Raw genomic sequence first — 144,179 nt, 5'->3', positions numbered from 1 at the left:
TGTAAGACTTCACAAGGTTTTCACACACTGTTGCTGGTATTTTGGCCCATTCCTCTATGCAGATCTCCTCTAGAGCAGTGATGTTTTGGGGCTGTTGCTGGGCAACACAGACTTTCAACTCCCTCCAAAGATGTTCTATGGGGTTGAGATCTGGAGGCTGGCTAGGCCACTCCAGGACCTTGAAATGCTTCTTACGAAGCCACTCCTTCATTGCCCGGGCGGTGTGTTTGGGATCATTGTCATGCTGAAAGACCCAGCCACGTTTCATCTTCAATGCCCTTGCTGATGGAAGGAGGTTTTCACTCAATCTCACGATACATGGCCCCTTTCATTCTTTCCTTTACAGGGATCAGTCGTCCTGGTCCCTTTGCAGAAAAACAGCCCCAAAGCATGATGATTCCGCCCCCATGCTTCACAGTAGGTATGGTGTTCTTTGGATGCAACTCAGCATTCTTTGTCCTCCAAACACGACGAGTTGAGTTTTTACCAAAAAGTTATATTTTGGTTTCATCTGACCATATGACATTCTCCCAATCTTCTTCTGGATCATCCAAATGCTCTCTAGCAAACTTCAGATGGGCCTGAACATGTACTGGCTTAAGCAGGGGGACATGTCTGGCACTGCAGGATTTGAGTCCCTGGCGGCGTAGTGTGTTACTGATGGTAGGCTTTGTTACTTTGGTCCCAGCTCTCTGCAGGTCATTCACTAGGTCCCTACGTGTGGTTCTGGGATTTTTGCTCACCATTCTTGTGATCATTTTGACCCCACGTGGTGAGATCTTGCGTGGAGCCCCAGATCGAAGGAGATTATCAGTGGTCTTGTATGTCTTCCATTTCCTAATAATTGCTCCCACAGTTGATTTCTTCAAACCAAGCTGCTTACCTATTGCAGATTCAGTCTTCCCAGCCTGGTGCAGGTCTACAATTTTGTTTCTGGTGTCCTTTGACAGCTCTTTGGTCTTGGCCATAGTGGAGTTTGGAGTGTGACTGTTTGAGGTTGTGGACAGGTGTCTTTTATACTGATAACAAGTTCAAACAGGTGCCATTAATACAGGTAACGAGTGGAGGACAGAGGAGCCTCTTAAAGAAGAAGTTACAGGTCTGTGAGAGCCAGAAATCTTGCTTGTTTGTTATTGAACAAATACTTATTTTCCACCATAATTTGCAAATAAATTCATTAAAAATCCTACAATGTGATTTTCTGGAATTTTTTTTCTAATTTTGTCTGTTATAGTTGAAGTGTACCTATGATGAAAATACAGGCCTCTCTCATCTTTTTAAGTGGGAGAACTTGCACAATTGGATGCTGACTAAATACTTTTTTGCCCCACTGCATATATGTATATGTGTGTGTATATATATATATATATCATTTTATTTATTTATTTATTTTTAGTTATTATTATTTATTCATTTTTTAAAGTCTGTCACGTCTGTGAATGTGGAATGTGTTTTGTTGGTTGATTGAAAAACAAGAAAAAAAAAAGATTTAATTTGAAATGTAGTCGCCATGGCGAAAAAGTAAAAAAGTCATTCAGGTGGTGAGATGTGGTCGACAAGTTATTCGGAGATGACAGATGACATTTCTGTGAGGTTACCACTGTAGTGTTTCAGCACCGAGGCAGAGCTGGCCTTTGGCAGATCCTGCTTACCCAGCGCCGATCAGCACACCTCGCGCACACACACACGCATACTGTATAGAATCTGCTTCTGTGATTGGCTAGCCCCTCATATCAGCCCCAGTTCCCAGTTAACAGGAAGACATAAAGACAAATGGGTTTGATGGTGATGAGATTCATTTACTAGCAATGCTGCCTCTTTGATGTATACTTGACAACCTGAGTGGTATGCTGCCTCAAACTGTCTGTCGATGTGGTTGGTTTAAAATCCCCTGAGTATGGTGTGGTTTAGTGTTGTGGTCTGTTTGGCAATCAACCAGCTATTCAAATCCCCCCATTGTTCATGCAAAGTAAAAATCTCAGGTGAACACACCCAGCAGGGATTTGAAGGCATTTTACAACAACTGTGAAAGAGAGCGCCTCAGTTGGTTTTGAGAGCTGAATAGAGTCGTGATCAAAATACATTATAGGGATGGACACAATCATTCTGTCTAAGTAGTACTGTAGAAGAAAGAAAGCGAGGGAACATGTCCTGACAAACATTTCAATGTTACAAACAATGAAGGATGAGACTAAAAACAAACAAAATATATCTATTGTAAAATATACTGTGTCAGTAAAATGTATATACTGTAGTATGTATAAGCTGGAAGTAGAAGCCTAAGTGTTGTTGTCCATTAGTTTACCCCAATTAGGGGAGAGGTGGTAGGGTTAAGGGAAAATAATAAAGGAAAATATATACATAATTAAAATAATATATTTACAAAATAATTATTGCGGATTGGAAATTATGTAGACAATTACATTGATAGAAGCCACAATCTCTCTGCAATATTAAAATAAAAAGAAACAATACTCCACACTAGATGCTGTCTAGAACCTAAAATGATTATTCGGCTGTCCCCATAGGAGAACACTTTGAAGAACCCTTTTGGGTTCCAGGCAGAACCCTATTAGGTTCCATGTAGAAACCTTTCCCAATAGGGTTCTACATGGAACCCCATGTTCTACTTAGAACCAAAAAGGGTTACCCTATGGGGGCAGCCGAATAATTATTTTAGGTTCTAGATAGCACCTTTTTTTTCAAATGTGCAGTTTAGACAAACACACAACTATTGTAGATGCTGGCGCTAGAAGGACAGAGGTTGGGCAGGGAGCCCCATCTGTTGGCTGGTATGTAAATTCCGTGTGGCGGTGCCTGGGTCTGTGTGTGCCCTGCTTTCTTGGTGGTGGAGGAGTGTCTGTCTCCTTACTGACTGACTGACAGACTGACTGAATGCATCTCCTGCTGGGCTCTGCTGCTTCACTTTGCACCTCTTACTTCTGGGACAGTGCTCAAGGATACACCCAGGGAGGGACGGGAACATTTCTAATTATTACGGCAATTATAATCATCCCTGTATTTCAGCAGCAGCAGAGGCTCTCTCTTTCGCTCTCTCTTTCGCTCTCTCTAGACTCCCTTCGTCAGACTGGTAGATAGACTGCTTCTGCACAGAACAGTAATCAACGTTTCTCTCTTCATCATCTCACTGGTGGATGAGGTAAAGCAAAAAGCCTCTTCACCTTGCCTCACTAGTGGATCTAATCAGACACAGCTAGCTAGAGTAGCTTCCTCTAGCCCAACCCCAAGGGAAAGGTAATACATTATGGATCTCAGTAAACAACGTTATCTCTCTCCGAGGAGCTATACTCTATAGAGGACAGTCGACTGTAGTAAAGATGGTCTGTGTTCATGTGTAGGTATTCTGTGTTTGGTAGATATACTATGGATAATCTCGCCTCTCTCACACGCACGTATGTACCTAAAACCCTCACAAACTTTTACAGATGCACAATTGAGAGCATCCTGTCGGGCTGTATCACCGCCTGTTACAGCAACTGTACTGTCCGCAACCGCAGGGCCTTCCAGAGGGTGGTGCGGTCTGCCCAACGCATCACCGTGGGTAAACTACCTGCCCTCCAGGACACCTACAGCACCCGATGTCACAGGAAGGCCAAAAAGATCATCAAGGACAACAACCACCTAAGCCACTGCCTGTTCACCCCGCTATCATCCAGAAGGCGAGGTCAGTACAGGTGCATCAAAGCTGGGACCGAGAGACTGAAAAACAGCTTCTATCTCAAGGCTATCAGACTGTTAAATAGTCATCACTAGCATACTAGAGGCTGCTGCCCATAGACTTGAAATCACTGGTCACTTAAATAAATGGAACCCTAGTCACTTTAATAATGTTTACATATTTTGCATTACTCATCTCATATGTATATACTGTATTCTATTATATTATATTCTACAGTATTTTAGCCTATACCGCTCTGACATTGCTCGTCAATATACTTATATATTCTTAATTCCATTCCTTTACTTAGATTTGTGTGTATTGGGTATATCTTGTGAAATTGTTAGATATCACTGCACTGTCGGAGCTAGAAACACAAGCATTTCGCTACACCCGCAATAACATCTGCTAAACATGTGTATGTGACCAATAACATTTGATTTGATGTAAGAACACACCCTCCTACAGTACCCTACCTCCTCCCACTGGTGGATGTATCTGATGAGCCTGGACAGCCTGAGCAGTCTGAGCAGGCTGAGGATCTTGGTGAAGCGGACGATCCTCAGCGCCCGGGCCGTCTTGTAGAAGTCTGAGTCGATGCGTGTCTCCACGATGAGGAAGATGTAGTCCACAGGTATAGAGGAGATGAAGTCCACCACGAACCAGCTCCTCAGGTACTTGATCTTGATCTGTTGTGGGTCCAGGATGATCTCGGTGTTGTCCTCCTTGACGATGCCAGTGCGGAAGTTGAGCACCAGGTCCATGAGGAAGAAGGTGTCTGAGATCACGTTGAAGATGATCCAGGGGGGCGTGTGTTCGTCTTTGAAGAAGGTGATGCCCACCGGGATGACGATCAGGTTCCCCACCATCAGCAGCAGCATGGTCAGGTCCCAGTAGAACCTAGAACAGGAGGAACCACAGGGAGCTTAGAGCCTGGGAGAGAACATGAGGAACCACAGACAGCTTAAAACCTGGGAGAGAACAGGGGGAACCACAGAGAGCTAAGAACCTGAGAGAGAACATGAGGAACCACAGAGAGCTAAGAACCTGAGAGAGAACATGAGGAACCACAGAGAGCTAAGAACCTGAGAGAGAACATGAGGAACCACAGAGAGCTAAGAACCTGAGAGAGACCATGAGGAACCACAGAGAGCTAAGAACCTGAGAGAGAACATGAGGAACCACAGAGAGCTAAGAACCTGAGAGAGAACATGAGGAACCACAGAGAGCAAAGAACCTGAGAGAGAACAGGAGGAACCACAGACGGCTTAAAACCTGGGAGAGAACATGAGGAACCACATAGGGATGTTGATCGGGTTCCCCACTATCAGTAGCAGTATAGTCAACTCCAGCAGAACCTGGGAGAGACAGAAATTGGGGCTGGAGGATTTAGGAGAAAAGAAGATCAACAGCTACCTTTCCCTGAGAAGTACCGCCACCACTGATCACATTAAATGTACATACTGTAAGCTACAGCAGCTATCTAGGATGAGCGGTTAGTTTTAAACTATCACATAGACTGTACTATACTGAACTGCTTTAATGCCGCCACTGACACTCAACATTTTCAATAATGAACGTGGTTTAGGATCGTGTACACTATGGCCATGTGTCCTGACCCGCCACTAAATCCTGTCTTCGAAGGCCTTTAGAAAAAATGTTATATAAAATATGTAATTAAACTAACTGTTAAATCCCCGATATGGCAAATATGAACCTGTGTGACTCATGGCTGTCACAAGTGTTCACATGTTATCCGACTGCGGCTCTCATGAAGGAGTAATGGCCCACACATGCAGCCTAGCCTACATCTCCCAGTCTGTCTTGATGCGTAACCTATTTGTCTCCTGCTTGTGGTTGCTGGGCACACATTTAAAAAGGTCAACGAGGGTTAAATGTTGATTACAAAGTGTGGTGTGACCTAGTCCATCTTCCCAGTCACACAGTTTGGTTATAAATTACACTCTCCGCCCGCTTCGTGATTGAATCCAGATTGGTTGTGTTGTATAAAGGTTGATATACAGTATCCTTGGTGCTCTATAGATGGTACAGAGGGAGCGGGTCCTGGATTGTGAACTGGTTCTTGTGGGTAGGGAAGGATGATTTAACCACCCAAGTTTAACTGGCCCCATAAAAATCCATCTCAGAGCAAAACCAATTTAAAGCAGAGACCCAGAAGAAATGAAAAATATACTATTCACAATGTTGATGGTTGCTTTGCTGTGATGCCTCTCAGTGGAGATGAACATTCCAATTGCCTCTGAGATCACTGTGCTGCCTGTCTGTGGACACATTACTTTGAAATAAACATTAATTACAGGGATATTACACACACAGCTGTCTAAGACAGTTGAGCCGCATTGTGCCATGGATTATGGTTTACAAAAAACATAAATACACACACACACACACACACACACATACAGTCTCCCACACACGCATGCATGCACACACTGACACACACTAAACCCCCTCTCGCTTACACTCTGCCACACGAAACAGTGACAGTAATTGGAATTCTTCAAAGTAAAAGGGTATCCACGGTTTCAGTTTCTTGTCAAGCAGAGTTATATTTAGAAAGACGTTTCCGCCACTGTGTTTGCTCATGTTAAGATTTAAAGCCCAAGAGGACAAGACACAACTTCAAAGGAAATAACATGTACACGGGTAATGACATTTGCTCTTCGATTTTCTTCCCATTCCCTTGTATTCCCCATGTCAGGAAGAAGTATATGAGTTGACATCATGAACACAAAACAGCTTGCTAACAGGCTGGAGGTGCACCAATAGCCCTTAATGCTGCTGCAATCACTATGTGCTAATATATCCATTTATTTTCGTACCAACACCTGCTCAGTGTCCTCGCCACTTTTCTGCCAGTTTCATGGTGACCTCAGAGGACTTGACTGTCATGAAGAAACAAACAGAGACATCAGGAAGTAGAAAAGGCCCAGCTGGCAGACTGTCTTGTCTATTTGGACAGAGAGATAAGCGAGGAGGCTGAGAAGAGACCGGGGGAGGCTGTGGAGAGGCAGGGAAGGAGGGCTCCTCCACATGCTTAAGGGTCTCAGAGAGAGGGGGGGTTATGCAAGCTACTGTCAGGATCCCCTGAGAGGGCCTGGGGCCAAGAGAGGGGGCACACACCTGTGTGAACTCCACCTGTTCCCTTGGATGAAGAAATGGGGTATTTGTGGTCAACAGTCTTCCCAAGCCTCTGGTCATGTACTGTACATACTATAGCCTACTACAGACACCAACCATGTGTCTGCCTCCCGATACCTCATGTCTCTAGGTCTCCTCAATGTCAGAGATTCACAACCGTGGTGATGAATGTTGTGACCCACAATGAAAATATTGTGGAACAAACAACCAGGTTTCCATCCAACCTTTTTATGCGAGGGTCGGACAAAACAAAACACGCAAGACAAGGTGGGATCTTTTTGTGTCTGTTAAAATCTATTATGCAAGAAATGGCGGTGGAAAAACCTTTATGCTCAAATATTGATATAATAAGTCAACTAGGAGGATTGTTGTGTGGTCCTCCCACTACGACTCTGGAAAGCATGCAGTTTATTAAACTACAGATTAAATAAGTTATGATGAACTTCATCGGATGGTGAAAGTGCACGATGATGAGCTTGATGCTCCTTTCCAATAAATATTGAGGGTCCCATTCTGGTGACATGATGATCAATGCTTGGCTGCCACTTTGACAAATAAAAATAATCTGTCTCTTTGTCCATAATAATCTCATCATAAAGTAGTCTATACCTGCACTGTATCTGTGACCTGTTGGCCAAAGTGCGCGTGCCAAGACCAAAGTGGGCACATTTGCTATATAACGCAATCATTTTTTGTGGAAAAAACATCAGTAGAGTTATAACCATATATTTATATAATAACCATCATATCAAAGTAAACTTGAAGGCACGTGATGAAATGTTGTGTGGTCCTTCCATTATGACTCGGGAAACCATGCAGTTTATTAGACTACAGATGAAATAAATTATGACGAACTTCACAGGTTGGTGAAAGTGCACAATGATCTTGATGCTCCTTTCCAAGAAATATTGATGGTCTGATGATTCTGGTGACATGATGATCGATGCCTGGCTGCCACTTGACAATACAAATGATCTTGCTCTTGTCCATAATAATCTCATCATGTAGGCAAGGAACTGTTGACTGGAGTACAAGTGCCAAGACCGGGCTTTACAACACATATTATTTACAGACAGATTCATTCACTTAATCACAACTCCAGTGGGTCAGAAGTTTACATACACTAAGTTGACTGTGCCTTTAAACAGCTAGGAACATTCCATAAAATGATTTCATGGCTTATAAGCATCTGATAGGCTAATTGACATCATTTGAGTAAATTGGAGGTGTACCTGTGGATGTATTTCAAGGCATACCTTCACACTCGGTGCCTCTTTGCTTGACATCATGGGAAAATTTAAATAAATCATCCAAGACTTCGGAAAAAATGCGTAGACCCCCACAAGTCTGGTTCATCCTTGGGAGAAATGTTCAAATGCCTGAAGGTACCACGTTCATCTGTACAAACAATAGTACGCAAGTATAAACACCATGGGACCACGCAGCTGTCATACCGCTCAGGAAGGAGACGGGTCTCCTAGAGATGAATGTGCTTTGGTGCGAAAAGTGCAAATCAATCCCAGTACAACAGCAAATGACCTTGTGAAGATGCTGGAGGAAACACGTACAAAAGTATCTTTATCCAAAGTAAAATGAGTCCTATATCGACATAACCTGAAAGGCCGCTCAGCAAGGAAGAAGCTACTGCTCCAAAACCGCCATAAAAAAAGCCAGACTACGGATTTCAACTGCGCATGGGGACAAAGATCGTACCTTTTGGAGAAATGTCCTCTGGTCTGATGAAACAAAAATAGAACTGTTTGCCATAATGACCATTGTTATGTTTGGAGGAAAAAGGGGGAGGCTAGCAAGCCAAAGAACACCATCCCAACCGTGAAGCACGGGGGTGACAGCATCATGTTGTGGGTGTGCTTTGCTGCAGGAGAGACTGGGGAACTTCACAAAATAGATGGCATCATGAGAAATGAGAATTATGTGGATATATTGAAGCAACATCTCAAGACATCAGTCAGGAAGTTAAAGCTTGGTCACAAATGGGTCTTCCAAATGGACAATGACCCTAAGCATGCTTCCAAAGTTGTGTCAAAATGGCTTAAGGACAACAAAGTCAAGGTATTGGAGTGGCCTTCACAAAGCCCTGACCTCAATCCTATAGAAAATTTGTGGGCAGAACTGAAAAGGTGTGTGCGAGCAAGGAGCCCGACAAACCTGACTCAGTTACACCAAAATGGGCCGAAATTCACCTAACTTATTGTGGGGAGCTTGTGGAAGGCTACCCGAAATGTTTGACCCAAGTTCAACAATTTAAAGGCAATGTTACCCAATACTAATTGAGTGTATGTAAACTTCTGACCAACTGGGAATGTGATGAAAGAAATAAAAGCTGAAATAAAATCACTCTCTACTATTATTCTGACATTTCACATTCTTAAAATAAAGTGCTGATCCTAACTGACCTAAAACAGGGAATCTTTACTTTGATTAAATGTCAGGAATTGTGAAAAATGTGTATTTGGCTAAGTTGTATGTAAACGTCTGACTTCAACTGTATATACAAAAGTATGTGAACACCCCTTGCAAATATTTCAGCCACACCATTGCTGACAGGTGTATAAAATCGAGCACACCGCCATGCAATCTCCATAGACAAACATTGTCAGTAGAATGGCCTTACTGAAGAACTCTGTGACTTTCAACGTGGCACCGTGTCACGACTTCCACCGAAGGTGAATCCTCTCCCTGTTCGGGCGGCGCTCGGCGGTCGTCATCGCCGGTCTACTAGCTGCCACCGATCCCTTTTCTTTTTCATTTGGTTTTGTCTGGGGTATTTAATCTCGCCCTACCCTCTAGGTTTTGTGCGGGATTGTTGGTGTAGCTGTCATTTTGTTTGGGTTGCGTTTGGTTTGTGCTGTTGAACAGGTGTTTTTTCTGGACTGCGTTCCTGTTGTTTAGTGGCTACTGTTGTGGTCTTGTGCCTGTTCTTGATGGACTTGTAATTAAAAGCCCTTCTTGCAAATTCGCTCTCTCCTGCGCCTGACTCCACACCCACCTCTCCTAGGGAGAACCTGACACACCGTCATAGGATGCCACCTTTCCAACAAGTCAGTTCGTCAAATGACTGCCCTGCCAGAGCAGCCCTGGTCACATGTAAGCACTGTTATTGTGAAATGCAAATGCTAAGGAGCTGCAAAGTGTTAGGCCACACAAACTCACAGAACAAGACGAGTGCTGAAGCGCGTAGCGCATAAAAATCCTCTGTCCACGGTTGCAACACACACTACCGAGTACCAAACTGCCTCTGAAAGCAAAGTCAGCACAATAACTGTTTGTCTGGGGCTTCATGAAATGGGTTTCCATGGCCGAACAGCCCCACACAAGCCTAAGATCACCATGTGCAATGCCAAGCATCAGCTGGAGTGGTGTAAAGCTCTGCGCCATTGGACTCTGGAGCAGTGGAAATGCGTTCTCTGAAGGGATGAATCACGCTTCACCATCTGGCAGTCTGCCCGAATGCAGTGCCAACTGTAAAGTTTGGTGGAGGTGGAATAATGGTCTAGGGCTGTTTTTCATGGTTCTGGCTAGGCCCCTTACATCCAGTGAAGGGAAAATGTAACTTTGTGGAAACAGTTTGGGTAAGGCCCTTTCCTGTTTCAGCATGACAATGCCCCCACGCACAAAGCGAGGTCCATACAGAAATTTTATTTTTTCAAGATCAGTGTTGAAGAAATTGACTGGCCTGCACAGAGCCCTGACCTCAACCCCATCGAACACCTTTGGGATGAATTGGAATACCGACTGTAAGCCAGGCCTAATTGCCCAACATCAGTGCCCGACCTCACTAATGCTCTTGTGGCTGAATGGAAGCAAGTCCCCGCAACAATATTCCAACATCCAGTGGAAAGCCTTCCCAGAAGAATGGAGGCTGTTATAGCAGCAAAGGGGAGACCAACTCCATATTAATGCTCAGGATTTTGGAATGAGATGTTTGACGAGCAGGTATCCACATACTTTTGGTCATATAATGTATGTATTGGTATTTCTATTCAAGAATCAAGAACACACATTTGGTTCTGTGTAAATGTGTGTGAGTTGTGTCTCTCTCTGTGTGTGTGTGTGTGTGTGTGTGTGCGTGTGTGTGTGTGTGCGTGCGTGCTATTTTTCTTTTTCACACTTGCTATTGCCTTCTAATGGAGGTCAGCCCACCTAAACATAGCAGGGATCCATTTACTGTGCTTCATTATGCATTGGGATCCTGACACAGAGGAACATTATTCTATAAATATAGATGGACTGAGCAGCGAGCACAGGGCAGGGCAGGGTGGTGGACGAACATCGCAAAGGCACAAAATCCCTATCTCTATGTCTGTCTGAAAGCACTGACTTGTGGATTGATAGCTTTTCCCTGTATAAAACAAAAGGCAGTGTCCTTCATGGTGATATCAGTGCAGGCAGGGGTACGCTGCTGCGGTGTAGGGAGAGAAAGGGGAAGGAGAAGGATGATAGGGAGAGAGCCATAAAGAGAGGGAGGGAGCGATAGAGAGAGGGAGAGTTTGAGGGAGGAGAGAGAGAGAGAGATCCAGAGAAGGAGGGAGCGATAGATAGGGAGAGAGAGAGGAAATGACCCCGGTTGCATAGCTTACACCTGAGTTGTTATAGTGCTGGGGAGGGACTGCTCACTGTCATGACGACAGACCGTGACATTTCCATGCCTGCTCGTCTACAGAGACAGAGGTACGGTCCACACCACACCGTCTGCTCTCCTGGGAAGAAACCAAGGACTGCAGACCCATGTTTTTACCCTCAGAGTGCCTCCTGCTACAAGATAAACCTCTCTCCCACTCGCCACCCTGTCCTGGAGTTAGCTACCTGGGGCCACACTAGCCCAGCCTGGTGTCACCGTCACACTGGGGCTCTGACATCACCCACGGAGGACTAGAGCACTGCACGTACTCACACACACTCCTATCACCCAATATGAACATGTTGAAAAGGCATAAAGGATCTACAGACAGTTTGTTTGTGTGTGTGTGTGTGTGTGTTGCCCGCAGGGTGCCTTCTCTACCTGTTGGCAGACATGCTAGGAGAGTGATGGTATGGCATCCAGGTAGGTTGTCTGTCATGTCAGGTGCACTAGCCTTGAAGACAGTGACAGCAATGAGGAGCAGAGTGTGTGTGTGTTTGTGTGCTCCTCTTCATTCGGCGTGGCGTCAGACTGAATGAGGACAGTAGAACAACAATGTGTGGTGTTCCTGTTCCTCCCTGCTCTTCCTTCCCAGAGAGCAGCAGCACAATCATTCCCACTGTAAATGTGACTCTGGCTGATTGAATGACTGATGTTGATCTATTTATGAATATGAAAAGCAGTTCCCCTCTTGAATAATTCATGTCCTTGTTTAGTGTTTTTTTGTCTCCCTTACCTAGTTCTTGTGAGTTGCTGTTTTGTGTGAGGATGAGGAATCCTCGTCAGAAGTGCTGATTCGTAATTTGCCTGAGGATGCGGCCCCATGTCACATTAGACACAAGCAGGACACACTGCCTGCATCAATATGACTACTGGCCACTGGCTACTCTAACCCGTCTTAGGGGTGTCACTACTGGACTAAGGGGACAGTGAACAGTTGGCTTGACTGTGTGTGTGTGTGTGTGTGTGTGTGTGTGTGTGTGTGTGTGTGTGTGTGTGTGTGTGTAGTGGCGGGAATCCATTAACTCTTAGGCCTCTTCTGACAGGTGGATGATGAGTGAAAATGAAGCAGGATAGTCTATTACAAGGACAACACAGCCATACATTTTCAAGACACCACGCACGCACACACGCACGCAAACACACACACATTGCATAGCCGTTGTGCAAGACAGTTCTCCATTGGGCCAGTTGGCACACTATGAGACAATAACAGGAGGAAATTGAAGTGTCCAGGAGAGAATCGGGTTAAAAGGGTTAATCCTATTTTTGTTGACACCCCGCTCCGATGAACTGCAATGATGGCCCTGACTTTGCTAAGCACAGCCGGCGGTCACTGACACACGGGCTACGCAGTCGAAGGTGGCTATTTTTAGGTGAGACTGAGCGTTTTATCAGTCCTGAGCACTGACGCTGTCGTAAGAAGAATTCACCGGAGAGAAAGCACCAAATCTCCCCAACCTTGGGGTGAGGAAAAACAGATGATTTACTAAACACCAACATGAGAAAGGGGGGGATCTAATGAAAGGAACACCCCTTTCCTAATACTGCAAAATATATGAATAATACCATTAATAAGATTACAATAGCCAGGTGATGATGGGACCACAGAAGGATGTTCATCCAGCTAAAAAAAACCTGTTCTGTAAGAGTCTCCCAGCTGCACCTAAACTCCAGATCAGTGACAGGTTTGACCTCTGATGCTGAAGCTGGTAGAGATCCATAATGTTTGAGGCCTTGTCTATATTCAAGTCGGAGTTAATAGAGCGCCTATTCTGGGATTCGACAGCTAAGAAGAGTCCAATCCTTTTGCATATAGACTGAGAATGCATACTGGTAACTGTCAAATGCATAATGACCTCCACTGTGACCAGTGACTGGAAAACACATGCAATGTACCGCTTATTCATGAAATATGAACCACTTCCAAAGACAAATACTAAATCAAATCAAATTGTAGTTGTCTCATGCACCGAATACAACAGGTTGACCTTACAGTGAAATGCTTCCTTACAAGCCATTACCAACAATGCAGTTTTAAGAAAATACGTTATTAAAAAAAGTAAGAGATAAGAAAAACAAATAATTAAAGAGCAACAATAGCGGGGCTTTATACAGGGGGTACCGGTACAGAGTCAATGTCAATGTGCTGGGGCACCGGTGTTGAGGTAATTGAGGTAATATGTACATGTAGGGAAGATAATAACAGAGAGTAGCAGCAGCGTTCTGGGGGGAGGGGGAGGGGGAAATGCAAATAGTCTGGGTAGCAATTTGATTAGCTGTTCAGGAGTCTTATGGCTTGGGGGTAGAAGCTATTTAGGAGACTCTTGGAACTAGACTTGACGCTCCCGTACCGCTTGCCGTGCGGTAGCAGAGAGAACAGTCTATGACTAGGGTGGCTGGAGTCTGACAATTTTTAGGGCCTCCCTCTGACACCTCCTGAAGGGGAATGGGTTTGGACCATTCTAGTTTGTTGTTGATGTGGACACCAAGGAACTTGGAGCTCTAAATCTGCGCCACTATAGCCCTGTCAATGAGAATGGGAGCGTGCTCGGTCCTCCTTTTCCCGTAGTCCACAATCATCTCCTTTGTCTTGATAAGGTTGAGGGAGAGGTTGTTGTCCTTGCACACATGGTCAGATCTCTGACCTCCTCCCTATAAGCTGTCTCATCATTGTTGGGGATCAGGCTGTTGTGGCATCAGCAAACTTAATGACTGTGTTGGAGTTGTGCCTGGCTGTGCAGTCATGAGTGAACAGGGAGTACAGGAGGGGGCTGAGCACGCACCCCTGAGGGGCCCCCGTGTTGAGAATCAGCGTGGCGGATGTGTTGTTACCTACCCTTACCACTTGGGGGCGGCCCCTTCGGGAAGTCCAGGATCCAGTTGCAGAGAGAAGTGTTTAGTCCCAGGATCCTCAGTTTAGTGATGAGCTTTGAGGGCATTATGGTGTTGAATGCTGAGCTGTAGTCAATGAATAGCATTCTCACATAGGTGTTCCTTTTGTCCAGGTGTGAAAGGGCAGTGTGGAGTGCAATAGAGATCGCATCATCTGTGGATCTGTTGGTGCGATATGCAAATGGAGTAGGTCTAGGATTTCTGGGATAATGGTGTTGATGTGAGCCATGACCAGCAATTCAAAGCAGTTCATGGATATAGATGTGAGTGCTACGGGTCGGTAGTCATTTAGGCAGGTTACTTTAGTGTTCTTGGGCACAGGGACTATGGTGGTCTGCTTGAAACATGTTGGTATTACAGACTCAGACAGGGAGAGGTCGAAAATCAGTCCTGTAGTTTAGCATCGGCTTCATCTGATCACTTTTTTATAGACCGAGTCACTGGTGCTTCCTGCTTTTATTTATGCTTGTAAGCAGGAATCAGGAGGATAGAATTATGGTCAGATTTGCCAAATGGAGGGCGTGGGAGAGCTTTCTGTGTGTGCAGTAAAGGTGGTCTAGAATTGTCTTTCTTCTGGTTGCACAGTTAACATGCTGATAGAAATTAGATAAAACTGATTTAAGTTTCCCTGCAATAAAGTCCCCGGCCACTAGGAATGCCGCCTCTGGATGAGTGTTTTCCTGTTTGCTAATAGCGGTATCCAGCTCATTGAGTGCCGTTTTAGTGCCAGCATCGGTCTGTGGTGGTGTGTAGACAGCTATGAAAAATACAGATGAAAACTCTCTAGGTAGATAGTGTGGTCTACAGCTTATCATGAGATACTCTGCCTCAGGCGAGCAAAACCTTGAGACTTCCTTAGATATCGTGCACCAGCTGTTCACATATATGCATAGGCCTCCGCCCGTGTCTTACCAGAGGCTGCTGTTCTGTCCTGCCAATGGAGTGTATAACCTGCCAGCTGTATGTTCTTAATGTCATCATTCAGCCAAGACTCTGTGAAATAAGATATTACAGTTTTTAATGTCACGTTGGTAAGAGATACGTGATTTCAGCTCACCCCATTTCTTTTCCAGTGATTGATCATTAGCTAACAGGACGGAAGGCAAGGGCAGATTAGCCACTCGTTGCCTGATCCTCGCAAGGCACCCTGATCTTTTTCCACTAAATCTCTGTTTCCTTCTCCAGCAAATCACGGGGATCTGGGCCTGGTTGAGTGTCTGTAGTAGTCTATCCCTCCCATCCGACTCATTGAAGAAGAACTCTTCGTCCAGTTTGAGGTGAGCAATCGCAGTTCTGATGTCCAGATGCTCTTTTCTGTCATAAGAGACGGTAGCAGCAACATTATGTACAAAACAAGTTACGAACAACGCAAAAAAAGAAAAAGAAATAGCGTGGTTGGTTAAGAGCTGATAAGACGGCAGCCCTCCCCTCTGGCTACATCCTTCTCTAAGACCCTATAATTAAAACAAAGCCACACAACAAAGCTAGAGCGCAAGCAAGAAGTCCATCTAAAATATGTATCAGTTTTGGATGCTCAATCTTTCTCTTATGAATATCAACAACCTAATCAACGTAGCCACTGCAGAATAAACAGCAGTACAAGGGAGACCGAACATTTGAAGGAGTCGAAGAGGACTTTCTATACCGCCCAGCACCCCGGTAGCATATGACTATTTTTTTCTATTAAAAGGTGCTGCTGGCTGGCACCACCAGTAGAGAGAGGCACAGTGTCCCTGTCCTTGTCCCTGGTCGCAGTGCACAGAGTCCTTCACACACAACAGAGTCCCTGCACAGAGCAGAGCAGAGTAGAGGACGGCCCGTTCTTTACCTGCTCGGGGGAATAAAAGACTCCACAAGGATACTCCGCAAGCAGCACAGTCAGCAACTCACTGTGCCCTCTACAAAAACAAAAGGACCACCGTGCACAGTCCATAGGCCTACCAGAAGGGGAACACAGTCCAAAGGCCTACCAGAGGAGAACACAGTCCATAGGCCTAACAGAGGAGAACAGAGTCCATAGGTCTACCAGCGGAGAACACAGTCCATAGGCCTAACAGAGGAAAACACAGTCCATAGGTCTACCAGAAGGGGAACACAGTCCAAAGGCCTACCAGAGGAGAACACAGTCCATAGGCCTAACAGAGGAGAACAAAGTCCATAGGTCTACCAGAGGAGAACAAAGTCCATAGGTCTAACAGAGGAAAACACAGTCCATAGGCCTACCAGAGGAGAACACAGGGCATAGACACAGGCTGTGTCTGAAATGACATCCGATTCTATATAAATAGTGTACTACCTTCAACCAGGGTGTGTCTGAAATGACATCCGATTCTATATAAATAGTGTACTACCTTCAACCAGGGTGTGTCAAAAATGACATCCGATTGTATATAAATAGTGTACTACCTTCAACCAGGGTGTGTCTGAAATGACATCCGATTCTATATAAATAGTGTACTACCTTCAACCAGGCTGTGTCTGAAATTACATCCGATTCTATATAAATAGTGTACTACCTTCAACCAGGCTGTGTCTGAAATGACATCCGATTCTATATAAATAGTGTACTACCTTCAACCAGGCTGTGTCTGAAATTACATCCGATTCTATATAAATAGTGTACTACCTTCAACCAGGCTGTGTCTGAAATGACATCCGATTCTATATAAATAGTGTACTACCTTCAACCAGGGTGTGTCTGAAATGACATCCGATTCTATATAAATAGTGTACTACCTTCAACCAGGGGGGGGCATTTGGGATGCAGCCACATACTGCTCTCCAGCCTGCTCTCATCCCCTTGACTACATACAGCTGGATCTCCATTCTCTACTTCCTGCCTGCTTGCCATTTCACCCCCTAATTGCATCCATCTTTATTATCAAGATCCCTTGTTATCTATGTACTGTATCTCCCAAGAGGACTTGTTGGATGTCATGTCTAGGGTTCTTCTATCAGTCAACCACTGAGTGTTGATGTGGGAGCGTGAACAGCGCACAGTGCTGGGTGCCTCCTATACACACATCACCCTGTTTCCCAGGAGAGAGAGTGAACAGCTGTCTCCTAAACCAGATGAAGAGCTAACCTAATGTACTACCGTAGCTCCCATTATATTAGCAGGCAGTCACATTGTAGGTCACACTGTCACCTTGCCGCTCACTTCCCCGGCCCCACTTCCAGGCACCAGCCTTATACCCCAGCCTCGGCCCCAGAGCCCCCCTCACTACTCAGCCCTAGCCTAGCTCAAGCCCTAGTCCCCCCTCCTACCACCAGCCACCTCACTCCCCTAGCCAAGACCCTGTCAATTATCTTTCCCAACCAGGTGATGTAATCAGCAAATGGAGCAGCAGAAATGAAAGCCTTTCTATCCATCTCAGAGATGTTGATCCACGGAGTGAGAGCGAGAGAAAGGGTGAGAAAAAATGTGGAACACGGAGAGAGAGAGGGAACTGAGAGTGAAAACAAGATGGTGCGAAACAAATGAGTGGGAGAGAAAGGTTGAGGAGAGAATGAGGGAGGAATAATTCATCTCCTTATATTCTGCTCAGTCGATAAAGGAGCACATAATCTCTCCTCTTTTCATATACTGAGCCCTGTTGCTCGAAACTCCACAGAAATTGTAAGCACATTTTAGCACATTTTGTCCCACCCTCCCCCGAAAAAAGATATGGGTATAAGAGGAAAAAATATAGCCAAAATTAATGCAGCTTAAAACCCAGCAGTTTATGGAAAACCCTTACTAAGAAGTCATTTTAAGCATAAAATGAAATAAAAATGTGGGACGCAATGCAGAGTTGATCTGGTCTGCGTGAGAAGGCAAAAGCAGAGGCTTATCTGACTGTTAAACCAAATAGGAGCGGATTTATCTTGTTTATTTGTTATTTCTGTCATTTCTTGAGTGTATGTGCTAAATAGTGCAAATGCATTTGATTTAAACATATTTCCCTGCCACCATCTTCCCTTTTCAGTCTTCCCTGGCGGGTGCTAATAACGGCCCGGGAAAATAATCTAACTGATTTACAAATAACAGAGGGAAAAGATGTCTTTGGAGACGGGGAAGAGAAATGGGAGAGTCACATCAACACTGCATGTCTCTTAATCCAGCAATCTTTCTGAGTCTTCTAGTCAGACGGCAAGCGTAGCGTGAGGGTGGGAGAAGGCGAAACACATTGCGGCTGGGGAACGGGGAAGTATTTCCTGTGAATCATGGCAACCACACAGACAGGGCTCTTTATTCTGCTAGACTCCACTCAGGCCCTCCATAAGTGGAGAGGTTGTTGCACTGAGTAGGAGCCCCACTGGTTCCTTATGGTTTAGTAGTACTCTAGCAGGCAGCAATGCTACTGCTGCCAACGGCCTGGTGAATAGAGGCCAAGTCTGTTTCTCAAACATGACTGGTCTGAGAAAAGGCAAGATAACAAACATTTTGCAAGAGGGTTCTTCTAACAGTCAACCACTGATAGTGGACACTATCTATAGACACTCACTATCTATAGACACTCACTATCTATAGACACTCACTATCTTCAGACACTCACCATCTTCAGACACTCACCATCTTCAGACACTCACCATGTACAGACACTCACTATCTACAGACACTCACTATCTATAGACACTCACTATATATAGACACTCACTATATATAGACACTCACTCTCTACAGACAGTCACTCTCTATGGACACTACCCATAGACACACTTTCTACATACACTCACTATCTACAGACACTCACTATATATAGAAACTCACTCTCTACAGACACTCACTATATACAGAAACTCACTCTCTACAGACACGCACTATCTACAGACACTCACTATATATAGAAACTCACTCTCTACAGCCCCACTGGTTCCTTATGGTTTAGTAGTACTCTAGCAGGCAGCAATGCTACTGCTGCCAACGGCCTGGTGAATAGAGGCCAAGTCTGTTTCTCAAACATGACTGGTCTGAGAAAAGGCAAGATAACAAACATTTTGCAAGAGGGTTCTTCTAACAGTCAACCACTGATAGTGGACACTATCTATAGACACTCACTATCTATAGACACTCACTATCTATAGACACTCACTATCTTCAGACACTCACCATCTTCAGACACTCACCATCTTCAGACACTCACCATGTACAGACACTCACTATCTACAGACACTCACTATCTATAGACACTCACTATATATAGACACTCACTATATATAGACACTCACTCTCTACAGACAGTCACTCTCTATGGACACTACCCATAGACACACTTTCTACATACACTCACTATCTACAGACACTCACTATATATAGAAACTCACTCTCTACAGACACTCACAATGTATAGAAACTCACTCTCTACAGACACTCACTATATACAGAAACTCACTCTCTACAGACCACGCACTATCTACAGACACTCACTATATATAGAAACTCACTCTCTACAGACACTCACTATATATAGAAACTCACTCTCTACAGACACTCACTATATATAGAAACACACTCTCTACAGACACTCACTATATACAGAAACTCACTCTCTACAGACACGCACTATCTACAGACACTCACTATATATAGAAACTCACTCTCTACAGACACTCACTATATATAGAAACTCACTCTCTACAGACACTCACTATCTATAGACACTCATTAACTACACTGAGTGTACAAAAAATTAGGAACACCTTCCTAATATTGAGTTGCAACTCGAGGCATGGACTCTACAAGGTGTCAAAGGTGTGCAACAGGGATGCTGGCCTATGTTGACTCCAATGCTTCCCAGATTTGTGTCAAGTTAGCTGGACGTCCTTTGGGTGGTGGATCATTCTTGATTCAAACAGGAAACTGTTGAGTGTGAAAATCCCAGCAGCATTGCAGTTCTTGACACACTCAAACCGGTGCGCCTGGAATCTACTACCATACCTTGTTCAAAGGCACTTAAATCTTTTGTCTTGCCCATTCACCCTCTGAATGGCACACAAACATAATCTATCAAGTGTCTCAAGGCTTACAGTGCCTTGCGAAAGTATTCGGCCCCCTTGAACTTTGCGACCTTTTGCCATATTTCAGGCTTCAAACATAAAGATGTAAAACTGTATTTTTTTGTGAAGAATCAACAACAAGTGGGACACAATCATGAAGTGGAACAACATTTATTGGATATTTCAAACTTTTTTAACAAATCAAAAACTGAAAAATTGGGCGTGCAAAATTATTCAGCCCCTTTACTTTCAGTGCAGCAAACTCTCTCCAGAAGTTCAGTGAGGATCTCTGAATGATCCAATGTTGACCTAAATGACTAATGATGATAAATACAATCCACCTGTGTGTAATCAAGTCTCCGTATAAATGCACCTGCACTGTGATTGTCTCAGAGGTCCGTTAAAAGCGCAGAGAGCATCATGAAGAACAAGGAACACACCAGGCAGGTCCGAGATACTGTTGTGAAGAAGTTTAAAGCCGGATTTGGATACAAAAAGATTTCCCAAGCTTTAAACATCCCAAGGAGCACTGTGCAAGCGATAATATTGAAATGGAAGGAGTATCAGACCACTGCAAATCTACCAAGACCTGGCCGTCCCTCTAAACTTTCAGCTCATACAAGGAGAAGACTGATCAGAGATGCAGCCAAGAGGCCCATGATCACTCTGGATGAACTGCAGAGATCTACAGCTGAGGTGGGAGACTCTGTCCATAGGACAACAATCAGTCGTATATTGCACAAATCTGGCCTTATGGAAGAGTGGCAAGAAGAAGGCCATTTCTTAAAGATATCCATAAAAAGTGTTGTTTAAAGTTTGCCACAAGCCACTTGGGAGACACACCAAACATGTGGAAGAAGGTGCTCTGGTCAGATGAAACCAAAATTGAACTTTTTGGCAACAATGCAAAACGTTATGTTTGGTGTAAAAGCAACACAGCTCATCACCCTGAACACACCATACCCACTGTCAAACATGGTGGTGGCAGCATCATGGTTTGGGCCTGCTTTTCTTCAGCAGGGACAGGGAAGATGGTTAAAATTGATGGGAAGATGGATGGAGCCAAATACAGGACCTTTCTGGAAGAAAACCTGATGGAGTCTGCAAAAGACCTGAGACTGGGACGGAGATTTGTCTTCCATCAAGACAATGATCCAAAACATAAAGCAAAATCTACAATGGAATGGTTCAAAAATAAACATATCCAGGTGTTAGAATGGCCAAGTCAAAGTCCAGACCTGAATCCAATCGAGAATCTGTGGAAAGAACTGAAAACTGCTGTTCACAAATGCTCTCCATCCAACCTCACTGAGCTCGAGCTGTTTTGCAAGGAGGAATGGGAAAAAATTTCAGTCTCTCGATGTGCAAAACTGATAGAGACATACCCCAAGCGACTTACAGCTGTAATCGCAGCAAAAGGTGGCGCTACAAAGTATTAACTTAAGGGGGCTGAATAATTTTGCACGCCCAATTTTTCAGTTTTTGATTTGTTAAAAAAGTTTGAAATATCCAATAAATGTCGTTCCACTTCATGATTGTGTCCCACTTGTTGTTGATTCTTCACAAAAAAATACAGTTTTATATCTTTATGTTTGAAGCCTGAAATGTGGCAAAAGGTCGCAAAGTTCAAGGGGGCCGAATACTTTCGCAAGGCACTGTATAATATATATTATATACAAAATTGCCATTATTGTTTGTTATGTAATGTTTTTTCTCAATGAGTTTGGTGATTTTTATGCTCGAAATCCCCAAATGTGATAAAACTGCATCAAATGCTCTTGTCGATCTGTGCCTACCTTCCCATCCATTCAAATCGTTGACATGCCGCCGTTCCTGACTGCAGTCACAGTTGATGGACAGGGTAGGTATAAGCCTTGCTGCTCCATTCGTTGCATTGAGCGGATTTCATATTTTGTGTTTTGCCTTTAAGGCTTAAACAAGCTGTGTGGGAAAAGCACTATTATTTGGGCGTGTCTACATAATTTGGCACTCATCTCGTGAACTGAGTAAGGAAGCTAGATAGCGCGTAAAAACAACCTGACAAAATGGACACTATACAGCGTCTTTTGAGGAACCTGAGTGACACAGCGGTCTAATGCACTGCATCACAGTGCTAGAGGCATCACTACAGACCCGGGTTCGATCACGGGCTGTATCACAATCGGCCGTGATCGGGAGTCCCATATGGTGGCGCACAATTGGCCCAGCATTGTCCGGGATAGGTGAGAGTTTGGCCGGGTTAGGCCGTCATTGTAAATAAGAATTTGTTCTTAACTGGCATGCCTAGTTAAATACAGGTTAAATAAATTAAAAAACAGCTGGCTTCCTGACCTTCATCAGAAGAAGGGACAGAAAATCATCAGATTGTTTAAACAGGAGTGGTATGAACAAAAAGACTCTGAAACTCACTTAGATAATACCTTTGATGATACAGTGGTAGCAATACATGCTTATAACATCTACAGAAAAGACAGAAATGCCAATGGTGGAAGTGTTGCTGTTTATATTTAGAACCACATTCCTGTAAAGCTTAGAGAGGATCTCATCTGCCTCACCTAAAGCCCATTCTTGTTGGAAGCTGCTATAGACCACCAAGTGCAAACAGTCCATATCTGGATAACATGTGGGAAATGCTTGATAATGTATGTCATATCAACAGAGAGGTATATTTTCTGGGTGATTTAAATAATGACTGGCTTTCATCAAGCTGCCCACTCAAGAAAAAGCTTCAAATTGTAACCAGTGCCTGCCATCTGGTTCAGGTTATAAATCAACCTACCAGGGTAGTTACAAACAGCACAGGAATTAAATCCTCGACATACTGTATATTGATCACATCTTTACTAATGCTGGGCCTAATATTGCGTATAAGAGGTCATACAATAAGTTTTGTAGTGATTCCTATGTTGATGTAAAGAATATTTGTTGGTTTGTTGTGTGTAATGAGAAGCAACCAGATGCTGCACCTGACACATTTATGAAATTGCTTATTCCTGTTACTAATAAGCACACACCCATTAAGAAAATTACTATAAAAACTGATTAAATCCCTGTGGATTGATGAGGAATTTAAAACATTGTATGGTTGAGAGAGATGAAGCAAAAGGAATGGCAAATAAATCTGGCTGCACAACCAATTGGCGAACGTCCTGCAAATTGAGAAATCATGTGACTAAACTAGACTATGAAACAAAGATAAATTATATAGAGCAAAAGACGCTGACACTACACATCCAAGTATAACTGATCAAATTATGAAAGACAAGCATTGTCATTTTGAATTCTGTAAAGTGAGTGTGGAAGAGGTGAAAAAATGATTATTGTTTATCAACAATGACAAGACACCCGGTGTCTGACAACATGGATGGAAAATTATTGTCACTCCTATTTTCAAAAGTCATTCCGCTACCTAAGAATGCTAGCTCAAATAGTCAACCAATCAGCCTGTTACCAACCCTTAGTAAGCTATTTTACAGTAAACAAATTGACAACAGACTTTCAGCACATGTATAGGGAAGGACATTCAACAAGCACAGCACTTACACAAATGACTGATGTGTCACACCCTGATCTGTTCACCTGTCTTTGTGATTGTCTCCACCCCCCTCCAGGTGTCACCCATCTTCCCCATTATCCCCTGTGTATTTATACCTGTGTTCTCTGTCTGCTGCCTGTTCGTTTTGTTCATCAAACCTACCAGCAGTTATCCCCTTGCTCCTGTCTTGTCTACAGTTCCTGTTTTTCTAGTTTTCCCAGTTTTGACCTTCCTGCCTGTCCTGACCCTGAGCCAGCCTGCCATCCTGCACCTTTGCCCCACTACCCTGCATTACCGACCTCTGCCTGACCTGACCCTGAGCCTGCCTGCCATCCGGTACCTTTGCCTGCCCGTGTTAGATTTAATAAACTTTTGTTTTTGCACTGTGTGCACCTGGGTCTTACCTTCAAACCTGATATGATGATTGGCTAAGAGAAATTTATGATAAAAAAGATTGTGTGGCTGTTTTGTTAGACTTCAGTGCGGCTTTTGACATTATCAATCATAGTCTGCTGCTGGAAAAAACATATGTGTTATGGCTTTACACCCCCTGATATATTGTGGATAAAGAGTTACCTGTCTAAGAGAACACAGATGATGTTCTTTAATGGAAGCCTCTCAAACATAATCCAGGTAGAATCAGGAATTCTCCAGGACAGCTGTCTAGGCCCCTTGCTTTTTTCAATCTTTACTAACGACATGCCACTGGCTTTGAGTAAAGCCAGTGTGACTCAACCCTATACACGTAAGCTACTACAGCGACTGAAATGACTGCAACACTTAACAAAGAGCTGCAGTTAGTTTCAGAATGGATGGCAAGGAATAAGATTGTCCTAAATATTTCAAAAACTAAAGCATTGTATTTTGGTCAAATCATTCACTAAACCTTAAACCTCAACTAAATATTGTATGAATAATGTGTAAATTGAGAAAGTTGAGGTGACAAAACTGCTTAGCGTAACCCTGGATTTTAAACTGAAATGGTAAAAACCTGTTGATACAACAGTAGCTAAGATGGGGAGAAGTCTGTCCATGCTCTGCCTTCTTATCAACACTATCAACAAGGCAGGCCCTACAGGCCCTAGTTTTGTCGCACCTGGACATCTATTCAGTCGTGTGGTCACAAGAGACTTTACAAATGGCTCAGAATAGGGCAGCACGGCTGGCCCTTAAATGAACACAGAGAGCTAACATTAATGATATGTCACTCATGGCTCAAAGTGGGGAGAGACTGACTTCATCACTACTTGTTTTTGTAAGAAGTGTTGACAAGCTGGATGCACCGAGCTGTCTGTTTAAACTATGAGCACACAGCTCGGAGACCCATGCATACCCCATGCATACCCCACAAGACATGCCACCAGTCCCCAAGTCCAGAACAGACTATGGGAGGCACACAGGACTACATAAAGCCATGACTACAGGTAACTGATGCAAGCAGTAGAATCAGATAAAAAAAATAGATAAAAAATACACCTTATGGAACAGTGTGGACTGTGAAGAGACACACACACACACACACACAGGTACAGACACGCATATGGGCGCAAGCACACACGCTCAACACATATGTATATGGTGGTGTTGTTGTATGGTTGTATTGTGCATTCTGCGTTGTGGATATGTAGTGGTGTTGCAATGTTATGATGTACTGTTTAATATTTTGTTTCATGTGTAATGTAGGTGTCTTGGTGTGTTTGGACCCCAGAAAGAGCCTTGGCAGCAGGTAATGGGGATCCCTAATAAAATACAAATACAAACACAAACCGTCTACTTGCCTGTCCACAAACGGTAAGAATTATAGATAGCTAGACATAGGTGCTGTCCATTGAGCACCACAGTTAACCACCTTAATCCTGGCCATGGCCTCAGCTACCTTATAAAATACTTTCTTCTGAAGCTCATTTTCATCATTGTACCAGCTCATTGTTACGGGATACTCCAGGACGTGCCGATTCTGTAGGTACCCGATTACGTTTGGACCTGTTGAAATGTGGAAGCTATACCGTCCACTAGGGGCAACGTGAGCATCTATTACCTTCTAATAGGCTTGCGGCTTGCTAGGGCGTTTTGGATGGGGATGGTGGTTGGCCGTTTAAGCTGCAGATTCCGGCTCTGAGGGTCATGTGTACAATCTCAGTGCTTGGCACTCGTTTTTCGTTTTTTCGTTTTAAGCCTTTCCCAAACCTTAACCTTTAACCACTCAAAATGATTGACTAAACTTAAAGGGATACCTTGGCATTTTGGCATGCTAGCAGATACCAATAAACTTCCAGTCATTGCACTTAGGCTACATAGCTTTGGCTCGCAAAACTACCTAAAACTTCCTTCACACAGGACACAGAGACATAAAAATGGTATCCACGAGTTCATCTGACGAGTTCATCTAACTCATTGCTAAAATCCAAAATATTCCCTGGTTTCAGAGCTGGTCATGGGTGCACCTCAGCCACGCTCAAGGTCCTAAACGATATCATACCGCCATCGATAAGAGACATTACTGTGCAGCCGTATTCATCGACCTGGCTAAGGCTTTCGACTCTGTCAATCACAACATTCTTATTGGCAGACTCAACAGCCTTGGTTCTCAAATGATTGCCTTGCTTGGTTCACCAACTACTTCTCCGATAGAGTTCAGTATGTCAAATCAGAGGGCCTGTTGTCCGAACCTCTGGCAGTCTCTATGGGGGTGCCACAGGGTTTAATTCTCGGGCCGACTCTTTTCTCTGTATACATCAATGATGTCGCTCTCGCTGCTGGTGATTGTTTGATCCATCTCTACGCAGACGACACCATTCTGTATACCTCTGGCCCTTCGTTGGACACTGTGTTAACTAACCTCCAGGTAAGCTTCAATGCCATACAACTCTCCTTCCGTGGCCTCCAACTGCTCTTAAATGCAAGTAAAACTAAATGCATGCTCTTCAACCGATCACTGCCCGCACCTGCCTGCCCGTCCATCACTACTCTGGACGGTTCTGACTTAGAATATGTGGACAACTACAAATACCTAGGTGTCTGGTTAGACTGTAAACTCTCCTTCCAGACTCACATTAAACATCTCCAATCCAAAATTAAATCTAGAGTCGGCTTCCTATTTCGCAACAAAGCATCCTTTACTCATGCTGCCAAACATACCCTCGTAAAACTGACCATCCTACCGATCCTCGACTTCGGCGATGTCATTTACAAAATAGCCTCCAACACTCTACTCAACAAATTGGATGCAGTCTATCACAGTGCCATCCGTTTTGTCACCAAAGCCCCATATACTACCCACCACTGCGACCTGTATGATCTCGTTGGCTGGCCCTCGCTTCATACTTGTCGCCAAACCCACTGGCTCCAGGTCATCTACAAGTCTCTGCTAGGTAAAGCCCCGCCTTATCTCAGCTCACTGGTTACCATAGCAGCACCCACCCGTAGCACACGCTCCAGCAGGTATATATCACTGGTCACCCCCAAGGCCAATTCTTCCTTTGGCCGCCTCTCTTCCAGTTCTCTACTGCCAATGACTGGAACGAACTGCAAAAATCTCTGAAGCTGGAGACTCTTACCTTCCTCACTAGCTTTAAGCACCAGCTGTCAGAGCAGCTCACAGATCACTGCACCTGTACATAGCTCATCTGTAAATAGCCCATCCAATCTACCTCATCCCCATACTGTATTTGTTTATTTATTTATCTTGCTCCTTTGCACCCCAGTATCTCAACTTGCACATTCATCTTCTGCACATCATACCATTCCAGTGTTTAATTGCTATATTGTAATTACTTTGCCACAATGGCCTATTTATTGCCTTACTTCTCTTACACTATCTCATTTGCACATGCTGTATATAGATTTTTCTACTGTATTATTGATTGGATGTTTGTTTATTCCATGTGTAACTCTGTGTTGTTGTATGTGTAGAACTGCTTTGCTTTACCTTGGCCAGGTCGCAGTTGCAAATGAGAACTTGTATTCAACTAGCCTACCTGGTTAAATAAAGGTGAAATAAAAAAATGAAAAAAGTTTAAACCTATCCCTAACCTTAACCATAACCATTCTGAGTTAATACCTAACCTTAAGTTTTAGTTTCACTTTTGCGGAGTTTGACTGACAGCCTAGATACCGCACCACAAGACATAATTAAAACTTAAAGCCATGGCTTAATTCTGTAACTGCAGTTACGACACCGCCTGCCGTTTTATTTGGAGATTTGGCCGCATTGTTTGGTTGAGTTTACTTTGTTCACCTTGATAATGTAAGTAATACCTTTGATTTATGCTATTTATTCCAATGCATTATGTTGATTTATCCGTTGCTTCATATCTGTCATTGTTTGCATTTGCTGGTCAGCCTGTTTAGAGTGTATTTGCTGGTCAGGCTGTTTAGAGTGTATTTGCTGGTCAGTCTGTTTAGAGTGTATTTGCTGGTCAGCCTGTAAGTAATGGCCAGCCAGTAATTTCGATTGTTGATATGGACATTTCGTTTGTACCTTTAAAGGGGCAGTGCAGTCAGAAACTAGATTTTTCTGTGTTTTATATACAGTTTATTTCCACATTATGAGGTTGGAATAATACTGTGAAATTGTGAAGATTATGATAATGCACTTTTAGTGTAAGAGATGTTTGAAAAGAACGCCTGAAATTTCAGCTTGTTTGGCTTTTTTTTTTGATTGTCTAAAAAGAAGGTACTTTTTTACCCCTTTTTCGTGATATCCAATTGGTAGTTACATTCTTGTCACATCGCTACAACTCCCGTTCGGACTCGGGAGAGGCAATGGTCGAGAGCCATGCGTCCTCCGAAACATGACCCCGTCAAGCCGCACTGCTTCTTGACACATTGCTCGATTAACCCGGAAGACAGCCGCACACAAGGAGGAAACACCGTACAGCTGGCGACCGAAGTCAGCGTGCATGAGCTGGGCCGCCAAAAGGAGTCAATAGAGCGCGAGAGGACAAGGACATCCCAGCCGGCAAAACCCTCCCCTAACATGGATGAAACTGGGCCAATTTTGCACCTCCTCATGGGTCTCCCTGTCGCGGACGGCTGCGACACGTCCCGGGATCAAACCCGGATTTGTAGTGACGCCTCTAGCACTGGGATGCAGTGCCTTAGACCGTTGCTCCACTCGGGAAGGCCCAGGCGATATAAGTTCATAGACCACTAACAAAGCGAGTTTGCCCTTCTCTCTGCCAGCTAGTTCAGGTTACACATCCCTCCTATTAGGCTCATCCAATTAGGCCCCTCTCTCAGACCACTCCCAGGCAGTACTAGCAAAATTATTTATTGAGAAATAGCTTTTTGCTAAGAAACTATTATTATTTAAAAACTATATATTTTTGTTTCTTTTTGACCATTTTCTTTGAAAAACAATCACAGAAAGGTACGTAATTGTTACCCAGATATGATTTGATATTGAGATACAAACGGCTGCATTGGACCATTAGCAATATTGTTCATTATATGTGTGCGTAATAATATTTATCTTAATAATGTGTATGTGTGCATGTTTGCATGTGCGGTGCATTGGTGGAATTGTGTCCATATACAGGTATTTTAATGCCACCTGTCGTTTGTAATTGTGATTGGCTACGTTGGTCTATGAAATGGTGGGGCTGAGTTGAGCAGTGTCGGATGATATGAAATATACGGCCATCGGAGGCTATCGCTTGTGTATCTTGGCTACTTTGGTATTTATGCCTACTGGGGAATATTTTTGTCAATTTCGGTTAATAGCCTATGTCACTCTGGTTATTGGAGCTATCTATTGTATGGTGAACTTGGGCTTCAGCAAGGTATATTTGTGAGTAAATCTGGCTTTGATAATAGCTAGTGCCTCACCAGCCACTGACCTCACCTCACGTCACTGATACACACAGTAATGTGTTCAGTAATGTGTTACTGGAACCTGCAGCAATGGTAACTACTGCTTCAGCTGGCCATGATGATTACAAATCAAGCTTTCAAATCAAAGTTTTCTGTTAATTTCACATGGCTGCCATCATGTCCCCAGATTAAAAAACATCACCACAATGATATCAGACTGTAATCCACATATATTTTAGTCAGAACATCTAGACTCTCCCTTTTCCTCCACTTATCTCATGTGGGAATGCTGGTTCATTCTATATTCCCCTATCACAGGTCTTTTATCCAAATGGCCTGGGGATAGATAGGTCTGCAGAGCTCTAGGTCACCTAGATGGTACACCAACAGCGCGCGTGCGTGCATGTGCACACACACACACACACACACACACACACACACACACACACACACACACACACACACACACACACACGGCTTGAGACTTTCTCCTTCACTGTAGGGTGATGAATAGAGAGAAAAATAACTTTTTCACATCACACAACACTGCCCCTGAAACGTTGAGATAACTGAAACTGACATATTTACCACTGGTCCGTGGAACAATAATCACAGACGACTAGCGGCAAGAAAAACACATTTGATAGTGAAAAGTGTTAAAAGAAGAAAAACTCGTGAATGGATCGGGGCTGTCTGGGGTTGTGAATCCACCTGGTGAGATTATAAATTGATGTTGCAGAGGACAGGACAACGGGAAGGACACACAACAAACCAACACGCATTTGCCAGGTGACAAAAATACATAAAAAATACTTGGAGGATGAAGGATAACATCCATTGTTATGGGGGAAAGGCAGAGCCAGCCTTTTCCCATTTAGAAAATGTATATCAATCAATAGAATCTCACCCTAGCAGATTACCATCACCATGGTTACTTTCTAATTAAATGACATAATAGGAAAAAAATACATTGACATCCATAAACATACACATATTCTCAAATGAGGCGTGTTTGCTTTGTGTGTCACGCTCCCACAAGTGTACTGAGGTCATACGGTACATTTCAATCACTCCACCGCCGTGCCACGTTGACAGGCAGCCCTCCCTCATGGCACGGACCACCCTCAGCCTCTCTATCCCATCCTCCCTCCATTAAATAAATTGTGTTGTAATAATCTCCTGTGATGTGATGTGTGCTCCTAATATTGGTGGATGGACACGGCAGCAGCCTCTTTTGATTACCCCACTCTCAGGCTCGGCCAAACCCAGAGCTCACGCTAATCCTGTGCTTTACCTTCACTAAATGAAAAAAGGGTGCAATGACTCCACCCGCCGCAACCGTTTCCCCACTATGGCATCCCCTACTCCATAGGTTATTAGCACTGTACTGTGGTGTGCCGTGCAGAGGAGAGACATGCTCCATGAGGGCTGGCTGGGGGCCGGGGCCCGGGAGCGACACTCACTCCCAACACCCACCAATAGGGTTTGAGCAGCCAGTCCGAGCCTACGGCTGCATGAGGCTACCATACAGGGTGGAGAGCCTGGATTATTTCCTCCCAGCTCATTTTCTATAAATCACCCAATGACAAGCTAGAGGTCCTGCAAGACCCAAACAAATCAATATGAAAACGCACCCTCAAATCAACTGTAATCAACCTGGCTGAACGTAGACAACACTGTCAGCTGATCCCACCCCCTCCCTTTCTACCTGAGCTAAGAGCAAGTGAAGAGAGAGAGAGTGAGAGATCAAGTGTGTGTGTGTGCGTGTGTGTGCGTGTGTGTGTGTGTGTGTGTGTGAGCGTGTGTGCGAGCGTGTGTGTGTGCGTGTGTGTGTGCGTGTGTGCGAGCGTGTGTGTGTGTGTGAGCGTGTGTGCGAGCGTGTGTGTGTGTGCGAGCGTGTGTGTGTGCGCGAGCGTGTGTGTGTGTGCGTGTGTGTGAGCGTGTGTGCGAGCGTGTGTGTGTGTGCGAGCGTGTGTGTGTGTGTGAGCGTGTCAGCAAGCAGGAGGAATAGTACTAAAGCATTGCAGCCGTGTATTACACCTGTGTCATTTGTCATTCAAAATGCCATTTTTCCAAGAGGTTTTAGTACCCTGTCACTATAGTGTATTAGAAACAGGCTGCCGTACATTGATATAGCCTATAGTTTTCTCTACCTATGAAACAATCAATGATTGAACTGGCAAAGATGTATTTCTGTATGACAAGCTGTTTGTTGTGCTTCCAACAGACACATTTACAAAGCACTGTCACAAGATCAATATGACCAGTCACCATACAAACACAGTTCTGCTTTCATTCAATGTGCAATCTTCATTTATGTACTGAAATAGAAATGGGGGAGTCAGTTATAAGACCTCATATTGAATTGGGATGCCATTATTGTTTTGATGAACCAAAAGGGGATTCAAACGGAAGCCTTCATACACACAGAAGACTTGTCCAGGCTGGAATACAAGAGACATTTCATATATTTACTTTTGAGCCGCTGAAACATTTGCATTTCCAGAGCAACAGTTTTGATTCAGAAGCAAGCATTCCCCTTTAGTTTCATAATGACAAGCACAACTCTTATCCCAGTTTTACAGGCTGATCGCTACAATAGATTTCCAAACAGAGATGTATTTTAGAAACAGGATAATAACCCTGTCATGGGAAGTTAAAGCAAGCTGAACTAATGGGTGTTACCAAATACATTCAGAAGGAAGTATTTCTAGCTCATGCACATTTGGATATAAAGGTGTTTCTTGGCCCTTGAAATGCATTCAACCTACAGTAATGTGCATTCTGTCTTCTAAATCTGCTCTACTTAATGTATTCCTCTGGAAAGGTAACAGGAAGAGGAGGAACTAGATGTCTTTTTAGAGGCCTTTTTAGAGGCCTTACTGCCGGGTGAAATCTCTTTGGGGAGATGGCGATGGTTATGCAGGATGAATAAAAAGACTGGTGAGGAAGGTTTGAACAGGGAATCTCCTGGCAGAGGGTTAGGCGGAAGGCTAAGCAGAGGGAGGGAATCGACTGATTGACAGACACAGCAGGCCAGGTTAACCTCCTCTTCTGATTGGGTTGGCAGCACTGTTTTAAATCTTAATAGTCTTTAAAACCAAAATAAGCTTTCATGTTAAAAGTCTTGTCTTTTTCCAACTCCATGGGGATATGGCAGTATTAAACAGTATACTACTACTGATGATGTATTGTTAAGGGTGCTGCTAAATTACAAGGTTATTAAAAGGTACTTGAAGATTGGAGAACATGTCACGGGTGTGCGTACTGGTAGCGAAGTCAGGCGCAGGAGAGCAGAGACTTGTGAACAGGCGCACACTTTATTTAGGCAGGAGCAAACAGCAGACGGACGCAACTGCGTCAAAACCTCCAGCAAAAATGGCAAAGGTGAAAAGCGCGAAAACAGTCACAAAAGCTATAGTTGACCAAATAAACATACTTCGTGGAATGAACACGGAACATGGAAAACCAGCCTGGCGCGTCACATAAAACAATTCCACACAAGGACATGGGGGGGGGAACAGAGGAATATACAGTGCCTTGCGAAAGTATTCGGCCCCCTTGAACTTTGCGACCTTTTGCCACATTTCAGGCTTCAAACATAAAGATATAAAACTGTATTTTTTTTGTGAAGAATCAACAACAAGTGGGACACAATCATGAAGTGGAACGACATTTATTGGATATTTCAAACTTTTTTAACAAATCAAAAACTGAAAAATTGGGCGTGCAAAATTATTCAGCCCCCTTAAGTTAATACATTGTAGCGCCACCTTTTGCTGCGATTACAGCTGTAAGTCGCTTGGGGTATGTCTCTATCAGTTTTGCACATCGAGAGACTGAAATTTTTTCCCATTCCTCCTTGCAAAACAGCTCGAGCTCAGTGAGGTTGGATGGAGAGCATTTGTGAACAGCAGTTTTCAGTTCTTTCCACAGATTCTCGATTGGATTCAGGTCTGGACTTTGACTTGGCCATTCTAACACCTGGATATGTTTATTTTTGAACCATTCCATTGTAGATTTTGCTTTATGTTTTGGATCATTGTCTTGTTGGAAGACAAATCTCCGTCCCAGTCGCAGGTCTTTTGCAGACTCCATCAGGTTTTCTTGCAGAATGGTCCTGTATTTGGCTCCATCCATCTTCCCATCAATTTTAACCATCTTCCCTGTCCCTGCTGAAGAAAAGCAGGCCCAAACCATGATGCTGCCACCAACATGTTTGACAGTGGGGATGGTGTGTTCAGCTGTGTTGCTTTTACGCCAAACATAACGTTTTGCATTGTTGCCAAAAAGTTCAATTTTGGTTTCATCTGACCAGAGCACCTTCTTCCACATGTTTGGTGTGTCTCCCATGTGGCTTGTGGCAAACTTTAAACTACACTTATGGATATCTTTAAGAAATGGCTTTCTTCTTGCCACTCTTCAATAAAGGCCAGATTTGTGCAATATACGACTGATTGTTGTCCTATGGACAGAGTCTCCCACCTCAGCTGTAGATCTCTGCAGTTCATCCAGAGTGATCATGGGCCTATTGGCTGCATCTCTGATCAGTCTTCTCCTTGTATGAGCTGAAAGTTTAGCGGGACGGCCAGGTCTTGGTAAATTTGCAGTGGTCTGATACTCCTTCCATTTCAATATTATCGCTTGCACAGTGCTCCTTGGGATGTTTAAAGCTTGGGAAATCTTTTTGTATCCAAATCCGGCTTTAAACTTCTTCACAACAGTATCTCAGACCTGCCTGGTGTGTTCCTTGTTCTTCATGATGCTCTCTGCGCTTTTAACGGACCTCTGAGACTATCACAGTGCAGGTGCATTTATACGGAGACTTGATTACACACAGGTGGATTGTATTTATCATCATTAGTCATTTAGGTCAATATTGGATCATTCAGAGATCCTCACTGAACTTCTGGAGAGCGTTTGCTGCACTGAAAGTAAAGGGGCTGAATAATTTTGCACGCCCAATTTTTCAGTTTTTGATTTGTTAAAAAAGTTTGAAATATCCAATAAATGTTGTTCCACTTCATGATTGTGTCCCACTTGTTGTTGATTCTTCACAAAAAAATACAGTTGTATATCTTTATGTTTGAAGCCTGAAATGTGTCAAAAGGTCGCAAAGTTCAAGGGGGCCGAATACTTTCGCAAGGCACTGTATATATACAATGTGATTATGGAATGTAAACCAGGTGTGCGGGGAACAAGACAAAACAAATGGAACAATGAAAAATGGAGCGGCGATGGCTAGAAGGTGACGTTGAGCGCCGAACGCCGCCCGAACAAGGAGAGGAGCCGACTTCGGTGGAAGTCGTGACAGAGCAACGTTTTGCTGCCACATCATCCGTCATTTACCTTGCCAAATCTCTCACTGATTCACCCCATACAAAATCACTAATCAATCACCTATGCTGCAGGCTGATTGGCTGGCTGGCTGGCTGGCTGGCTACATCACTTCCCCGCAGGAAGGAAGAAGATGCATATTCAGCAATGAGCAGAAATGAGGCTGCACAGCTTTGGCTCTGGAAATGAGCCTTTAGATTGGATTACGATGCCATTTTTAAGCCGTCTTTTCCCCTCAGAAGATGTGCTGTGCTCCTCCCCTCCCTCTCAACGTTATACAATAGTTGACAAGAGAAAATATTGCTGAATTTCTGTAGTCATGACTGTATGTGACTCCCAGTGACACTTTAATTTGTGCTTATTATGACAATATTAAATAGCAAAGGCTTTGGTGCAGCCAGGGAAATTGAAACTCAATCACAGAGTTTTGACTTCTCCAACCATGCCCATTACAAGATCCTCCTTCATCTCCTTCTATACTTTAATTTCAGTCATGTGTTATTTCTGTCTCTGATTGTAGTCAATACGCCTGTCAGGGGCACTAGTATTTTGTGTTTATTCCATGGCAACAACACAGAAACAAACACTTACTCATTATCATAACCCCCCTCCTTTAAAACTGCAATATGCAACTTTTTGGGCGACCCGACCAATTTCACATATAAATGTGAGTTATAGATATGTAATTCTCATTGAAAGCAAGTCTAGGAAACAGTAGATCTGTTCTATGTGTGCTATTTTCTATGCTTCCAGTTCTGAAGTTTTGTTTTTACATGTTTTACTTTCAGTTTTGTACACCAGCTTCAAACAGCTGAAAATACAATATTTTTGGTTATGGAAAATATATTTCACAGCTGTTTAGACAGAAACAATGATTCTCTACACAATGGCCGCTTGCTTTGTCACATAAACTGAAATCAGGCTAACTATTAGAATTTTAGCAACCAGGAAATAGCAGAAAGATTTCTGCACATTGCACCTTTAACATCACATTACCAAGTAGGTTTGAAAGGCTCTACAAATAAAAAGGCTACCTTTAGTCTCATCTGACCAAAAGCCTGGCTGGATAATATAAAGATTTGAATGTGAATTCATACAAAATCTCAACAGAGACACATCTACTATTGACTGCATGGACTGAGGGGTGGGCCCTTTCTTCCTCAGCTTTCCCCCATGGTCTGACATAACCGTATTTGTCTTCTCCTCAAGCATTCAACCTGTTCCCATTCCTTCATAATTACAACTAGAAGAAACAGGAAACATCTTACACAACCTACTGTACTGTGCAAACAAGAATTAATCCAATCTCTCACACAAGTCTATATGTGACAATACAACCTGTTAGTTGAGGGAGCAAGGTTACAGGCTACAGCTAAGGATGCTTAGTGGGATGACACACTGCAAAAAAACAAGTTAGTTTGCTCATCTCATATACATTTAGACAGCTGCACTCATTAGCTAGTATCAAAAACCCGACCCTAGGCAACACAGTGACTACGGTCTGGCTTCAATGATGGACTCTTTTGGCATAGAGGAACTACGGCGCTGCCTACTTCGATAAGGGAAGAGACAAAATCTGAGGACACTCCCAACAAATTACGAGGCAGACATGCCAGAACGTCAAAACCTTTGCATCAACTACCTTAACTAAAACCAGTGCAAACGAGCCTCTTGGGAAACGCACTCATTAAAAATAGCCTCTGTGATCTCCATCTTGCTAGCAACTATTTTGTAGTTTATTTAAGCTGATAAAGTAGCAACGTAGGCAGTGACAGTACCTCTATGCCAAAAGTTTCCATCATTGAAACCAGACCCTAGTCACTGTTGCCTAGCGTCGGGTGTTCAAGACTACTCATTAGCAGAGTATTGTACTTCAATGGGGACACTTAAGCAGGCTGAAGCACAGAATGTTCATTGTGACCTATGTTAAGGGTAAAGGCATGAACTGGATGACTAAATTATAACGATAGCAGACCATTTAACAATGAGTCAGGACTGCACAAGTGAGAGGAACGTCCCATATAATCACAGTCAACTGATTTTATAGCGTGTAAACTGCTGTCAGCTAGCCAAAATGTTTCAAATATAATTATGCCGATATACAGTAATACCCTCCCACACACACTGAGCAGGGCAAGTGATTGACCTGATTCTCATGCCACTTGGCAGGCATGGCCACTGGACATTATGATGTGTTGCATGGCAGGGGGAGACAGAGACTGTAACTACAGAGGGAGGGGGTATAATAGAACTGGCAGACTCCTGTCTATAGAGTAACTCTCGCCTCACTTCTTTAGAAGGGGAAAGAGGGGAGTAGGTGGTGTAGGTAATTATAGCAAGAATGGGAGGCAATTGCAGGTGTGGGAGACAGAGGAGTGACTTTGGTGTAGGAGGTGCTAACTGTAGTGGTACAGGTGGGAGGGGTGACATTGGGAAAGTAGATGATGGCCCTTGTGGTGGGAGAGAGGGGTAACAGTCAGATAATTGATTGCAGCATCTGTGATCTAGCCCTCGCTGAATACCAATACTCCACACTGAGAAAGAAATCATCCTATAACCTTGGTATGAAATGCATAAACATAATCAGAATACTGACAATAAGACAAAAGGAAACCAGTGTTCCTTTTACTGAATACTGTGTACTATGAAGGTTAGTCAACACTGTTGGAATATACCCCTGGATGAAACAAACAAATATGGTGGTACAATAAATCATATGATTCTACTCCCAACTTCAAAACAAATCCAATTGTATTTGTCACATGCACCAAATACAACAGGTTTAGACCTTACAGTTGAAATGCTTACTTCCAAGCCCTAACCAACAATGTAGTTTAAAAAATTACAAAAATAAAAAATACCTTCAAAAAATCAAGAATAAGAAATAAAAGTAACAAATAATCAGCAGTAAAATCACAATAGCGAGGCTACACACAGGGGGTACCGGTACAGAGTCAATGTGCGGGGGCACCGGTTAGTTGAGATAATTGAGGTACTATGTACATGTACTGGAGGTAGAGTTATTAAAGTGACTATGCATAGATAATAACAGAGAGTAGCAGAAGTGTAAAAGGGGGAGCAATGAAAATAGTCTGGGTAACTTACTCAGATATGCATGTCTACTACTAATGTATATACTGTCACTTGCACAGTGCATAAACACACACACACACACACACACACACACACACACACACACACACACTTCTTGCAAAGGCAAAGCAAATGGCATCCCATTTCTTTTCTTGGCAGCCTGAGCTGAGTAATCCAGGCATCTGAGAATTGTTCACCATCCTGTGATGTAAAGGCAGCAGAATGTCTGTGTAGATTCACAAGACCAATGGGGAAACAAGCAGATAAATCAGTCTGTTTTCCATGGAGTGTCTTCCTTTCCCTGAGCCTTCTCTCTCTATCCACAGCACTGGGCTGTGTCTGCCTGCCTGACACTGCTGCCTGCCTGCTCCCTCTCTCCCCCTCTGGCCACCAGCCTAGACTGCCTGTACACACTCGTCACGGTCACTTGTCTCTCACAAGCGAGACAAACCTGGTCTTGTTCTTGAAGCACTACTATTATGACACACCTTCTGCTTGTGTGACAGGTGATGGGGTTGGATGTGGCATTACTGTATATCCGTATATCAGTGCACAGTAGATGAACCAAAGAAAAACTGTCTGGATCAGATCCAATGTCAAGGACAGGGAAAGATCTGTTGGGCAATTAGGCTTCTGCTATTGTCTTTCACAACACTATGATACATTTTTGCACTTAGAGTTAGCAGTTAGTTCTTCTGGTAACAATAAAGGCATTAGCCAGCATGTAATGTCAATAGTTGGAGGCTTTTATTTTAACCATATGATTAGAGATTGTGTATGTCCAGTTGACAATTCAGTTTCACCTCAAAACAACAAGGTAAGCATGAGGCCAGAGGCCAACAGTGTAAAAGGTTTTCATGTGCCATTTCACTGTCCTTGAAACGCTGATACATATCCCCAGTATGGCAGCCAAACACTAAATGTATCAATGACCGAAATATTTTTGAATGTATCAGAATACTGGAAAGCATGACGACTAGGTTGATCACCTCTCAAAAATGTTTATGTATTTGAGATAATTTGGTTGAACTCCTACATGAAAGAACAATAAGCATTCATGTATATTACTATAATTTGTTTCATGGGATCAGATAAAATTGGGTTCAATCGTAGTATAGTTTAATATAGTATGGTATGATATTGTACAATATATATTTACTATTTAAATTATGCATAACAAATATTACAATTGCAATATCAAACTTTGTATCTGGTTGCTGCAATACTGTAATCAACTTTTGGCATAAAAACATTATTCCTTAATACAATATTCACTCCTAATCCATCCTATATTATATGCATGAGCTGAATGATTACAATCCACTGAATAAATTAAACCTGTGTAGGAGGTTGTTATTAACTTAATTACATTATTGGGATTATAAAGATCACTGCTTATTTTGAAAATGTGTGAAAAGGCTTTATAAATGCAGGCTACAGTCATATTGGTTTGTGCTGTACATCATACTCTCTGTAGCCCTGTTTCACCATATGGTTTCACCCGTTCTCTGGATATTCTTCAGAATTCACTGTATGTTTTTGGACATATGGCCAGTAGCCCTTTGAGGTATAGCATCAATAATGGACAATGTCCATAATGCTGAGCAATCCTGTGCTTTACCTTTGAAGCCATGCATCAGATGCATGCACTGTACTGTATAGCCAATGTCACAGTCAAGGGCAATACTTAATGAATAACAAGAGAATGAGGCTGCACTTCCATGTATACCTCTTATATGAAAACTTGAAGAATGATACTGGTAATTTATAGGTAGAACTGGTTATGATAATGTTGAACACATGATATCTGAAACCTTAAATACAAGTAGTGTGTGTGTGTGTGTGTGTGTGTGTGTGTGTGTGTGTGTGTGGTGGCGGGGGGCTAATTATTCAGTCATTAGCACATCACCTCTCATCAAGCCAATAGAGTTGCTCTACATTGATTAGTGATAAATCAATTCCCTGAGTATAATTTGGATTTAATGAAAAAGAGAGAACATGGAACATTGGTGCACTTCGATTAATTCTGTTTTAAAAGGTGATTTATCCTAGAAGAAACTGAACAGACACCTTTGAGAACCATCTATGTGTGTGATGTTCGGCCTGTTCCTGCACACATTATTCTGACACCACGGATATATTAGCCTATATTACATTTATTGGACTTTTTTGACTTTATATTTGTATTTCCAATGTTGAATAAGTTATATTTATATTATAGCTGATGTCTAATAAATACAATTAAAATGAAGAGTAAGTATCATGGGATTATGTAATCCTCCGACGTGTAAATTATTTTTGATTAGTTTTCAATTCATTAAACAAATTATTCAAATTATTCCACACACATTAGGCCTAAACCAAATGTATCCTTTTATATCCGAGATGACTGCATTTTCTGATGCCATCACTAAATACCCTATCACTAATGCATTTACCATTGTGCCTGATAGTGAGCTAGTGAAATTATTAGTTGAAGAGAAAGTACCCATTTCATTTGCCTTGTAGGCTAGGTGAGTGTGTATGGACGCATCCTGCCCACACTTCATCAGCGCATGACGCTCTGACGTCTAGCCAGAGCGCAATGGAGTTAGTTACCTGAAATCACTGTAAGGATGAATTATCCAAAATCCGGCGGATTTAACCCGCTCCTGTTCCCGTTCCACTGCCTTTTCGCTCCCAAACATCCTCAGGGAGAACTTGTTGACCCCCGGTTGCAGCATTGCCCCAAACTGCCTGTGTATGAATCCTGCCTGGTACAATCTCTCGTCGTCCGGGGAAATTTGATCAATGCCATCCAACTTTATGAACCCTGATTCCTGGTCAAGAGAAGCATGTTGGGCACCACCAGCACCACCACCGCTGGCGCCTTGCGCACCTTGGTCCGCCCCACCGCCAATAGCTCCGGGAGGGCTCTCCTCGCTCGGGGTGACGTCCCCCTCTGTGATGAGGTGCCTCTCCTCCGCCGAGTCTGAGTCGTGCACATGCCGACTGGTGATGGAGGAGAGACTGCCACGAAATCTCCGACAATCTCCGTTTAAACTGGTCTTCGTTGGTCTCCCAATGTCCGTCTCCATGATCACTGTGTCCCCACTTCTGGTCTCCCCGATGCCTTTGAAGCTTCCTCTGGAGGTTGGTGACGGCAAGGGTTTCATCCTAATACTCTTCCTCCGGGTGTCCTTGTCGCCGTCTTCTCCTTCGCCCATAATAGAAGCTTTCTGTCCAATATGCTGTGGCAAACTGTAGAGCCTTTTACGCATGGAGGAGTGCAACCTGTCCATTATGACATTGAAAAGGAACGAACAAATTCAAATGCAATAGATGTCCAGAATAGGATGGTTACTGTTGAGAAGTATTGCCACGAACCACACAGCTCCCTATCTGTGAGTGAGAGCGACCAGTCTGGAGCTAATCTCAAACCCTGAAAGCATTACACTGATACACATGACACGGGCGGCTGTGGCTCTTCTGGTGCAAATACAGGAAGAGGCTATCTCGATCATTACCTGGCAGTTTAGATATGCCTTCTCTCGCTGCTTTGACAGTCCGCTTCACCATAACACTCCTGGTAGGCACGTACGCTCCGACCGTGTGCGGACCAAGTGGGGGGGGGGGGGGGGGGGGGGGGGGGTACTGGAAGAAGCCACTTTAGCATGACCGACTGACAGAGAGGAGACGAGGAGGTCATGAACAGCGTGAGGAGGGATGCTCTTTTCCTCCAGATTTGTGTCAGCTGCCTCTCAATAATAAACAATGCAATGCAATCACGCACCATAGGCTACATCAGCAGCAGCATCCAAGGACCCGCTGACATCTATCCCAAGCATTCTGGTAACATGAATATTCATGAAGCTGATGTGTTGCCATAGGAGCCAACGTGGTCTCAGAGCATTTCTTGTTACTCTGTAGTCGACATAAATCCGAGACACTACACTTAGTATGATATGTTACCTTTCGTATGGTATGTATTAATTTGTGATGTCCATCATCCATTTTGTATGATGTGTTACAAATTACTATGGTATGTTACGATATCGTATAATATGTTACGAATTTGCAAAAGGTATATGTTACGAATTCCAATTTGTTGTGGCTAATGTTAGCTAGGTGTCTAACGCTAGCTAGCATTAGGGGTTAAGGTTAGGAGTTAATGTTTGGGTTAGCTAAAAGGGTTAAGGTTAGGGGAAGGGTTAGCTACAGTCCTTGACTTGGGCAGTAGCTCACTGGAGCTACCGGCACCTTAAATGTTCTACTGCTTGAGCTCATGTTCATTTTCTAGAATATTAGCTCAAAAGTATTGTGGAGCTCTTGCACCTTAATATAAACAGTACAGGTGTTGTGCTGAAAAGCTCCCCCCTGCCAGAATCCCCCCCCCCCCCCCCCCTTCGCGTGAACGCGCACGCACTCAGTTCTTCATTGATGCGACTTCCCTGCTAGTTGAGATTTCTGATCACGTTAGGCTGCGTTTCATTTGATTTTATATGTTGGTTTGATCGCGGGGGAGGCACAAGTAATGTCTGCAGTTTTCGGTTTGGCTATTTGTTTCAATTGTATTAGTCTAAAAATAAATCTCTTTGCCAAAATTCGTCATCTCTCCCATGTCTTATTCGACTAGTAGTTGTTCTGAAATGTGTATTGCTTGCCTACATTTTACTCCCTCTATGTTTAATATAACAAACATACATTCATTATTAATTTCGGTTGCCTATACCTGACATACTTTCTATAGAAAGTATTTGACTCTGATGTGTGCCACAGAAAGTATTTGACTCTAGCCACAAAATTAAGGAAATTAGAAAGGGGGTCGGCAAGGCCATTTTCTGGCCAGCCGACGAAATCCCCCCTCTATCTTGGGAATGATCTGAACACATATGTTAATAAAAGTACAACATTTTCAAACACTTTATTGATTACCATATGGAGATTAATAACAGAGGGGAATCTGAGAATGCAGGGATTCCAGCAGGGTGAGAGTTGAAGGAGTCCAATCTGGAGCTGACAAGGGCTGGAATGTAAATGACATGTGATCATCTCGGGTTATCTAACATTTGAGAATGGGCAGGCATTCCCTCGGATGAAGAGCATCTCCGTCTTGCTGATTATGTGAGAGATAAGTTGAGTGTCCTATGAATATGTATATGTACTTTTTTCTATTATTATCATTATTGTGTTTTGTGGTTGAGGGGTGGGGGAGGTTGATGGGGATGTTGCAGGTTCTGGGGTGTCCAATTGAGGGCGAAGGGACCTATTCGGGAGGGGATTCTTCATGGAGGCACATTCAGTCATAGTTTTGTTTATTATATTATTATACATGTATTTATTTTTTAAATATTTTTTTTCCATTAATATAACAGTTTACTGTGATTATGTATATGCACTCATGTTGCCTTATAAGGCAGGGGGGAGCTTTTCGGCAAAACACCGGCACAACATCTATTTCAGTCCAAGTCAAGCACTGGTTAGCTAACATGCTAAGCAGTTGCAAAGTAGTGAGTAGTTGCAAAGTTGCTAATTAGCCAAAATGCTAAAGTTTCCATAATGGGATTCGAACACACCGTTCGCGTTATACATCAACATCAACCTCGACCAACCCCACTCCTTTCATTTTTGCCTTAAGTAACCTTCTATCTTATGTAACCATGCCAAATGTAACATATCATACTAATATGTCTAGTCTATGAGACCAGTCTGTAGAAGCGAGAACTGCAAATAAGCAAAGCTCTCCCCATTTATTCAATAGCTATCAGGTCCTTTTAAGTTATGTCCCCTCGGGATTGTTTTTTTGCAGCCTGGGTAATGCGTTTCCAAAGGTGATACTTAGGCTAATATGCCATTCTTCATGCTATTGTTCATCAGGTTGTAGGATATACAGACAGCAACTGTGGTAGAATGATCAGCTGGTAGGGGATACTGCTACACTAATTTAATGCCATACTGGTGATTTATCAAGATAACTTTCACAAACCAAAATGTACAGTGTATGAAATAAACATTGTTAAAGGGTTATAGAAATGTATTTTTTGTATATTTTGCTCAACCTTACCAATGCCTACATAATGCAAATTAACTATGCAAATAAAATCAATAAAATTATGTTCAAAAAGGATATAGGCTGTGGTAAGCTATCTCATGAATTAATATAATGTATCCAAGTGAGCAGACACCTAAGCCAATTGATTCATGAATGGTTAACTCAAGACGCCCTCAAATGCCCTTTGTGCCCACTCCCATACCCAATAATTCTGTATTTCTTTGTGGTATACAGGTAGATCAGAAAAGCCACATCCCTGATTGGCAGATGTTTTGCAACCCTGATTAGAAGTACCTGCTGCTCATCGGTTGTTCCCTACAAATGCTGTTTTGAATGTATTTTTTTTTTACCGACACACTGAAGAAGACTGCAAGAGGAATCATCTGTGTATGCTATCCCTGATGCAGTAAAAATAATAGATAAACCTACAAATGCAACATATGTTTCAGTGCAGGTCCATTATACCGTTTGTTAGCCTATAGCCTAATGATATAGCCTAAGGATGCAATGCAGGAAATGTAAAACGTATAGTGCATTCGAGGTTTAAAAAGGCTTATGAAGTTTGTAATTTCCACCTTGAAATTTCAGACTTGATTTTCTCTTATGAAAAATGTATTAATTTATTTATTTTGCTGATACTCTGTTCTGGACCTTATAGCCTACTGGCTACTTTCACCCCTAATTTAGACATGTTTCTGCTCATAATTTCCAACATTTGGTAGGCCATATTATAATTTCAGACCTTTTGTTGGACATTTGGTAGGCCATTTCTATGTCAGCTATAGTTAAGATAGATGCAGCTTCTCTTCTGTCATAACTTTTTGCCCCAAAAGACAAAATAAAGTGGTGCTCAGCAGAAAAATGTCTTACATTGATAGAATGAATGCATTAGAAATCTAGGTAACAATGGTAAAGTTGTCTGCTTTGTTTAGGGACCGGGAAGAAAACGCAATAACTCGAAAAAAGTGGAAAGATTGATCCTGTGCAAAATGTCCAAATGTCATCAGTTCGACCGGTTTTAAAGAAATGAAAAGCTGAGAAAACAATGAAACAAGTTTATGATAATACTTCAGTTCATCTTTGGTGCATATTTTACGTGGTTGAAAATCAGTGGAGGCTCCTCAGAGGAAGGGGAGGATCATCCTCAGTGAATTTCATAAAAATAAAAATAGTGAAACATTTAAAAAGTTACCCTTTTTAGATAAAACTAGGCCTATACAAAATATATTCACTTCACCAATAATTGATTAAAACAAACTGTTTTGCAATGAAGGTCTACAGTAGCCTCAACAGCATTCTGTAGGTTAGCACCACCAGTTTCTGTCCTCCTCTAGGTACATTGACTTCAATACAAAACCAAGGAGGCTCATGGTTCTCACCCCCTTCCATAGACTTACACAGCAATTATGACAACTTCTGGAGGACGTCCTCCAACTTATCAGAGTTGTTGCAGCATGAACTGCAATGTTGTCCACCCAATCACAGGATCAGAGAATGAATCTGGTACTAAAAGCATAAGCTAGCTAGCACTGCAGTGCGTGGTGAGTAGTTGACTCAAAGAGAGAAAGACAATAGTTGAACAGTTTTGAACAAATTAATTTCTTTAACAATGAAGGAAAATCAAGAGCGAGCGAGAGAGAGAACTATAATTAGATGTATTTTTAAAAACTTTCACTGTCATTTAGCTAGCTAGTTTAGCCTACTAAAACACCAGGCACCAAACAGAGGGATGCTATGTTAGCTAGCTGGCTATGGCTATTCAACACTGGAACTCTTCCAAGTAAAGATACGCTTTTGGTTTTATTAAATGATTTCTACTGGGTGTAACTGCTTGCTGACTGTTCACTGTACTCCATGATTGTAGCGGATTTATTAATGCGTTAGTTCTAGTAGCTATATTGACTATGACATTACTAACGTTGTTAGCTAATATGGTGACAAAAATGTTGACTGTGTGTAGCGGTCAGCAGTTATGATAGGAAGATTTGGAAATATTTTTTCACCTGGTCACAGACAGCTGATGTGTTGTGCACTGAAATCCACAAGCGAAAAAAGGTGGGAGGAGGAGAGCATGTAGATGTGAGAAGGAATTATACAACGATCAAAATGTTCATGCTGTTTGTATGTGGCTGCTATGAAAGTGAACTGTGTTTGCACTTGATCAAGGGGGTATTCATTCTCCCGATTCTATTGAAAAACTTTCTTAAACAGAAGCAAACAGAACGAAACAGGGATAAACATACCTGAATTTATCCAATAGAAACTCTCGTTTCCAACTGGTGGACTAATGATTACAGCCTATATCAGCTAGATGCAGGCAAGAGTGTGCAAGGCGGTCACTGTCACCTCGATTACTCACATTTTTCTCTCGACCTGTGCACCTACGTTGCAAACTTTTATTTATAGGCTAGGTTTTAGCAACCTCATGATGGGTATTAGGAAAATTTGAGGATCATGTAGTAGCCTAAACCTATCGATGTTACATTGAGCTGGGTGAATGGAATATGAATTTTAGTCATCCAATATGCTGTAATAGAAATAAGGCCATGCTCATTAAAAAAATTATCATCCTCCCTCATCTTAAACATCAGCAACCACCCTGGTGAAATACTGCTTGTATAACACATTACACATTACATGACATGCTCATTCACATTTTCTCAAGAAAGATTGAAAGAAATACATAATATTTCTCCACTTCTGTTCCTGAGACAAAATTAACATTTGTTGTATAATTTTACTGCAAGAAATGCATAATTCTGCAGAGTTAATATTATATTTGCGAGAGGTTATTTGCTTACAGACAGTGTCCATATTTCAGTTACTATTCCATATAAATTTAAATGAGGAATATTCTGTTTATTCATGAATATAGGGATACTCGTGAGCGGGATATCAAAGGTGCATGTAAACACTTTGTTCAAGACTTTACGCTGTATGTGAGCTATGAATACCTTGCGCACTTAAATGTGGTCACTATTCTAATTTAGCACCACCAACACATCACCCAGTAAATCAAAAAATGGAGCAATTGAGTTTGGGGATTAGGTTAGAGTTGAGTAGGTGCAACTAATGTGCTGGGCAGACACAAAAAAAACGCACTTCTAGCGTCTCCAGCCAGAACCCTGCGCATGCGCGCACACAGAAACACAATATACGTGACTCATGACTTTCTGATATTCCCGCGCTCATCAAGCAAAACAAACGTAGCTAACTAGCTAGCGTTAGCTCCTCTTATAAATATATATCTTATATTCTTAAATATTTTATTTTTTTACAAATGACAACTGTAACGTTACATAAATCTATATGGAGGTTGAAACTTTTTGGGGCGTTTTTTTGCCTGGGACCAAAGAAGACGACGGTAATCCATGGAAGGTGACGTGAAGTTGTCTAGTCGTGAATTTTGTCCAACAACGTCGGTCTTTATATGAGATAACGCTAGCCAAAGTTAGGTACCTAATGCCACTTGCTAGCTATGCTAACCAAACATAGTTTACAAATATAGGCGAGTTTACTACATTAGCAAATCAAAGAGTTATAGGTCTACACTTTACATTATGGATTTTGCCTCAGATGTGATGTTGAAAAATGTGTCTTGAAACTTCTCTAGATGTTTGAGCCCAGTGAAAGCGCGGGTGAATTGGTGCTCACCATTGTGGAATCCGGTCATATGTTGGTGTCCCAAGGTCACGATCTTCTGGTAAGTGAGTTGAGGTCTAGCTACTAGACTTTATATGCCCTTTGATGTCCTAAAGTCAAGTCATTCCTGGATGGATCTGGATCTAGTTTTTACTGTATTTTATCTGGACTGCACATCTCTAGGCTAAGTAACAATGTATCCAAATATGATAAAATAAAAATAAAATATCCCCCAATATATTCAATAATTGATTATTATATACCAAGTTACTGCCAAATGTACACTCAATAGACATAAAATAATAGCTGTTGTTGTCCAACCTGCACTCATTGTTGGCCTAAATTACACTGACTGTACAAAACATTAGGAACACCTGCTCTTTCCATGACATACAGATCATGTGAATCCAGTTGAAAGCTATAAACACTTACTGATGCCACTTGTTAAATCCACTTCAATCAGTGTAGATAAAGGGGAAGAGACAGGTTAAAGAAGGATTTTTAAGCCTTGAGACATTGATTATGTATGTGGGCCATTCAGAGGGTGAATGGGCACGACAAAAGATTGCAGTGTCTTGGAACAGGGTATGGTAGTAGATGCCAGGTGCACCAGTTTGAGTGTGTCAAGAACTGCAATGCTGCTGGGTTTTTCACACTCAATAGTTTCCCATGTGTATCAAGATTAGTCCACCACCCAAAGGATAACCAGCCAATTTGACACAACTGTGGGAAGCATTGGCGTCAACATAGGCCAGCATCCCTGTGGAATGCTTTCAATACCCTGTAGAGTCCATAACACGAAGAATTGAGGCTGTTCTGAGGGCAAAAGGGGGTGCAAGTCAATATTAGGAAGGTGTTAATGTTTTGTACACTTTGTACACTTATTTTTTATTAACAAATATGCCTTCTAACTCAGGCTAGTCTAAGCTTAGATATATTTTATTAGGATAATAAGCAGATAGCCTAGCTATGGATACAATTGTATGTTTTTTGCAACAATGTTGAAAAGTGACCCCGATTTTGACATTCAAAGGACTTGATTACAAGTCCTTGAAAATACAAGGAACGAGAACAAATACTGAACACCTGCTAGGTTGCTGCTGTACATAGAATAGTGCCTGTGTTAGTGTGTAGTTTAGTGTGTGTGTTAGTGTGTGTCTTCTCAAGGTTCACTGCCAGACTCTGTGTGCAGCTGAGAGACCCAGCGGGAATGGCTGTAGAAACACAATGGCCATAGCTGCACTATGCCACATCGAGTGCTGGATGGAAAGTGGCTACAGCTATCTTGCTGAGCCAGGGTGCCAGGCAAGGCTACATGCTAATTCATTTTAGGACACAAAGTGCTCTCTGACAAAAGTGGATAGTGGTCATTGATAGATCGTCGCCCTTAATCTTAATGCACTTGAGTATCTTTCAATGAAGAGAGTTTACAGTAGTACACAGTGGCTGATTCCAGGGGAGTCCCAACTGTATGATGATGCCATATTAGGATGCACCATGCTGGAGGAGAGAGAGGGTTATTGTGTGTAATCATCATCCAGATTACTCCTGATTCTAAGATGTAGTGTAATGGGGGCTTTCTCTCAGAAAACGACTGGCTATGCCTCACAGAATGACTTGAAGACAAGTCTTGTTGAAATTATGTAATGTTATGTATTATGTATCACTCCCTGATATGATAACTTTCAACTAAAAATAAAAATTTGATCTAATCCCTTCAGAACATCTCAGCGGAGTAGGAAAATTGAAATCTGTTTTGAATCTGGAAGTACGGAGCTGAAGTGTAATGTTTTATGTAACAGAGCTGAGTAGACTTCATCCCTCCATTGTGTTGAAGTCCATTTGAAATGGAGAAACATAACTTGCAGTATCTACAGTGGCAAAAAAAATACATATGAACCCTTTGGAAATACCTGGATTTCTGCATAAATTGGTCATAAAATTTGATCTTTTATTTTTTTTAATTTTTTTATTTTACCTTTATTTAACCAGGCAAGTCAGTTAAGAACAAATTCTTATTTTCAATGACGGCCTGGGAACAGTGGGTTAACTGCCTGTTCAGGGGCAGAACGACAGACTGTTGACCTTGTCAGCTCGGGGGTTTGAACTCGCAACCTTCCGGTTACTAGTCCAACGCTCTAACCACTAGGCTACCCTGCCGCCCCGATCTGATCTTCATCTAGGTCACAACAATAGACACGCATAGTCTGCTTAAACTAATAACACACAACCAATTATACGTTTTCATGTCTTTATTGAACACACCGTGCAAACATTCACAGTGCAGGCTGGAAAAAGAATGTGCCCTTGGATTTAATAACTGGTTGACCCTCCTTTGGCAGCAATAACATCAACCAAATGTTTTCTGTAGTTGCGGATCAGACCTGCACAACGGTCAGGAGGAATTTTGGATCATTCCTCTTTACAAAACTGTTTCAGTTCAGCAATATTCTTGGGATGTCTGGTGTGAACTGCTCTCTTGAGGACATGCCTCAGCATCTCAAATCAGGTTGAGGTCAGGACTCTGACTGGGCCACTCCAGAAGGTGCATTTTCTTCTGTTGAAGCCATTCTGTTGTTAATTTACTTCTGTGTTTTGGGTCATTGTCCTGTTGCATCACCCAACTTCTGTTGAGCTTCAATTGGCGGACAGATAGCCTAACATTTTCCTGCAAAATGTCTTGATAAACTTGGGAATTAATTTTTCCGGCGATGATAGCAAGCTGTCCAGGCCCTGAGGCAGCAAAGCAGCCCCTAACCATGATGCTCCCTCCACCATACTTTACAGTTGGGATGAGGTTTTGATGTTGGTGTGCTGTGCTGTTCTGCACTTTTTTTTCTCTACACATAGTGTTGTGTGTTCCTTCCAAACAACTAAACTGTAGTTTCATCTGTCCACAGAATATTTTTCCAGTAGCGCTGTGGAACATCCAGGTGCACTTTTGCAAACTTCAGACTTGCAGAAATGTTTTTTTTTGGACAGCAGTGGCCTCTTCCGTGGTGCCCTGCCATGAACACCATTCTTGTTTAGTGTTTTATGTATCGTAGACTCGTCAACAGAGATGTTAGCATGTTCCAGAGATTTCTGTAAGTCTTTAGCTGACACTCTAGGAGTCTTCTTAACCTCATTGAGCATTCTGCGCTGTGCTCTTGCAGTCATCTTTGCAGGATGGCCACTCCTATGGAGAGTAGCAACAGTGCTGAACTTTCTCCATTTATAGACAATTTGTCTTACTGTGGACTGATGAACATTAAGGCTTTTAGACATACTTTTGTAACCCTTTCCAGCTTTATGCAAGTCAACAATTCTTAATCTTAGGTGTTCTGAGATCTCCTTTGTTCGAGGCATCAGGCAATGCTTCTTGTGAATAGCTCAAATATTGTGAGTATTTTTTTATAGGGCAAGGCAGCTCTAACCAACATCTCCAATCTCATCTCATTGATTTGACTCCAGGTTAGCTGACTCCTGACTCCAATTAGCTTTTGGAGAAGTCATTAGCCTAGGGTTTCACATACTTTTCCCAACCTACACTGTGAATGTTTAAATGATGTATTCAATAGAGACAAGACAAATACAATAATTTATGTGTTATTAGTTTAAGCACACTATGTTTGTCTATTGTTGTGACTTAGATGAAGATCAGATCAAATTCGATGACCAATTTATGCAGAAATCTAGGTAATTCCAAAGTGTTTGCATACTTTTTTTGCCACTGTAGATACTGCAAGTTATGTTTCTCCATTTCAATTGGACTTCAGCACAATGGAGGGATGGATCGTCTATTCAGCTCTGTTACATAAAACATTACACTTTATATGTATATATACATGCATACAGTTGAAGTCAGAAGTTTACATACACTGTATCACAATTCCAGTGGGTCAGACGTTTACATACACTAAGTTGACTGTGCCTTTAAACAGCTTGGAAAATTCCAGAAAATGTTGTCATGGCTTTAGAAGCTTCTGATAGGCTAATTGACATAATTTGAGTCAATTAGAGGTATACCTATGGATGTATTTCAATCCTACCTTCAAACTCAGTGCCTCTTTCCTTGACATCATGGGAAAATCAAAAGAAATCAACCAAGACCTCAGAAAAAACATTGTAATCCTCCACAAGTCAGGTTCATCCTTGGGAGCAATTTCCAAATGCCTGAAGGTGCCATGTTCATCTGTACAAACAATAGTACGCAAGTATAAACACCATGGGACCACTCAGCCGTCATTCCACTCAGGAAGGAGACGCGTTCTGTCTCCTAGAGATGAATGTACTTTGGTGCGAAAAGTGCAAACCAATCCCAGAACAACAGCAAATGACCTTGTTAAGATGCTGGAGGGAACAGGTACAAAAGTATCTATTTCCACATTAAAGCGAGTCCTACATCGACATAACCTGAAAGGTCGATCATCAAGGAAAAAGCCACTGCTCCAAAACTGCCATAAAAAAGCCAGACTACGGTTTGCAACTGCACAAGGGGACAAAGATCTTACTTTTTTGGAGGGAGAAATGTCCTCTGGTCTGATGAAATAAAAATAGAACTGTTTGGTCATAATGACAATCGTTATGTTTGGAGGAAAAAGGGGGAGGCTTGCAAGCCAAAGACACCATCCCAACCGTGAAGCACGGGGGTGGCAGCATCATGTTGTGGGGGTGCTTTGCTGCAGGAGGGCCTGGTGCACTTCACAAAATAGATGGCCTCATGAGGGAGGAAAATTATGTGGATAAATTGAAGCAACATCTCAAGACATCAGTCAGGAAGTTAAAGCTTGGTCGCAAATCGGTCTTCCAAATGGACAATGACCCCGAGCATTCTTCCAGAGTTGTGGCAAAATGGCTTAAGGACAACAAAGTCAAGGTATTGGAGTGGCCATCACAAAGCCCTGACCTCAATCCCATAGAACATTTGTGGGCAGAACATAAAAAGTGTATGCAAGCAAGGAGGCCTACAAAGCTGACTCAGTTACACCAGCTCTGTCAGGAGGAATGGCCCAAGATTCTCCAAACTTATTGTGGGAAGCTTGTGGAAACCTGAAACGTTTGACCCAAGTTAAACAATGTAAAGACAATGCTACCAAATACTAATTGAGTGTATGTATGTAAACTTCTGACCCACTGGGAATATTATGAAAGAAATAAATAATTCTCTCTACTATTATTCTGACATTTCACATTCTTAAAGTAAAGTGGTGATCCTAACTGACCTAAGACAGGAAATTCTTACTAGGATTAAATGTCAGGAATTGTGAAAAACTGAGTTTAAATGTATTTGGCTAAGGTGTATGTAAGCTTCTGACTTCACAACTGCGCTGTTAAAAGACACTGATGTCCTGATGACACTGATGCAACCGCGCACCTATGTGAGAGTGGATTCTCGGCCCTCACTAGCATGAAAACTAAATACAGGCACAGGCTGTGTGTGGAGACTCTCTCCAATACAACCCAACTTTGCAGAGTTATGTGCATCCTTCAAGCACACTTTTCTCATTAACCTGTGTTGAGTTATTCACAATTTTCAATGAACAAATAAGGTTTTATATGTAAGATGGTTAAATAAAGAGCAAAATTATGTATTATTATTATATTATTTGTGCCCTGGTCCTATAAGAGCTCTTTGTCACTTCCCACGACCCAGATTGTGACAAACTCACACTCATTATTCTATTTAATTAATGTATCGTATGCGTGTGTGTGGCAGGCTTACAATGATGGCAAAAAACAACATTTGAGAGTGTGCTGACCCTGGTGCTAGAGGGGGAACACAGCTGGATGTTGAATGTTTGAAGGGGTACGGGACTATAAAAAGTTTGGGAACCACTGGCATAACAAATAACTAGCTAAACATTTCACGATTTTGATTCTGTTTGAATTTACAATCTGGAGTGCCAGAGTGCGCTCTAGGCGTTCGTTGTCAGATTGTCCGTTCATAAATTCGGAGCGTTCAGAGCGCTGGCTGAGAAGTAGGGTTGATCCAAACATTCAAGGGCAGTCAAGCACCCAAGCTAACGTTGGCTAGCTACTTCCAGACACAAATGAGACTGAGAGAACACCATTTTGCTTGCCCTAGCAGAGCTGGTTATGCTGTAACTGTCCTGCTGGCAACAATTTATTTACGCTTTTTTTGCCGACGTTTACTGACACCGGCCATATTCAACGGGTGTTGAATATAAAGTCAGCAGTTATTCTGCGCGAGACTGCTCTGAAATCAAGAGTAGATATTCAGAATGAACAATGTCCATAGCACTTAGCTAAGAATTATGTGAATAATCAAGTCAATAAACGTTGGGTAGTTTAGTTAGATAGCAGATTGTTAATAATACTGCCTGGCAAGTTCGATGTATTATTAGTAGCCAGCTAACGTTAGGTAGCTAGCTAACATACCTACTGCTGTAATGCTATGCTGTTCATAAGGATAACATAGCTAACAAATTGTCAAAACAAACCTATTTGAAGAGTCAATACTTTATTACATTACTCAACATTTTCTTAAAATGTTTCATGATTAGTTAAACCAATGAATAATTTGTATCCACTTTCGTCAGACTTCGGCCGCCATTTTCTACAAATCTGAAAATGTTGTGAAGCCACGCCCATTTTTGGAAGAATTGCATTATGGGCCCTAAAAGCACGGAAATAGTGCCCACTGCATGTATACTTTGTAAATTTTTCCACATTTAGTACGACAACTTTTGGCATGCTAACTATATCCATACTATGACCAATAAGCATACTATGTACTCAAATCACGTCTCAAATAGTATGGTTAGTGTGGTTAATATGAGAATTCGAGCACAGCTTATGACTCTCAACGATGATATTTAGTACAACAACATTCAGCCTCCAACAGCTGGTTGTTCGAGATGGAGATGGAAGTTATCTTTCCAAATACAGTACATACTGATGGCATGCTGCTGGTCACAGGGTCTGTCTGGATGGGTTTCTGAGTCAATAGAGCCCCCTGCAGGCGCGCTTATGTCATTTCAGATCATTTGAGATTGCTCCTGCTAACCAAAAGTAGAGCTGTGATTGCTTCATGCTCCGTCTGATACTATTAAATGGACTTGTATGTCTCATTGAAGACATGAGGATTAGCTGTGTGCCCTATCCAATATGACTTTGGTTTTACTACTATGACTTTTGACTGTTGTTTGTTTACCATTGTTAGTCTGTCTGAATGTTGTGTTACTTGCATTTTTCAGGATGGGTTTTCCTTGCTTGATGCTCCAAGCTTCCTCAAAGTTCAGCAGAAATCAGATACCCTACTTTTCCGTCTGACTGTTAAGGTGGGTTGCGAAAGTGATTTTCTTGGAGCCTTTATTTGCTTTTAGAAACAACACCATTTTTAAATAGAAGCTACAGTCGTACAGTATACAACAGTATACATACCAACTTGTATTATTATTCTAGCACCTAGTTTTAAATGAAACGTAGGCTAATGTTAACTACAAGGCAACACCGGAATTTTACAGAAGGTAATTTCCTCAGCAATTTGTATAGTGGCAGCTTTATTTACCATAGCCAGATTTCACATTGACATGAGCGTGGCAGAGCTAATGTTTGGCAGGGGTGGCTGTGCTGAGACAACAGTGTAATTGGTCATTAAATGGCTTGAATTAAGGGGATCTGAGGCCTGACACGATGCATTTTAACAGTCTTGGCACAGCTAGCTGGCTGCGAGCAGTGCTTTGGCTGCCCATGTTCTGCCAAGGGCCTAGCTTGTGAGTGATATGTAGGCTAAATAAGTGTTGTAGGTACGTGTCACTGTGATGAATTGTAAGTGGCGTGTCAAGCTTGTAGTCTGCTGGTCAAAATTGCCTCAGTAGCGGCGAGGAGGAGATATAGGCCAGCTCTCACACGAAACACTGCTGTATATGTGCAGGGGGAGAGTTGTTCGATCGGGATGCAGTTCAGTGGCAGCAGGGCTGAGGCCCTGGAGGAGCGTGGCAGTGCAGTACTCAGACTGAAGGAGTACCTGCCTGTCACCACACAGGGGGGGCCACCACCACCACTCAGCTGCACCCCAACATCCAATCAGCCCCCTACCAAGACCACTGCACAGGATCAACAGGTACTCAACAACACATTCACACAGAAAGCTACGTATTGCATCATGAAAGTGTATTTTGGAACATCTGAATTGTAACAGCTCCTGCAATACATTAACTAACTGAAATGAGTGCATTGCATATTTTTTTCACCTGTGTTGCTGTTCTTATTTTAAGAATGTAATTCTTCACAATGTATGAGGCAAACTATAGTTAATGATGTACTAAAGTTGCTGTTGTTACAGTAAGAATCACCCACTAGATGGTGCTATTTACAAGCATGAAAACAATATAGCTAGTTTAATACTGAACAGCCCTGGAACCAACTAGGTTAATATGGATTTTATGTATGAATCAATGACAATGTGCGATATGTCAATCCTTAACCTCCCCACACAGAAGGGGGAGAAATGAAACCAACACACACACATTTGAAAAAGCTCTCAGTGAGGATGAAAGAGCTATGATGACTGAGGGAAATCATTCAATAAAGGATGCAACTATGATGCAGCTCTAACCTCCCTTGGTGTGTTGCCCTATAAAGTCCTGTGGCATTAGTATCATCTCTTTTAACCTTGTCATCAGGCGAGTGCTGGGGAGGCTATGGCTACTGAACCGGAGGTCGTCCAGGGCTCTTTATCCATCAAACGTCTTACCCAGGTAGGTTGGTACTGACACAACACGGTGATTAGATAGATGACTGATGAATGCTGAGGGTGATGATTCACTTGATGGAGTTTGACAATCGCGCGAACTGAATGAGTAGCAGTTATTTAACATTCAGGAGTTACTGCTCTCACCCACTGAGCTTGAATGTAACATACACTTCATGGGGTTGTAGTTATTCCCCGCCACTACTGAAGTGTAGAGTAGCCCAATGGAATAATTAACACTTAATTGACTTGGGAGATTATAGTTAGCCGATGTCATGGCTTTAAGTCTATACAAACAAATGATCAGATCCCTGGTCTATCTTTATTTTTCCTCAGCACTTCCTGGGCGAGCATGGTCTGTCCTTGCCCCTGGTGTCCTTGCCCCTGGTGCCACAGTGCTCTGTTCTGTGGGGAGCTGGAGCCCTTCCTCCGCCTGTGTCTCTTGGACCCCAGCTTCCCTGCCTTGGTGGAGGAGGTGGAAGGGGAGCTGAAGAAAGTGCTCCAGGACTGAGGAGCTAAAGCTCATCAACACAAACAGCCAGAGGGAGACAGGTCAACTCACTACACACGGTACACATGTGGGTGGGAGGTGGGTTGTGGAAGAGTTGGGGAATGTGTTGTTTAGAGGTCGACCGATTAATCGGAATGGCCGATTTAATTAGGGCACATTTCAAGTTTTCATAACAATCAGAAATCTGTATTTTTGGACACCGATTTGGCCAATTTTATTTTTAAAATAAATGTACAAATGTACAAAGTCAGTTAAGAACACATTCTTATTTTCAATGAAGGCCTAGGAACAGTGGGTTAACTGCCTCGTTCAGGGGCAGAACGACAAATTTTTTTGGGGATTCAATCTTGCAGCGTTACAGTTAACTAGTCCAACGCTCTAACCACCTGATTACATTCCACGAGGAGACTGCCTGTTACGCGAATGCAGCAAGCCGAGGTAAGTTGCTAGCTAGCATTAAACTTATCTTATAAAAAACAATCAATCAATCATAATCACTAGTTAACTACACATGGTTGATGATATTACTAGTTTATCTAGTGTGTCCTGCATTGCATATAATCGATGCGTATCGTTGCTCCAATGTGTACCTAACCATAAACATCAATGCCTTTCTTAAAATCAATACACAGAAGTATATATTTTTAAACCTGCATATTTAGCTAAAAGAAATCCAGGTTAGCAGGCAATATTAACCAGGTGAAATTGTGTCACTTCTCTTGCGTTCATTGCACGCAGAGTCAGTGTATATGCAACAGTTTGGGCTGCCTAATTTGCCAGAATTTTACGTAATTATGACAAACATTGAAGGTTGTGCAATGTAACAGGAATATTTAGACTTATGGATGTCACCCGTTAGATAAAATACAGAACTGTTCCGTATTTCACTGAAAGAATAAACATTTTGTTTTCGAGATGATAGTTTCCGGATTCAGCCATATTAATGACCTAAGGCTCGTATTTCTGTGTGTTATCATGTTATAACTAAGTCTATGATTTGATAGAGCAGTCTGACTGAGCGATGGTAGGCAGCAGCAGGCTCGTAAACATTCATTCAAACAGCACTTTCGTGCGTTTTGCCAGCAGCTCTTCGCAAGCACTGCGCAGTTTATGACTTCAAGCCTATCAACTCCCGAGATTAGGCTGGTGTAACTGATGTGAAATGGCTAGCTAGTTAGCGGGGTGCGAGCTAATAGCGTTTCAAACGTCACTTGCTCTGAGACTTGGAGTGGTTGTTCCCCTTGCTCTGCATGGGTAACGCTGCTTCGAGGGTGGCTGTTGTCGTTGTGTTCAATGTTCGAGCCCAGGTAGGGGCGAGGAGAGGGACTGAAGCTATACTGTTACACTGGCAATACTAAAGTGCCTATAAGAACATCCAATAGTCAAAGGTATATGAAATACAAATGGTATAGAGAGAAATAGTCCTATAATTCCTATAATAACTACAACCTAAAACTTCTTACCTGGGAATATTGAAGACTCATGTTAAAAGGAACCACCAGCTTTCATATAGCTTTCTTACATGGCACATATTGCACTTTTACTTTCTTCTCCAACACTTTGTTTTTGCATTATTTAAAACAAATTGAACATGTTTCATTATTTATTTGAGGCTAAATTGATTTTATTGATGTATTATATTAAGTTAAAATAAATAAATGTTCATTCAGTATGGTTGTAATTGTCATTATTACAAATACATTTTAAAAAATCGGCCGATTAATTGGAATCTGCTTTTTTTGGTCCTCCAATAATCGGTATTGGCATTGAAGAATCATAATCGGTCGACCTCTAGTGTTCTTCATGCTGCTGATTGTGTAAATGTGTGCTGGAACATAGTGACCATTGTGTTGAAGGAGGATATTTGTAGCAGGACAAATTTTGCGGTTTCTAGAAAGGATTTTCGAGGCAAAAAAATGAAATGTATTTTGGAGCCTTTTATTTTCAAAAATGTATTAGTCTCGTATGTTATTGGTCTGATGTTTTATCGTGGCTAGAGATACCGTAGCTCCTTCCATTCCCACCCTAATGTAGGTCCATTTGCACTGCAATACACATGGATACATGGTGTATTTATAGGACAGGAGTCATGCAGCTACAGCAGTGCATTTTGCTATACCAGCTTCCAAGTGATCCCACAATATTAAAGCTTCACTGAGAAAAACAAACTGCCCCCAATATATCTATATATGAATACATATTGCATAGGATAATAGCCATGCTGTACAATTTCAGAAAAATAAAAATGAATGAATTAAGTTGGGAAATATAAAATGTATTTTTTTCTTTACATACAGTATTTGCTATTGTTTGAACACTCGTACCTCAACATATACAAGACATCCTAAGTTACTCTGAAAAATAAAAATAAACACTCATTTTATTTATAACTAGATAGATATAGTAGTAATTTTCATATAATCATTTTCAAGTAAATACTGCCAGACATCAAATCCCTTGCATCACATTTTCACTATAATGGCTGTTAAGAGTGGACTTTCCTTTCACTAAATCAAACATAGTTTAATGACAATGAATCAGCTGTACAAAGTTATTTAAGAATATAACAGTATTTTTCAGTTCAGGACAATTTCATAAAAAAACATAATTCCTTTGGACGCAAAATAGCCATACAGACATGAGGGAAAACAACAAAGTCTATTCTGGGCATCCTATTGCGTAATAATTTGCATGCGTTTTACATGATATGTAATACAAAAAGGATCACCTCTGGTTGGAGGACATGATAAAATGAATAAAAGAGACATCAAACAGCACACAAAAAAAGATGTGCACACCTTTCGTGATGGAATTAGTCATCTCTCCGTCCAGGACTGTTCATGTAAGACTGAATAAGTCATGCTTAAGACAGCCATCTTGTTCTTTTCTGCCAGTGTTACGCTGTTATTGTTTTTTCTCGTAAGAGAGAGATGAGATATGCTTCATTAAAAATTGCCTGGAGCTCCCTCCTCAGATACCTTCATATGGTCAAGATATGCAGTTAGTCATCTGTTCATGAAAATCGGGGGAGAAAGGAATTAGTATACCCTGTGCACATTATCACATTCCTACAGTATATCACTTAGTTGACTTCCATATGCCTCATATTCCTTTTTCTAAAGGCCAGAATACTCACTGCAATGAGTAGCTTCTCATTTTATGAAGGCCGGAATACTCACTAAAACGAGTAGCTTCTCATCTTATAAAGGTCGGAATACTAACTACAACGAGTAGCTTCTCGTTTTATATAGGCCGGAATACTCACTACAACGAGTAGCTTCTCATTTTATGAAGGCCGGAATACTCACTACAACGAGTAGCTTCTCATTTTATAAAGGCTGGAATACTCACTACGAGGATTAGCTTCTCATTTTATAAAGGCCGGAATACTCACTATGAGGAGTAGCTTCTCATTTTATAAAGGCCGGAATACTCACGACGAGTAGCTTCTCATTTTATAAAGGCCAGAATACTTACTGCAACGAGTAGCTTCTCATTTTGTATTCCTCTGGCGCACATTTTTGTCTTTGTGGTTGTTTGTCGAATTTGTTTTCCTAGTGAAGAAATACCAAGAGAAATACCAATTCCAGGGGGAAATTATGATATGTATATATACAGTGCATTCGGAAAGTATTCAGACCCATTGACTTTTCCACATTTTGTTACTTTACAGCCTTATTGTAAAATTGATTACATCATTTCCCCCCATCATCAATCTACACACAATGTCCTATAATGCCAAAGCAAAAACAGGCTTTTAATTTTTTTTGTAAAACAGAAATACCTTATTTACATAAGTATTCAAACCCTTTGCTATGAGTCTCGAAATTGAGCTCCGGTGCATCCTGTTTCCATTGATCGCCCTTGAGATATTTCTACTTGATTGGAGTCCACCTGTAGTAAATTAAATTGATTGGACATGATTTCGATTTGCACACACCTGTCTATATAAGATCCCACAGTTGACAGTGCATGTCAGAGCAAAAACCAAGCAATGAGGTCAAAGGAATTGTCCGTAGAGCACAGACACAGATTTGGGGAAGGTAAAAAAAAAAAGCTATAAAAAAAACATTGAAGGTCCCCAACAACACAATGGCCTCCATCATTCTTAAATGGAAGAAGTTTAGAATCACCAAGAATGTTCCTACAGCTGGCCGCAGGTGAGAAGGGCCTTGGTCAGGGAGGGAACCAAGAACCGATGGTCAGCTCCTGAGTTCCTCTGTGGAGATGGGAAAACCTTCCAGAAGGACAACCATCTTTGCAGCACTCCACCAATCAGGCCTTTATGGTAGAGTGGCCAGACGGAAGCCACTCCTCAGTAAAATGCACGACAGCCCGCTTGGAGTTTTCCAAGAGGCACCTAAAGGACTCTGACCATGAGAAACAAGATTCTCTGGTCTGATGTTAGATTGAACTCTTTGGCCTGAATGCCAAGGGTCACTTCTGGAGGAAACCTGGCACCATCCCTACAGTGAAGCATGGTGGTGGCAGCGTCATGCTGTGGGCATGTTTTTCAGCGGCAGGGACTGGGAGACTAGTCAGGATCGAGGGAAAGATGAACAGAGCAAAGTACAGAGAGATCCCTGATGAAAACCTGCTCCAGAGCGCTCAAGACCTCAGACGGGGGAGAAGGTTCACCTTCCAACAGGACAACAACCCTAAGTACACAGCCAAGACAATGCAGGAGTGGCTTCGGGACAAGTCTCTGAATGTCCTTGAGTGGCCCAGCCAGAGCCCAGACTTGAACCCAATCACCCAATCAAACATCTCTGGAGATACCTGAAAATAGCTGTGCAGCAACGCTCCCCATCCAACCTGACAGCTTGAGATGATCTGCAGAGAAGAATGGGAGAAACGCCCCAAATACTGGTGTGCCAAGCTTGTACAGTGGTTCCTCCTTTAAAATTTGCTAGCTTACACCGCAGGACCTAGAGGTACTCAGCGTCACGGCTTCATGGCTTCAGACCACCGCAAGGGGGAGTTAGAGCACTCATTATGCATTTGGGTCCCAAGGTTTTTATATGACCAATCATATCGAGTGGTTCCAATGACAGATTTGACACGAGCCACCCGTCCCTGGTGACTTTCTTCAGCAAAGATGGCTGAGAAAACATTACGGTGGAAGCAAATAAGTAATTATAACATCATAACAAGTCAAGCAAAACATTTACAATTAAGAGGAATATGTTAGTTAATGTAGAGACAAACGATTGTGCATATTTTTTTGTCATAAAGTTCATGTACAAAAACTGCTATTTAGCAAGTTAGCTGACTAGCTAACATTAGCCAGCTAGCTAGTGTTATGACATGAGTATGAAAATGTAATTCGTGTTTAATGTTTTAGGGACTCCTGAGAGAACCTGCAAGCCAGACTGTCGTCTTGTGAAACAGTGGATGTAAAGAATCTAGCTAGCTAAAGCATTTACTGCAAATTCAATGTACAATTGTGTTAGCTTGCCTTGCTTATATTTGCCATGCAATGCAGCTGAAGTAACATAGCGAGCTAACTATTTGCTTATTGTGTAGTGGAAGATGAAAATAACTGTATTCCTATGAATGTGTAGCTAGCTACAGTATGTAGCCGATCTGTGTATGGACCCTTAAAAGGTTAGGTTCTGAACTAATATTCATACCAATGAACCTCAGCTATCATAGTTGTATCAACTTCAAGTCTGAATGGCATTAATGAAGCCTATGGATTGAGTAGAATATAATAACTTTATTGTGCCAAGGATGCAAGTCCTATATACATGTACTGTTATTACCATGCATGAGATCCCCACATTGTAGCCTGTACATTGACTATATTCACTGATCATGTACACTTCCTTGGCAAATAAAGGTGCGGTTCAGGTATGAATCTCTTTGAGACATTCTTTTTCAGTCATATCCAATACTAGGTGTATCAAACTCCATTCTTTGAATTATGCTGTGTCTGCATGTATGTATTACAATTATACACTTCAACAGTGTTTACCGCTCCTGGGACATCAATGATTACACATTGTAACTATGCAATAGACTAGAAACATGATTTAAGAAAAGGCTGATTTGTAATTCATATAGCGAGAAAAAAACAGTACACTACGCTTCCTATGAATATCTAACTCCCTTCATCTGCATTAATCTGAGGACACTGGATAGGTGTAGTATTTCAATGAGATACTTCATTTCAACCAGTGGAGAATGTGAAATGTTTTATTGAAAGTTCATTATCCAGGTGTTATAAATACAAAATACATGCATTATAAATATTATAATTGTAATATATTACAAATACAAGTTAAATCTGTACTTCAATGCACAAATGGTGTGCATTTTAAAAAAGAGGAACCAAGAGGAGGTGGGGAGAGAGGTGTAGAAGACAGAAAAGGAAAGAGGTAAAACAGAGGAGCAGGGAAGACAGCATATGATTAATGAATTGCAGTGTTACCCTAATATTCTCTCAGTTCATCACAATTACATCGTGTCTCTAGTGGTATCTCCTAACCAGCCTTGGGCTCCCAGTCGGCCCGAAGGTTATCTTAAGAGCGGGTGAGGTGGCGATGACGGGACTGGCTTCCTCTCTTACATCAAAACATACCTGCAGACGAGAGACCGATAGATAGAAAGAGAGCATGATTAAGCTTTGTTTTTTTTATTCTAACACGGTCAGTCATCATAATCATCAGGAGGTGAAATGCAAAACTGACCTTGGATCATTAACTCTGGGACTACTACATCTCTATCTGTATTTCAATGTAAAGCATCTCTTTAATAATACTTCCTTTTGTCCCGACCAAGTGACCTCTCACCTATGATCATGCTGTTCCCTCTGTGTCAGCCAGTTCAGATGCAGGAGGGGTTCACCAACATAGCTGATATAACTGTGTGTGTGTAGTCTTACCTGGTGTTCACACTAAGTGGCTACAGAGTTCTTTATGCTGAAAAGCAGACACATGAGGACAAAAAATAGAAGATAATGTCAGTATTAGACTTTTACATTACCAGATCACAAATTAATACATAAATACCACTTGAAGCTTGATGATGACTTGATCATTTGAATCCGTTGTGTAGTACTAAGGCAACAGCTGGTGAGGTGTCAGGTTCACCTATGGACTTAAAGGGTGATTATTCCAACTCTCTGTGAAATGGTGCAGATCTGCCCGCAGACGGTAGGAACACATATCCCGCACAGAAGAGGTGGATAGAATTCGACAGGTCAAGGTAGCCTTCTTCCTCCAAACTGTGCAGCAAGTTGTAGTACTGACATGTCACAGCACTCCAAACACTCCATAAGCATTCCACTCTAACAGAGAGAAAGAAAAGGTTTTGTGTGGGGGAGGAACCTAATCTTTGTGGTCCTGTGGTCTTCCTCCATGAATAGTGAACACTGGTGGGGCCAAGGTTATAGAAATGCAAGTTGTGTGAGCCTCTGTGAGTGGTTACTGACTGTTTTGTGACGCAGACACCTGTCTGAGTGTACCATAAACATTTAAATGTAGAGGGCTATGTGTCTCATCACTTGGTTATTGCTAGGCTAACCCCCAGGGAAATCATGACTTGGCAGCAACGGGCTTGATAGTCCAGTGAAAATGGCTGAGTGTTAATGTGGTGTAAATCGGAAAATTAGCAGCTGACATCTTAAGGGTTATTTAATTAATGCATGTGAGACAGGTTCCATGTTCAACAAGACAGGCAGGAAGATAGAAAAATAACACAGAAGAGGTTAATTACCTCTGGTTATGGACACTTATGCCAGGAATAAAGTTCCACTACCTGTTCCTCGGACAGTGAACATACATCTGTCAATATCTACATTTTCGACCCTTTGATCAGCTCGCAATCTGAAAGTAAAGAACATAGCTTATTTTTTTTGTAGATATGAAAACAATAACTGAGGTATGACTGTTCAATCTAAAGCAGCAGGTGTCATTTTCAGGAGATGTCAATACAGCACAGAAAGCTTAACACCAGACTGGTATTGTGGTTGTTCATAAGGTGATGGGAAATATGCAATATGCATACAAAATAATATACTTACCTTCCTTGAAAATCCATCTATACTGCCAAAGATGACAATGTTGTATCTTGAAAAAAAGCATTGGAATTAAAAGTGAGTTGTTTAACCTATGAACCTGCTTCATTATTCACGTATTACCAGTTGATGAAGAACAACTCCAATTGCATACATCATTGAACATTTGTCTACGAATAAGTAAGAATAAAAAAGTTCAAATAACTTCTTAGATTTGATGGAGACATACATCTTAGTACCTTATCAATTTATGATTTGTATCAATGTGGACGAGAGACAGGGGAGCAGGAACAGAGTATTTTTGCCGAGCAATGCAACGAAGCTGGATCGTTCTGGCAATGATACCTGCACCATCTACACGCTGCGAAGACTCCCTAACTCTTCGCCATTGTACACGATGGCCCATTACTTGGAGACTTCCTTTGACCATTCTAAAGCCTGCAAGGGGCATCCTTGCCTTAATGGCCCTGACTTTCAGGGAATGCTACTCTGATATGTCAGATGAAATGTTAGACACATTTCATCTGACATATCAGAGTAGCATTCCCTGGCAGACATATTGTGTTCTTTCATCCTTCTGTAAAAAAGCTATCTGTTACACTGTCATGAAATATGATTTTATATCGACTATGAAACAAATAGGACAGGGCCTGCTAATGAGTTGCCATGAAAGAAAGTTAGATGAATTAAACTGAAAATGGCGAGAACAGGCATACGTAGCTAAATGTTTTTGGTTAGCTTGATAATAATAATTGCATGATTTATTATTCTACGGAATGTTTGTATCTATGTAATATAGTAGAATGTTATGAACCGATACTAACTACTAGCTATGTAGAAGTTGGACAGAAGAACGCCCAGCGCTGCTTACCTGAGATGCCATCATCACACAGTCCTTCGTAGGTGTCCGCTATGACTTCCTTTGTGTCGGAAAGAAAGGCTGAACAGTATTGGTTGAAGCCAAACTGACACTCAAAAAATGGCCAAAATGGAGGGGGGTTGATAGCGAAATTAAATTGTTTTCAAATACAGGTTTTGTTCTTCAATATGTTTTGCGCTCTAATACAAAATATTTTATTGCAAATTTGTTTTTTTACTTTGAAGCCTCTTTTGCTTTCAGAACAATTATTTTTGATTGAAAATATAAAAAAAATGTTGCTTTCAGAACAATTATTTTTGATTGAAAATAATGTTTTGCTCTCGACAAAAATAGACAAATGTACCTCCATAGCATATAACAATTTGCTTGTGAATAACCAGACCTTCATACAAACTTGCAATGCAGAATTCTTGACGCACAACTGAAGATGCTGACATATCCTGCATGCACGCCCAAAAGCGAGCCACTCAGGCAGAGAATGATGCGTGGAAGAGGGCGAGGAACGAGATGGGAGTAACAACAATTTGTTGCAAGTTGGGGAGGGGGGCTAATAGCTGAACAATAGACTATTAAACTTTTACTAAATAATTGTCTAATAGCCAAGCAAGGTGTAAAAAAATAAAAATAATTATATCACAGACCAGATTTGCCCTAATGACCAAGGGGGAGTTTGGGCACTGATTATGCTTTTGGTTCCCAATGCACTACTGTGTCTCTAACTGACAATGAATGGGCAATATAAACCAAATAATAAACTGATAATTGTGCACGAGTTCAAGTGAAACGAGCAGGGAGCAGGGTTCGAACTCTAAACCTTCTTGCCCGAAGTCCAGCCCGCTATCGACTGCACCAAAAGCATGCTCAAGCCGCAGTGTCGATAGAGCGCGTCCTCGCGGTAGCTTGCTACTCAATGTAATAAAGTGAATACTTTTCAAATAAATGACCTTACACGTTATGTTCGCTGACAATTTGTTAGCTACGCTGTCCTTACAAACCACATAGCATAGCATTACAGCAGTATCTACCGGTATGTTAGCTATCTACATAACCTTAGTAGTTATAAATCAAAACCAAAGTTTATTTGTCACGTGCGCCGAATACAACAGGTGTAGGTAGACCTTACAGTAAAATGCTTACTTACAGGCTCTAACCAATAGTGCAAAAAAAGTTATTAGGTGAACAATAGGTAAGTAAAGAAATAAAACAACAGTAAAAAGACAGGCTATATACAGTAGCGAGGCTATAAAAGTAGCAAGGCTATATACAGACACCGGTTAGTCAGGCTGATTGAGGTAGTATGTACATGTAGACCTGGTTAAAGTGACTATGCATATATGATGAACAGAGTGTAGCAGTAGCGTAAAAGAGGGGTTGGTGGGTGGCGGGACACGTTGCAGATAGCCTGGTTAGCCAATGTGCGGGAGCACTGGTTGGTCTTCCCAATTGAGGTAGTATGTACATGAATGTACAGTCGTGGCCATAAGTTTTGAGAATGACACAAATATTAATTTTCACAAAGTCTGCTGCCTCAGTTTGTATGATGGCAATTTGCATATACTCCAGAATGTTATGAAGAGTGATCAGATGAATTTCAATTAATTGCAGTCCCTCTTTGCCATGCAAATGAACGGAATCCCCAAATCCCCAACCCCCAAACATTTCCACTGCATTTCATCCCTGCCACAAAAGGACCAGCTGACGTCATGTCAGTGATTCTCTCGTTAACACAGGTGTGAGTGTTGACAAGGCTGGAGATCACTCTGTCATGCGTGTAAGTGTAATTGCATCTGCACGCACAGTGAGGCGAAGACTTTTGGGAGGATGGCCTGGTGTCAAGAAGGGCAGCAAAGAAGCCACTTCTCTCCAGGAAAAACATCAAGGACAGACTGATATTCTGCAAAAGGTACAGGGATTGGAATGCTGAGGACTGGGGTAAAGTCATTTTCTCTGATGAATCCCCTTTCCGATTGTTTGGGGCATCTGGAAAAAAGCTTGTCCGGAGAAGACAAGGTGAGCGCTACCATCAGTCCTGTGTCATGCCAACAGTAAAGCATCCTGAGACCATTTATGTGTGGGGTTGCTTCTCAGCCAAGGGAGTGGGCTCACTCACAATTTTGCCAAAGAACACAGCCATGAATAAAGAATGGTACCAACACATCCTCAGAGAGCAACTTCTCCCAACCATCCAGGAACAATTTGGTGACGAACAATGCATTTTCCAGCATGATGGAGCACTTGCCATGAGGCAAACGTGATAACTAAGTGGCTCAGGGAACAAAACATTGATATTTTGGGTCCATGGCCAGGAAACTTCCCAGACCTTAATCACTTTGAGAACTTGTGGTCAATCCTCATGAGGTGGGTGGACAAACAAAAACCCACAAATTCTGACAAACTCCAAGCATTGATTATGCAAGAATGGGCTTCCATCAGACAGGATGTGGCCCAGAAGTTAATTGACAGCATGCCTGAGCGGATTGCAGTGGTCTTGAAAAAGAAGGGTCAACACTGCAAATATTGACTCTTGTATCAACTTCATGTAATTGTCAATAAAAGCCTTTGACACTTATGAACTGTTTGTAATTATACTTCAGTATTCCACAGTAACATTTGACAAAAATATCTAAAGACACTGAAGCAGCTAACTGTGTAAATTAATATTTGTGTCATTCTCAAAACTTTTGGCCACGACTGTATAGTTAAAGTGACTATGCATCTCTGATAAACAGAGAGTAGCAGCAGCGTTAAAAGAGTGGTTGGGGGGGCACACAATGCAAATAGTCCGGGTAGCCATTTGTTTACCTGTTCATGAGTCTTATGGCTTGGGGATAAAAACTGTTGCCATGCGGTAGTAGAGAGAATAGTCTATGACTGAGGTGGCTGGGGTCTTTGACAATTTTTAGGGCCTTCCTCTGACACCGCCTGGTGTAGAGGTCCTGGATGGCATGCAGCTTAGTCCCAGTGATGTACTGGGCCGTACGCACTACCCTCTGTAGTGCCTTGCAGTCTGAGGCTGAGCAATTGCCGTACCAGACAGTGATGCAACTAGTCAGGATGCTCTCGATGTTGCAGCTGTAGAACCTTTTGAGGATCTCTGGACCCATGCCAAATCTTTTTAGTTTCCTGATGGGGAATAGGCTTTGTCGTGCCCTCTTCACGACTGTCTTGGTGTGTTTGGACCATTGTAGTTTGTTATTGATGTGGACACCAAGGAACTTGAAGCTCTCAAAATGCTCCACTACAGCCCTGTCAATGAGAATGGGGGCGTGCTCGGTCCTCCTTTTCCTGTAGTCCACAATCATCTCCTTAGTCTTGGTTACGTTGAGGGATAGGTTGTTATTCTGGCACCCCCCGGCCAGGTCTCTGAACTCCTCCCTATAGGCTGTCTCATCGTTGTCTGTGATCAGGCACTGTTGTGTCGTCTGCAAACTTAATGATGGTGTTGGAGTCGTGCCTGGCCATGCAGTCGTGGGTGAACAGGGAGTACAGGAGGGGACTGAGCAAGCACGCAGATGTGTTGCTACCTACCCTCACCACCTGGGGGCAGACTATCAGGAAGTCCAGGATCCAGTTGCAGAGGGAGGTGTTTAGTCCCAGCTTAGTGATGAGCTTTGAGGGCACTATGGTGTTGAACGCTGAGCTGTAGTCAGTGAATAGCATTCTCACATAAGTGTTCCTTTTGTCCAGGTGGGAAAGAGCAGTGTGGAGTGCAATAGAGATTTCATCATCTGTGGATCTGCTTGGGCGGTATGCAAATTGGAGTGGGTCTAGGGTTTCTGGGATAATGGTGTTGATGTGAGCCATTACCAACCTTTCAAAGCACTTCATGGCTACGGACGTGAGTGCTACGGGTCTGTAGTTATTTAGGCAGGTTGCCTTTGTAATCTTGGGCACAGGGACTATGGTGGTCTGCTTGAAACATGTTGGTATTACAGACTCAATCAGGGACATGTTGAAAATGTCAGTGAAGACATCTGCCAGCTGGTCAGCACATGGCCGGAGCACAAGTCCTGGTAATCCGTCTGGCCCCGCAGCCTTGTGTATGTTGACCTGTTAAAGGTCTTACTACCTTATACATCAAACTTGACAGTATATTAACTATAGGCTATCTAACTATCCAAAGTTTATTGACTTGATTATTCCTGTCATTCTTAGCTTAGCTAAATGGTATAGTCGTTGTGTGTTCTCAATGGACATTCGGTGCTTTCGTAAATTCGCTCTGGCTATCTACTCCGTTTTCAGAGCACTCTCATCTGAGTGTACCAGAGCGCAGAATAATTAATTTACGAGCGCTCAACATCCGTTAAATTGTTTCCAGCAGCACAGTTAGTCACCAACGCCCTGGTTAACACGAAAACTGCTTAAACAGCTCTGCTAGGGCGAGTAAAATGGCCAGAGTGGTCTCATTTGTGTCTGGAAGTAGCTAGCAAGCTAACCAACGTTAGCTTGGGTGCTTGACTGCCGTTGTAAGGCCAGAATGCTCAAATCAACCCTACTCCTCGCCCCGAACGTACCGTGGGTGCCGAGAGCGAAACAGTCTGAATTTACCCAGAGGGTTTTTCGTTTTTCATGGAATAGAAACACCATAATATTAATCAAATGAATTAAGAAAGTACCAGTCAAAAGTTTGGACACACCTACTCATTACAGGATTTTTCTATATTTTTACTGTTTTCTACATTGTAGAATAATAGTGAAGACATCACAAATATGAAATAACACATATGGAATCAGTTGAGAACAAATTCTTAATTACAAGGACAGCCTACTCCTTCCTCCCGGTTGGGGAATTGAACCCTGGTCTCCCACCAGATGCCCTCTGGTGGTCAAACTAGCACTAACTTGCATTAACACAAAAAATGTCTGACAATTAAATGACGTGCCAAAGAATGCTGCGGTAGTGCCGCAGTATGACACAACTTTTAAAGGAGCAACCACTGTAGCGACATACCCAAGAAGACTCGAGGCTGTAATCTCTGCCAAGGATGCTTCTACAATGTACTGAGTAAAGGGTCTGAATACTTATATAAATGTGATATCAGTTGTTTTCTTTTTATACATTTGCAAAATGTATAAAAAAACTGTTTTTGCTTTGTCATTATGGGGTATTGTGTGTAGATATATATATATATATTTTTTAAAATCTATATATTTTAGAATAAGGCTGTAACGTAACAAAATGTGGATAAAGCCAAGGGGTGTGAATACTTTCCGAATGCACAGTATATTATATTTTTTTATTGTAGAGAGAACAGAATATTTATCATACTTACGTTGGTGCGGCTGGCTCATCATCTTCGTCACGAGGGGAGAGAAGAAGGGAAAGAGCACAAAAACAATGGAATATTAGACAACATGGTCGTCCCTCAGAAGTGTCCAACACACTGCTCCCATATTTTCTTTCAAATGTTGTTGACATCTTAACTGTAATTAAATATCAAATGGCTTCAATTACATGATTGTTGCATGACTAGCAGTTTAAAAAGCAGTCACGTCACATCACGTCAGTGTGAAGTATTACACATTTGCAACTGATGTTAACATTCTTCGAGTTCCCTTGTGGATCCCACGGTATGGGTATTTTGCATGGGTTGTTTCCAAGTTCCATTTGTCATTACAGAATAACGAAGTTCTAGAAATAAAGTTGACTATTTAAGGTATCTAGGTGTGCATTTTTAATTTGACTGAGTCTGACAATAAAAGCTCTGAGTTGTGTAAGCAGGCTTTACGTGGACATGTTTTATTGGAATAGCGTTTTTGGTGTAGAGTTGAATTGCACAGCAGCATGCAGTGTGAGTGGGCATTGCACATTAGAGTGATTAGCTAGTTAGTAAAATTTTTTGACCATACACACGAGAAAGAATGGGTCAGTAGGTCAGTATAGTAAACATGGAGAGTGAAAGTGTGTTCAGTAGCATGCAACCAGAGATGTGGGGCACGTATTCATAAACCATTTCAGAGTAGAAGTGCGGATGTAGGATCAGTTTCCTTTTTAGATTTAGATAATCCGTAAGGTTATATAGAGGGGGGGGGGGGGAATTGATCCTAGATCAGCACTAAACTATTGAGATGATTTATGAATATGGCCCAGAGAGCAGCAGCATGCCATTGGCAGTTAAATGGGGGTATGGTGGTTACAATGTGAGACGGGACAGAATGGCTGCATGTGAGACAGTTTTGGGGACAGAGGGGGCTAATCTGTTCGTGCGTTCCCAATCCTTTTTCCACCCTTACACTACCATCTGAGTTCACTCACAACTAGCCCCTGGGTGCAGAGATATCCAGTCGGGCAAAGATAATGTTTAGAATATGTGATTCAAGTTATGAAATTGCAAACAAACAAAAACACTGACTTTTACAGTGTGGAGAATATTAAGAGTATAGCCAGGGTAATATCAATGTATTCAGCAAGTTATTATTGTATGCAAATGGATTGATATGCTCTGCATTACATTTTTACAGTTTAGTCATTTAGAAGATGCGTTAATTCAGAGTGACTTTTCACCTAGTCAGCTCGGGGATTCGAACCAGCGACCTTTTGGTGACTGGCTCGACGCTCTGAACCGCTAGGCGACTCGCCATCCTACATTTAGCATAATGTCATTTTTCCTGGTTGTTTCCTAATGATCCCACACAGTAAAAGAAAGTGGAACCCTCACACGGTTATTTAAAAATGTTTTTGCTCTTTAAAAAATGTCAACCTTTGCTTTGGATCACTTGGGAGTGCATTATCAGTGCTGATACTGTCGTGGAAATTTGGAATCAAATACTTCTCAGATACCCGGAGCTTGTGAATTCAAATAGACTTTATTACAAACAGTAACAAAGCCGAGCAATTCCATGGAAGAACTGACTCTTCATTCTTAGTAATTGGCTTTTATACAGTCTTACCCATAACATTGTCACTCCACTTTATGAATCTTGTTGTCTTGCTGAGTTTCCATTCTCTTATTGGCTCAGACATTGACACATAAATTATATTGGTGGCATGACATGCCCACTCCTACTGGTGCTTATAACTGATTAGCTAATGTTCCTGTCCAAAGGTCTTCACAAGTTCAGGCCGATGTTGTCTATGTATGATTAACCCATGTGCATGTCCAGTAGCCTTCACAAGATCAGATATGGCCCAGACCAGTCACGTCTTGTTGGTCTACCTTGCCTCATCCACACGGATTCTGGGGGGGTCAAAATCAAAAGTAACAGTCAGTATCTGGTGTGACCACCAGCTGCATTAAGTACTGCAGTGCATCTCCTCCTCATGGACTGCACCAGATTTGCCCGTTCTTGCTGTGAGATGTTACTCCCCTCTTCCACCAAGGCACCTGCAAGTTCCCAGACATTTCTGTGGGAATGGCCCTAGCCCTCACCCTCCAATCCAACAGGTCCCAGACGTGCTCAATGGGATTGAGATCCGGGCTCTTCGCTGGCCAGAACACTGACATTCCTGTCTTGCAGGAAATCACGCACAGAACGAGCAGTATGGCTGGTGGCATTGTCATGCTGGAGGGTCATGTCAGGATAAGCCTGCAGGTAGGGTACCACATGAGGGAGGAGGATGTCTTCCCTGTAACGCACAGCATTGAGATTGCCTGCAATGACAACTAGCACAGTTGTCATTGATGATGTGACACACCGCCCCAAACCATGACGGACCCTCCACCTCCAAATCGATCCCGCTATAGAGTGCACGCCTGAGTGTAACGCTCATTCCTTCGACGATAAACGCAAATCCGACCATCACCCCCGGTGAGACAAAACCGCAACTCGTCAGTGAGGTGCACTTTTTGCTAGTCCTGTCTGGTCCAGAAACGGTGGGTTTGTGCCCATAGGCGACGTTGTTGCCGGTGATGTCTGGTGAGGACCTGCCTTTACAACAGGCCTACAAGCCCTCAGTCCAGCCTCTCGCAGCCTATTGCAGACAGTCTTAGGAGGGAGGGATTGTAGGAGGGATTGTGCGTTCCTGGTGTAACTGAGGCAGTTGTTGTTGCCATCCTGTACTTGTCCCGCAGGTGTGATATTCAGATGTACCGATCCTGTGTGCAGGTGTTGTTACACGTGGTCTGCCACTGCGAGGACGATCAGCTGTCCGCTCTGTCTCCCTGTAGCGCTGTCTTAGGCGTCTCACAGTACGAACATTGCAATTTATTTCCCTGGCCACATCTGCAGGCCTCATGCCTCCTTGCAGCATGCCTAAGGCACGTTCACGCAGATGAGCAGGGACCCTGGGCATCTTTCTTTTGGTGTTTTTCAGAGTCATTAGAAAGGCCTCTTTAGTGTCCTAAGTTTTCATAACTGAGTTTATAACAAAGCTCTTGAGGATAGAGGATACTAAAAGGAGATTTCAGAGCTGGCTAGTAGCATAAGTGATGCAGTGTGCTGCATCTCTGATTCGGTTGATATGACCATGGCAGATAATCTACCTTCATCTACACGTTGGGGGGCCAAAAAAGTATCAACCTCTGTTCTACACCAAAGCACGTTCTCTCTCTCTCCCCCTCCTGTACATAAGCCCTTGCCAAACTAGAGGCCTTGCCTACTACGGGTGCAGGAGATTGGTTGGTATTTCTCAAAGCACTACACTTTCTTCACACTGTGCACAAAGCAAATGCTTACTTTATTGGTGACTTTGCATAATTTCTGTTTAATCGTGTACTGCAGTGTAACACATTTACTGACATATTTAACGCTGGAAGGATCATACAGTGCATACACAATTCAGACTTCAGAAATAGAAGTATGCATAATTTATCTTTTTAATCTACCCTGTTTTCTTTTTCTGATATACTGTAGATGCTATCATTGCCTTGAGGGACCTAGAGTGCATCCTCATTTGTGTGGGGTGGTTTGAGTGATTTACCACTCCTATATAAGACAAGTGAAAAAGACTTGTATAAAATGTATACAGCTATAAACAAGACATAGCAGTGCATTTCAGCAGGCTGTTAGCAATATATGTTTTAAACATCAGAGACCACTACCTATACAGGAGAAAACATGTCAAACTGCATTGGCCCCTCTAAATGGAGATGAATACGAATGGAATATATACATAATTTCAACATATATATTGCCTATGCAAAGATGCCAAACAACTTGTAGTCAAATAATCTGATAAACGGGTGTTGACATGGTCGTCTGGATGGACTGTAGTAGAAACGGATCAAATAAAAAAATAATTCTCTGAAAACATGCAAGATCTCTCACTTACCAACCGTTTAGATAATGATGCCATTTGGAGAGAGGGGGAAAGAAGTCATATTAACCAATTAATTCATATCTTCCTGATATCCTGAATAAAGTTGATAGAACCAAAGGCGGGTGAAGCCTCAACGACCTTTTTGGCTTTGAGTCTACACTCAAATGCTTAAACCTTTGTTTGACTTTGACACTTTTGAATCTAGCTTTAACAGTTTATATTATTGTATGTTATCAAGTGGTTATGCCATTAGGACAGATATTACTCTGTAAAAGTAGTAACTAGTTACCAGCGTAGGCTACTTTGAGAATCATTTACCTGTGGGTGTGACGTGCTTTGATTGGAGTAGGGAACAGGGATTTTTGATTCTCTACTTTAAGCCCTCAGCCATAGGCAGAACTTGTAGGACAAAGACAAAATAACACATCAAACTTCCCCTGACTTCCTGTCTCAAATTATTGTCAATGAAATGAATTGATCAGTTCTCCAGACGGGTGATAAAATGGTCCCTGGTTATCATCATTAGCGAGACCGCAACGGCACTTCAACTCTTTAATTTAAAACGTTAGCTGTGGACCCCCTCCTGGTTTACTAATGTGGAGCATCTCTAAAGGTCATATTATTATGCAGCTAATGTGTGGCGCTGCGCTGTGTGACAGCCAGCGGTGTCTCTGTCTCCCTTCTCAGTACTGACGGAGCATCCAGGGAGCGTGTCCCCCGACAGAGGTCAATTATTCACAGTGGGTCTCCGCTGCTACTGCTAACACAGCAGAGTCAGCGTCATGAATATTCAGCACCATGTTTATAGCCTCCGCAACATGTTCACTTGGTAACAGTGTAATTAATGTGTGTGCTGATAGTAGAGGAACCCTGTTTGAATTGGTTCTTGATGGCTGTTGAACTTCTAGCCGAGTGCAGCCCCATAATCAGATATTTGAATCATTGTTTAACTGGAGTGAGAATGTCTTTGTATTGTTCTAGGAACAGCAGCCTATTTCCTGGGTCATAATTCCCTCTTCCTCCCTGATTTTACCCCATGGCCACAAGTACTGCTTGAATCAGTACATACTCCCTGCCGCTGTTAGCATGTTGCTCTCTTTAAGTTGAGATCGATAGCCCCTTTTCCTGTTAAGGTATAGTACTGTACAGTCATTTCAATGACAGCATCCAGTAACGCTGACCAGTATAATATTCAAACAGGCCTGACGATGACAACATGGCGAGAGGTTGTCTGTCTCCCCAAAGAGATACAATATAATACTATATTTAACGTTGTCTTACCGTCCAACACATCATCTGGCCTCTTGCGTTTTTCATACACTACGATGATGACCACCAGGATGATGATCTCCGCTAGAACCCCCAGGAAGGGCCAGAGGGGTGCCAGGTGGCTGCGCACTCGCAGGATGGACGACATGGACTTGGTGCCAATGTGGTTGGTAGCATTGCACTGGTATTCACCAGGGTCCGAGGTGCGGTTCAGGTTGACGATGTTCAGCTCTGTGTAGTTGTCTTTGTTGGTGATGAAGAAGCGGCCAGAGGAGTTATCGATTTCCTAGAGGAGGGTAAATTAGCATATCAATGATTTATATGTTACAGACAATTTTATGATCACATTCCAGACAGTTATCACAGTAGTTTAGCACACCGGTTCGCAAACTAGGGTCCATGCGGGGTCACCTGATATGAAAATGGGGTCGTGGGAGAATTTTAAAATTCCTGGGGGGGGAAAAAATGTATGGACCAAATAAAATATGGATATTATAATATCATCTTTGTATCTCAAAATATTTTTTTGATGTGGTTAACCTTAATCTAAATGAAAATGATTGAATTCTAAAATTCAACCAGAGAGCCCCCTTAGATCATGGGAAAAGGCTGCACTTGACTGTTGCACTTGAATCATTCCCACGGTGAATGACTAGGCCCGCTACGCTATGAAACCACACACTATTGCAGAGACTCTGATATTACCGGCTACAATTGATATGGTGAAAACAATGTGTGGGGAGGCAGAGGCACAGAAACTCACATCAATACCTTTGTCAGATAACACTGCTAAAGATGTTATGCTTTTGCTAGTAATCAAGAGAAAACTGACTGTACAACTCAAAAACTTCCCAGCTAATGCTCTCTAAATGGACGCTAGCTGTGAGGGCCGAGATGCCCATGGATGAGTTTTGTTGGCTATACATGTCAGGTGATGCTATTCACGAGGACATATTGTTCTGCCTCACGATTCCCAAGCATGAAACGGCACAGGGGATGTTCAGTGTGCTGCGTAGCTATATCGACGAAAAACAGACAGGCCTCTGCCCTCTAGTTATGAATGTGTCTCCCTCTGCCATATGGACGCATTGTATTATACACCGAGAGCAACTGATTACAATAGAGCTGAACGCAGAACTCGGAGATACTGTATACTGCAGCAGGTAACTGATTGTAAACTATACTGAACAAAAATATAAACACAACATGCAACAATTTCAAGGATTTTACTGAGTTACAGTTCATATAAGGAAATCAGTCAATTGAATCTATGGATTTTACATGACTGGGCAGTGGTGCAGCCATGGGTGGGCCTGGGAGGGCATAGGCAATCAGAATACGTTTTTCCACACTAAAGGGCTTTAATACAGACAGAAATACTCCTCAGTTTCATCAGCTGTCTGGGTGGTTGGTCTCAGATGATCCCGCAGGTGAAGAAGCTGGATGTGGAGGTCCTGGGCTGGCGTGGTTGCATGCGGTCTGCAGTTGTGAGGCCGGTTGAGCGTACTACCAAATTATCTAAAATGATGTTGGAGGTGGCTTTTGGTAGAGAAATTAACATTAAATTATCTGGCAGCAGCTCTGGTGGACATTCCTGCAGTCAGCACGCCAATTGTATGCTCTCTCAAAACATGAGACATCTGTGGCAAAACTGCACATTTAAGAGTGGCCTTTTATTGTCCCCAGCACAAGGTGCACCTGTGTAATGATAGTGTTGTTTAATCAATTTATTGATATGCCTCACCTGTCAGGTAGATGGATTATCTTGGCATTTGAGAGAAATACGCTTTTTGTGCATCTGGACACTTTCTGGGGTCTTTTATTTCACCTCATAAACATTGGACCAACACTTTACATGTTGTGTTTATATTTTTGTTCAGTATACATCAAACCACATCCACCATGTGGAGATATGGGATCAGAGCCTGACAGGGTTCTATTTCACACTGAGGCTTTGTGGTTAGAAAGATTTTTGCATTGAGAGGTTGTCATTCACAACTGTTGTCATTCACAAAAAAAAATGACATGGTTGACTTTGTGTAATGAAAATAAAATGTGTCTCCTTTGCATATGTAACAGACGTATTTTGGAAACTGACCAAACTGAACACAAGCATGCAGGGGAAATACAAAATCCTTCTACAGATGAGTGACCGAATCAGTGGATTCAGAGGAAAGAATTCTTATTGGAGAGAGAGTCTTTCAAAAGCAAACAATGCAAACAGCATCAGTAAGTGTACCACACGAGTGATGACTGCTCACCTCCAAAGCTTGGAAGAGCACTTTGCGACCTACTTCCTAATCCGTTTGACTGTGATCCTGGCTCAGTTGACATGCCGGTGTGAAATCGAACAGCTGATTGAATTGTCTTGTGACCAAATGCATTCACGGGTCACTACGGAGGAGTTTTGGTTTCCGACTCAAAGGGAATAATACCCTACCGTCTCCCTCTGAGCATTAATGCCGCGTTCAAAACAACTGGGAAAATCTCTGACTTCCGACTTCAGTGCGTTCAAGAAAACTGTGAACTCTAAAAATGAGCTCCGACTGGGAAAAATTATTTTGAACTGTCATTCAACTGGGAATTTGAACTCTCGGGCAACTCGGGCCTCTTTCTTGAGCTCTGACTTTCCAACCTGAACATCACTGACTTCATGATTTGACCTCGTATTTTTCAGAGTTCCCAGTCGATTTGAAAGCACCGTCAATGCTCTCGTCTGCATTATAACCAAATATTGATCCAGGTTGGATGTGATAGCAGAGATGAGGTGCGCACTGTCGACCACGCCCCCTGACTTTGAGAAGCTCCGCCACGACATTCATCAAGCACACCCATTTCATTAGTGGTGGTGAGATAAGATACTTTATGCCAGAATCATTTTCAATTGACTGCCATAGCCCCAAATAAAAAAGTTAACAATTGGCTTTGATATCTGATCATGTTCAGATATCAAAATGGGGTCGTGGGTTAAGAAAGTTTGAGAACCCCTGATCTAGCATTATATTGTTACGGTGCGTGAATGAGGACCCAAAAGCGAATTAACGTAAACAGAACTTCTTTAATAACAAAACATAGGTAGGCTCAGATGGACCGGCAGATTCCGACAGGACAGGACAAGGTTGCAGCAAACATGACGATAGTCTGGTTCAGGCATGAAAAACACAAACAAGAATCCGACAAAGACAGGAACAAAAACAGAGAGAGATATAGAGGACTAATCAGAGGGAAAAAGGGAACAGGTGGGAAAAGGGGTGACGAGGTAGTTAGGAGGAGACAAGGAACAGCTGGGGGAGAGAGGGGGAGAAAAGGTAACCTAATAACGACCAGCAGAGGGAGACAGGGTGAAGGGAGAGGACAGAAACAAGACACAACATGACAACACATGACAGTACCCCCCCACTCACCGAGCGCCTCCTGGCGCACTCGAGGAGGAAACCTGGCGGCAACGGAGGAAATCATCGATCAGCGCACGGTCCAGCACGTCCCGAGAGGGAACCCAACTCCTCTCCTCAGGACCGTACCCCTCCCAATCTACTAGGTACTGATGACCACGGCCCCGAGGACGCATGTCCAAAATCCTACGGACCCTGTAGATGGGTGCGCCCTCGACAAGGATGGGGGGGGGGGGAAGACGAGCGGGGGCGCGAAGAACGGGCTTGACACAGGAGACATGGAAGACCGGGTGGACGCGACGAAGATATCGCGGAAGAAGAAGTCGCACTGCGACAGGATTAATGATCCGAGAAATACGGAACGGACCAATGAACCGCGGGGTCAACTTGCGAGAAGCGGTCTTAAGGGGAAGGTTCTGAGTGGAGAGCCAAACTCTCTGACCGCAACAATATCTAGGACTCTTAGTTCTACGCTTATTAGCAGCTCTCACAGTCTGCGCCCTATAACGGCAAAGTGCAGACCTGACCCTCTTCCAGGTGCGCTCGCAACGTTGGACAAAAGCCTGAGCGGAGGGGACGCTGGACTCGGCGAACTGAGATGAGAACAGCGGAGGCTGGTACCCGAGGCTACTCTGAAAAGGAGATAGCCCGGTCGCAGACGAAGGAAGCGAGTTGTGGGCGTATTCTGCCCAGGGGAGCTGTTCTGACCAAGACGCAAGGTTGCGAAAAGAAAGACTGCGTAAGATGCGACCAATAGTCTGATTGGCCCGTTCTGCTTGACCGTTAGACTGGGGGTGAAAGCCGGAAGAGAGACTGACGGAAGCCCCAATCAAACGGCAAAACTCCCTCCAAAATTGAGACGTGAATTGCGGACCTCTGTCCGAAACGACGTCTGACGGAAGGCCATGAATTCTGAAAACATTCTCGATGATGATTTGTGCCGTCTCTTTAGCAGAAGGAAGCTTAGCAAAGGGAATAAAATGAGCCGCCTTAGAGAACCTGTCGACAACCGTAAGAATAACAGTCTTCCCCGCTGACGAAGGCAGTCCGGTGACAAAATCTAAGGCGATGTGAGACCACGGTCGAGAGGGAATGGGAAGCGGCCTGAGACGGCCGGCAGGAGGGGAGTTACCGGACTTAGTCTGCGCGCAGACCGAACAAGCAGCCACGAAGCGACGCGTGTCATGCTCCCGGGTGGGCCACCAAAAACGCTGGCGAATGGAAGCAAGCGTACCCCGAACGCCAGGATGGCCGGCTAACTTGGCAGAGTGAGCCCACTGAAGAACGGCCAGACGAGTAGGAACGGGAACGAAAAGAAGGTTCCTAGGACAAGCGCGCGGCGACGGAGTCTGAGTGAGTGCTTGCTTTACCTGCCTCTCAATTCCCCAGACAGTCAACCCGACAACACGCCCCCCAGGGAGAATCCCCTCGGGGTCAGTGGAGGCTACTGAAGAACTGAAGAGACGAGATAAAGCATCAGGCTTGGTGTTCTTAGAGCCCGGACGATAAGAAATCACGAACTCGAAACGAGCGAAAAACAGCGCCCAGCGCGCCTGACGCGCATTAAGTCGTTTGGCAGAACGGATGTACTCAAGGTTCCTATGGTCAGTCCAAACGACAAAAGGAACGGTCGCCCCCTCCAACCACTGTCGCCATTCGCCTAGGGCTAAGCGGATGGCGAGCAGTTCGCGGTTTCCCACATCATAGTTACGTTCCGACGGCGACAGGCGATGAGAAAAATACGCGCAAGGGTGGACCTTGTCGTCAGAGAGGGAGCGCTGAGAAAGAATGGCTCCCACGCCCACCTCTGACGCGTCAACCTCGACAACGAACTGTCTAGTGACGTCAGGTGTAACAAGGATAGGTGCGGATGTAAAACGATTCTTGAGGAGATCAAAAGCTCCCTGGGCGGAAACGGACCACTTAAAGCACGTCTTGACAGAAGTAAGGGCTGTGAGAGGAGCTGCCACCTGACCGAAATTACGGATGAAACGACGATAGAAGTTCGCGAAGCCGAGAAAGCGCTGCAGCTCGACGCGTGACTTAGGGACGGGCCAATCAATGACAGCTTGAACCTTAGCGGGATCCATCTTAATGCCTTCAGCGGAAATAACAGAACCGAGAAATGTGACGGAGGAGGCATGAAAAGAGCACTTCTCAGCCTTCACAAAAAGACAATTCTCTAAAAGGCGCTGGAGGACACGTCGAACGTGCTGAACATGAATCTGGAGTGACGGTGAAAAAATCAGGATATCGTCAAGGTAAACGAAAACAAAGATGTTCAGCATGTCTCTCAGGACATCATTGACTAATGCCTGAAAGACAGCTGGAGCGTTAGCGAGGCCGAAAGGAAGAACCCGGTATTCAAAGTGCCCTAACGGAGTGTTAAACGCCGTCTTCCACTCGTCCCCCTCCTTGATGCGCACGAGATGGTAAGCGTTACGAAGGTCCAACTTAGTGAAAAACCTGGCTCCCTGCAGGATCTCGAAGGCTGAAGACATAAGAGGAAGCGGATAACGATTCTTCACTGTTATGTCATTCAGCCCTCGACAATCTATGCAGGGGCGCAGGGACCCGTCCTTCTTCTTAACAAAAAAAAACCCCGCTCCGGCGGGAGAGGAGGAGGGGACTATGGTACCGGCGGCAAGAGCTACAGACAAATAATCTTCGAGAGCCTTACGTTCGGGAGCCGACAGAGAGTATAGTCTACCCCGGGGGGGAGTGGTTCCCGGAAGGAGATCAATACTACAATCATACGACCGGTGTGGGGGAAGAGAGGTGGCCCTGGACCGACTGAACACCGTGCGCAGATCGTGATATTCCTCCGGCACCCCTGTCAAATCACCAGGCTCCTCCTGTGAAGAAGAGACAGAGGAAACAGGAGGGATAGCAGACATTAAACATTTCACATGACAAGAGACGTTCCAGGAGAGGATAGAATTACTAGACCAATTAATGGAAGGATTATGACAAACTAGCCAGGGATGGCCCAAAACAACAGGTGTAAAAGGTGAACGAAAAATTAAAAAAGAAATGGTTTCGCTATGATTACCAGAAACAGTGAGGGTTAAAGGTAGCGTCTCACGCTGAATCCTGGGGAGAGGACTACCATCCAGGGCGAACAAGGCCGTGGACTCCCTTAACTGTCTGAGAGGAATGTCATGTTCCCGAGCCCAGGTCTCGTCCATAAAACAGCCCTCCGCCCCAGAGTCTATTAAGGCACTGCAGGAAGCTGACGAACCGGTCCAGCGTAGATGGACCGACAAGGTAGTGCAGGATCTTGAAGGAGAGACAGGAGTAGTAGCGCTCACCAGTAGCCCTCCGCTTACTGATGAGCTCTGGCTTTTACTGGACATGAAGTGACAAAATGACCAGCAGAACTGCAATAGAGACAGAGGCGGTTGGTGATTCTCCGTTCCCTCTCCTTAGTCGAGATGCGGATACCTCCCAGCTGCATAGGCTCAGCACCCGAGCCGGCAGAGGAAGATGGTAGTGATGCGGAGAGGGGGGCAACGGATAACGTGAGCTCCTTTCCACGAGCTCGGTGACGAAGATCAACCCGTCGCTCAATGCGAATAGCGAGTTCAATCAAGGAATCCACGCTGGAAGGAACCTCCCGGGAGAGAATCTCATCCTTTACCTCTGCGCGGAGACCCTCCAGAAAACGAGCGAGCAAAGCCGGCTCGTTCCAGCCACTGGAGGCAGCAAGAGTGCGAAACTCAATAGAGTAGTCTGTTATGGATCGATTACCTTGACATAGGGAAGACAGGGCCCTGGAAGCCTCCTCCCCAAAAACAGATCGATCAAAAACCCGTATCATCTCCTCCTTAAAGTCCTGATACTGGTTAGTACACTCAGCCCTTGCCTCCCAGATTGCCGTGCCCCACTCACGAGCCCGTCCAGTAAGGAGAGATATGACGTAGGCGACACGAGCAGTGCTCCTGGAGTAAGTGTTGGGCTGGAGAGAAAACACAATATCACACTGGGTGAGGAACGAGCGGCATTCAGTGGGCTCCCCAGAGTAACACGGCGGGTTATTGATTCTGGGCTCCGGAGATTCGAAAGCCCTGGAAGTGGCCGGTGGATCGAGGCGGAGATGGTGAACCTGTTCTGTGAGGTTGGAGACTTGGGTGGCCAGGGTCTCAACGGCATGTCGAGCAGCAGACAATTCCTGCTCGTGTCTGCCTAGCATCGCTCCCTGGATCTCGACGGCTGAGTGGAGAGGATCCGAAGTCGCTGGGTCCATTCTTGGTCGGATTCTTCTGTTACGGTGCGTGAATGAGGACCCAAAAGCGAATTAACGTAAACAGAACTTCTTTAATAACAAAACATAGGTAGGCTCAGATGGACCGGCAGATTCCGACAGGACAGGACAAGGTTGCAGCAAACATGACGATAGTCTGGTTCAGGCATGAAAAACACAAACAAGAATCCGACAAAGACAGGAACAAAAACAGAGAGAGATATAGAGGACTAATCAGAGGGAAAAAGGGAACAGGTGGGAAAAGGGGTGACGAGGTAGTTAGGAGGAGACAAGGAACAGCTGGGGGAGAGAGGGGGAGAAAAGGTAACCTAATAACGACCAGCAGAGGGAGACAGGGTGAAGGGAGAGGACAGAAACAAGACACAACATGACAACACATGACATATATAGAGCCAAGGAAGAGGACACGTACCATGTAGTTTGAGCCATCCAGTTTACGCCATGTCCAGATGGGAAAGGGGTAGCCCACAGACTTACAGTACAACAGAGCACTCTGCCCCTCGTTCTTATTGTCACTGCGCTTGTGGCCCGTGATCTCAGGTGCCGCTAAAACAAGGGGAAAAGGGAGTGAAATGCATTTGAATAAAAATTCAAAATTTTATGCAATTTTATTTGTGTCAAAGGTGTTCTTCATCGGCTTCTCTAAATAACAAGACGTCAGAATATAGTTAAATCTGTCGGGACCTATTTTGATTATGGTAACTAACATTAGGATGTACATGAAAGTGATGGTAAATTAAGAAAAGATTTGGGTAATTGTTACATGATTTAGCTGTGAGGCACTGACTTCCCTGGAGATGGACCTACACTGGAATCAGTGCTTTATCACCACAGTGATCGAGGCAGGGACACATTTAGCTGTTTTATTCAATTGCCAAGTTTCTTTAAAAGGTAGAGCTCATGGTTTGCTTCGGCTTACTTCCAAGTCTGCCTTTTGAAGGTGTAGGCCTACATATCTTGCAGAGTTTCAGTTCATAGACGCCAGTCAACAAATGACTGACAGATTTTCTCAAAGGTGAAATTCTCCAACCCAGCAACACCCTGGGTTTTCAGACAGAATCGTCTGTTTAATTCGGCTCTGGAGCCGGGGAGACAACTGCCACAGCCTTTTGCTAATCCTTGAAATTACGGTAATTCCTTCCATGCAATTAAGCAGGATCAGTGGAGAAGCTGGCCTGGTGCTGCAGCGTTTTCTGCAGCACGCGGTGGCTGTTGTCGTGGAGGATGATTGAGCAGCAGTGGCTTGAGCTCAAAGTGACATCATCCTTCCTACTGTAACTATGGTGAACACGTGCTCTCTGGCTAGTGGGGGAGGGGCCACGTTTATCTCCGTCTTCGTTATCCCCAGCTCACTTCCACTGTGACGGACTGACAGCATGGAGACTGACTGCCCTCTGAGTGGCGCCAAAACAGGCAGAAATCTTCCATTTCACACCCCCAGCAGCTTGTGTGATTATTGAGCTACAGTGCTGCTGTGTGGATGTGTCTGTCTGCCTGTGAGTCAGAAATATATTGAAAAGAGGCAACTTCTGGTGGCCTATCTGGAAGAGGCGATTAGGTCCCATTTCGATTTACTGTTTTTGATACCTCCCATCTCCACTGAATTTAAAGAGCATTTGAGCTCAAAGTTGATGATCGTGTGGAGTGGAACTAACCTTCCACGAAGTTGCATTATTTTCCATGTGACGCATAGAGCCCCGAGTTGATTATCCCTTGCATACCATGGTTATAATTTAACACATTTACTGCTAGAAATGTGTTAATTTTCAGGAAGAAATGTGTTCAACATCCACTGAAACAGGTAGCAAGTTTACTAACCGAACCATCAGTCCTAGCTTGCTATTATGAAAATTGAATTAAACAATGCATTTCAATTCGACTTTTGTTTTCAAAAGCAGCTCAAACATAGAACATGTAAGTACTATAGCCATTGAATTCTACCCTGCTGATATATTGTACTTTATAGAGAAATAATGCACGCTCTAGAATGCCCTTCAAGCCAATCAGAAACAAGTATTCAACAAAGCCATGGTATAAAGAATTATATGACACATTATCCTGTAGGCCTGTACCGTGCGGTTGATTTTTTTTTTTAAATGCAAAAAAATCTAGATCTGTAAAATTCATCATTGATTTGATTAAATCAACAGGGCGTGTGGCATTATCTCTTTAAAAAATGCATGGGTAGCAAGGCAAAAAATCGGAAATATAAAAATACAAAAGATAATTGGGATGCGCAAAATATGCATGCTCAGGACAGCAGCTTATTGTATCATCGTAGATAACAAAGTCCTGCCATTACAAATGGCTGGGAGCGGATTCTGAACCTTAATCCCACACCACCATCACACAAGCCTCCATCTGTTGCCTGCTCTGAGCTGAGAGCTGGAGAGATGGGAGCGCCAAGGACACTGCAGCCGGGGGGAGCTGGGGGGAGCTCAGAGCTCAGCTGCCAGGAGCAGAGAGCACACAGGCTCGGCCCCTCTACCATGCTTAATGTATGGGACCTGGTGGTACGACCGAGTATGGGTTTAATGGTATGGGACTCAGTGCCATTGTATAAGGCAGGGCAAGACTAATTGGATGCAATTGGTCAGAACTATCATGTATTTCTGCTTAGAATGGTCATTCTCTGTAGTTTTTATTGAGTCTATTCCTCAATCGGTCCTTAACTGTAACAATTAACAGGAAAGCCTGCAAAGGTATCTAAATCTATCTCCAAAACAATTGTCATGTCCACGCTTCCTCCAAACCAAGACATCAGCATCCCAAATACGACTAACAGCGTCTGTCAACAATTCAGTCAATACTTCCAGACAGTAAACAATAATGTTGAAAGGCAGTACTGTCATGGTGTTTGTATGTCCAGGAAACAGTGTGTTGTGCAGGCTCTAACAGCCAGGAGCAGCAAGCCTCCCTGCCTGCCTCCCTCCCTTCACACGGCCCTAGGGTCAGGACACTGAGGTTTGATTGGAGATGAGGCCTGTCATCTCTCAGGCTGGAGGAAGCTGCAGAGCATACACGGTCATCACCCGCGTTACGCAACCAACCAACCTCACAGGAAGCTAGCGCTTAATACAGCCACAGCAGGCATAACAATCAATGGCAAGCTCAGTATGCATAATCATAGCAATGTCACAGCAAATTGGCTTAAGCACTGTACATGTAGGCAAGCTTCTCTAGAACAGGGTTTTGCAAGTCCTTTCTCACCCAGAGGAAAATCCCTTATTCCACTTCAAGGGTGAGCTGTTAACTTTTAAACTGCAAAAAAAGAAACGTCCCCTTTTCAGGACCCTGTCTTTCAAAGAAAATGTATAAAAATTAAAATAACTTCACAGAGCTTCATTGTAAAGGGTTTAAACACTGTTTCCCATGCTTGTTCAATGAACCATAAACAATTAATGAACATGCACCTGTGGAACGGTCGTTAGGACACTAACAGCTTACAGACGGTAAGGTAAGGTCACAGTTATGAAAACTTATGACACTAAAGAGGTCTTCTACAGACTCTAAAAAATACCAAAAGAAAGATGCCCAGGGTCCCTGCTCATCTGCGTGAACGTGCCTTAGGCATGCTGCAAGGAGGCATGAGGACTGCAGATGTGGCCAGGGAAATAAATTGCAATGTTCATACTGTGAGACGCCTAAGACATCGCTACAGGGAGACAGGACGGACAGCTGATTGTCCTCGCAGTGGCAGACCACGTGTAACAACACCTGCACAGGATCGGTACATCCGAACATCACACCTGTGGGACAGGTACAGGATGGCAACAACAACTGCCCCAGTTACACCAGGAACGCACAATCCCTCCATCAGTGCTCAGACTGTCTGCAATAGGCTGAGAGAGGCTGGACTGAGGGCTTGTAGGCCTGTTGTAAGGCAGGTCCTCACCAGACATCACAGGAAACAACGTTGCCTATGTGCACAAACCTACCGTGGCTGGACCAGACAGGACAGGAAAAAGTGCTCTTCACTGACGAGTTACGGTTTTGTCTCACCAGGGGTGATGGTCAGATTTGCGTTTATTGTCGAAGGGATGAGCGTTACACCGAGGCCTGTACTCTGGAGCGGGATCAATTTGGAGGTGTAGGGTCCGTCATGGTCTGGGGCGGTGTGTCACATCATGAATGACAACTGCGCTAATTGTCATTGCAGGCAATCTCAACGTTGTGCGTTACAGGGAAGACATCCTCCTCCCTCATGTGGTACCCTACCTGCAGGCGCATCCTGACATGACCCTCCAGCATGACAATGTCACCAGCCATACTGCTCGTTCTGTGCGTGACTTCCTGCAAGACCGGAATGTCAGTGTTCTGGCCAGCGAAGAGCCCGGATCTCAATCCCATTGAGCACGTCTGGGACCTGTTGGATTGGAGGTCCCCCTAGAAATGTCCGGGAACTTGCAGGTGCCCTGGTGGAAGAGTGCGGTAACATCTCACAGCAAGATCTGGCAAATCTGGTGCAGTCCATGAGGAGGAGATGCACTGCGATACTTAATCCAGCTGGTGGCCACACCAGATACTGATTGTTACTTTTGATTTTAACCCCCCCCCCCCCCCCCCCCCCCCCTTTTTGTTCAGGGACACATTATTCCAATTCTGTTAGTCACATGTCTGTGGAACTTCTGCAGTTTATGTCTCAGTTGCTGAATCTCGTTATGTTCATACACATATTTACACATCTTAAGTTTGCTGAAAATAAACGCTGTTGACAGTGAGTACATTTATTTTTTTGCTGAGTTTCTCGCTAGGGTGTCAGTTTTTCTAAAAGTGTCTTTCACGTCAATTAATGATCCTAATAGTTTAATATGTGCATTCAAATATGAAACAATGTTATCCAACATCTACAGTACAGAATAAGCCACATTAATTGACACATTATCATCATTGTTACCCTTAAAAATAGAACAAATACGACACAAATACGATACCCTTGGTCCTCCGCCAATTACAGTGGGGCAAAAAAAGTATTTAGTCAGCCACCAATTGTGCAAGTTCTCCCACTTAAAAATATGAGAGAGGCCTGTCATTTTCATCATAGGTACACTTCAACTATGACAGACAAAATTAGAAAAAAAATCCAGAAAATCACATTGTAAGATTTTTTATGAATTTATTTGCAAATTATGGTGGAAAATAAGTATTTGGTCAATAACAAAAGTTTATCTCAATACTTTGTTATATACCCTTTGTTGGCAATGACAGAGGTCAAATGTTTTCTGTAAGTCTTCACAAGGTTTTCACACACTGTTGCTGGTATTTTGGCCCATTCCTACATGCAGATCTCCTCTAGAGCAGTGATGTTTTGGGGCTGTTGCTGGGCAACACAGACTTTCAACTCCCTTCAAAGATTTTCTATGGGGTTGAGATCTGGAGACTGGCTAGGCCACTCCAGGACCTTGAAATGCTTCTTACGAAGCGACTCCTTCGTTGCCCGGGCGGTGTGTTTGCGATCATTGTCATGCTGAAAGACCCAGCCACGTTTCATCTTCAATGCCCTTGCTGATGGAAGGAGGTTTTCACTCAAAATCTCACGATACATGGCCCCATTCATTCTTTCCTTTACACGGATCAGTCGTCCTCGTCCCTTTGCAGAAAAACAGCCCCAAAGCATGATGTTTCCACCCCCATGCTTCACAGTAGGTATGGTGTTCTTTGGATGCAACTCAGCATTCTTTGTCCTCCAAACACGACGAGTTGAGTTTTTACCAAAAAGTTATATTTTGGTTTCATCTGACCATATGACATTCTCCCAATCTTCTTCTGGATCATCCAAATGCTCTCTAGCAAACTTCAGACGGGCCTGGACATGTACTGGCTTAAGCAGGGGGACACGTCTGGCACTGCAGGATTTGAGTCCCTGGCGGCGTACTTTGGTCCCAGCTCTCTGCAGGTCATTCACTAGGTCCCCCTGTGTGGTTCTGGGATTTTTGCTCACCGTTCTTGTGATCATTTTGACCCCACGGGGTGAGATCTTGCGTGGAGCCCCAGATCGAAGGAGATTATCAGTGGTCTTGTATGTCTTCCATTTCCTAATAATTGCTCCCACAGTTGATTTCTTCAAACCAAGCTGCTTACCTATTGCAGATTCAGTCTTCCCAGCCTGGTGCAGGTCTACAATTTTGTTTCGGGTGTCCTTTGACAGCTCTTTGGTCTTGGCCATAGTGGAGTTTGGACTGTGACTGTTTGAGGTTGTGGACAGGTGTCTTTTATACTGATAACAAGTTCAAACAGGTGCCATTAATACAGGTAACGAGTGGAGGACAGAGGAGCCTCTTAAAGAAGAAGTTACAGGTCTGTGAGAGCCAGAAATCTTGCTTGTTTGTAGGTGACTTACAAATACTTATTTTCCATTATAATTTGCAAATAAAAATCCTACAATGTGATTTTCTGGATTTTTTTTCTCTCATTTTGTCTGTCATAGTTGAAGTGTACCTATGATGAAAATTACAGGCCTCTCTCATCTTTTTAAGTGGGAGAACTTGCACAATTGGTGGCTGACTAAATACTTTTTTGCCCCACTGTATATGTGGTAACTGGTGCAAAATGACTGATAATCTTAATAAGAATCTGGCTAATAAAAATAAATCAAGTAAGTCACTGTTAGACCAGTATGTACAGAGAAGACACTAGCCTGAAGGAAGGCGTGTCTGTGTGAAACGACTTCCCAGAGAGAGCAGAGAAGACAGGACTCTGTCCCTCCCTTCAGCTGGCCTGTCCTGCCCTGTCCTCTTAGTAAGTGACAGCAGCCTCCAGAGGCCAGCCTGTCAACACCACAACACATCACCAGACCAACATCTCAATGTCTGTCACTGGAAGGGGATCTGTTCACAGGAAGTAGCTCTAGATTGTGTTATCCATCAGATCCCTCATAGGAGAACTTTATCTCTCAGTCTTAGTTATGGCAGAGAGTCAAGTGACAGTATTGATTAAAGTGGAGGTTAATTATAAAAATCAACATTGTATCTGTCATTTGTTTATACCGTGAGTGAGATCTGCTGGTCGAAAGAGTCTTACCTTTTACCTCAATAGTGGCGTTGGCGTTGGGAGCCGTTTCAAACGTGTAAACACACATGTACTCCCCTGCGTCGTCTGACCTTGGTTTCTTGATTCTGCAACAAATCACAAAATATCAGTTACTTCATAACTTTAGCTCAGTCAAAAATAACATGTATGCAAAGACAATACTAATTTTCTCTAATTTTGTTGTCTATCATTGTACATCACCCAATGATACATCATCCAATGATGCATCACCCAATGATGCATCACCCAATGATACATCACCCAATGATGCATCACCCAATGATGCATGTTGTGTGGAAGTCCTTAGTGTTCATTGTTAGCACTGTGCTGTGTGTTAGGCAGCCAGGAGAGAGGAGAGGTTAGCACAGGGTTGTCTGTTCTGGGGTCAGTCATTAGTAGAGTACTGAGATGTAATGTGACAGGAAAGGAGCTGCCCAGCGGTCTCCTCATGTGGCTGTCCGCGCCTGGCTGGGGAGAGTCTGGGAGATGTCTATGGGGGTGTTGTGCAGTACAGGGGCTGGTTGCTCTGCTCTAAGCTCAGAGGCTGCTCTGATGGCTATGCCCTGCGAGGGATGGGGCTGCCCAACAACTGTTTTCACTAAAGGACTTGGCAACATGGTTCTTATTTCCATCTCAGGGTGATTGGTCTTAGTGTTGATAGTCTGTGTGACAATTAGAAAGGCTTTGTTGAATGCTCTAGTAAGAGAACTACAGAATAAGTAAGGACTCACATGTACTCTGTGTTCTTCTGCTCGTTCCGTGTGTCTGCGATCTCCACTCCGTTCTTCATCCAGAAGCTCTCTTGTTGGCCTTCGTGGGCGTTGGTCAGGTTACACTGCAGGGTGACAGGGGGCCCTTTGGTCTCCGAGGGTAGGATGATCTGATCTGACGCATTGATCTTGGGCTCTGAAACACACAGAGAGACAGCAACCCCTTATCATTGAATTGGGGCTCAACACTATAGCAGAACTGTAACTATACTAACTATTCCCCACACACAGACTGGGTGGGGGACGTGCGTGGGAGTTGGGGCCGGAACATAAGACAACAACAACACAAATACATAAAGAAACACAACATGGAGCGGCAGGAAAATACATGCAACACTAAACCCTGTATCTGTCTTTGGTTCTGTTGTTACCGTACAAAAGATGGACTTAAAAATAAAAAACAACTTAAAATATCCTCACAAAATGAAGTCTGCAAAAAAATTATGATTAGTCTCCTTACAGACCTACAGTAGCTCTGTTGTTCCCGCTCCCATTTTGAGATGATAATCATATTGACACTACATTTACGGTTTAGCAGACACTCTTATCCAGAGCAACTTACAGGTGCATATAGGTCACATCGGCAGATTTTTAAACTAGTCGTTATAGGGATTTTAACCAGCAACCTTTTGGTTAGTGGCCCAATACGCTTACCCGCTAGGCTACCTGGAGTCTAGGAAGTAATGAGCTTTAAGGTGATGACCAGCACCAAAGCATCTTTGGTTTGGAACCACTGGCACTTGATAACTTCCTGAACCTAACTGTATTATCATTATGCCTAATTCATACAGTAGAACTCAATTTGATATTGACAGCAACAAGGTTTGGTTTACTATATCTTTTAAACAGTCTAAATTGATTCAGGAAGGCACTTGGATACGAAAAGAGTGATGTAACCTTGAAATTATCGTGAGATTATACAACTATGAGGTTGAATGTATGAGGGAAATTTGAACAACATACATGTTTTCAGTCCAATGACTATCTTCCAAATAACTGCTGTCATGTCATTCAAACCAAAACCAGGAAGTGAATAAGTTATAATCTTTAGCAAACCTATTGGGTGGAAGTATAACCAATAGCTAAACAGAAGAGGACAAAGTATACTGTATAATCGTGGCAGACAAAAATGAGATGAACATCAGCTTGACTACTGCTGCACTACACTATAACAACCACTAGCTCTTTACTAGTATAATAATTTAGTGTATTTGTTAACAGAGCAACCCAAGGGTCCATTTCTCAAGGACATAGAGGGACGCTCAAGCAGGATGTGTCATCAGAGAGCACAGGCAGTCTTGGGTAGTGAGGAAGCTCCTCTCACTCCCTCCCTCCCTCCCCCACGGCAGCCAGCCATGGCAACCACACAACCCCAGAGTAGAGGATGGGAGGGGAAAGTCTCTGGGTCCTGGCTAGTGACTTATATTAGCATTCATGGCACCTACTCCTGCAGTTCTGTATACCCAATAGCTAGAGGGAAATCTCTCGCTATTGCTCTCCTTCTCTTTCTTTTTCCCCCTCTCTCTCTCACTCTTTCTCCTCTATATTGCTCCCTCCCTCCCTCCCTCTCTCTCTCTCTCTCTCTCTCTCGCCCTCTCTCACTCTATGGCTCTCTCCCCCTCCCTCTCGCTCTCTATCTCTCTGTCTCCCCTTCTCTCTCTCTGCTTCAGAACCCCTATACAGGCCTCTCAGCCCACATAGTGTGGCATCCTGGGAATATACACAGACTACACAGAAAAAGTTAATTCAAGAAATTTGCAATTAGACATTAAAGGCACAGTGTTTTCCATGGGAGGTTTTCTCAGCTCAGAAGAAGGTCATTTGTAGGACACCTGCTCAAAAAGAGAATGAATCTGTGATGTCATGCACAGCACACAGGCACTGACCCACGTGGCCACCTCTGTCTAGGATTGTAAAAGCATCATTACATTGATACTGTTACCCACTCATAACAGTGTAGTATATTTTACTCCATTATGACCTGCATACAGTCCCAGAGGATGGTGCCAGTAATGGCTATTTCTTGCTGACAGAGGGAGGATGTTTGCCCACTTGATTGGTATGTTGAGCCAACCCCCCCCCCCCCCCCTGTATAGGCCTGTATAGATAGATGAGTTAGTTTAGTGCAATTAAGTACACTGTTGATTAAATTGTTACCTAAGCTAAGGAGTTTATTACAAATGTAGTAACAATATTAAGTTAATTTTTAAAAATGGCCTTGACTTTGGAATAGATCTCCAGATCTACGCACAATCACAAATGAAACGGTTAAAACAAGACAAGCACATATCTGAAAACATTCCCGAATAACTATACATTATCGTCTCCTTTGGTTCAGTGTGTATAGCCTGTTGTATACATGTTATATACACATATTATTACATGTCTATAACAAGAACGTTGACACTCAGTAATGACAGAATATATTGGATGACAAAAGGTCTGACTCAATTATTAGAACATGTACAGATTTTTTAGGAAGGAATGTCTGCTCTTTTTAGGAATGAATGTCTGCTCTTTTTAGGAACGAATGTCTGCTCTTTTTAGGAACGAATGTCTGCTCTTTTTAGGAATTAATGTGTCTTTTGAATAAGAAAACATTGATTTGACCAATTTCATGTTAGCCTAATGATGGACACATTTCTACCACCAGTAAACTAAGATATCTACTGTAGGCCGACTGTCCACGTCTCAAGCCAGCTGGTGGAATGAAGTGTAATGGGTGTGAGTGTGCACATGCAGTCAGACAGTAGTCCAACAGCACGGTAAACACTGTGTAAGACAGACAGATCAGTAGGTAATGCTCAGGAGATGAAGGCGCTGACTCCTGTAGTAAACCTCTGAGAGTTTCTGGCTGCATGGCTGTGACTAACAACATTCCATATCTCGCTGTGCTCCAATGGGCTGGGCACTCAATGGAGCGTGCACGCATTTAAAGGGTCCAGTTGAGATTCAGTGTGTTTGAATGTTTGTATGCAATACAGCAGAGAGGGTAGAGGATATAATGTCATTACTGATTCATGCTCAAACACTTAATACTGGCTAAGAAGGTACAAGGTCATACAGTACACAGGCGACTCCAGAGAGAGACTGTCTGCTGCAGCAATGAAACCAGCTCTCTCAAATCTAGAAAGGAAAAAATAAATTTAAGAACCACACTGGGTTCTGTCCTTTATTGGATTAGGGTGAGTCATGTGTTTAAAACAAGGGCACGCTTTACACCTGGACAGCTCCCTCCTTGTCTTCTTACGTCCCATCTACCCCTTCCCCACTAAAATAAGCGACACAACTTCAAAGTGCAGCGATGCCTAGAGTACATGGTGCAGACAGGGCAGAATTTCACCGGGCTTTGAAGTGAATAAAACAACCCACTCAACGCAAGAGAAAAACACAAATCACAAAAGAAATCCAATTTTTTTTTTTTTTTTTGAGAATAAGGAAAGAAACGGGACAACTGTCGAAGGACACATGAGACAGAGGAGAGGGCCAGAACGGCCAGGATGGGCTGTATGTGGGGAAGGAGAGGTTGGTGTGGGAGGAAAGAGGGGGTAGGTGGACAGATACAGGGGAGGTTTCTGGGTTTGTGGTGATCTACAACAAAACGCTCAGGGTTTTGGGAGAGGCAGGAAATCTACGGAATTCTGAGAATCCTCAAATTCTGCATAGCGAGGAGGAAACACATAGGAGCTATCAACATAATAGAACAAAAACACAAAATGGCAGTACTTATAGGAGGAAATAAAACACAATGCCTTCCCATTTCTTATACAGAAAAATAAAACAAAGACAAGTCTTTGAAATGAACAAAAAACAAGGTGGTGGTTGGTGTTTTGTTTTATTTGTCGTTGCCAGGGACAGCTGTGGTGGAGGTGTGAACTCTGTTTTTTTTTTATGGAGTGTGGTGGTGGGACAGGCAGGGGATTGTTAGTTTGTTCACCAGCTAGGTACTACAGGACATAGACCACTCACTCTGCAGCACAGAAATGGTGGCCTGGGCTCGGATCCAGGTGATGGCGGGGTTTTGGCGCAGGTCGTTGCGCCGTGGGTTGTTGCTGGCCCGGCACTCGTAGGTCCCGGAGTCCTCCAGCGTGAGGCGCGTGATGCCCAACACGCTCACCCCGTTGTTGCCGTAGGCCGTGTTGATGGACACGCGGCGCCTGCGGGCGCCGTCCCACAGCTGCTTGAAGGAGTCGGCGCGATTGATCTCGGCGTACCACCACTGGATCTCGGGGGTGGGGTTACCAATCACGTCGCAGTACAGCTCAAAGGTGTCCAGCGTGAGCTTAGTCTCAGACATTGGCGACTTCACAAACCCAGCTGGAGAGGAAAAGTGTATTGGGGAGGAGGGGAGGGGGTGGAAGAGGGGTTAGAGTGGAAGAGGAAGGGGATGGAGAGACCAGGGGATGGATAGGAGCAAATCAAACAGGGATCAGTTGGAAACAAAAGAAGAGGATGATTAAAGGCAAATCAAGAAAAAAAAGCAAGCTACAACGCTTAAAGTGGGTTGTATATTTTCTTTGTAAACAAACAAATAAAATGGATTTACTGTGCAAAATATGTTGCCTACTCACACCATTGTGAAATGTATAAAGATTTGACACTACTAACATGGAACAACATAGCAAACTGACATGCAGTAGAACTACAAGTAAATCATGTTTCACATATGGACAACTTAGTCAAAACATGTTTCTTCATCTCATCTAAGTTATATTTTCCTCCTATCTGTCAACCTTTACATGGCATGCAGAGATTACATTCCTGCCCCATAAAACCACATAAATAGATTCAATGTTATATCTGACAGTCACTGAAACACACAGAAATACCCCTGTGAGTTTCTGAACAGATATTGCATAAAAGGAAGCCTTTGCTTTCTTGTATCTCTTTGATGTTAGATTGAAATGACAACTGACTATAAAGCTCTCTGTTTACAGAAGTGTTTCGTTCATTTGCCACATTAAGGAAACTCATGTTGTGTGATGTGACATTTATGTCAAAGGGCAAAGCCGATGGAAAGTCATGTGACTACTTGTAACACTGGCTGAGTATAATTTCCATCAAGCCCTATGAACCATGATGAGGACCTTATGTACAGGCCTTTCTTTATTCTGGTCAAATGAGAACTGAAATAGGAAACTGCTCTAACAGCCAATCTGGTTTGGAACATAACTGACCCAGTCAGGAATCAAAAAGGTGTAGAAATGCATTGAAGCTGAAACAGCAGACATTGCATGTGCTTTGATGACTAGTACTGTAGTAATTTATTTTTCTACAGCAAGACATACATTCTGTTTGTTTTCAATCTGATTGTCTGTGCGTAGATGATGGCGTTGGCAACTTTAGAAATGAGGTCATCCATCCTGTGATTCCCTATCAGCTGAACTTAAATGTCACAGAATCATCATCACTGTGTGTGTGTGTGTGTGTGTGTGTGTGTGTGTGTGTGTGTGTGTGTGTGTGTGTGTGTGTGTGTGTGTGTCTGTGCACGCCATTCTCATTACATGAATCATACTACCGCTTCACAGCAGAGGTCAGCCCCTACAACCATATGCCAGCATTCTAGCACAGACCTAATGCACTCATCACCTGGGCTGTGACTTAGGGCTCCTGTTGCAAGGCCATTCTAGCACAGACCCAATGCACTCATCACCTGGGCTGTGACTTAGGGTTCCTGTTGCAAGGCCATTCTAGCACAGACCTAATGCACTCATCACCTGGGCTGTGACTTAGGGGTCCTGTTGCAAGGCCATTCTAGCACAGACCTAATGCACTCATCAATCTGAAGCAAATTCACCTGGGCAGTGACTTAGGGTTCCTGTTGCAAGGCCTCCGTTGACTGCCTGTTCTACGCCATGTCCTCGTCGTGTCCACGGATGAATCACAGAAAAGGCCGCCACACCCTAACCCTAACTCTGACTATGCTGAAGACAAGAGAGACAGGAAGAGATAGCAGAGCAGGCAGTCTCTCTGTGGCGCTATAGTCGTGTGTCTTACTACAACAGATTACAGGTCCTCACAGAACAGCCCAACCTGCTCAACAGTAATGTACTGTATAATCAACACATGAGCAGATAAGCTGCCTAGTGGGGAGAGGTTACTATCTGCCTAGTGGGAGAGGTTACTAGCTGCCTAGTGGGAGAGGTTACTAGTGGGGGGAGGTTACTAGTGGGGGGAGGTTACTAGCTGCCTAGTGGGGGAGGTTACTAGCTGCCTAGTGGGGGGAGGTTACTAGCTGCCTAGTGGGGGAGATTACTAGCTGCCTAGTGGAGGGAGGTTACTATCTGCCTAGTGGGAGAGGTTACTAGCTGCCTAGTGGGAGAGGTTACTAGTGGGGGGAGGTTACTAGTGGGGGGAGGTTACTAGCTATCTAGTGGGGGGAGGTTACTAGCTGCCTAGTGGGGGAGGTCACTAGCTGCCTAGTGGGGAAGATTACTAGCGGCCTAGTTGGGGAGGTTACTAGCTGCCTAGTGGGGGGAGGTTACTAGTGGGGGGAGATTACTAGCTGCCTAGTGGGGGGAGGTTACTAGCTGCCTGGGGGGGGGGGGTTACTAGCTGCCTAGTGGGGGGAGGTTACTAGCTGCCTAGTGGGGAGAGGTTACTAGCTGCCTAGTGGGGAGAGGTTACTAGCTGCCTAGTGGGGAGAGATTACTAGCTGCCTAGTGGGGAGGGTTACTAGCTGCCTAGTGGGGAGAGGTTACTAGCTGCCTAGTGGGGAGAGGTTACTAGCTGCCTAGCGAGGGGAGGTTACTAGCTGCCTAGTGGGGGAGGTTACCAGCTGCCTAGTGGGGAGAGGTTACTAGCTGCCTATCGGGGGGAGGTTACTAGCTGCCTAGCGGGGGGGGTGGGGGTACTAGCTGCCTAGTGGGGGGAGGTTACTAGTGGGGGGAGTTTACTAGCTGCCTAGTGGGGGGAGGTTACTAGCTGCCTAGTGGGGGAGGTTACTAGTGGGGGGAGATTACAGGCTGCCTAGTGGGGAGAGGTTACTAGCTGCCTAGTGGGGGGAGGTTACTAGCTGCCTAGTGGGGGAGGTTCCTAGCTGCCTAGTAGGGGGAGGTTACTAGTGGGGGGAGATTACTAGCTGCCTAGTGGGGAGAGGTTACTAGCTGCCTAGTGGGGGGAGGTTACTAGCTGCCTAGTGGGGGAGGTTACTAGCTGCCTAGTGGAGGGAGGTTACTATCTGCCTAGTGGGAGAGGTTACAAGCTGCCTAGTGGGAGAGGTTACTAGTGGGGGGAGGTTACTAGCTATCTAGTGGGGGGAGGTTACTAGCTGCCTAGTGGGGGAGGTCACTAGCTGCCTAGTGGGGGAGGTTACTAGCTGCCTAGTGGGGGAGGTTACTAGCTGCCTAGTGGGGGGAGGTTACTAGTGGGGGGAGATTACTAGCTGCCTAGTGGGGGGAGGTTACTAGCTGCCTAGTGGGGGGAGGTTACTAGCTGCCTAGTAGGGGGAGGTTACTAGCTGCCTAGTGGGGGAGATTACTAGCTGCCTAGTGGGGAGAGGTTACTAGCTGCCTAGTGGGGGGAGGTTACTAGCTGCCTAGTGGGGGAGGTTACCAGCTGCCTAGTGGGGGAGGATACCAGCTGCCTAGTGGGGAGAGGTTACTAGCTGCCTAGTGGGAGGAGGGTACTAGCTGCCTAGCGGGGGGAGGTTACTAGCTGCCTAGTGGGGGAGGTTACCAGCTGCCTAGTGGGGAGAGGTTACTAGCTGCCTAGCGTGGGGAGGTTACTAGCTGCCTAGCGGGGGGGGGGGGGGTACTAGCTGCCTAGTGGGGGGAGGTTACTAGTGGGGGGAGGTTACTAGCTGCCTAGTGGGGAGAGGTTACTAGCTTCCTAGTGGGGGAGGTTACTAGCTGCCTAGTAGGGGGAGGTTACTAGTGGGGGGAGATTACTAGCTGCCTAGTGGGGGAGGTTACTAGCTGCCTAGTAGGGGGAGGTTACTAGTGGGGGGAGGTTACTAGCTGCCTAGTGGGGGGAGGTTACTAGCTGCCTAGTGGGGGAGGTTACTAGCTGCCTAGTAGGGGGAGGTTACTAGTGGGGGGAGATTACTAGCTGCCTAGTGGGGAGAGGTTACTAGCTGCCTAGTGGGGGGAGGTTACTAGCTGCCTAGTGGGGGAGGTTACTAGCTGCCTAGTAGGGGGAGGTTACTAGTGGGGGGAGATTACTAGCTGCCTAGTGGGGAGAGGTTACTACCTGCCTAGTGGGGGGAGGTTACTAGCTGCCTAGTGGGGGAGGTTACTAGCTGCCTAGTGGGGGGAGGTTACTATCTGCCTAGTGGGAGAGGTTACTAGCTGCCTAGTGGGAGAGGTTACTAGTGGGGGGAGGTTACTAGCTATCTAGTTGGGGGAGGTTACTAGCTGCCTAGTGGGGGAGGTTACTAGTGGGGAGAGGTTACTAGCTGCCTAGTGGGGGAGATTACTAGCTGCCTAGTGGAGGGAGGTTACTATCTGCCTAGTGGGAGAGGTTACTAGCTGCCTAGTGGGGGGAGGTTACTAGCTGCCTAGTAGGGGGAGGTTACTAGTGGGGGAGGTTACTAGTAGTGGGAGGTTACTAGCTGCCTAGTGGGGGAGGTCACTAGCTGCGTAGTGGGGGAGGTTACTAGCTGCCTAGTGGGGGGAGGTTACTAGTGGGGGGAGGTTACTAGCTGCTTAGTGGGGAGAGGTTACTAGCTGCCTAGTGGGGGGAGGTTACTAGCTGCCTAGTGGGGGAGGTTACTAGCTGCCTAGTGGGGGAGATTACCAGCTACCTAGTGGGGAGAGGTTACTAGCTGCCTGGTGGGGGGAGTTTACTAGCTGCTTAGTAGGGGAGGTTACTAGCTGCCTAGTAGGGGGAGGTTACTAGTGGGGGAGGTTACTAGTAGGGGAGGTTACTAGCTGCCTAGTGGGGGAGATCACTAGCTGCCTAGTGGGGGAGGTTATTAGCTGCCTAGTGGGGGGAGGTCACTAGCTGCCTAGTGGGGGAGGTTACTAGCTGCCTAGTGGGGGGAGGTTACTAGTGGGGGGAGATTACTAGCTGCCTAGTGGGGGAGATTACTAGCTGCCTAGTGGGGGAGGTTACTAGCTGCCTAGGGGGGGAGGTTACTAGCTGCCTAGTGGGGGAGTTACTTGCTGCCTAGCGGGGGGAGTTTACTAGCTGCCTACGTGGGGGAGGTTACTAGCTGCCTAGTGGGGGAGGTTACTAGTGGGGGGAGGTTACTAGCTGCCTAGTGGGGGAGGTTACCAGCTGCCTAGTGGGGAGAGGTTACCAGCTGCCTAGTGGGGAGAGGTTACTAGCTGCCTAGTGGGGGGAGGTTACTAGCTGCCTAGCGGGGGGAGGTTACTAGCTGCCTAGTGGGGGAGGTTACTAGCTGCCTAGTGGAGGGAGGTAACTATCTGCCTAGTGGGAGAGGTTACTAGCTGCCTAGTGGGAGAGGTTACTAGTGGGGGGAGGTTACTAGCTATCTAGTGGGGGCAGGTTACTAGCTGCCTAGTGGGGGAGGTCACTAGCTGCCTAGTGGGGGAGGTCACTAGCTGCCTAGTGGGGGGAGGTTACTAGTGGGGGGAGATTACTAGCTGCCTAGTGGGGGGAGGTTACTAGCTGCCTAGTGGGGGGAGGTTACTAGCTGCCTAGTGGGCGAGGTTACTAGCTGCCTAGTGGGGGAGGTTACTAGCTGCCTAGTGGGGAGAGGTTACTAGCTGCCTAGTGGGGGGAGGTTACTAGCTGCCTAGTGGGGAGAGGTTACTAGCTGCCTAGTGGGGAGAGGTTACTAGCTGCCTAGTGGGGAGAAGTTACTAGCTGCCTAGTGGGGAGAGGTTACTAGTTGCCTAATGGGGAGAGGTTACTAGCTGCCTATTGTGGAGAGGTTACTAGCTGCCTAGTGGGGAGAGGTTACTAGCTGCCTAGTGGGGAGAGGTTACTAGCTGCCTAGTGCGGGGAGGTTACTAGCTGCCTAGTTGGGGAGGTTACTAGCTGCCTAGTGGGAGAGATTACCAGCTGCCTAGTGGGGAGAGGTTACTAGCTGCCTAGTGGGGGGAGGTACTAGCTGCCTAGTAGGGGAGGTTACTAGCTGTCTAGTAGGGGGAGGTTAGTAGTGGGGGAGGTTACTAGTAGGGGGAGGTTACTAGCTGCCTAGTGGGGGAGGTCACTAGCTGCCTAGTGGGGGAGGTTACTAGCTGCCTAGTGGGGGGAGGTTACTAGTGGGGGGAGATTACTAGCTGCCTAGTGGGGGGAGTTTACTAGCTGCTTAGTAGGGGAGGTTACTAGCTGCCTAGTAGGGGGAGGTTACTAGTGGGGGAGGTTACTAGTAGGGGGAGGTTACTAGCTGCCTAGTGGGGGAGGTCACTAGCTGCCTAGTGGGGGAGGTTATTAGCTGCCTAGTGGGGGGAGGTTACTAGCTGCCTAGTAGGGGGAGGTTACTAGTGGGGGAGGTTACTAGTGGGTGGAGATTACTAGCTGCCTAGTGGGGGAGATTACTAGCTGCCTAGTGGGGGAGGTTACTAGCTGCCTAGGGGGGGAGGTTACTAGCTGCCTAGTGGGGGAGTTACTTGCTGCCTAGCGGGGGGAGTTTACTAGCTGCCTACGTGGGGGAGGTTACTAACTGCCTAGTGGGAGAGGTTACTAGTGGGGGGAGGTTACTAGCTATCTAGTGGGGGCAGGTTACTAGCTGCCTAGTGGGGGAGGTCACTAGCTGCCTAGTGGGGGAGGTCACTAGCTGCCTAGTGGGGGGAGGTTACTAGTGGGGGGAGATTACTAGCTGCCTAGTGGGGGGAGGTTACTAGCTGCCTAGTGGGGGGAGGTTACTAGCTGCCTAGTGGGCGAGGTTACTAGCTGCCTAGTGGGGGAGGTTACTAGCTGCCTAGTGGGGAGAGGTTACTAGCTGCCTAGTGGGGGGAGGTTACTAGCTGCCTAGTGGGGGAGGTTACCAGCTGCCTAGTGGGGGGAGGTTACGAGCTGCCTAGTGGGGAGAGGTTACTAGCTGCCTAGTGGGGAGAGGTTACTAGCTGCCTAGTGGGGAAAAGTTACTAGCTGCCTAGTGGGGAGAGGTTACTAGTTGCCTAATGGGGAGAGGTTACTAGCTGCCTATTGTGGAGAGGTTACTAGCTGCCTAGTGGGGAGAGGTTACTAGCTGCCTAGTGGGGAGAGGTTACTAGCTGCCTAGTGGGGGGAGGTTACTAGCTGCCTAGTTGGGGAGGTTACTAGCTGCCTAGTGGGAGAGATTACCAGCTGCCTTGTGGGGAGAGGTTACTAGCTGCCTAGTGGGGGGAGGTTACTAGCTGCCTAGTAGGGGAGGTTACTAGCTGCCTAGTAGGGGGAGGTTAGTAGTGGGGGAGGTTACTTGTAGGGGGAGGTTACTAGCTGCCTAGTGGGGGAGGTCACTAGCTGCCTAGTGGGGGAGGTTACTAGCTGCCTAGTGGGGGGAGGTTACTAGTGGGGGGAGATTACTAGCTGCCTAGTGGGGGGAGTTTACTAGCTGCTTAGTAGGGGAGGTTACTAGCTGCCTAGTAGGGGGAGGTTACTAGTGGGGGAGGTTACTAGTAGGGGGAGGTTACTAGCTGCCTAGTGGGGGAGGTCACTAGCTGCCTAGTGGGGGAGGTTATTAGCTGCCTAGTGGGGGGAGGTTACTAGCTGCCTAGTAGGGGGAGGTTACTAGTGGGGGAGGTTACTAGTGGGGGGAGATTACTAGCTGCCTAGTGGGGGAGATTACTAGCTGCCTAGTGGGGGAGGTTACTAGCTGCCTAGTGGGGAGAGGTTACTAGCTGCCTAGTGGGGGAGTTACTTGCTGCCTAGCGGGGGGAGTTTACTAGCTGCCTACGTGGGGGAGGTTACTAGCTGCCTAGTGGGGGAGGTTACTAGTGGGGGGAGGTTACTAGCTGCCTAGTGGGGGAGGTTACCAGCTGCCTAGTGGGGAGAGGTTACCAGCTGCCTAGTGGGGAGAGGTTACTAGCTGCCTAGTTGGGGGAGGTTACTAGCTGCCTAGCGAGGGGAGGTTACTAGCTGCCTAGTGGGGGAGGTTACTAGCTGCCTAGTGGAGGGAGGTTACTATCTGCCTAGTGGGAGAGGTTACTAGCTGCGTAGTGGGAGAGGTTACTAGTGGGGGGAGGTTACTAGCTATCTAGTGGGGGCAGGTTACTAGCTGCCTAGTGGGGGAGGTCACTAGCTGCCTAGTGGGGGAGGTTACTAGCTGCCTAGTGGGGGAGGTCAATAGCTGTCTAGTGGGGGGAGGTTACTAGTGGGGGGAGATTACTAGCTGCCTAGTGGGGGGAGGTTACTAGCTGCCTAGTGGGGGGAGGTTACTAGCTGCCTAGTGGGCGAGGTTACTAGCTGCCTAGTGGGGGAGGTTACTAGCTGCCTAGTGGGGAGAGGTTACTAGCTGCCTAGTGGGGGGAGGTTACTAGCTGCCTAGTGGGGAGGTTACCAGCTGCCTAGTGGGGGAGGTTACTAGCTGCCTAGTGGGGAGAGGTTACTAGCTGCCTAGTGGGGAGAGGTTACTAGCTGCCTAGTGGGGAGAAGTTACTAGCTGCCTAGTGGGGAGAGGTTACTAGTTGCCTAATGGGGAGAGGTTACTAGCTGCCTATTGCGGAGAGGTTACTAGCTGCCTAGTGGGGAGAGGTTACTAGCTGCCTAGTGGGGAGAGGTTACTAGCTGCCTAGTAGGGGGGGGTTACTAGTGGGGAGAGGTTACTAGCTGCCTAGTGGGGGAGATTACTAGCTGCCTAGTGGAGGGAGGTTACTATCTGCCTAGTGGGAGAGGTTACTAGCTGCCTAGTGGGGGAGGTTACTAGCTGCCTAGTGGGGGGAGGTTACTAGTGGGGGGAGGTTACTAGCTGCTTAGTGGGGAGAGGTTACTAGCTGCCTAGTGGGGGGAGGTTACTAGCTGCCTAGTGGGGGAGGTTACTAGCTGCCTAGTGGGGGAGATTACCAGCTACCTAGTGGGGAGAGGTTACTAGCTGCCTGGTGGGGGGAGTTTACTAGCTGCTTAGTAGGGGAGGTTACTAGCTGCCTAGTAGGGGGAGGTTACTAGTGGGGGAGGTTACTAGTAGGGGGAGGTTACTAGCTGCCTAGTGGGGGAGGTCACTAGCTGCCTAGTGGGGGAGGTTATTAGCTGCCTAGTGGGGGGAGGTCACTAGCTGCCTAGTGGGGGAGGTTACTAGCTGCCTAGTGGGGGGAGGTTACTAGTGGGGGGAGATTACTAGCTGCCTAGTGGGGGAGATTACTAGCTGCCTAGTGGGGGAGGTTACTAGCTGCCTAGGGGGGGAGGTTACTAGCTGCCTAGTGGGGGAGTTACTTGCTGCCTAGCGGGGGGAGTTTACTAGCTGCCTACGTGGGGGAGGTTACTAGCTGCCTAGTGGGGGAGGTTACTAGTGGGGGGAGGTTACTAGCTGCCTAGTGGGGAGAGGTTACTAGCTGCCTAGTAGGGGGGGGGTTACTAGTGGGGAGAGGTTACTAGCTGCCTAGTGGGGGAGGTTACTATCTGCCTAGTGGGAGAGGTTACTAGCTGCCTAGTGGGGGAGGTTACTAGCTGCCTAGTGGGGGGAGGTTACTAGTGGGGGGAGGTTACTAGCTGCTTAGTGGGGAGAGGTTACTAGCTGCCTAGTGGGGGGAGGTTACTAGCTGCCTAGTGGGGGAGGTTACTAGCTGCCTAGTGGGGGAGATTACCAGCTACCTAGTGGGGAGAGGTTACTAGCTGCCTGGTGGGGGGAGTTTACTAGCTGCTTAGTAGGGGAGGTTACTAGCTGCCTAGTGGGGGAGGTCACTAGCTGCCTAGTGGGGGAGGTTATTAGCTGCCTAGTGGGGGGAGGTCACTAGCTGCCTAGTGGGGGAGGTTACTAGCTGCCTAGTGGGGGGAGGTTACTAGTGGGGGGAGATTACTAGCTGCCTAGTGGGGGAGATTACTAGCTGCCTAGTGGGGGAGGTTACTAGCTGCCTAGGGGGGGAGGTTACTAGCTGCCTAGTGGGGGAGTTACTTGCTGCCTAGCGGGGGGAGTTTACTAGCTACCTACGTGGGGGAGGTTACTAGCTGCCTAGTGGGGGAGGTTACTAGTGGGGGGAGGTTACTAGCTGCCTAGTGGGGGAGGTTACCAGCTGCCTAGTGGGGAGAGGTTACCAGCTGCCTAGTGGGGAGAGGTTACTAGCTGCCTAGTGGGGGGAGGTTACTAGCTGCCTAGCGGGGGGAGGTTACTAGCTGCCTAGTGGGGGAGGTTACTAGCTGCCTAGTGGAGGGAGGTTACTATCTGCCTAGTGGGAGAGGTTACTAGCTGCCTAGTGGGAGAGGTTACTAGTGGGGGGAGGTTACTAGCTATCTAGTGGGGGCAGGTTACTAGCTGCCTAGTGGGGGAGGTCACTAGCTGCCTAGTGGGGGAGGTCACTAGCTGCCCAGTGGGGGGAGGTTACTAGTGGGGGGAGATTACTAGCTGCCTAGTGGGGGGAGGTTACTAGCTGCCTAGTGGGGGGAGGTTACTAGCTGCCTAGTGGGAGAGGTTACTAGCTGCCTAGTGGGGGAGGTTACTAGCTGCCTAGTGGGGAGAGGTTACTAGCTGCCTAGTGGGGGGAGGTTACTAGCTGCCTAGTGGGGGGGGTTACCAGCTGCCTAGTGGGGGGAGGTTACTAGCTGCCTAGTGGGGAGAGGTTACTAGCTGCCTAGTGGGGAGAGGTTACTAGCTGCCTAGTGGGGAGAAGTTACTAGCTGCCTAGTGGGGAGAGGTTACTAGTTGCCTAATGGGGCGAGGTTACTAGCTGCCTATTGTGGAGAGGTTACTAGCTGCCTAGTGGGGAGAGATTACTAGCTGCCTAGTGGGGGGAGGTTACTAGCTGCCTAGTTGGGGAGGTTACTAGCTGCCTATTGTGGAGAGATAACCAGCTGCCTAGTGGGGAGAGGTTACTAGCTGCCTAGTGGGGGGAGGTTACTAGCTGCCTAGTAGGGGAGGTTACTAGCTGCCTAGTAGGGGGAGGTTAGTAGTGGGGGAGGTTACTAGTAGGGGGAGGTTACTAGCTGCCTAGTGGGGGAGGTCACTAGCTGCCTAGTGGGGGAGGTTACTAGCTGCCTAGTGGGGGGAGGTTACTAGTGGGGGGAGATTACTAGCTGCCTAGTGGGGAGAGGTTACTAGCTGCCTAGTGGGGAGAGGTTACTAGCTGCCTAGTGGGGAGAGGTTACTAGCTGCCTAGTGGGGAGAGGTTACTAGCTGCCTAGTGGGGAGAGGTTACTAGCTGCCTAGTGGGGAGAGGTTACTAGCTGCCTAGTGGGGGAGGTCACTAGCTACCTAGTGGGGGAGGTTACTAGCTGCCTAGTGGGTGGAGGTTACTAGTGGGGGGAGATTACTAGCTGCCTAGTGGGGGGAGGTTACTAGCTGCCTAGTGGGGGGAGGTTACTAGCTGCCTAGTGGGGGAGATTACCAGCTGCCTAGTGGGGGAGATAACTAGCTGCCTAGTGAGGGGAGGTTACTAGCTGCCTAGTGGGGGAGTTACTTGCTGCCTAGCGGGGGGAGGTTACTAGCTGCCTAGTGGGGGGAGGTTACTAGCTGCCTAGTGGGGGAGGTTACCAGCTGCCTAGTGGGGAGAGGTTACCAGCTGCCTAGTGGGGAGAGGTTACTAGCTGCCTAGTGGGGGGAGGTTACTAGCTGCCTAACGGGGGGAGGTTACTAGCTGCCTAGCGGGGGGAGGTTACTAGCTGCCTAGTGGGGGAGGTTACCAGCTGCCTAGTGGGGAGAGGTTACTAGCTGCCTAGTGGGGGGAGGTTACTAGCTGCCTAGTGGGGGAGATTACTAGTGGGGGGAGGTTACTAGCTGCCTAGTGGGGGGAGGTTACTAGCTGCCTAGTGGGGAGAGGTTACTAGCTGCCTAGTGGGGAGAGGTTACTAGCTGCCTAGTGGGGGGAGGTTACTAGCTGCCTAGTTGGGGAGGTTACTAGCTGCCTAGTGGGAGAGATAACCAGCTGCCTAGTGGGGAGAGGTTACTAGCTGCCTAGTGGGGGGAGGTTACTAGCTGCCTAGCAGGGGAGGTTACTAGCTGCCTAGTAGGGGGAGGTTAGTAGTGGGGGAGGTTACTAGTAGGGGGAGGTTACTAGCTGCCTAGTGGGGGAGGTCACTAGCTGCCTAGTGGGGGAGGTTACTAGCTGCCTAGTGGGGGGAGGTTACTAGTGGGGAGAGGTTACTAGCTGCCTAGTGGGGAGAGGTTACTAGCTGCCTAGTGGGGAGAGGTTACTAGCTGCCTAGTGGGGAGAGGTTACTAGCTGCCTAGTGGGGAGAGGTTACTAGCTGCCTAGTGGGGGGAGGTTACTAGCTGCCTAACGGGGGGAGGTTACTAGCTGCCTAGCGGGGGGAGGTTACTAGCTGCCTAGTGGGGGAGGTTACCAGCTGCCTAGTGGGGAGAGGTTACCAGCTGCCTAGTGGGGAGAGGTTACTAGCTGCCTAGTGGGGGGAGGTTACTAGCTGCCTAGCGGGGGGAGGTTACTAGCTGCCTAGTGGGGGAGGTTACTAGCTACCTAGTGGAGGGAGGTTACTATCTGCCTAGTGGGAGAGGTTACTAGCTGCCTAGTGGGAGAGGTTACTAGTGGGGGGAGGTTACTAGCTATCTAGTGGGGGCAGGTTACTAGCTGCCTAGTGGGGGAGGTCACTAGCTGCCTAGTGGGGGAGGTTACTAGCTGCCTAGTGGGGGAGGTCACTAGCTGCCTAGCGGGGGGAGGTTACTAGCTGCCTAGTGGGGGAGGTTACCAGCTGCCTAGTGGGGAGAGGTTACTAGCTACCTAGTGGGGGGAGGTTACTAGCTGCCTAGTGGGGGAGATTACTAGTGGGGGGAGGTTACTAGCTGCCTAGTGGGGGGAGGTTACTAGCTGCCTAGTGGGGAGAGGTTACTAGCTGCCTAGTGGGGGGAGGTTACTAGCTGCCTAGTGGGGGAGGTTACTAGCTGCCTAGTGGGCGAGATTACCAGCTGCCTAGTGGGGAGAGGTTACTAGCTGCCTAGTGGGGGGAGGTTACTAGCTGCCTAGTAGGGGGAGGTTACTAGTGGGGGAGGTTACTAGTGGGGGGAGATTACTAGCTGCCTAGTGGGGGGAGGTTACTAGCTGCCTATTGTGGAGAGGTTACTAGCTGCCTAGTGGGGAGAGGTTACTAGCTGCCTAGTGGGGAGAGGTTACTAGCTGCCTAGTGGGGGGAGGTTACTAGCTGCCTAGTTGGGGAGGTTACTAGCTGCCTAGTGGGAGAGATTACCAGCTGCCTAGTGGGGAGAGGTTACTAGCTGCCTAGTGGGGGGAGGTTACTAGCTGCCTAGTAGGGGAGGTTACTAGCTGCCTAGTAGGGGGAGGTTAGTAGTGGGGGAGGTTACTAGTAGGGGGAGGTTACTAGCTGCCTAGTGGGGGAGGTCACTAGCTGCCTAGTGGGGGAGGTTACTAGCTGCCTAGTGGGGGGAGGTTACTAGTGGGGGGAGATTACTAGCTGCCTAGTGGGGGGAGTTTACTAGCTGCTTAGTAGGGGAGGTTACTAGCTGCCTAGTAGGGGGAGGTTACTAGTGGGGGAGGTTACTAGTAGGGGGAGGTTACTAGCTGCCTAGTGGGGGAGGTCACTAGCTGCCTAGTGGGGGAGGTTATTAGCTGCCTAGTGGGGGGAGATTACTAGCTGCCTAGTGGGGGAGATTACTAGCTGCCTAGTGGGGGAGATTACTAGCTGCCTAGGGGGGGAGGTTACTAGCTGCCTAGTGGGGGAGTTACTTGCTGCCTAGCGGGGGGAGTTTACTAGCTGCCTACGTGGGGGAGGTTACTAGCTGCCTAGTGGGGGAGGTTACTAGTGGGGGGAGGTTACCAGCTGCCTAGTGGGGGAGGTTACTAGCTGCCTAGTGGGGGGAGGTTACTAGCTGCCTAGCGGGGGGAGGTTACTAGCTGCCTAGTGGGGGAGGTTACTAGCTGCCTAGTGGAGGGAGGTTACTATCTGCCTAGTGGGAGAGGTTACTAGCTGCCTAGTGGGAGAGGTTACTAGTGGGGGGAGGTTACTAGCTATCTAGTGGGGGCAGGTTACTAGCTGCCTAGTGGGGGAGGTCACTAGCTGCCTAGTGGGGGAGGTTACTAGCTGCCTAGTGGGGGAGGTCACTAGCTGCCTAGTGGGGGGAGGTTACTAGTGGGGGGAGATTACTAGCTGCCTAGTGGGGGGAGGTTACTAGCTGCCTAGTGGGGGGAGGTTACTAGCTGCCTAGTGGGCGAGGTTACTAGCTGCCTAGTGGGGGAGGTTACTAGCTGCCTAGTGGGGAGAGGTTACTAGCTGCCTAGTGGGGGGAGGTTACTAGCTGCCTAGTGGGGGAGGTTACCAGCTGCCTAGTGGGGGGAGGTTACTAGCTGCCTAGTGGGGAGAGGTTACTAGCTGCCTAGTGGGGAGAGGTTACTAGCTGCCTAGTGGGGAGAAGTTACTAGCTGCCTAGTGGGGAGAGGTTACTAGTTGCCTAATGGGGAGAGGTTACTAGCTGCCTATTGTGGAGAAGTTACTAGCTGCCTAGTGGGGAGAGGTTACTAGCTGCCTAGTGGGGAGAGGTTACTAGCTGCCTAGTGGGGGGAGGTTACTAGCTGCCTAGTTGGGGAGGTTACTAGCTGCCTAGTGGGAGAGATAACCAGCTGCCTAGTGGGGAGAGGTTACTAGCTGCCTAGTGGGGGGAGGTTACTAGCTGCCTAGTGGGGGAGGTTACTAGCTGCCTAGTAGGGGGAGGTTAGTAGTGGGGGAGGTTACTAGTAGGGGGAGGTTACTAGCTGCCTAGTGGGGGAGGTTACTAGCTGCCTAGTGGGGAGAGGTTACTAGCTGCCTAGTGGGGAGAGGTTACTAGCTGCCTAGTGGGGAGAGGTTACTAGCTGCCTAGTGGGGAGAGGTTACTAGCTGCCTAGTGGGGAGAGGTTACTAGCTGCCTAGTGGGGAGAGGTTACTAGCTGCCTAGTGGGGGAGGTCACTAGCTGCCTAGTGGGGGAGGTTACTAGCTGCCTAGTGGGTGGAGGTTACTAGTGGGGGGAGATTACTAGCTGCCTAGTGGGGGGAGGTTACTAGCTGCCTAGTGGGGGGAGGTTACTAGCTGCCTAGTGGGGGAGATTACTAGCTGCCTAGTGGGGGAGATAACTAGCTGCCTAGTGAGGGGAGGTTACTAGCTGCCTAGTGGGGGAGTTACTTGCTGCCTAGCGGGGGGAGGTTACTAGCTGCCTAGTGGGGGGAGGTTACTAGCTGCCTAGTGGGGGAGGTTACCAGCTGCCTAGTGGGGAGAGGTTACCAGCTGCCTAGTGGGGAGAGGTTACTAGCTGCCTAGTGGGGGGAGGTTACTAGCTGCCTAGTGGGGGGAGGTTACTAGCTGCCTAACGGGGGGAGGTTACTAGCTGCCTAGCGGGGGGAGGTTACCAGCTGCCTAGTGGGGAGAGGTTACTAGCTGCCTAGTGGGGGAGGTTACTAGCTGCCTAGTGGGGGAGATTACTAGTGGGGGGAGGTTACTAGCTGCCTAGTGGGGGGAGGTTACTAGCTGCCTAGTGGGGAGAGGTTACTAGCTGCCTAGTGGGGGGAGGTTACTAGCTGCCTAGTGGGGGAGGTTACTAGCTGCCTAGTGGGCGAGATTACCAGCTGCCTAGTGGGGAGAGGTTACTAGCTGCCTAGTGGGGGGAGGTTACTAGCTGCCTAGTAGGGGGAGGTTACTAGTGGGGGAGGTTACTAGTGGGGGGAGATTACTAGCTGCCTAGTGGGGGGAGGTTACTAGCTGCCTAGTGGGGGAGATTACTAGCTGCCTAGTGGGGGAGATTACTAGCTGCCTAGTGGGGGGAGGTTACTAGCTGCCTAGTGGGGGAGGTTACTAGCTGCCTAGTGGGGGAGATTACCAGCTGCCTAGTGGGGAGAGGTTACTAGCTGCCTAGTGGGGGAGGTTACTAGCTGCCTAGTAGGGGGAGTTTACTAGTGGGGGGGGCGGGGTTACTAGCTGCCTAGTGGGGGGAGGTTACTAGCCGCTTAGTGGGGTGAGGTTACTAGCTGCCTAGTGGGGGGAGGTTTCTAGCTGCCTAGTGGGGGAGATTACTAGCAACCTAGTGGGGGGAGGATACTAGCTGCCTAGTGGGGAGGTTATTAGCTGCCTAGTGGGGGAGGTTACTAGCTGCCTAGTGGGGGGAGGTTACAGGCTGCCTAGTGGGGGGAGATTACTAGCTGCTTAGTGGGGGGAGGTTTCTAGCTGCCTAGTGGGGGGAGGTTACTAGCTGCCTAGTGGGGGGAGGTTACTAGCTGGCTAGTGGGGGAGATTACTAGTGGGGGGAGGTTACTAGCTGCCTAGTGGGGGGAGGTTACTAGCTGCCTAGTGGGGAGAGGTTACTAGCTGCCTAGTGGGGGGAGGTTACTAGCTGCCTAGTGGGGGAGGTTACTAGCTGCCTAGTGGGGGAGATTACCAGCTGCCTAGTGGGGAGAGGTTACTAGCTGCCTAGTGGGGGGAGGTTACTAGCTGCCTAGTAGGGGGAGGTTACTAGTGGGGGAGGTTACTAGTGGGGGAGATTACTAGCTGCCTAGTGGGGGGAGGTTACTAGCTGCCTAGTGGGGGAGATTACTAGCTGCCTAGTGGGGGAGATTACTAGCTGCCTAGTGAGGGGAGGTTACTAGCTGCCTAGTGGGGGAGGTTACTAGCTGCCTAGTGGGGGAGATTACCAGCTGCCTAGTGGGGAGAGGTTACTAGCTGCCTAGTGGGGGGAGGTTACTAGCCGCTTAGTGGGGTGAGGTTACTAGCTGCCTAGTGGGGGGAGGTTACTAGCTGCTCAGTGGGGGGAGGTTTCTAGCTGCCTAGTGGCGGGAGGTTACTAGCTGCCTAGTGGGGGAGATTACTAGCAACCTAGTGGGGGGGGGATACTAGCTGCCTAGTGGGGAGGTTATTAGCTGCCTAGTGGGGGAGGTTACTAGCTGCCTAGTGGGGGGAGGTTAAAGGCTGCCTAGTGGGGGGAGGTTACTAGCTGCTTAGTGGGGGGAGGTTTCTAGCTGCCTAGTGGGGGGAGGTTACTAGCTGCCTAGTGGGGGAGATTACTAGCTGCCTAGTGGGGGGAGGTTACTAGCTGCCTAGTGGGGGAGGTTACTAGCTGCCTAGTGGGGGAGATTACCAGCTGCCTAGTGGGGAGAGGTTACTAGCTGCCTAGTGGGGAGAGGTTACTAGCTGCCTAGTGGGGGAGGTTACTAGCTGCCTAGTGGGGGAGATTACCAGCTGCCTAGTGGGGAGAGGTTACTAGCTGCCTAGTGGGGGGAGGTTACTAGCTGCCTAGTGGGGGAGGTTACTAGCTGCCTAGTAGGGGGAGTTTACTAGTGGGGGGGGGCGGGGTTACTAGCTGCCTAGTGGGGGGAGGTTACTAGCCGCTTAGTGGGGTGAGGTTACTAGCTGCCTAGTGGGGGGAGGTTACTAGCTGCTCAGTGGGGGGAGGTTTCTAGCTGCCTAGTGGCGGGAGGTTACTAGCTGCCTAGTGGGGGAGATTACTAGCAACCTAGTGGGGGGAGGATACTAGCTGCCTAGTGGGGAGGTTATTAGCTGCCTAGTGGGGGAGGTTACTAGCTGCCTAGTGGGGGGAGGTTACAGGCTGCCTAGTGGGGGGAGGTTACTAGCTGCTTAGTGGGGGGAGGTTTCTAGCTGCCTAGTGGGGGGAGGTTACTAGCTGCCTAGTGGGGGAGATTACTAGCAACCTAGTGGGGGGAGGATACTAGCTGCCTAGTGGGGAGGTTATTAGTTGCCTAGTGGGTGGAGGTTACTAGCTGCCTAGTGGGGGGAGGTTACTAGCTGCCTAGTGGGGGGAGGTTACTAGCTGCCTAGTGGGGAGAGGTTACTAGCTGCCTAGTGGGGAGAGGTTACTAGCTGCCTAGTGGGGGGAGGTTACTAGCTGCCTAGTGGGGGGAGGTTACTAGCTGCCTAGTGGGGGAGATTACTAGTGGGGGGAGGTTAGTAGCTGCTTAGTGGGGGGAGATTACTAGTGGGGGGAGACTACTAGCTGCCTAGTGGGGGGATGTTACTAGCTGCCTAGTGGGGGGAGGTTACTAGCTGCCTAGTGGGGGAGATTACTAGCTGCCTAGTGGGGGAGATTACTAGCTGCCTAGTGAGGGGAGGTTACTAGCTGCCTAGTGGGGGAGTTACTTGCTGCCTAGCGGGGGGAGGTTACTAGCTGCCTAGTGGGGGAGGTTACCAGCTGCCTAGTGGGGAGAGGTTACTAGCTGCCTAGTGGGGGGAGGTTACTAGCTGCCTAACGGGGGGAGGTTACTAGCTGCCTAGCGGGGGGAGGTTACTAGCTGCCTAGTGGGGGAGGTTACCAGCTGCCTAGTGGGGAGAGGTTACTAGCTGCCTAGTGGGGGGAGGTTACTAGCTGCCTAGTGGGGGAGATTACTAGTGGGGGGAGGTTACTAGCTGCCTAGTGGGGGGAGGTTACTAGCTGCCTAGTGGGGAGAGGTTACTAGCTGCCTAGTGGGGGGAGGTTACTAGCTGCCTAGTGGGGGAGGTTACTAGCTGCCTAGTGGGGGAGATTACCAGCTGCCTAGTGGGGAGAGACTACTAGCTGCCTAGTGGGGGGAGGTTACTAGCTGCCTAGTAGGGGGAGGTTACTAGTGGGGGAGGTTACTAGTGGGGGGAGATTACTAGCTGCCTAGTGGGGGGAGGTTACTAGCTGCCTAGTGGGGGAGATTACTAGCTGCCTAGTGGGGGAGATTACTAGCTGCCTAGTGGGGGGAGGTTACTAGCTGCCTAGTGGGGGAAGTTACTAGCTGCCTAGTGGGGGAGATTACCAGCTGCCTAGTGGGGAGAGGTTACTAGCTGCCTAGTGGGGGGAGGTTACTAGCTGCCTAGTGGGGGAGGTTACTAGCTGCCTAGTAGGGGGAGGTTACTAGTGGGGGGGGCGGGGTTACTAGCTGCCTAGTGGGGGGAGGTTATTAGCCGCTTAGTGGGGTGAGGTTACTAGCTGCCTAGTGGGGGGAGGTTACTAGCTGCTTAGTGGGGGGAGGTTTCTAGCTGCCTAGTGGGGGGAGGTTACTAGCTGCCTAGTGGGGGAGATTACTAGCAACCTAGTGGGGGGAGGATACTAGCTGCCTAGTGGGGAGGTTATTAGCTGCCTAGTGGGGGGAGGTTACTAGCTGCCTAGTGGGGGGAGATTACTAGCTGCCTAGTGGGGGGAGGTTACTAGCTGCCTAGTGGGGAGAGGTTACTAGCTGCCTAGTGGGGAGAGGTTACTAGCTGCCTAGTGGGGGGAGGTTACTAGCTGCCTAGTGGGGGGAGGTTACTAGCTGCCTAGCGGGGGAGATTACTAGTGGGGGGAGGTTAGTAGCTGCTTAGTGGGGGGAGATTACTAGTGGGGGGAGACTACTAGCTGCCTAGTGGGGGGATGTTACTAGCTGCCTAGTGGGGGGAGGTTACTAGCTGCCTAGTGGGGAGAGGTTACTAGCTGCCTAGTGGGGAGAGGTTACTAGCTGCCTAGTGGGGAGAGGTTACTAGCTGCCTAGTGGGGGGAGGTTACTAGCTGCCTAGTGGGGGGAGGTTACTAGTTGCCTAGTCTGGGGAGGTTACTAGCTGCCTAGTGAGGGGAGGTTACTAGCTGCCTAGTGAGGGGAGGTTACTAGCTGCTTAGTGGGAGGAGGTTACTAGTGGGGGGAGGTTACTAGCTGCCTAGTGGGGGAAGGTTACTAGGTGCCTAGTGGGGGGAGGTTACTAGCGGGGGGAGGTTACTGGACGCCTACGCATAGCTATCAGTACTGTGTTAAAAAGAGCTGTGCCTAACATTTAATTATTGCAATATAACCTAGATACTTAGCGTTTTGGTTGGACAAATAATATACTGTTCTGTATCCGTTTGTAACCAGGAGACTGCGTTTATACTGTAGGCTATAATTTTCCATTTTAGGTCAAACACTTCTAGCTATGCAGCCACTGTGTTTCCACAGCTAGAGACAGTATGTTCTGTACACAACTGAAGCCAAACACTCTTTAGTCTGGTCAACCCGGAGCAAGATGTTCCAGAGACTGAACAATACATCGGTGAAGATCATACCATACCATACCCTGGCAGCAACAGTTAGAAGTGAGTGACAGGCAGCTGTAAATAATAAGGCAACAGGAAAAGGGTAAATGATTTGGAAATGATCCAGACTATCCCGGCCTGATTTACCAGAGCCTACACATACCAGAACCTACACATACCAGAACCTACACAGACAAGAGCCTACACAGACCACAGCCTACACAGACCACAGCCTACACAGACCAGAGCCCACACAGACCACAGCCTACACAGACCTTGTGCCATCCTGCCTGACGCCCAGATACATGCAGAGTAATTAGTGTTTGTTTGTTTCTCCTGAAACATCTAGGCCCACCCCCCATGATCATCCCCCATCATCACAGAGGGTAAAGCCCAGCCTGGATGCCCATCGTCTCTGCTCAGGCTGCCTCCGAACTAAAGCATCCACTGAGATCAAAGAACTGGACCGGCCTCACATCCTCCACTCTTGGAGGGCAACAGAAAGTGAAGAGAACCAGGAGGTTTTCATAGAAGAGAGTAGCCTGTAATGTCATTAAAGGTATACTACCACAATTACATAGGTGATGTGAATGAAATTATTCCATAATGAGGATGGATTCATATACAGCACAGACTGAATCACAAGCATCCATTCATCTCTGTTTATTCTGCGAGGCACTTCATTATGTCATATAGCATCATATAGAGTATACTGTTGTGAATAGATCCCCTCTGAGTATGTGTGGTGGCCCATCACACATGTGCCCGGCCTAGTGAGTGAGTTGGGGAGCTCTCTCCCATGAGGACTGAAAGCAGAGCACACATCACCAGGCAGGCATGCAGTGGCTTTGAGTCAACCACCTGTAACCTGCCTCCCAGTCCCACAACACAGACAGACCTCAGCTAGATAACCACAAGGGCCACTGCACTGGCTACGTGCAGGGCATTTATTTTTGTGCGGGCAGGAAGATATGAGCATATCTATAGTTGGATAAATACAAACAAACAAACTCAAAGTGTTGGAATTTGATATTGAAATCACGGGCATTACAGATCTAGCTGTAGTATCAGTGTACTGTGGTGTGATGCTCCATTGTCTTAGCCAGTATATCTGACTTTTGTAGGAGAGCCAACTTAGCTGACTTCCAGCATCTGGTTAAGAGGTGTTACACTTGGCCGATTGCCCAAGATTTCACAAAGCCTCCTGCTCTGACAGTTGTAAATGAGTCACTGCTGTGGGTTGAAGGATGATGTATCTGTTTCTGAGCTGCTCTTAACACATCGATGGGTGGGCGGCTATAGATTTCCTCATTCGTTTGAACAAATCAACAATAAACCTTGATGCCTGCATGAATTAGAGTGGTGTTGTGGATAAATGGCAGTTAGCAACAACAGCTGAGATAAGAGGGAGGAGGTGACTTCTGCCATCTTACTGTGACTACTCAGGGACAGCCATTCGGGTCATAGAGGGGAGCCACCGCTTTCATGAGAGTTAAACCCCCCCCCCCATCCCCGGCTGAAATGGGCTTATCCCCATCAACCAGCAAACATTGTTCCCCGATTAACCCTTTCATAGGTCAAGATGACAGACAACCCGGGCCCTCTGTCACTGTGCAAAGCTAGCATGGTTAAGATACCATATGCCACAGGACTAGCTGACACTCATCCATGTCACCATAACAGTTTGTGACAACAACTATCAAATAAGGGGTTTTCTTTATTGGACACACTGTGACAACACACATTGTAACCACAAACAAATCTCGCAGAACAAATATTCTACACAACCACATAACAACATTAAGTCTCCATTTTGTTTAAAATTCCATCTAGCGTCTTCCATTTGGGTATCATCACCAGTAGCTACAGTATGTCTGGTGTGTACTGTGTTGGAGGCTGAGGGGTGCCTGATGCTGTTGCCATCGGTGCAGTATGTATCATGTTTCACAGTGGGCTATTGTGACTCAGTGGAAGAACTGGCTTACGTCCCACAGCACATTTTCCTTTGTTACTCAGAACATGGGCAGTGATACAGCATGGACATACAGTTACCAAGCTACTCTGTAACTTACAGTTAGGTCAATTGAATCCCTTATTCATTGTAAGCGAGATGCCATTTTAGGTATCCTTTTAAAATGTTGCCTGGCCCTGGTTCAGGGAATTTGATCATGAAATGTGTTTAGTGATACAAGCTGGGACTGTGTTGATAAACTGTCTGTGGCTTTGAGCCACACAAACCTACTAATACTGTACTACATGAATAAATAATGAGAGGTCGTCGCTTTCTGTCTTAAAGTAAGATAACAGACGCATTTAGAGCAGCATTGATTTGATGCTTGACTTGGTTCACGATTCTATTGGTAACTCACATCAAAGGAATTCACATTGTGGTCTGTATTCTATGTCAACTCAAAAAGAGGATGTTCTACACACAAATGTCCTGAACAATTGAACAGCTGTTATGGCTGTTCAATTGTTCATAGGGGGAGATTATCCATGGTGCATTGCCATAAGCAGCATCTTAAGGTTAGAGACAGGAGAGAACCCCTCTTCATATTCCTCATGCATAAAAGAACGAGGCCCTTTAAGAGCTTAAATGTTTCACATGCATCTAGTGAGTCTTCAGAGAGCCAAACAGCTGTGCACAGGGATGCTGCTACCCATTAAGAGTTAATGGACTCACTTTCGCAAAAGGACGTTAAAGCCACAGTTCTCTGTGCTCAGGGTGCTGTGTCTCCGCTCTATAAATAGCGACTGGCAGCAGAATGGACCAATGCTATTTACAGTCCTCCCGATATCTGTTGCTGAATCTCAGCCATCTATGGTTGGTCAGGCTCCCCAAGCATATAGAGGTATAATGGCCTCAGCTCAGCTCCCTCCTCTGCTTCACACATACTGTACTGTGATTAAATCCCCTGCCCTTATAATTACACTTCTTTACACGCCATTGCCCCGAATCTGAAATATTGCTGAGGAAATCAAATGTGACATAGTGAAACCTGCCACGTTACATCACTCACACTAAATCCAGACTGTGAAATATGAATTCATTTGTTTGGAGGATGTACCCATATTTGTGCGACCAAATAGCATCAGTATACCATTCATTAAAATGTAATTACCAACGTTTCGACAGCCAAGCTGTCATCAGGGTACCCTATACCCTGATGAAGACAGGTTGGTAATTACATTTTTGCATCTGAGCTCCTAGAGTGTGCGGCTCTCTTTTATTTTCAAGTTTTCTACTCCGCTAGCCAGCACCTCGCCTAAATAGGTGTGCGTTTATTTTTCTTCTAGTGAGAATAGTTTAACCAATGATTGATTTCTCTATTCTGCTTTGAGTGACTATTGCTGTACAACTTCATATTACAATCTTTCGGTGTTCACAGTGCTAACAGTCCTTTAGCAAATGCTCTTATCCAGAGCGACTTAAAATAGTTAGGTGAAACAACAACATATCACAATCGTAGCAAGTAGATTTTCCCTCAACAAAGTAGTTATCAGCAAAGTCAGTTCTAGCAGTAATAGACTGGTGCATTTTTATTTGTTTTCTATAGGCCTATAACACAATCCAAAATTGCAACTTTCGTTATTTAAACAATTTTTGTCATAAAACGTACCAATAGCTGGTAGTAGCTCAGCTCTGAGAACATGCATTAGCATGTGTTTTGTGTAGAGGCTGCCTCTGATTGGTGCCCCCTCTGGGTGACAGAAGTGATTCACTGGGATTGGCCATCCATCAGGGTCATGTCAGGGAAAGCAACCCTTAACACGCAATGATGAGGAGGCTCAGGCATCCTTCATGTCAAGCAAATTATGCTTCCCTCAATGCTGCCCCTTGTGACTGACTGTGTGTTCATCAAAGACTGAAAGAAATGAACTTGGATGGCCCATGGAGAGACAATTGAAATCAATCAAATGTGGAAAGTAATTGGTGATAATCATTTGAAAGGTTATTCATCATATTGTGGAATAAGATATTATAACCTTCAAACGTGTAGGCTACGGACAGATAATCTAAATGTGTTTTGTTGGAAGTTGTGTATATGTGTTGAGGTTATCAACACTCTGCTTTGAGCCAACAGTGATTATGTAATAGAATCTCAACTCCACTAACACACACTAATGGGCCTAATATTTCCAGGAAACCAAAGATGCTGTTTACTATAATGCAGATTGTATTTGGGGGGCAGAAAACGTGTCATGACCTTTCCAAATATCAACACTGTCACTAAGAATGATATCAATGACAATGTCTGCTTGTTAATTCACATGAGATGTAGAAATGACACACACACACACACACACACACACACATTCATATAAAGTGTAACATTGACCTCTTTAATTATGAAAGCCTGATGATTTGTTTGTTGTGTTTTAGCCAGAGAGAGACTATGGGCTTAACAGTCCTGAGTCGTGCAGACTGTTTGGCAGGTTCTTCAACAGTCATCTATCTCCATTACGCTAGGAATGCATTACGCTGCTCTTCTTCACAACATAACAAACAATACGTACATCCCAAATACTAAATATGCTACAATCAAAGCATGTCAACAATCTGTGCATTCAGTAATCTATTTATCAATGAAGACAAATAATTCCTGGAGACTAAGAAATTCCAATGTATCCATCAAATAATAATAATATAATACTAACTCCAAACAGAACGAAATATCTAATAGAGCTTATATTAGGAAATTCCAAGCAAACACAACTATGCCCTGGTTTGCTGTAAGATATTTATGCTCTGGTTTGCAATAGCATATTTATCTAGTTTCAATCCATTTCCATACACTATAAAATTGAGAATCGTGTGCGTAGGGAAATGGTCGTAAAAAAATGTAGCACCCTAAATACTGTGAACAGAGTTATGTAAACGAGTTTGTTCCAAATAAAAACTATATTGCGATGCGTAAATGCGCCCATGGCCCTCATATTTGACATTATGTCAAATGACAGACGCCCCCTTCATCAAATCTTAATCAAAAACATATTCGAGTCACAGTAGGCTCCTCATTGGAACAATTAGCAAGACACTGTGTCTGACTGCGATTGTGTACAATCCCGGGCATGGGCACATCTTCATTCTTACCGTTTTGAGCCGAGACGTAATGCAGCATCAAGTTTCCAAAAAGGACCACAGCCAACATTACTGCATTGGGCTGCATTCTTGGGGTTCGATGAGAGGACCAGGCAGGGACGAGATAAGGCGATTGTGGGAGATGAGATATTGATCGCGGGAATTAGAGATCTGGTCTAAAGGTGCATAGCAGAGTGGATGCGGAGTTCTTTAGAATGATCTGCGAAGGCTATAAAGGTAAAGTCCTCCGGAAAATAACGAAATGAAGGCAGCAAGGAATGGTCCAGGACAGGCGGATAGCTCCGTCAGGGATGCTGATGTAGTAGGGCCATAAACGGAGCCTCCTTCATCGGATTGCGGAAGAGGTCTTTCGATGTCAGTGAGAGCGTCCACGGTTGTAGTTCTGAAGGATCAGAGATGCGCAGACCGATGCGCATTGGCGCTCATAGAAACGAGGACCTTTAGTGCCCAAAATGAAGGTGTACATTTTTACAAACAATCATTCCGAATATGCATGAATTATTGCCTACATCAATTTGATTTCCATTGCACATTTATTAAGTCAATCGTCTTTATTGACAGACAGTCATATGGATTGTTAGCATCGAAACGTGGCGCAGGAAAGCTTGATCCAAGATGCACATCCACAAACGCTCGCGCGCAAACACACACGCACACAGAGAGAAAGAAAGTGGCCACTTCAGGTGGTTTATCTCAAAGTAGACCTCTTGACCAATGACAATTATAGAGACACTGATAATTGCTATAATCGCAAGGAATTCAGGTAAATCATCAATCTGCCACCTGCCTGAGGGTAAGTAATTATAGGCTGTGGTTTAATTTTCGCAAACGCCATGCCCCGTCATAATACTGTAAATACATAGGAAACAGGTCACTGGGTGGTAACAACCCTACCATGAACCACACATATCAGCTAATTTCACTGGAAGACATAACCCGGGATACAGTGACTCCAGGTTACTGGACTGGACTTTGTATCAATCAGATTGACCCTAACTAACATGGCCTCCCATTAATCCCTGTATTCTAGATATGTGCAGTGGTGTTACATGGGCGACATCTGGTGGTTCATTATAGTAGCCAGAATTCAACTGAATCATACTGGGTAAATTGTGTTGTGTGGACATTAGCAGTGGGGAAATCAATATACGTAATGGGTATATATTCATGTTTTTTGGAAACGAGTGGAAAACACACTATACTAAATGAAAGGCCAGACTATGGCAACCCATTCAGTCAGTGTGTATACAGTACACATGCAATATCCATTTGAGGGGCACTGTTCAAGTAGTACTGTCCATATACTGATTCTGTGGCTAAATGTATCTGAGAAATTGATTCCAAAGTTGCTACCAACTGCTGCCGCACTACAGTATCCACCGGCCATTGCACTGTGAGTATTTGTGTGCTAGAGGAAGTATTGTAAATGGCTGGTCTTCTCACCCAATAGCAGAACAAACTGGACTTCCCTCCACTTTACTCTCCTCCCTCTAGTTTATCTGTGGAAGAGTACATTTAAAATCTAACCCCACCTGAAACGCCCCGCCAGCCAATCAGCTGGGGAAAGGTCAGTGACGATGACACACCCTCCTTTGTTCAAAACCAATGAGAGTAGAAGTGTGGCATTTTGTCAGAGGGAAAAACGTACCCCTAGAACTGTTAATCACGCATCACTTAACTGTTGCCAATGTGTTCACAACGGTACACCCTCTGTTGGGATTTTTACCTCTACTACTCTCATTTCTTGGTCTATTTAGTATGGAAAGTAGACAACAATGGCTTACCAGACTGAAAAATGAACTTAGCAACAGTCCTCTGGTCTCAAATGTGGCTTTTGGATTTATCCTCATGGGACTAGAGAAGCTGGTGGAGCTGGAGTTTGAGTGTCCTTGCAATCCTAAATGGAACGGAGTGTTTTCATCTGCCTTCTTCATCATTCCTGCTGTCATGGCCTTCACGTTGATGCTGATCATTCAAGGATGCAGGTGCGATACGTGGTGCCGGAAGACTGTGTCTTTTTCCAGTTTTGTTCCTGCAATCGTGTGGCTGATCTTGTTGTTCCTCGATGGTCAGTACTTTGCTTGTGCAATGACAGACTGGAAGGGCAGATTTGTCATAGTTGATAAAGCAGCACCGCAGAAATGGTGTGAGCCAACTAGTGAGGGAGATGTCACACCGCAAGAACTAATGCTCCGCTCACAGCAGCTATTTGTTGTGTCTCAAGTGAGTTTCATTTCATGCATATCACTACATTGTTACATGCATATGTTTCATTATATGAGGTGGAATGAGGAGCTAGGGGCTAGGCGCTTGATATGTATCAAGCGATTCAGTGAGGGAGTGCTGATCTAGAATCAGGTCCCCTCGTCCATGTAATCTTATTCATTAAGATCTAAAAGGCTAAACTGATCCTAAGTCAGCACTCCTACTCGGAAACACTTGATACAGCTCTTCATGCTACTGCACAGCTCTTACCTGTTACAAAGTCCTCTACTTATGTGGGGTGATGGAGTTGTGTGTTATCAATGACATAGATGTCTAGTCTATGCATTGCAGACACATTTAGGATGTTATTCACCTTATTCAATCTTTATTTCTGCCCCCTGATGTATCAGGTTCTAGGTATATTTCTTCTCATAATCATCTGTGTGGGACTCATAGTGTATGTGATCAGAGAGAGCTGCCAGCAGGAGTCTGAGATGCAGGATGCAGACGTAGCGGAGCTCACCGTGCTCCGGATGAGCTCTCTGAGAACCAGGACGACGTGAGAGGACAGCCCCCCCCCCCCCCCCCCCCCCCCGTTTGAAAGTACTCTTTCTATTTGTAAATAAGGATTTTGGGGGTGATTTCTTTTACCATTTTTTGGATTTACCTTTTGCATTTTCAATGTCACTATCATTCAGAGAGTGATTTCATTTCATGAAACTAATGAAAGAAAAGCCCATACATGGTTGCATGCTGCACCCATGGAATGTACATGAGAGCAATATACATGCATACCATGAACATACGTCTTTACCATGTGCAAACTTTTCTTTCATTATCATCAACCGCATTTGGCCCAGCAACAGTGGGGAAATTTGGGACGTGCATACCACTTACACACTCTCATGACCTGCCTTCAATTAAATATATGTTTATACAGTCATGTAGACAATCTGATTCTAACTGGTTGAGCCAGTTTTAATTTGTTGCTTCATGATGTCAGTACCTCATGTATTTTTCCTACATGAGACATATATTTTGACTCATTTCAGACACAGTTCTAGGTCATATAGTATGTATAGTACCAGTCAAAAGTTTGGACACACCTACTCATTCCAGGGTTTTTCTTAATTTTACTATTTTCTACATTGTAAAATAATAGTGAAGATATCAAAACTATGAAGTAACACATATGGAATCATGTCATTACCAGAAAGTGTTAAACACATTTTTATATATATATATTTTAAATTTGAGATTCTTCAAAGTAGCGACCCTTTGCTTTGATGACAGCTTTGCACAATCTTGCATTATCTCAACTAGCATCATGAGGTAGTCACCTGAAATACATTTCAATGAACAGGTGTGCCTTATTAAAAGTTCATTTGTGGAATTTCTTACCTTAATGCGTTTGAGCCAATCAGTTGTGTTGTGACAAGTTAGGGGTGGTATACAGCAGATAGCCCTATTTGGTAAAATATCAAGATCATATTACGGCAAGAACAGCTCAAAAAGGCAAATAGAAAGGACAGTCCATCATTACTTTAAGACATGAAGGTCAGTCAATCACGAACATTTCAAGAGCTTTGAACGTTTCTTCAAGTGCAGTCGCAAAAATCATCAAGCGCTATGATAAAACTGGCTCTCATGAGGACCGCCACAGGAAAGGAAGACCCAGAGTTACCTCTGCTGCAGAGGATAAGTTCATTAGACTTACCAGCATCAGAAATTGCATCCCAAATAAATTCTTCACAGAGTTCAAGTAACAGACACATCTCAACATAAACTGTTCAGAGGAGACTGACTGGTGGAAATCTGTCCTTTGGTCTGATGAGTCCAAATGTTAGATTTTTGGTTCCAACCACCATGTCTTTGTGAGACGCAGAGTAGGTGAATGGATGATCTCCACATGTGTGGTTCACACCGCAAGGCATGGAGGAAGAGGTGTGATGGTGTGGGGGTGCTTTGCTGGTGACACTGTCTCCGATTTATTTAGAATTGAAGGCACACTTGACCAGCATGGCTATCACAGCATTCTGCAGCTATACGCCATCCCATCTTGTTTACGCTTAGTGGGACTATCATTTGTTTTTCAACAGGACAATGACCCAACACACCTCCAGGCTGTGTAAGGGTTATTTGACCAAGAAGAAGAGTGATGGAGTGCTGCATCAGATGACCTGGCCTCCACAATCACCCGACCTCAAACCATTTAAGATGGTTTGGGATGAGTTGGACCGCAGAGTGAAAGAAAAGCAGCCAACAAGTGCTCAGCATATGTGGCAACTCCTTCAAGACTGTTGGGAAAGCATTCTAGCATTCCATATATATATATATATATATACTGTATATATATATAAAAAAAATGTTTAACACTTTCTGGTAACGACATGATTCCATATGTGTTATTTCATAGTTTTGATGTCTTCACTATTATTCTACAATGTAGAAAATAGTAAAAAATAAAAAAAACGTTGAATGAGTAAGTGTGTCCAAACTTTTGACTGGCCCAGGCTGGGCTGGGCTGGGCTGGGCTGGGCTGGGCTGGGCTAGGCTGCACTTCAATACCTATGGTGCCTATTGTGGCCATCTGCAGGTATGCAATAAAGGATTGGTCTTTACCCTGTCTGGGAGGAGTACCTCTCTTGACTGGCCTTCTCATTCTATTGTGAGGCCCATCCCATCACTCCCAGACCACTGACTCCCAGGCCCAATCCTAGGCCCAGCTAAACTACATACAGTAGTTGACATTATTCAGAGAAAAAATATATATCTCATACTAAGCAGAATATGCACATGTAGCACTGTCGAAAGGGAGTAATGTTATGTGTTGTCTCATGTGTAACACTGGATATTAGGTTTAACCAGGGACAAATTAAAATGTAACAACTGCTCATACTCACAGTCTCTCTGTACAATGCATTTTTTATTAAATAAATGATTTATTTAATGAAAAAAAAGCTCAGGCTTTTGTACAGTGATGTATCACGTACAGAATACAATATTATTGCTTTGCTTGACTATCAAAACAGAAGTTATGCCATCATTTATATGATGAAATATAATACATATGAAATGTTTTTGGCTGCAGATGTAATAAAACAACGCTAATATCCATCACTGTCAAGTAGGCAACTATCCATTATGCTAATAAGTGGTATCAATCTCTCTTGCCAGTAAATAATGTATTTACATTTTTGCTTTCTCAATGAAACATGTACTGTATTTGTCATTGGTGTTTTGCTATTCAAGCCAATACACAATGGCCTTCTCAAATAATTTCATTCATGTTTAATTTTTAGTCTACTACACATCCTGAAGCATAAACACCTGATGATTGCAACAGTAGTCAGCATAATAAGTAGCACAACAGCCAGTAAAAACACCATTACATCTACAGAGTGGTAGGAGTACCAGGGCATTCTGTAGGACTCTGTACGCAGGTGAGCAGCACCTTTGTGTCTCATGACAAACTCAATCCAGAAGAGGGCAGTGTCCAAGGGTTCCATTGGCACGTCCCGGTGTAGCCTGGAGAGTCTCTGCATGTTCATCCTGTAGGACGGCTCATTCAGAACTTCCTGTAAGGCCTGGAGGAAGATATCCCTGCTTATTGTAAAAATATCCAGGATCTTCGCTGCTCCTCTGGCTTCCATTTTGTGAAGATTGTCAGGTTGATCAAAAATCAATGGTAAGCCTACTATTGGAACACCGTGGTAGATAGCCTCTTGAACCCCATTTGTTCCTCCGTGAGCTACAAACAGCCTTGTCTTAGGGTGTCCTAACAGATCATTCTGAGGCATCCAGTCAACTAGTAAGGTGTTGTTGCCCAGAGTAGTTGGCCTGTCTCCTTTGTATCTCCAGATTACCTTCTGAGGCAGTTGGGAAAAAGCAGCAGCCAATTCATCAGTTAAATCACGAGGAAGCTGTGCAACTAAGGTTCCCAAAGACATGATAATGACTCCATGTTCCCCTGAACTATGCACAAACTCCTCCAGGTCTTGGGGAAGAGGCTTGGCAGGTTTACATTGGAACCCTCCCATATAGATAACATTAGGCATGGTGGGACGAGGGAACTCAAACACAAAGTCAACTCTCATGAGCCATAAATCAGCAGCTTGAAACAATGAGAAGTAGTCAACCTCAGGACCAAAGTACTGACTAACCAAGGCAGTGTATTGTGGACTAATAGCATGTGCAATCTGAGCAGCGCTCATTCCATAAATCAGTACATTTTTTACTTTCTCAAGAAAAGTCATTTTGTCCGTTAGCTCTGCCCCTACCATAGGAACATATGAAAGAGGAGAGGGAGCTATAGCAAAATGACCTTCACCGTGAATGGTCCATCTGACATTAAAAACAACGGGTAAACTAAGGTAGTGTGCCAGTATAACTCCCCCTGCCATAGCAGGATCAGTCAGAACCAAGTCGTACTTTGCATCCTGGAGAGATTTCATCAGCTCTTTATTCTCAAATATGTATGTAAGCATTTCACAAATCTTTTCATGCATCTCTCCGGCTTTTAACGTGAGCTCCATTTCCAGTTTAAAACGAGCCCATGCACCCTTTCCCTCTCTCTGGATCTCCAGAAGTCTACCCACAAACACTGTGGCAAAGTCCTCATCAAATCCACCTGGAATATCAATTGGGATTGAACTATAGTGAGGGGAGGTTTCCTTGATGTACCAGCTGTCTGATGGCCGTACTACTGACACACTGTGACCTCTTGAATGCAGCGCTTCAATAATGACATTCATGTTGATCCAATGGCTGCCTTCCACTGGAAACACCAGGACCTTCCCACCATGAACAGTAGGTGGCCATAAGACCAGGAGTGTGATTAAGACTAATATAAACGGATGCATCTCGTATCCTTTCAGAAGACCTGGGAAAGATGTAATATATTTTTTAAATTGGAATGACAAGACGACATTGAATATTCCTGAGTGGCCTAGTTACAGTTTTGACTTAAATAGGCTTGAAAATCTATAGCAAGATTTGAAAATGGCTGACTAGTAATGATCAACAATCAACTTGACAGAGCTTGAAGAATTAAACAAATACTAATGGTGACTTTTGAAAGTATTCATACCTCTTGACTTATTCCACATTTTGTTGTGTTACAGTCTAAATTCAAAATTGATTAAATATATTTTTTCTCTCACCCACCCATTTCTCTCACCCATTTTCTCTCACCCATCTACACACAATAGAAAATGTCATTTACATGAGAACTCCGTTCGGTTTATTTTTTTATCCTGAAAAACTCCCCAGTCCTTAACGATACCAACCACCACTACGCTTGAAAATAGAGAGAGTGGTACTCAATAATGTGTTTGTATTTTCACTCTGTCAATTAGGTTAGTATTGTGGAGTAACTACAATGTTGTTGATCTATCCTCAGTTTTCTCCTATCACCGCCATCAAGCCCTGAGCGGTTTCCTTCCTCTCCGGCAACTGAGTAGGAAGGACGCCTGTATCTTTCTAGTGACTGGGCGTATTGATACACCATCCAAAGTGTAATTGATAACTTCACCATGCTCAAAGGGATATTCAATGTCAGCTTTTTTTATTTGTACCCATCAACCAATAGGTGTCTTTCTTTACGAGGTATTGGAAAACCTCCCTGGTCTTTGTCGTTGAATCTGTGTTTGAAATTTACTGCTCGACTGAGGGACCTTACAGATAATTGTATGTGTGAGGTACAGAGATTAGTCATAAAAAAAAGTCCTGTTAAACACTATTATTGCACACAGAGTGAGTCCATGCAACTTATGTAACTTGTTAACCACATTTTCTGAACTTATTTAGGCTTGCCATAACAAAGGGGTTGAATATTTATTGACTCAAGGCATTTCAGGTTTTAATTTGTAATTAATTTTGAAAAATTTTAAAAACATAATTCCATTTTGACATTATGGGGTATTGTGTGTAGGCCAGTGACAAAAACAGTCTATTTAAATAATTCAGGCTGTAACACAACAAAATGTGGAAAAAGTGAAGGCACTATATGTAGGTACTGGTATGTACAGTAAGTTATACAGCAGAATGGAACTATTTCAAGGCAGTTTTAATAATTTGACCACAGTAGCATAAAAGGTGAATAATTTTACCAAGGTAATGAGCTTGTTGTTGCTCTTTCTAGTTTATCAATACTGTAGATTTACCTTGATAATCAGTGTTTCAACTTCCTGGTCGCAAAGATGTATAAATCCACATCCAGAATAGTTATCGTCTCCACAAATGTCCACTCAGTAGGACAGTCAATGTCAACCGGCAAAAGAGAAACACAGAAGTCTGAATAAAGCCTTCCCCTTCCTACACCAAGGATGAAACCATATAACTTAGATTTATAGCCCACAGCCAGATTTATGAGTGTATATCATTTACTACACCACATGACACCTTCACTATACAATGTCACATCCTCATGAAGGGAAATCCAAGGTACAGATTTTGATCAATCAATGAATACACTAATAATAATCTATTTAGTTCATTCACAAACCTAAAGTGGTTTGGCATACATCCAAATGTAAAGGCTCAGATGGTTTATACAGTTGAAGTTGGAAGTTTACATACACTTAGGTTGGAGTCATTAAAACTCGAACCACTCCACAAATGTCTTGTTAACAAACTATAGTTTTGGCAAGTCGGTTAGGACATCTACTTTGTGCATGACACAATCCATTTTTCCAACAATTGTTTACAGACAGATTATTTCACTTATAATTCACTGTATCACAATTCCAGTGGGTCAGAAGTTGGCATACACTAAGTTGACTGTGCCTGTAAACAGCTTGGAAAAATCCAGAAAATGATGTCATGGCTTTAGAAGCTTCTGATAGGCCAATTGACATAATTTGAGTCAATTGGAGGAGTACATGTGGATGTATTTCAAGGCCTACCTTCAAACTCAGTGACTCTTTGCTTGACATCATGGGAAAATCAAAAGAAATCAGCCAAGACCTCAGAAAAGAATTGTAGACCTCCACAAGTCTGGTTCATCCTTGGGAGCAATTTCCAAACGCCTGAAGGTACCACGTTCATCTGTATAATCAATAGTACGCAAGTATAAACACCATGGGTCCTCGCGGCCGTCATACCGCTCAGGATGGAGACGCATTCTGTCTCCTAGAGATTAACTTACTTTGGTGCGAAAAGTACAAATCAGTCCCAGAACAACAGCAAAGGACCTTGTGAAGATGCTGTAGGAAATGGGTACAAAAGTATCTATAGCCACAGTAAAAAGAGTCCTATATCGACATAACCTGAAAGGCCGCTCAGCAAGAAAGAAGCTAATGCTCCAAAACCGCCATAAAAAAGCCAGACTACAGTTTGCAACTACACATGGGGACAAAGATTGTACTTTTTGGAGAAATGTCCTCTGGTCTGATGAAACAAAAATAGAACTGTTTGGCCATAATGACCATTGTTATGTTTGGAGGAGAAAGGGGGAGGTTTCTAAGCTGAAGAACACCATCCTAACCGTGAAGCACGGGAGTGGCAGCATCATGTTGTGGGGGTGCTTTGCTGCAGGTGTAAAAGTATTGCTTCCGTTCCTCTCCTCGCCCCTACCTGGGCTCGAACCAGGGACCCTCTGTACACTGACAACAGCCACCCTCGAAGCATCGTAACCCATTGCTCAACAAAAGCCGCGGCCCTTGCAGAGCAAGGGGAACAACTACTTCAAGGTCTCAGAGCAAGTGACGTCACCGATTGAAACGCTATTAGCGCGCACCACCGCTAACTAGCTAGCCATTTCACATCGGTTACACAGGAGGGACTGGTGCACTTCACAAAATAGATGGCATCATGAGAAGCAAAAGTATGTGGATATACTGTTTACTCTGACAGGGAAAATGAGAGCATACTGTAGTCATTTTATGGCAGTCCATGTTTCTAACATATTCATGGGTTGGACTTTCACACTTGTACACACTAAAACCTAATTTCTTTATTGCATACTTCATCTTGTAAAGATAATGGAGTAGCACAAAAGCCATTAGAAAAATGTGCCTGGTCAAGTTACTTTGGCTGGGCAGTAAACTGCACACACCCGTGTATGACAAATACAAAAGAGGGTAAAGGCTGGGATATCAATTACATGGTAAACTTGAATGAAACTTAGTCAGCTAAGTTATGCTATGTCTGAGGAGGATTTTAATTATTTTAATTATGCATTACTCAGTGGCGAACGGTCATTCAGGGCAGGTGGGGCAGAGCCCCCACCTGTTCTGAGCCCCACCTGTTTAGCAAACAAAAAATAAATACAGCACCAGTCAAAAGTTTGGACACGTCTACTCATTCCAGGGTTATCTATTTATTATGTAGAATAATAGTGAAGACCTCAAAACTATGAAATAACACATTTGGAATCATGTAGTAACCAAATAAGGGTTAAACAAATCAAAATATATTTTATATTTGAGATTCTTCAATGTAGCCACCCTTTGCCTTGATGAGGTAGTCACCTGGAATGCATTTCAATTAACAGGTGTGCCTTGTTAAAAGTTAATTTGTGGAATTTCTTTCCTTAATACATTTGAGCCAAACAGTTGTGTTGTGACAAGGTAGAGGTGGTATACAGAAGATAGCCCTATTTGGTAAAAGACCATGTCCATATTATGACAAGAACAGCTCCAATAAGCAAAGAGAAAGGACAGTCCATCATTACTTTAAGACATGAAGGTCAGTCAATCTGGAAAATGTCAAGAACTTTGAAGGTTTCTTCAAGTGCAGTTTCAAAAACCATCAAGCGCTATGATAAAACTGTTTCTCATGAGGACCGCCACAGGAAAGGAAGAACCAGAGTTACCTCTGCTGCAGAGGATAAGTTCATTAGAGTTACCAGCATCAGAAATTGCAGCCCAAATAAATACTTTACAGAGTTCAAGTAACAGACACATCTCAACATCAACTGTTCAGAGGAGACTGTGTGAATCAGGCCTTCATGGTCGAATTGCTGAAAATAAATCACGACTAAAGGACACCAATAAGAAGAAGAGACTTGCTTGGGCCAAGAAACACAAGCAATGGACATTAAACCGGTGGAAATCTGTCCTTGGTCTGATGAGTCCAAATTTGAGATTATTGGGTCCAACCGCCGTGTCTTTGTGAGACGCAGAGTAGGAGCACGGATGATCTCCGCATGTGTGGTTCCCACCGTGAAGCATGGAGGAGGTGTTATGGTGTGGGGGTGCTTTGCTGGTGACACTATCTCTGATTTATTTATAATTCAAGGCACACTTGACCAGCATGGCTACCACAGCATTCTGTAGCGATACGCCATCCCATCTGGTTTGCGCTTAGTGGGACTATCATTTGTTTTTCGACAGGACAATGACCCAACACACCTCCAGGCTGTGTAAGGGCTATTTGTTGTTGTTGGCTGTTTTGGATGCTATTTTTCCATTAATACGTGTCACATATCAGTTTGCAAACAATGTAAAAAAATAAACAATAATAATAGAGTTAATAAAGTCACATACAAACATGGTCTCTTTTTTGCTTTCTTGAGTAAGGCAGTTCCAAAAAGCAAGCGTTTCAGCCTAGCTCAGTGCTTTCTGTGGTAGTGGGGCAGCCAACGGAAAATACTGATCAAAGGGGTTGGTAATATTCTCTAGTTGTGCCATGATTGGCTCAGTGTTCTGTCAAGCATGGGGACACTAAATCACTGCAAAATCTACTGGGGACAGATCGAAAATTCAAGCGCCTTAGGTGCTGCCATAGATTTACATTAGAAGTGCCCATCCAAGAAGGTTCAAGGTCATTGGCCACAGATAAAATTATATCAAATTACGTTATCTACCGTAGCTTTGATTGGACTCATCATGTCAACATCATACCTTCAAAATCTTAGCTAGCAAGCTAGACAAGCAGTCATCAATCTACTGGCAAATCCTTTTCAATCATTGTCATATGAAGAAAAATTATAGATGAAATGTATCTGTGCTCATCGGTCATTGGACATAAACTTTACACAACAAGTTGGACAACGCAAATTCAACAATGAGTGGTTTGGAAGGAATCCGTGGGTAACTGAAAGCATTGCAAAGCAATCATTAGCCTACTATTCAGTGGAGTGGGTGTGTGGTCCAAGTCTGAGTTTAAGAGTCTCTTTTCCAAGCTTTAAAAGAAAGCATTCACATGCCATGGGCCAGAAAAGGTTGAATACATTGGCCATACTGTCAATCCAGCATGATTTCTGCCGCGTTCAAAACAACTGGAAACTCTGAACTGGTAAATCTCAGACTTTAGTGAGTTCAAGACAACTGGGAACTCTGCGGGGAAAAAAGAGCTCAGACTGGGAAAATTGGTTTTGAATGCTCATCCAACTCGGAATTCCAAGTCGGGAACTCTGGCCACTTTCTAGAGCTCCGACCTGAATATCACTGACATCATGATTCAACCTTCTTTTTTTCCAGAGTTCCCAGTTATATTGAAAGCACCATAAATCCAGAGAATGCGAGACTTTGATGACAAAGTTGGATGACAAAATTTGGCCAAAAGAAGGACTGCCGCACCACCGTCCTGTTCAAGTGACCACAGAACAACAAGGTAATTCCAAAAATGTATTGTATGCTGTTGCATAAATTATGTAATATGCCAGCTAAGAAAGTAATACTAAGTGTATGTTGTTGTCACGGATGAATAGGAGTGGAAGGTAGGAGTAAGGTGCAGAGAGCAGAGAGTTCGAGAAAACACTGACCAACCCAAAACACAGGGTAAAACGGTCCGGGGCACAAAACCACATCCAACACTAAACATAAACACAAAATAATCTGCACAAACTAGAGCGGGCCTAACAAGCTTAAATAGGCTAGAAAATCAAGAAAACACAAATAGGGACAGGTGCAAATAATAAGACTAAACTAACAGAAAGGGAAGAAGGGATCGGTGGCGGCTAGTAGACTGGTGATGAACAGGCAGGGGAGCCAACTTTGGCGGGAGTCGTGACAGTTATGTAGTAAGCTGTTAGTAGCCCATGTGCCTCACCCTAATAATTTTGTCCCTTTCCCCCTCATAACTTAGCCTACTGTTCTGACTTGGTGGTGCACATGTAGCTTATAGCCTGTTTTAGAGAAAGGTAATCATTGAATATTGCTTATATGCCCCCTTTATTTATCCTACGGTTCTGACTTAGTGTACAGGGAGAATACTGTAAAAACGGCCCATGTTCTGAATTCTGTCTCTGTACATTTCAAAAGTGCTGAACAAATAGTTATATTGACTAATCGAAATTGTCATAATCGAAATTACAGAAAGCCTCTTATCCGCTCGTCGTTCCCTTACGCCATAGTTTGTACATCTCAATTGTCAGTAGAAATCACATTTGTTTAAACAAGTCAGTCATATCAGCTGTTTTTTTAGTAGGCAGTAAATGAGCCTGAATGGACTGTTTTGCTGCCAGTTGGGACAGCTTTATGTAGGGCCAAACAGCTTGTGGGCATCGTTTGTCACCGTTATATTGCAATTAATGTATTGTTTAGTGTTGTGTAGTGCCTTTGCTGGCATGCATCAACTAAAAAAGAATCCTAAGGTCCTATAATACACTGAGTGCACAAAACATTATGAACATCTGTTACCATACAGGTATGGTAGTAGGTGCCAGGCACACCGGTCTGTGTCAAAAACTGCAACGCTTCTGGGTTTTTCACATTCAACAGTTTCCCATGTATCAAGAATGTCCACCACTCTAAGGACATCCAGCCAACTTGACACAACTGTGGGAAGCATTGGTGTCAACATGGGCCAGCATCCCTGTCAAATGCTTTCGACATTAGATTCCATGCCCCGACAAATTGGGGATGTTCTGAGGGCAAAGGGGGGGGGGGGGGGGGGGGGGGGGGGGGATATACTCTGTGTTTTTCTAAGTGAAGCAAAAACTAAGTGAGGCTTCCAACCAGAGTCCTGTAGAGAAAAGTCAGACTTCTTTCTGCTCTATGCAGACCGCCTTGGTTGGCTTTTGTATTGTAGTTCAATGCTGTAATTTTATAAGCATCAGTATGAAAAGCCCTTCACATTCCTCCTCAGATCTCACAGGATCATATTACCTCTGAAATATCAATGCTTCTTGAATGACTGAAGAATGATGTTGTCGTTAGTCTGGATAATGACAGACTGAAAGTTGTTTGTTCTTTTGAAATTACCTCCACAATAGAGAAACCAATGAGGGACAAAGTGTTTTTGCCAAACATCTAAGATGCATGATAACTTTATTAAAAGTTAGAGCTCCTTACCGGTCTTCTGGAGAATAAACATCTACATCAGTTTAACGATTACACACAAAGAAAGCAGCTACACACAACTATAACAGCATACATTTTAAATATTTGGACATTCCTTAAATGGGCTGAACAGTTAATGTGCAGTTGTTAATCTAGCAAAATCTTCAAAAAGCAAATAGATAAAACATCTGTCAACAATACCGTATATATATATATATATATATATATATATATACACACATAAATGCCATATGTACAGTTGAAGTCGGAAGTTTACATACACTTAGGTTGGAGTCATTAAAAGTGGTTTTTCAACCACTCCACAAATGTCTTATCAAACTATAGTTTTGGCAAGTCTGTTAGGACATCTACTTTGTGCATGACACAAGTCATTTTTCCAACAATTGTTTACAAACAGATTATGTCACTTATAATTCACTGTATCACAATTCCAGTGGGTCAGACGTTTACATACACTAAGTTGACTGTGCGTTTAAACAGCTTGGAAAATTCCAGAAAATTATGTCATGGCTTTAGAAGCTTCTGATTGACGTCATTTGGAGGTGTACCTGTGGATGTTTTTCAAGGCCTACCTTCAAACTCCGTGCCTCAGCCAAGACCTCAGAATAAAAATGGTAGACCTCCACAAGACTGGTTCATCTTTGGGAGCAATTTCCAAACGCTCGAAGGTACCATGTTCATCTATACAAACAATAGTATGCAAGTATAAACACCATGGGACCACGCAGCAGTCATACCTCTCAGGAAGGAGACGCATTCTGTCTCCTAGAGATGAACATGCTTTGGTGCAAAAAGTGCAAATCAATCCCAGAACAACAGCAAAGGACCTTGTGAAGATGCTGGAGGAAACGGGTACAAAAGTACCTATATCCACAGTAAAGCGAGTCCTATATCGACATATCCTGAAAGGCCACTCAGCAAGGAAGAAGCCACTGCTCCAAAACCGCCATAAAAAAAGACAGACTACGGTTTGCAACTGCACATGAGGACAAAGATCGTACAAAAATAGAACCGTTTGGCCATAATGACAATCGTTATGTTTGGAGGAAAAAGGGGGATGCTTGCAAGCCGAAGAAAACCATCCCAACTGACAGGGGTGGCAGCATCATGTTGTGGGGGTGCTTTGCTGCAGGAAGGACTGGTGCATTTCACAACATAGATGGCATCACGAGGAGGCAAAATTATGTGGATATATTGAAGCAACATCTCAAGACATCAGTCAGGAAGTTAAAGCTTGGTCGCAAATGGGTCTTCCAAATGGACAATGACCCCAAGCATACTTCCAAAGTTGTGGCAAAATGGATTAAGGACAACAAAGTCAAGGTATTGGAGTGGCCATCACAAAGCCCTGACCTCAATCCTATAGAAGATTTGTGGGCAGAACTCAAAAAGCATGTGCGAGCAAGGAGGCCTACAAACCTGACTCAGTTACACCAGCTCTGTCAGGAGGAATGGGCTTGTGGAAGGCTACCTGAAACATTTGATCCAAGTTACACAATTTAAAGGCAATGCTACCAAATACATGTAAACTTCTGACCGACTGGGAATGTGATGAAAGAAGTAAAAGCCGAAATGAACAATTCTCTGTACTATTATTCTGTCATTTCAAATTCTTGAAATAAAGTAGTGATCCTAACTGACCTAAGACAGGGAATTTTTACGAGGATTAAATGTCAGGAATTGGGAAAAACTGAGTTTAAATGTACTTGACTTAGGTGTGTGTAAACTTCCAATTTCAACTGTATTTGTCACGTGAACAAAAAGTAAAATTAGTGAGAAAACAAGTATGTACCACACTCTGTACAGATATTGTATGTACCACACTCTGTATGTACCACTCTCTGTACAGATGAAATCCATAATCATTCCTCTTTAATTTTTATTTTCAAACATGCCCTGCAACAGAAACATCTGATAATGCCAATGAAAACCAGCAGAGTAAATAACACAACAGTCAGTAAAAACACCATTACATCTACAGAGTGGTAGGAGTACCAGGGCATTCTGTAGGACTCTGTACGCAGGTGAGCAGCACCTTTGTGTCTCATGACAAACTCAATCCAGAAGAGGGCAGTGTCCAGGGGTCCCATTGGCACGTCCCGGTGTAGCCTGGAGAGTCTCTGCATGTTCATCCTGTAGGACGGCTCATTCAGAACTTCCTGTAAGGCTCGGGTGAAAATGTTTCTATCTAGAGTTGCTAAATCCACAACCTTTGCTACACCCTTCACTTTCATTCGAGAAAGATTGTCAGGTTGGTCGAACACCAGAGGAAGGCCTACTATTGGAACACTGTGGTAGATAGCCTCGAAAATACCATTTGTTCCTCCATGAGCTACAAACAGCCTTGTCTTAGGGTGTCCTAAAAGATCATTCTGAGGCATCCAGTCAACTAGTAAGGTGTTGTTGCCCAGAGTAGCTGGTCTGTCTCCTTTGTACCTCCAGATTACCTTCTGAGGCAGGTGGGAAAAAGCAGCAGCTATCTCATCAGCTATATCATGTGGAAGTTGTCCAATTAAAGTTCCCAAAGACATGATAATGACTCCATGTTCCCCTGAACTATGAACAAACTCCTCCAGGTCTTGGGGAAGAGGCTTGGCAGGTTTACATTGGAACCCTCCCATATAGATAACATTAGGCATGGTGGGACGAGGGAACTCAAACACAAAGTCAACTCTCATGAGCCATAAATCAGCAGCTTGAAACAATGAGAAGTAGTCGACCTCAGGACCAAAGTAACGACTAACCAAAGTGGAATAATGAGGCCCCACTGTCTGTTTGTACAGATGCTGCCTGATGACATAAACTAGGAAGTTACGGACCCTCTGAAAAAAACTCATATTGTCTGTTAACTCTGCAACAGGAAATGGAACATACGATAGCGGAGAGGGAGCAATAGCAAAATGAGCCTCACCATGTATAGTCCATCTAACATTGAAAACAAGGGGCACATTTAAATAGTGCGCCAGCACAACACCTCCCCCATTGGCTGGGTCTGTCAGAACCAAGTCATACTTGGTTTCTCTAATAGACTGCATCAACGGTTCATTCTCTAACATTTGGATTACCATCTCACACACTTTGCGGTGCATTTCAGAAAATCTGTCCTTCAACTCCATGTCCAAACTAAAACGAGTCCAAGCAGACTTTCCCTCTCTCTGTATCTGTATTTGTCTTGACACAAATGAGCTAAAGAATTCCTCATCAGCTCCACCTGGAATATCAATTGTGATTGAACTGTAGTGAGGGGAGGTTTCCTTGATGTACCAGCTGTCTGATGGCCGCACTACTGACACACTGTGACCTCTTGAATGCAGCGCTTCAATAATGACCTTCATGTTGATCCAGTGGCTGCCGTCTTGAGGAAACACCAGGACTTTCCCACCATGGACAGCAGGAATAGAGAGGGTCAACAGGGTAACAATGAAGATACCATGGAGACACATCTTCACTAGCTGCTTCACACATGCATTAATTTTACCTGAAATATAGAAAAATAAGGTAAAATAAATCAAATCATGTTTTGACATGAGAATAATGAAAACAGGCCTGATTGGCCTACTTTAAAGTTTAGACAAGTTATGCCAAAAGGTTGATTACGTAATACTGTATAATCTTTAATTCCTGAGATAAATCATTTTTTTATCCGATATAAATTTGTCTTCAACCATAGGAACTTGTCAAATTCTGTAGATTTTTCCGATGAGAAACCTATTTTACATCATGTTAGGGTACACGTTAACATTGTATTATATTTTACAGCAGCTCAGAAATTAACGATATGTCTTGACAGTGTAAACAACCAAAGTCACGACAGAATCCATACATTCAAAACGAATTTAACTGTAGGCTTACGTTCCGGTTTTCATCCAAATAGTTGTTAGTGAAGACTATTTCAAAGCCTATTATGGCTGTAAATAAGTTCGTCGATATTTGTAATAATCTCGGAAACCAGAGCGGAAAGGCGAAGTCAGTATAGTATAGTCTCTTGACATCCGTGTTGCTCCACCCGCAATTTTCAAACGCTCCGGTTTTTCAAGACAGGTCACTTGTCATAATACAGAATGGACGCGTTCGAGCAGATCACTTTTGTCAAGTCGGTCACCGCCTTATTGCGTTACAGGGATAACACGTTTTGACTGCAAGTTTCTGCAGTTGCTCTTCACCAATCTCATCCTGCAGCCATCTCCTCCATTGTGTGAGGCTCTATTATCAGCCATAATTGGAGTGTTTTGTTTGAACGACTCAAACGTGACCAAAGACATGACTAAAACAGGCAACTTTGCGCGATTCATGTAAACAGTGGGTTTATACAAAACAGGGACGTCGCTAGACCACTATAGACTTTGGTCATAATCAAGGCTTTGTTAACCAATACGTTTTTATGTGAGGCTGTCTGTAAATTACAGTGTAACAGACAGTAACGTTAACGGTGTCTTTTAAATTTGACATAAATTATGTGGTATCTAATATGATATCTAATTAACGTTGTATTTAATGTAGTTTTGCTATCTGTGCCATGCTATAAATGAGACAGATTACGTAACATCATGTACATATATTGTCATACTCAATACTCAATCATACTCAATTCAGTTGGTCATGTGTAGAAAATGTGACATTGTGTTGATCACAATGTCATTGTGTTATCCTTAATTTCTAAACTATAGGCTAGCTAAGGACTAACGTTAGATGGATATACGGAAATTCTTCAAGAGAGGCAGGGCCAGCAGCTATGCCGAAGGCCAATTCAGGGAGAAATGAAGATTTTACCAGTTCAACCAAATGACAACTTCAACTGATTAATCACATATTGAGCCTGGAGTTATAGTAAATATGAGTTTAATAACAATGCATGTCAAAACACAGCAGACAAGGATGAGGAAAAGAGTAGATGTTTAAGCTTTCAGTTACATTTATACAGCATATGACAGCATTTGTCTTACTTTACTTAGGCATAACTGAATGATGTTCATGATATTTTAAAGGGTCATGCAGAAAGAGAGGCTTCTATGCAAGGCAGGTATCAACATGCGAGCTGTATAAGTGAGAGAGAGCAAGCATGCCCAGAGAAAGAGGAACAAGAAACGGATCCAGACAGGCAAGGCAAAGAGATTCAGAGAGGGAGGGACAAAAAACAGATCCAGAGAGAGAGAGAGGGACAACAAACAGATCCAGAGAGAGCGAGAGGGACAACAAACAGATCCAGAGAGAGAGAGAGAGAGAGGGACAACAAACAGATCCAGAGAGAGAGAGACAACAAACAGATCCAGAGAGAGAGAGAGGGACAACAAACAGATCCAGAGAGAGAGAGAAAGGGACAACAAACAGATCCAGAGAGAGAGAGACAACAACCAGATCCAGAGAAAGAGGGACAACAAACAGATCCAGAGAGAGAGGGACAACAAACAGATCCAGACAGGGAGGGACAACAAACAGATCCAGAGAAAGAGAGACAACAACCAGATCCAGAGAGAGAGAGAGGGACAACAAACAGATCCAGAGAGAGAGAGAAAGGGACAACAAACAGATCCAGAGAGAGAGAGACAACAACCAGATCCAGAGAAAGAGGGACAACAAACAGATCCAGAGAGAGAGGGACAACAAACAGATCCAGACAGGGAGGGACAACAAACAGATCCAGAGAAAGAGAGACAACAACCAGATCCAGAGAAAGAGAGACAACAACCAGATCCAGAGAGAGAGGGACAACAAACAGATCCAGAGAGAGAGGGACAACAAACAGATCCAGAGAGAGAGGGACAACAAACAGATCCAGAGAGAGAGGGACAACAAACAGATCCAGAGAGAGAGAGGGACAACAAACAGATCCAGACAGGGAGGGACAACAAACAGATCCAGACAGGGAGGGACAACAAACAGATCCAGAGAGAGAGGGACAACAAACAGATCCAGAGAGAGAGGGACAACAAACAGATCCAGAGAGAGAGGGACAACAAACAGATCCAGAGAGAGAGGAACAACAAACAGATCCAGAGAGAGAGGGACAACAAACAGATTCAGAGAGAGAGGGACAACAAACAGATCCAGAGAAAGAGGGACAACAAACAGATCCAGACAGGGAGGGACAACAAACAGATCCAGAGAGAGAGGGACAACAAACAGATCCAGAGAGAGAGGGACAACAAACAGATCCAGACAGGGAGGGACAGCAAACAGATCCAGACAGGGAGGGACAACAAACAGATCCAGACAGGGAGGGACAACAAACAGATCCAGACAGGGAGGGACAGCAAACAGATCCAGACAGGGAGGGACAACAAACAGATCCAGACAGGGAGGGACAACAAACAGATCCAGAGAGAGAGAGGGACAACAAACAGATCCAGACAGGGAGGGACAACAAACAGATCCAGAGAGAGAGGGACAACAAACAGATCCAGACAGGGAGGGACAGCAAACAGATCCAGACAGGGAGGGACAACTAACATATCCATAGAAAGAGGGACAACAAACCGATCCAGACAGGGAGGGACAACAAACAGATCCAGACAGGGAGGGACAACAAACAGATCCAGACAGGGAGGGACAACAAACAGATCCAGAGAAAGAGGGACAACAAACAGATCCAGACAGGGAGGGACAACAAACAGATCCAGAGAGAGAGGGACAACAAACAGATCCAGAGAGGGAGGAACAACAAACAGATCCAGAGAGAGAGGGACAACAAACAGATCCAGAGAGAGAGGGACAACAAACAGATCCAGAGAGAGAGGGACAACAAACAGATCCAGACAGGGAGGGACAACAAACAGATCCAGAGAGAGAGGGACAACAAACAGATCCAGACAGGGAGGAACAACAAACAGATCCAGACAGGGAGGGACAACAAACAGATCCAGAGAGAGAGGGACAACAAACAGATCCAGAGAGAGAGGGACAACAAACAGATCCAGAGAAAGAGGGACAACAAACAGATCCAGACAGGGAGGGACAACAAACAGATCCAGACAGGGAGGGACAACAAACAGATCCAGAGAGAGAGGGACAACAAACAGATCCAGAGAAAGAGGGACAACAAACAGATCCAGACAGGGAGGGACAACAAACAGATCCAGACAGGGAGGGACAACAAACAGATCCAGAGAGAGAGGGACAACAAACAGATCCAGAGAAAGAGGGACAACAAACAGATCCAGACAGGGAGGAACAACAAACAGATCCAGACAGGGAGGGACAACAAACAGATCCAGACAGGGAGGGACAACAAACAGATCCAGAGAGAGAGGGACAACAAACAGATCCAGAGAGAGAGAGGGACAACAAACAGATCCAGAGAGAGAGGGACAACAAACAGATCCAGACAGGGAGGGACAACAAACAGATCCAGACAGGGAGGGACAACAAACAGATCCAGACAGGGAGGGACAACAAACAGATCCAGACAGGGAGGGACAACAAACAGATCCAGAGAAAGAGGGACAACAAACAGATCCAGACAGGGAGGGACAACAAACAGATCCAGAGAAAGAGGGACAACAAACAGATCCAGAGAGAGAGGGACAACAAACAGATCCAGAGAGAGAGAGGGACAACAAACAGATCCAGAGAGAGAGAGGGACAACAAACAGATCCAGAGAGAGAGAGGGACAACAAACAGATCCAGAGAGAGAGGGACAACAAACAGATCCAGACAGGGAGGGACAACAAACAGATCCAGACAGGGAGGGACAACAAACAGATCCAGACAGGGAGGGACAACAAACAGATCCAGAGAAAGAGGGACAACAAACAGATCCAGCGAGAGCGGGACAACAGACAGATCCAGAGAGAGAGAGGGACAACAAACAGATCCAGAGAGAGAGGGACAACAAACAGATCCAGACAGGGAGGGACAACAAACAGATCCAAAGAGGGAGGGACAACAAACAGATCCAGGGAGAGAGCGGGACAACAAACAGATCCAGACAGAGAGGGACAACAAACAGATCCAGACAGGGAGGGACAACAAACAGATCCAGAGAGAGAGGGACAACAAACAGATCCAGAGAGAGAGAGGGACAACAAACAGATCCAGAGAGAGAGGGACAACAAACAGATCCAGAGAGGGAGGGACAACAAACAGATCCAGAGAGGGAGGGACAACAAACAGATCCAGACAGGGAGGGACAACAAACAGATCCAGACAGGGAGGGACAACAAACAGATCCAGACAGGGAGGGACAACAAACAGATCCAGACAGGGAGGGACAACAAACAGATCCAGAGAGGGAGGGACAACAAACAGATCCAGAGAGGGAGGGACAACAAACAGATCCAGAGAGAGAGGGACAACAAACAGATCCAGACAGGGAGGGACAACAAACAGATCCAGAGAGGGAGGGACAACAAACAGATCCAGAGAGGGAGGGACAACAAACAGATCCAGAGAAAGAGGGACAACAAACAGATCCAGAGAGAGAGGGACAACAAACAGATCCAGAGAGAGAGGGACAACAAACAGATCCAGAGAGGGAGGGACAACAAACAGATCCAGAGAGAGAGGGACAACAAACAGATCCAGAGAGAGAGGGACAACAAACAGATCCAGAGAAAGAGGGACAACAAACAGATCCAGAGAGAGAGAGGGACAACAAACAGATCCAGACAGGGAGGGACAACAAACAGATCCAGAGAGGGAGGGACAACAAACAGATCCAGAGAGGGAGGGACAACAAACAGATCCAGAGAGAGAGAGGGACAACAAACAGATCCAGAGAGAGAGGGACAACAAACAGATCCAGACAGGGAGGGACAACAAACAGATCCAGAGAGGGAGGGACAACAAACAGATCCAGAGAGAGAGAGGGACAACAAACAGATCCAGAGAGAGAGGGACAACAAACAGATCCAGACA

General features: G+C 44.7%; 5 protein-coding genes across 14 annotated transcripts; 2 read left to right on the top strand and 3 right to left on the bottom strand.

Moving 5' to 3' along the window:
• Nucleotides 1–47,315: 47,315 nt before the first annotated feature.
• Nucleotides 47,316–62,868, top strand: LOC110526350 (meiotic recombination protein REC114). Of its 3 annotated transcripts, XR_002473933.2 has the most exons (7): nt 47,316–47,545; nt 47,781–47,870; nt 55,009–55,092; nt 55,689–55,877; nt 56,440–56,514; nt 56,844–57,077; nt 62,363–62,868. XR_002473933.2 is itself a non-coding variant. In XM_021607245.2 (6 exons), the coding sequence occupies exons 1-6, from the start codon at nt 47,477–47,479 to the stop codon at nt 57,024–57,026; spliced, it is 690 nt and encodes a 229-aa protein (XP_021462920.2). In that variant the 5' UTR covers nt 47,316–47,476; the 3' UTR covers nt 57,027–57,250. The 3 variants fall into 3 exon arrangements, 2 of the variants coding, with proteins under 2 accessions (XP_021462920.2, XP_021462921.2); XM_021607245.2 differs by lacking the exon at nt 62,363–62,868 and having other exon boundaries at nt 56,844–57,250; XM_021607246.2 differs by lacking the exon at nt 62,363–62,868 and having other exon boundaries at nt 47,482–47,622; nt 56,844–57,250.
• Nucleotides 58,936–121,282, bottom strand: LOC110526349 (neuroplastin). Of its 8 annotated transcripts, none has more exons than XR_005052194.1 (10): nt 120,864–121,282; nt 95,811–96,158; nt 91,803–91,977; nt 91,063–91,157; nt 84,455–84,588; nt 76,399–76,672; nt 75,130–75,516; nt 71,192–71,213; nt 60,496–60,572; nt 58,936–60,027 (listed from the first exon to the last, which is right to left on the bottom strand). XR_005052194.1 is itself a non-coding variant. In XM_021607240.2 (9 exons), exons 1-8 carry the CDS (start codon nt 120,937–120,939, stop codon nt 60,512–60,514), a joined length of 1,185 nt encoding a protein of 394 aa, XP_021462915.1. In that variant the 5' UTR covers nt 120,940–121,279; the 3' UTR covers nt 58,936–60,027; nt 60,496–60,511. The 8 variants fall into 8 exon arrangements, 4 of the variants coding, with proteins under 4 accessions (XP_021462915.1, XP_021462917.1, XP_021462918.1 ...); XR_002473931.2 differs by having other exon boundaries at nt 71,192–71,201; nt 75,436–75,516; XR_005052195.1 differs by lacking the exon at nt 60,496–60,572.
• A 1,252-nt stretch (nt 121,283–122,534) lies between these two features.
• LOC118965085 (calcium homeostasis modulator protein 6-like) lies at nt 122,535–123,648 on the top strand. Its single transcript, XM_036981829.1, has 2 exons — nt 122,535–123,095; nt 123,488–123,648. The coding sequence occupies exons 1-2, from the start codon at nt 122,631–122,633 to the stop codon at nt 123,638–123,640; spliced, it is 618 nt and encodes a 205-aa protein (XP_036837724.1). The 5' UTR covers nt 122,535–122,630; the 3' UTR covers nt 123,641–123,648.
• A 2,319-nt stretch (nt 123,649–125,967) lies between these two features.
• LOC110526348 (UDP-glucuronosyltransferase 2A3) lies at nt 125,968–129,397 on the bottom strand. Its single transcript, XM_021607239.2, has 2 exons — nt 129,242–129,397; nt 125,968–127,959 (listed from the first exon to the last, which is right to left on the bottom strand). Exon 2 carries the CDS (start codon nt 127,937–127,939, stop codon nt 126,359–126,361), a length of 1,581 nt encoding a protein of 526 aa, XP_021462914.2. The 5' UTR covers nt 127,940–127,959; nt 129,242–129,397; the 3' UTR covers nt 125,968–126,358.
• A 7,549-nt stretch (nt 129,398–136,946) lies between these two features.
• On the bottom strand, nt 136,947–139,361 carry LOC118936302 (UDP-glucuronosyltransferase 2C1-like). Its single transcript, XM_021607237.2, has 2 exons — nt 139,178–139,361; nt 136,947–138,803 (listed from the first exon to the last, which is right to left on the bottom strand). The coding sequence occupies exon 2, from the start codon at nt 138,766–138,768 to the stop codon at nt 137,188–137,190; it is 1,581 nt and encodes a 526-aa protein (XP_021462912.1). The 5' UTR covers nt 138,769–138,803; nt 139,178–139,361; the 3' UTR covers nt 136,947–137,187.
• Between the last annotated feature and the right edge of the window lie 4,818 nt (nt 139,362–144,179).

Source organism: Oncorhynchus mykiss, chromosome 6, assembly GCF_013265735.2.
Source record: "Oncorhynchus mykiss isolate Arlee chromosome 6, USDA_OmykA_1.1, whole genome shotgun sequence".
Taxonomy (NCBI): Eukaryota; Metazoa; Chordata; class Actinopteri; order Salmoniformes; family Salmonidae; genus Oncorhynchus; species Oncorhynchus mykiss.
Note: the sequence above shows the minus strand (reverse complement) of the source record. Positions and strands in the feature narration are given on the sequence as shown.

Excerpts from the sequence above, each read along its gene's own strand:
- LOC110526350 (XM_021607245.2), top strand. The coding sequence starts at position 47,477 with ATGGAGGTTGAAACTTTTTGGGGCGTTTTTTTGCCTGGGACCAAAGAA. Across the intron at positions 47,546-47,780 it reads ACGACGGTAATCCATGGAAG|ATGTTTGAGCCCAGTGAAAG; the intron begins GTGACGTGAAGT and ends AAACTTCTCTAG. Across the intron at positions 55,878-56,439 it reads CCACTGCACAGGATCAACAG|GCGAGTGCTGGGGAGGCTAT; the intron begins GTACTCAACAAC and ends CCTTGTCATCAG.
- LOC110526349 (XM_021607240.2), bottom strand. The coding sequence starts at position 120,939 with ATGCAGCCCAATGCAGTAATGTTGGCTGTGGTCCTTTTTGGAAACTTG. Across the intron at positions 96,159-120,863 it reads TTACGTCTCGGCTCAAAACG|CTGGGTTTGTGAAGTCGCCA; the intron begins GTAAGAATGAAG and ends TTTCCTCTCCAG. Across the intron at positions 76,673-84,454 it reads TGGATGGCTCAAACTACATG|GAAATCGATAACTCCTCTGG; the intron begins GTACGTGTCCTC and ends ACCCTCCTCTAG.
- LOC118965085 (XM_036981829.1), top strand. The coding sequence starts at position 122,631 with ATGGAAAGTAGACAACAATGGCTTACCAGACTGAAAAATGAACTTAGC. Across the intron at positions 123,096-123,487 it reads AGCTATTTGTTGTGTCTCAA|GTTCTAGGTATATTTCTTCT; the intron begins GTGAGTTTCATT and ends CTGATGTATCAG.
- LOC110526348 (XM_021607239.2), bottom strand. The coding sequence starts at position 127,939 with ATGCATCCGTTTATATTAGTCTTAATCACACTCCTGGTCTTATGGCCA.
- LOC118936302 (XM_021607237.2), bottom strand. The coding sequence starts at position 138,768 with ATGTGTCTCCATGGTATCTTCATTGTTACCCTGTTGACCCTCTCTATT.